The following is a 144,179-nucleotide window of genomic DNA, read 5'->3' on the forward strand; positions in this document are numbered from 1 at the left end:
TAAAAAGGAGGAAACGCACCATTAACTTTACCTTAAGCTTACTTGTTATCCCTCCATCATTCACCTCCACCTCTGGCATCATTCGCGAGCTCCAAGAAAGGGAAACATCTGAAGTTTCAAGGGGAGAAGCAGCTACAGGAGCTCCTGTAGGAATTCCTGTAGCAGTTGATCCCTTAGAATTCCAGCACCAGCAGCAAGAGAGTGCACATGAAGCTCAGCTCCAGCAAAAGAACAACTTGCAAAACCACACAACATATCAGCAAGTAGAGATAGCATGCATGAAGGAAATGAAGGCATGCAGCAGAGAAAGCCACAACACCTCATAGTTGATGGCAGCAAATACACTCGGATCACAGGGAAGTAACCAAGTGCCTCCTCTATTTGCATTTGTGTAATTAGGAGTCATACGAAGGCAACGAGATGGTTGAGATTGAATGAGGGAAAGGTGGCCTGTTAACTTGGCCACTTTCATGTAGTTAACTCCACTTATTCAAGATGTTACCCCCACATGCGCACAGTCAACTTAAGCACAAGAGGCCAAGGACAGGTAGTGGGAGGAAGAGTTAACTCCGATGCAATAATGAGGGATGATTATGAGGAGGAGTCATGATGAGCAAGTAGGTGGGGACCAATGGTCCTAATTTGGGCAACGTACACCTTGCCAACTCAACACTCATAACTGAAAATATTCATAAAGGGTAATGAGCACTCCTCCCCGCGCATTCTCACCACCTTTTCTTCATTTCCTCCTCGTAACTCAGCCACATATTAGTCCTCTTGTGCCCCCACAGCCTCGTAACCACCATCCTCCATCGATCTCCTCCATATTATTGCTCTCAGCGTTCTCTACATTAGCACCTATAGGAAATCTATAGGAGGGACAGCGGTCTTCTACAGGAGGGGCAGTGAGTCATTTTGAAGGGAGAAACCATGATTTTTGGCCCAAATTTCAGTTTGAAGAGGTAGGGTTCATGAATTCCCCCTGTTGAATATCAATACATGAAAGGGTTGGTCTCAAATTGGAAGTAAAATAGGTCTTTATGAGGGTAGAAATACCTAGATTTTTTTTTTTTTTTTTAAACACAGACTCCTCTATTTCTCTATTTTTCTCAAAATTCTTTATCTCCACCTCTATATTTGTTTTTCAAAAGAAGTACAGGTAGTATGACAGGGGGGTTTCTGAGAAAAGAGCCCACTAACTCCACTAGGCTCCATGCACATCCTCAAGTAGTATACATATTTACAAGGGAAAATTGGATGAATTTCTTTGAGAAGTTTAGAGGGTTTGAAGATGAAATTGCCAATAATTTGCTCTCTCTCTAGTCCCTCACACAAGAACTCATGCTATTGTGACCATTAGAGGCCTCTCCATTGAAATAGCCCCTGAATTCATTAGTAGGGTCACCACCTTTCCTCTTGGGCTACCTTGGAGTAAAGATGATAAACCAATTGGCCAAGCTGCCAAGAAGAAATTTTTCCAAGATAATGAAACCCCTGTTGAAGACAAAAATGGAATTAGGAGGGCTAGTATACAGTATCCCTGGGATGAGGTTAGCTACCAGTTGATCAAATACATTTCTTGTGAGGGGAGGCACAACATTGTCTATGGATATCATTTCAAAATCCTCCATGACTTGAGATATGGTACGGATACCCCAGCACCTCAAAAGCTCAGTATCCCTTACTTTCTCCTTTAGTTCCTCATTGACTCCAGCACCAAGGTACAAGTAGGAAATGTACAGTAGTTAGATCACCATGGCTTAATCAAAATCGTAGTAGAGGAAGCCCTCCTTAGCTTTACACTCCCTATAGTTTGGAAGTTTTCCGAAATATGATAGCTGAGGATGACATAAAGGCATTAACCTATGATGTCAATCCTGCTGTTAGTGAGGAGGAAGAACAACTAAGAGGAGAAGATGAAGACAACAGTGGCATAACAGAGTAAGAAAGGAAGGAGGAAAGAAAAGAAATAGAGGAGGAAAAATTTGAAGAGATAGAAAAAGAGACAGAAGAGGGAGAAAAGGAGGCAGAGAGGGCAGAGCAAAGAGAAGAGTCCCTTGAAACTTGGGAAAGAGAAGCAGCAGCTACCCTCACTACCCTCAGTACACTAGTCAAGCCAAAGCAGAAGAGGAAAAGAAAAACCTCCATGTATTTCAGGGCAAGGAAGAGCACATGAATCAAAACAAGCAAACCTCAGCCCTCCTCAAAGACTCCCATTACCATTGAAGATTCATTATCTGCCAAGGTGAAAGAATCTCCTTCCAAGACACCCATAACCTATGAAAGGGGGACTCCAAGATCTTCTACATGGAAGGGAAAGTAAATTCTACAGGACCAAAAACCAGACCTACAGGAGGCTGAAACAGTCCTACAAGAGACATTGTCCAAACTACAGGAGACTCAAAAATTTGAGGAAAGGATAGGAGGACAAACAGAGGTGAAAGAGGAAGCACAAGAGCTATAGGAACTTGACCCCCAACGTAGTCTTGCCTCCTATTACAATCTACTTGAGGGAGTGTTATGTCAGTGTTTCATACTACCATCGATGATCAAAATATGCTCTTTTACATTTCATAGTAGAAGTCCCATACTGATGAGTTTGCATTCCATTAGGTCATGGATTCATTGATGGTAGGGTTTACTTCAATTTTCCCTCATGATTTGTACTTGCTGATCCTCTTCCATATATTTCAGTCATGGCTCATGTTCCCTTTGCAATTCATTTCATTAGGTCTTAGGGTTTGGTCTCATTAGGTTTTAGGGTCCCACCATGGTCAAATCCAATAATTACATGCCAATAATGATCAGCAAGGACATGAGGAGGCCAATAATGATTAGCAAAGCCATAATTTATCATTTTGAAAGCCTAATGTAGTTCTCACCTCAAAACTTGTTTTGAGGTGAAAACAGGGTATTTTGTTTTTATCTCCATTAATGATGTAATTTTATGTTTCCATATGTAATATTGGTTCCCAACTGCTCCTAAAAATATTGTGATGTTTCCAAGCACCTGCCACTACAAAAAAAATCAGGTTATCATGAGCACCAATCCACCTGCAAAAGCAAAAGAGAAACAAGCACTAAAACCCTAAATTCCTCTCCCACTGAGCTAGGGTTGGCTATGGGAGTAGAGATATCTGAGCAGAGGAGGCATGAGAGATATCAAAAGGTATGAGGCCATTTCATATCATCAAACATCAGGTCTCCATCATTTGTCGAGAAGTCATTCCAAGGAACAAGCCTTTCACTACACATAAGGGATGATTTTTCTTCAAACTATGTTTCTGAGCAAGAAAAGATGGATTTGACAAACATGAGAGAGGTTTTGTCCATAATTGACCCAAGAATAAAAACCTCTTTCATTTTTTACACAGGTTTCATGGTTTGGGAGAAATGTCGAAAATATCATTTGCCTCAGGAGGGTTGATGCACCTCTGGAGTGACCTTAGTAACATCAATTTTTCTCCTATATGCAATGACCAAATAACTTGCTTGATGAGTCAACTGATAACTAGACACAAATAGCTTTCCAATGAGCTATCATGAGCTTAATTTTGAGTTGAGGAAGACATTTGAAAGTTGACTGAAACAACACTCTGCATTTTGGCACCCTCGTTCTGCACATTTTGACTAGTCTTGGGAGAGTGGTCTTTTGATAGATCAAATGAACTCCAAATTGAAAAATTCAAGATTTTATGGAAAGTAGACTCGACAGTATTTCAACATGCTATCCCATGCCTAATTTGGACATCGGGAAGGCAGTCAAAAGTCATCCTGAAGTGGCACTGCGCTTAGGGAAGGAGGCGTTGTGCTTAGGGCAAGGCACTGCGCTTAGGGAGTTTTTTGCCAGTGTATTTTTGAACAGGCACTGTGCTTAGAGAGTGGCACTGTGCTCCTGGGTAGTGGCACTATGCTTAGGCCAACCAACACCAAAAATGCCCCAAACTTCAAATCTTTGCTAAATTTCCTCCAAATTCGCCTTGTGCAAGTAAGTATCAGTCCTCTCCTTGCCATTTAGTTTGCATGTGTAAATATTTTCATGGTTTTCCACTCTCTATATAAAACCCTAATTCTCACTATAAACCCTAGTTATTTTGTTTTCCCCATTACTCAACCTCATAACTAAACCCTTATCCCCATCACTTTTATCATATTCTACCACTCATTTATCACTCCCTAAACCCCCTCCCTCTTATGTTTTGCTTATAGTTTCCTACATTCACTCACACCCATCCCTACAAGCCATTGCACATACCATTCATTTCATACATTGTCAAAACTGTGCAAACTATCAGAGTGATTAAACCATGGACATAGGAAGTGGTTTTGATTATGATGAGGAGACAACAAGTGATAGTTCAGTGGAGAGACATAGGCAGCAGAGAAATCCTCATAAGGGAGAAAAAAATCATAAGAGAAGAGCCCAAGAGAATTGCAAGCCTATCCACTAGCAATTTCATGTTTTAGGCACCTTGGATGTTATGAATTTTGTGAACTAGTGGAGAGGGTCCAGTTTCATCATGAGCTTGCTAGAAGTTTTGTGGCTCACTTATATAACTATGAAGTGACACTGGCTAGAGTAACTTTCACAATATCACTATCTATTATTTTAGAGGGCCAATAGAGATAACCAACTGATGAGGCACATGGCTTATCACTACAGGACACATAACAAAATTTACAACATGAGAATGAAGAGGATGAAAGCTAGGTTGAGGAGAGCCTTATAGGGCAAGAAAGAGCAAGATAGACTCAAAATGTTGGCTGAAGCCTCTTTGGCCAATCAAAACACTTTATGTTGGTGCTCCATGCAAATTTGGGCAAATTTTGAGAAGTTTTTGTATTTTTGAAATTTTGAAATTCACAACACAGAAATTTTTTCTAGAAACGCAATGCCACCGGCACTACGCTTTTTCCTGGAGAATCCAATGGAGAAAAGTTTGGCATTTTTGGATTTATAATGATAAGGACATGCACCCTATAAATTTTCAGAAGTTTTGGAGCAGACCTGGTCCACCGAAAGGTCCAAAAACTACCCAAAAATGACCTTTCTACCTCTTTTTGGATACACAGAAGCAGTATTGGGAGATTCAAGTTTCGAGGGAGAAAATGACCTCCAAATTCAAACATTATAGGTCTTCCAGAAGCTAGACTTGAATACCTTTCCAATGAGCTATCATGGGTGCAATTTGGCTAAGGGTAAGGCTTCAAAATCAGGTGGAAAGTGGCACTGCGCTTAGGGCCATTTTGCTCAGGAAGCCAAAATTCACCTGTTTTGACTATGCATTTGATTTATTTCTCCTCATTGATGATTTCACTGATGTAATTGATGACATGGCATGTAAATGTAATGGTAAAATAGTTTTATAGGGTAGATTCATTAGTTAGAGGTGGTTTTGAGGCAAATGAATCAGTTTCCCCTCTTTTAGAGGCAAGTTGTTTGATTGCCTATATTCCAGTTCTTTGTTGGGAAATGGTTGAAACAATCCCTCTTCTCATGGATTCGACCCCTGAAGGTCAGGATGAGTAGTTTAGATGTCTATATTATGTGTTTTATTGGTCATTTGGAGGTTGGACTCACTTGGATGCTCTGAGCTTGATTGTACACCATTGTAAGCAGTTTGGCAAGGAAACTAATAGGAATTGCAACTATTTTTATGGGATCCCTGTGGTATGGTGTTTTAGCATAGTTTCTTCTTTTTTTATCAGTTTTTTACATATTTTATGTATGCCATCATCTATTTCACTGCTTCTAATTGAATGATATCAAGATAGATAGGTAGAATCCATTGTTTGTAGTGCTCTACCTTGGGAAATCATTTAGTATTCTATGTTTTCTGCTGTCTGAGAAGGATACATGATTGCCACATGCCCTCCTCAGCTCCTCACCAGTCTTAGACACATCATTTCACTTAATTTCAAGTGCTAAAGCCTATACCTACCTTGCCCCATAGAACACCCTACATTATAAGCTAATTTCCCAGACCTAAACTTCCCAGCTCCATCTGATCCAGTAAACACCAACAAATTCAATCAAAACCTTTTCGAGCTACTATACCTAGCCTAAAATCCCTATCTAATCCATCCATCTTGACTGAGATTCATAAGGAGAGAGCCCTCTCCCAGCCTGGTAGGGCTAGCTACTAGGTCAAGTTGGTTTGTGGTTACCCTAGAATTGCCTCCCTTCAACCTGTGGTTGATCTAGGTAATAACAGGGAGGAAAGATAATCCCACAGAAATTTTCAATTCCACTGTTTTTTGAATTGGAGAAAGGGAGAGTGATAAAACATAGGTGGATGCAGATAGCCAAGTCCAAAGGAGTTGAGGATATTGACCACATGGAAAATAAATTCAGGGAAATGGGAGGGGAATTAAGTTCTCTCAGAGAGAGAGAAACCATCACAAGAAGGCACCTTGAGAATGAGAATAAATACTAAGGAGGCAACTACAGGAGAAAGAGACTCATTTTGCATACATGGCCAGCTTATCCATGGAAGCATTACAACGTAGAACATAAGCCAAATATTATGGCCTCTATCTGAAGGATCAATGGCTTCAATTCCAAATAAAAACTTTGGCACAAGGAGGCACAATGCCTTTCCAGGACTACAGGCAGTTCATGGATCTGTGTGACCAAAGAACCTCAGAGGATAAAGCAAAGATGGCAGAGTTCTACCTACACAACATGTCCCTCAAGGCATGAATGTGTGGGACCCCAATGTCAAGCTAGGGGATTTGCAGTTAATGGCCATGGCCTCATGGATGAACCATGAAGAATTGAGGGCAGTAGAAATGAAAAGATTGATGATGAAGAGCAGAATGAAACATTAATGATAAGATCTGAGCCATTAGATCCTATGGCACTCATCAACACACACAACTTGCTTGCCAATGACCCTTAGATTGCCCCTAAATATCTAGCCAATCAGGCACAAGCCATTGCACACTTTGAAGATATGCAAAGGCTACTTAGGGATGACTGTGTGCATGCATGCATGAGAAGATGGAACACCCTACCCCACAACTTGCAGATCAGAGAATACAATTCTCCCATGAGGCTTAGGGAGGCATTGAAAAGAGTGCCAATGTACAAACACTCCATGCAAAGGCTGAAGGTCAACTATATTGGCCTCAAACTAAGTCCTCTACTCCTATTAGGCATGCTGGAAGGCAGAAGAGAAGAAGATGAGAAGGAGCAGTGGAAGGACATAGATAAGAAAAGCAGTATTTTATGGAGAACATGAGCAGACCACATCAGAAGCCTGGGATGCTAGGGAGGCCACCAGGGCCATAAAAGATGAAGAGATTGACTAGGTTGCTCAGAGGATGAGCAACACCTTTAGTAGGGGGTGATGATAAGCCTCATAAATGGGTAATTATATGGTCTCATTTTACCTCCTAACCTAGTCAAATCAACCATTCTCTTAGCTTATTGTATGATTTTCTAATTATATTTATGTTTATAGAGTGAGTTGAGTTAGTTGTTATGCCATGTGGTCTAACATGTATTTAATGCATATTATTGATGGATTTTGAGGTCAAAGTCAAGGATTTAATGGAAAAAATGCAGCAATAACTAAAGTAGACAGAGGAGAGGACTTATAGGATGGAATCTTGCTCATTTATTGCTCCTCACTTCAAATTCCCCTTCATTCAGCTCAGAGTACAAGTAGCCAAATCATGCACTAGAAGGCAACTGAGCAAGTGGAATATGATTGAGAGTTATCTTGAGTTTTGGAAGCCAAGCCTCCCTGATTTTAAGGAAGATTTTGGTAGCTTTAGATGTATAAGTAGAGAGGCCTAGGGCCTCACTAGGGTTGACTTTTTGGCTTATGTAAACTTTGCTCAAATTTCAAGCTCACTATTTTATGACAATTTTATGTAATCTTGCTATTTTTTGATAATGAAGATGGAATCCTTTTTGAGCTAGCACTGAGTTACCTCAGAGGGCTGAAGCTCTTGGGTTAGGACCCAATCCAAGCAGCCAATCTCCTCTTTACTTGTATTTTTATGCTTTACTTCAGTTTGTAGAATAGTTTATTGTTAGATGTATTTCTTTTATGGTTAAGAATATGTTGCTTTTGATGAATTAGTAGTTTTCTTCCATTTGTGCTTTCTGTAGTAGGGAAAGCAGTGATTAGAAAAGATTCAAAAGGCTAGCAACAGTGCCTTGGCCTCTCTTCCTCCCTCTAGGACCATGTTCTGAGCAAAGACTCTCTTGCTACACCAAAAACACAAATTTTCCTCATTCATCGAACTTCTAGTGTTTGCAACTCTCTAGTAGGTTGATAGTCCAGTTTTGCTTTGCTTTAGATATTCTTTATCATGTTCAATTCCTAATTTGCAATAGTCCTTTTACATGCTTTCCTTTCTTACAACATTTCCCAGCATTTCCTTCTATTTATCATAGTTTAGGCCATTTTAATGCAAAAGTATGTTTTTCCTAAATGCACTCATTTCATTTGTTGCTTGATTTTCTTGGTTGACTGTCAGTTTCTATGCAGCATATCTCTTCCAGCAGTAGGCCAGTTTACTAGAAATCACACCTCCATCTGATCCATGCCCTATAGGTCTCCCAAACCTCACCTCAATTCTGCCCTAGTTTCTTCATTTTTCATAGAACTTCTTCCTCTCTCCTTGAGCAAACCCAATCATCTTTCTCTCTCCTGGTGATTCATGGTAGACCTTAGGTGCCCTAACACCTCATTCCAACCTTCATCCACCTTTTCCACCCACTCTCACACCCTCAAAATAGTGAAAATTTCTCTCGGCCTCCTCTTGTAGGCCTCCTGTAGTTTCCTTGTTTTCCTCCTGTAGTTTCCCTGTGTCCTCCTGTAGTTTTTCCTGTAGGCTTTCTTTTGAAGGCCAAGTGTGGGAAAAGCCTCCAGAAGGCCACCTAAGACCTCCTAGGACCCATCCACACCATCCTACATCATCCCAAGCTCCAAAACCTCCCTCTAATGCCACCTATTCACTGCCACACTTACACACAATAAATTAGATGCATGATTGAATTCACATAAAAACACATAAAAATCCAAAAATATGTTTTTTGCTTATTTACTCCCAGAAATATCATGGTTAGATGTTTTTAACTTCCTTGAGTAGGTAATGGCATTTATTTCATGGTTTTCATAGTGTTCTTTGCAAAAGTAGAATTAGCTTGTTAATTTGGGTTTACTAGGTTTTGCTTTACATTTCAGTCTTTCTCCTTTCTGCATTTTGAATAGCATCTGTAGAGTAATATTTCTCTCCTTTCATCACACATAGAGCTTCTTCTAAAATCTATAGAAGTTGGTTTGAACTCCTAGTGATCTTGCGCTGACTGACAAAGTGACAACTTGCAGTGAGAACTAGTACTTGTGCATATAGCACCGACGCTTCCAAGTTTGTTACGAACTACCGAGTTGATAAAAGTAAAGTTGGCAGCCCGGGAGTTACATCATTCTTGCTGCAATACTGGTGCTCACTAAAGACTTTGCAACAATGGATGTTTGGCAAACTAATGGATCAGACGGTGAGGAAATGATGTATGAAGGACATGCTAAAGGAGGTTTCAAATAAAATTACAAAAAGACCAGTGAGGGTGAGGGTGGACCGAGAGTGAGGGAAAATGATGATAATGAAATAAAACAAGTAACTGCATCAAACAAAAAAATCCAAAGCTCATGCGAGAACTAGAAACCTATGTTCTTGGGATTGCTAAAGGGTCTCTTCCACAAGTCATGGTCCCAGAGGGAGGAGGCGAGGCTGAGACATCTGCGAACAATGTTATGGTGATATTTTTCTCCTAGCTAACCTGTTAATTAAAAAAAACACAAATGGAAGTAAACTAAAGCATAACCAATATACTCTACACTACTATAATGGGAATGCAGCTACTTAAGCAAATGGACAAAAAACCGGGAATCTATGCTATACTTTTGTAATGGGCATGCAGCTACTTAAGAAAGTGAACAGAAAACCAGGAACCTACTTAAGCAAATGAACAGAACTAGAAATATATGCTAGCATACATGTACAATAAAGAGGAGCTTTGGATACTCGGGTTGGGCCTAACCCAAGAGCTTCAGCCCTCTGAGTTAGTGCTGGTTCAAAATAGAACTCATCTTTATTATAAAAACCATGGATTACATAACAAACTGTCACAAGTCTTGTAGCGTAGAAATAAAGTAGAGTTTTACAATAAGAATCTGAATCCTACTGAGGTCCTAAGCCTCTCTACTTATACATCTGAAGTCTCAATGACTTCCTTCCCATTAGGGAGGTTTGGCTCCCCACTCAAGATAAACCGGTTTCTATCACTTTCACTTGCTCGACTATCTTTTAGTCCTAATTATTTGGCTATTTGCACTCTGATCTGATGGAGGAATATTTGAATGGAGGGGTAGTAAATGAGGAGGATTTACCTCCTATAATTCCTCTCCCTTGTCCCATTCGAGTTTTGACTAAGGTCTTTGCCATAGTTCCTTGCTTTTATCCTTTATTCCTGCATTACATGCACATTAGACCACAAGGAAAAATATCCAACTCTAACTCATCTCATAAACAAAATATAATCAAAAGTATGCAATAAGTTGTGAGAATAGTTGGTTTGACTAATCTAGGAGGTGAATTAAGGCCCATATAATTACCAATGATGAGGCTCATCATCCTTTATACCCCACCCTCAATCATTCTCATGTCTTGCAAGCACCTCTAAATAGACCAAAAGTATCTTATTTGTGGATTTACGCCTAGCACAAAGGCCTCTAGCTATAATAGCATCAATTTTTTTGGTCTAAAGATAACGAGGAGGGAAAGATACTGAGGTTTTAGCCCTCTAATTGCAGTGAAATCACTTCCTCCCCATTTGTCATGAAATTCTTCGAAGATGTCAATTGCTTAGGGTTTTGTCAAAGAGTGTAGGAAGTAGTTTACCATGAGCATCTCATAGGTATATTTTCCCTCACCTTGAAGGAAGGCAAGATCACCATTGTAGGGTCTGATTTCATATTTTCAGTGGATGCCATCTCTCAAGCTATAGGCATAACAAACCATGCTGAAAACTGGTTCAAAGGCATGAACCTAGACCTAGAAGAGTACAAACCCTACTTGAAATCACAATACAAAGGAGCTCACTCACATGTTTCCCCATTCAGATACTTGTTGGAGAGATATGCACCATTGATGAAGGTTTTCATGAAGTTCTTCACATGTGAGGGAAGATTTTCTAGGCTATATCAATACCACATAAGACTGCTCATGCACTTTATAGCTCCCAAGTCTCTAAATTTGTCCAGCTACTTGTATATGAGCCTAACAAATTTTTTTGAAAGGGTTCAATTGAAAGGAAAAATGCATTATCCCAGCCTCTTTCACCATAGCTTGATAAAGGTTATAGTACTCCATCAATTGAAAGAGAAGAACATGACATGGGACACCTTCATTGAGGCAGCTTTGAAAATGCATATAACCATGCCACCAAGCCAACACCAAACCATGTTAGTACAACCCATGGAGGTGGGGTCATCAAGAAAACATGATGAGCCTAAATTTTCCAAAACCCACCTAAGCCTATCTATCTAGCCTAAAATCCTTTACATTCCAATCATCTCTTGGCTATGATTTCATAGAGAGAGCCCTTTCTGGTTTGGTAGGGATAGCTACCAAACTAAAAGCTTGGTTTGTGGTTGCTTCCATTGATCTCCTCATTATCTTGGGACATTGTGGAGGATAAAAAAGGGCATGACAAGTAGGGCTTGCTGAGGTGTTCTAGTGAATGTAAGGTTCCCAAGTCATGGAAAAATGTAATGCTAGTTGTGAGGTCATGACTGCTAAGGTGTGTTAAGGAATGCTAGGGCATGCTAACATGTGACGGATAGTATGAAGACATGTCAAACAAGCTAAGATGTGCCAAGTGCTAAGGCATGTGAAGATGTACAAGGGTGTGATAATGCATTCCAGGGACTGTCAAGGCAACAGAAGGGAGGAACAAGTGAAACTACAAGAAAATGAGCACATAATAGGGTTAATAAATCATGAATTTAGCTTTTCCATGAGGGGCATGCTAGGCACACCAACACTAGGTGCCAATAGATGCCAAGTGCCAAGTGTCAATGCATTCAAAGTGCCAAATATTCCTCTGTTTCTTCTAGTTTCCAAAAATTTATCTCAAATAACTTTAATATTAAATCGTGCCAAAACATGCCAAGTCATCTTAATTCATGCCAAACATGCTTATTAGAATTGCCAAGTTCCAATGCGCATTAGGGAATGTGATGCATGTTATGAAGTGGCATATCATATCAAAGAGTGCTAACGCATGCTAGAGAGTGTTAATGCATGCTGAGGAGTGTTATGGAGTACTAGGAAAACACAAGGGAGCACTAGATCAAAATGCATGGAAGTGAATGAATATGAGGGTGTGTCGGGGAGTGTCATTAAGTGCTAGCTGTCATGCCAATAAGGGAGTGACAGAGTATGCCAATATGCGTCAAGGAGTTTCAAGGAAACAAAGGAATAACCAAGCTAAATGCAAGGAAATTACCCATAAGAGGGTTAATAATTCATGACTTTATCTTTTTCAAAAGGGGTATGTTAGGCACCCTAATAATATGTTCCAATACATGCCAAGTGCCAATGTGTGCAAAGTGCTAATGTTTTTCAAATTATGCAATATTATGCTAAGGTCTTCCAGGGAATGCTAGGGACTACAGGGCATGCCAACACATGATAGGGGAGTGCTATGCTATGTTAGGGCATGCCAACATGTGTTTGGGCATCCTACTCTTGGCAAGATGTTCTAGGTACAAAGATGTTCTAGGTACAAAGGTGTTCCAGGTACAAAGATGTTTCAAGACATGTGAGGTGCCAAGGAATGTTAGTGTATTGTTCCAAAGAATGTTAAGGTGTGCCATGAGTGTTGAGAAGTGCTAGCCTCTATCATTGATAGAATTGACAGAGCTTGATTGTGTATTAAATAATATATTTGCTACACACACTAGTGGATTCAACTTTATTTAAAGGAAATTTGCTTGATAATAAACCTAATAGAGATGAATTATGTGTTGACTCATAGGAAAATTATATTCTTATGACTTGAGGGAAATGATACACATTAATTACTTCTTAACAAATTGACTAACTATTATAACCACTATGACCTTCAACACATAATGAAAAATAATCCACAACAATGGTCTTAAATCGTTATATTTTGAGAAACAATATAGTAGTAGGTACATAGTGTCATAAAAAACTCATTGGAATGATCAATGATAACGAACATTTTTTGACCATCACCAAAAGTAACCAAAAAGATAATTGGTGAGGGTAAATAAAATATCATCGCTAGAAGTGTCACAAAAGAGAGAATTAGTGATGGGTCTTTAACGACCCTCACTAAAAGTGTCACCAAAGAGAGAATTAGTGACGAGCCTTTATTGACCCTCACCAAAAGTGTCATTGAAAATGGATTTGGTGATAAACCTTAAAGGAACATCACTATATACACTTACAACAACAATTTTTTAAAGATCGTCACCATATGCGACATTGATAACGGACCTTACAGGTCTGTCACATGCATGAAGCGTCATAAAAAAATCATAGGAATGATCAATGATGATGAACATTTATTGACCGTCACCAAAAGTAACCAAAAAGTCATTAGTGACAGTTAATAAAATATCATCACTAGAAGTGTCACCAAAGAGAGAATTAGTGATGGGCCTTTAACGACCCTCACCAAAAGTGTCAACAAAGAGAGAATTAGTATCAGTCCTTTAACGACCCTCACCAAAAGTGTCATTGAAAATGACTTTGGTGACAAACCTTAAAGGACCATCACTATATACACTTACAACAATGCTTTTTTAAAGACCATCACCATATGTGACATTGGTGATGGACCTTAAAGGTCCATCACAAGCATGACCCTCACCAATGACCCTTTTTCTTGTAGTGATTTATCAAATAATCTAGAAAAATTAAAAGAGAAATGGAAAAGAAGAAGAATGAAAATAAGGAAGGAATAGAAAGAATATGAATGAAAACTAGGAGGAAATACAAAACTACATGATTTCCATGGAAAATATTCTCTTGGACAGGCTTCCTAAAAGGGATGTGGAGATCCAAGGAAATCATGAACATAAAGAGAAGCATGTTATTGACAAACAAACTTGTATGGGGAGTATGCTATCACAATTGGAGAGAGAAAATATTGAAGAACATAAACATAATCACAAATTTTGAATCCAAGATCGTCATCATCAAGGCTTCAAGTTAGCACCAAGGAACTGCTACATCAGAAAGACCAATATGAGGAAGTTTGATGGTAATGATCTTGCAACATGGATATTTAAGATGTAGAAACACTTTTATCTACCTGAATTGGAATCCTTGCAAAAGGTAAATCTTGCATCCACATTTTTAGAACAAGACCATAGTGTATGGTATTAATGTTTATGTGAAATAAAAAACTAATATGTTATATTTTGGTCCATTTTTAAAGAGGAACCAATATAACTTTATGGGGATATTAAAAAAAACACTATTTAGTCAATTTGTAAATTTTTGGTGAAAATGTTTAATTTCAAAGCACATTCAACCATTCCAAAAGTTGAGTCTTAGAGTAAAGAATATTTTAGAGGATAATTTGTTAGGCACGTTTATGGGAACTTTAATGGAAGGCATTGAACATTAATCCCATGCATTTGAACCTAAATATCTAGAGTAGGATTTTAGTCTAGCAAAGAATATTGAAAGTAAAAATTTGACAACTAAAAATTGGCCACTAATAACTATAGCGAAGATCATGCTCTCTCTCTTAAATCAACAAGTTTTCACCTATGCAAATTGATGAAAGAAGATAAAAGGGGCTCTGATTAAATTATCATATAAAGTAAATTAACCACAAATGAATACAATGAGAATATATTATTCTACATAGACTCTGAAGAGGAAGAATATAAAGAATAGGAACAATCACAAGATCTAGACCTATAAGAGACTACTCCAATAATATATTATCATGGATTGGCTACCATCAATACTCCACAAGTCATTAAGAAAAAAGGATATATAAAAAATAAAAAGGTAGTAGTTTTGATCATCGATTCAGGTAATATCCATAACTTCATCAATTATAAATTTGAAAAACTTCTAAATTGTTTCATATATCCAACACCAGATTTTTAGGTTATGAATGTAGATAGAGGCATCATTGTTATTGAAGTGCCATATTATTAAGCTCAATATGGTGGAGTATTTGTTGGATAGTGCCATGATTGCAGCGCAAATGGGTCATGTCAAGGTTGTATTAGGGGTAAAATGGTTACAATTGTCGAGAATAGTGACCATTAGTTTTCAACATTTCTTCAAAATATTTACCTTAGAAGGAAAGGAAATTAAGCTTAGAGGCATCCAAGGTAAAACCTATAAAGTGGTAACCTCTAATGGAATGAAAAAATTACTCAAGAAGGGGAATCAAGGTGTAATGTCACAATTATGTTCATTAAAAGTTGAAAAGTCAATATCATCTATGATAGGGGATCTCCATAAAGCTATAAACAATCATCCCAAGGTATTTGGATTAATTCATAAGGGTATTCAACCTAATTAAGATCATGGAAATGCTATTCATTTGTAGCTGATAAGTTTAGAGGACATAAATGAAGAAGGAAAAATTATACTAGAAGTAGAAACTATCCTTGTAACAAAGATTAAGTAGTCGATCAGCCCAACAATTGTGGTGTACATCATCAAACAAAAGATCCAACCCATGGAAGAGATGACTTGGGAATATGAATTATTCTTGAAGAATCAATAATAGTTACTAAAGTGTTGGGGAAATCACATGTTTTTATAGACATATTTGAGCACTGCAACCCCAAACTCATATGTCCATAAACTAAGGGCTCCTTAATTCCCTAAAAGTTTTGTTTCACACCCTAAAGGATCATGGTCAACTGATTACGTCATTTCCTAGAAGTTCCACCTGAAAAACTACTCAGAACTGGCCAAAACTAGACCATAGAGACTGCTCCATAGGCAAGGTGCAATGCATAATGACTGCCTAACTAGCCAAGTGCGATGCATACTGAAATGGCCTTCTGTGGGGTGCAATGAGCGAGAATAGACAAATGGCAGAGACAGTTTGCAAGGTGGATGATCATGGAATCTTCCAGAAACTTCTCCTATGACACTTGCCTCTCTGAATTCGCCGAGGGATGAGTAAGAGATCATTGAAATCTCCAAGTGGAACCAAGAACTATCAGTGGAATGACACTAATAAAAAACCCAGAGCTGACTCACACCCTTGCAAGACATCTATAAATGGATCCCTCATCTAAGAGATCTAGAGGCTAGAATTTTGTATTTTGTAAGGAAGTGTTGTTGGTTTGTTGGTGAGAAGAGACATTGCATTGTTGGGTGATTTGCTTGTTCATGAGGTGAAGAGGGCTTCTACAACTGGGAGGATGATGTTGGATTAGACAGCTGGGTTGTAATCCTCTCTTACATTACTATTAATAAAGTTCTTTGAGTTTTCCTCCATATGATCTTGTATTTGTGAATCTTATTGTTTATGAATGCAATTGTATGGTTAATGTGTTTCTGATTCCGCATTGTTTATGATGTTTTAGATAGAGATGCTTTGATAGTTTGTTGTTACTTTGACTCTACAGGTACTCTTTGAAGTGGGACAAGTAGGAGAGGAGTGGAAAATTCTATCAAGGAAAGGAGAAATCAAGCTAGGATCAAAGCAGAAGATCCAGGTTGGTCCTATTTTCTTCTCTTCCATCTATCACACTTAAAGGAACTCTTGAAAAGCTTTCATTTTTTTTTTCTAAGTTAGCTACCCATCTTAGTGGGACTAGCAATTCGAATCGACACTAGCTTTCCCTGAAACAAAATGGTGACTCCACTGGGGAACGAATAGTTTGTTTTATTTTCTTATTGCTTGCTTTATAAACTACAGATGGAGCCTGAAGTTAGCCAGCTAGCCTTCAAAATGCCTTTGCTATGAAATTGCGAAGTAGATAAATGCTGCTTCAGTCAATCTCCAGATTGGTTTATGAACTGAACATTTGACTTACAAAGCATTCTAAGTGCCCTTGTGGTAGCTGAGAACCTCATCATATCCTACCCTTATGCTTTGTGTTTACTTTCCATCATTACTCAACCTAAATCACTGAACTTAGTTGCAAGTTTTGAGCAAAAACCAAGCTCTGTTTCGCTCCCTAGCCCATCTCACTATCTATAACTGTGTAACCTAGATGCATTGCACCTCCCACGTGTTGCAGGTGAGATGCATCCCTGTTTCCCTGCGTTGCAGGTGCGATGATTGAGTGAACTGTTTTTCTTCTCTAAAATTTGATTTTTTTCCTCCTTGTTTTCAGCTTTATTCAGTAGTTTTGTTGTTCATGATTAGTACCTTCTTGCTGAAACCATCTTCCTTCACATTATTTAGCCTCCATTAGTTAGGAATTGTAAATTTTTTTGTGTATTTGTCAATCATTTACAGTCTTCCTTTGTCGAAAGTAGCCTAATCGAACTGTCATTTTTGATGCAAGTGTTGTAATTGTCATTCTGAATCAAAAGGAGAGTGTTGTAAAGTCTTCCTCTTCTAGATAGTTGATTGTACTTTTGTCATTGTACTTGATTTGAAATTATTAGTATTTGAAGTGTCAAAAACAGTTTTCAATTTGAAATTGAAAAGTGTCATCTTAGTCTTCCTTTCATTTTGAAAAGAAAATTGTTAGTATTATCGCTTTGAAAGAAAATAGTTTAGACCTGTACTTAGCTTTCACTTTGGCATTCACACATTAGGAAAGCGGAAAACAAATACATGCATGTGCATCTGCATTTTGACTGCTTGCGAAATTTTATTTAGGAAAAGTGCATTTAGTGTGTGCTCTACGCTCTCTGCTGAAAGAAAAAATCGTTATCTTCTTTCCTTTGTAGCTAAGATTTTCATTGCTAAAAGAATATAAACGATTGTTTATCATTTTAGATTGCAAATTCAGGAATTTCACATCTACATCATGTGGTGAACCTTGAAAGACAAACTTCTAAGCAAGATAACTCTAAAATAAACCTCAATGAACATAAAAATGCTTTGGAACCTAACACATCACATCTAGAAGTCTAGGCTAGAGATGTGTTCTGGCATCGTAAAACCTGGTAACTATCATTTTCATCGAAGGTTTGGGTGATTCCTCCTCTTTGATACGATAAGTGCCAGTATGGACTTGTGCTCCCCGTACCGTCGAGTATATATTGGTAGACCACAATAGGCTGATATCCTTTATCGTTAGGAAGCCGTGTCTGCTTCCCTATTGATCATAATGCACTGAACACAACAATCAGGAAGATTGACTGCCGGACATAAGTCCTTGGTAATTTCTCTATCATTTATCACCAAGGTGTATTTTGCAGTTTTAAGATTGATTTGGTAAACCCTCTATCTAAACTTCCAGAGTAGTCACATTCGTTCCTTTTCGACTCCTTAAAAGAAAAGGTCCATCTGAGCACTTGTCACTTCAGGCTCATTAAAATTTGAAGGTGACTAGAGTCACATTTAGCTTTTTCTCGACTCTTAAAAATTGAAAAAGTAAGTTGCGTCAAAGTGTCTTAAAATTAATTTAAATCGGAATAACATTTTTCCCCTTTAATTTTTGAGTTGATCAAGTAATATGCAATCATGGAAGAAAGTCAATCAAAACCTCGTCATTCGTGGAGACTAGCGATTCAACAGTCTTTGACCCCAGAAACAAAACCATCCCAGGCAAAGCATTCTCATCTAACTGAGTCGAATTCACTTGATTTTTATTTGAAACTTGTGTTTCAACATCGTTAGAGACTACAGTTACTCCAATTATCTCTAGCACATCTGCCTTTATAGAAGAAGTTTCACAGTTACAAGAGGACATTCGAATTGATCCTAGTGTAATGGTAGACACCTCTATTCCTGAAACAACTCCACCTAGGACTAATCTAGAAACTGAAGTTCACTTGCCTGAACATTTGGAAGTTGAATTCCAGAATTCAGAAGGTGTCACCCCTCCAACATCTGTTACTGCAGAAGCTACACTTTCTTTGGCTCTAGAAATATTTTACGAACCTGATGGTCTACCTCTTCCACCTAGATTGATTGCTATAGAAGAGATAGTAGAGGATCTTCCACCCAGTACTCCAGTGCATTTTGGAACTGGGATCCACTTACATCCTTCTACTATAGAAGTTAGTTCTTTTTCATCGCAAGTTCCTATCGAATCGCTAGGAAATATTTTGGATAGACTAAACATGTCTGAACAACCATCAACATCTAGGACTGTGTCAACTGACACAGCTATGGTGGAGCTTCCTACTACCATTCCTACAATGATTGCTGGTATACCATCTGTCCCAGCTAGTTATCAACAAGCCGGAGTCCAATCAGGGACTGTTTCGATGACATGGTCAGTTCCTATTTCTTCATCCAGATTCTCATCTGGTATTTCTTATGTTGAAACTCAACAAGTTGATCCAATGTGTCTTCAAAGGCCAATCTACCCTTTAAGTACTAGATTACCACCATATGGGGGGCAGTATGCCTTTTCATTGTTCCCTCCTGGAGAACAACCATATGAGAGTTTACAACAAAGTTCAGGTCAAACTGGAATTACATCCAGCGATTGGGTACCAATACTACCTCAACAACCAAGGGTTGTATATTCAATGCAAACAGTCCATCCTGTGTCAAATATTCCCACTACACCTGCTATTGTGACTGTATCACAAGTAAAAGCGCTACCTATTGTATGCCAACCTCAAGTCTCTCTGGTTGTAATACAATAGCCTCTCGTCTCAACGATTCAATCATAACCTCAGGTTAGTGCCTCCTTATCTGGAGCAACTCAGGCTCAAACAGGTACTATCACTCCGCATCTTGGTCAATCATCTAGTATTGGACAATAGAAAATCGTCCAACAACCATGGCTGGTGCAATATCAACAACCACAATTCCAATGGTCATACCAAGGACCTGAGCAATAAGGCTTTGTAAGTAACGGGTAACCGCATTTCCAAATCAACAACCATACTATAATGGTTATGCCTGTCAAACTTATCAAAGTTACCAACATCAAATACATTATGCTGGTATGCAAAGACCTACTGCTTAGGTGATTCCATCTTATCCTGGGTATGCTTCACCTAACCTGAATCAACAGTTTCCCTTTGTAGCAACTCTAGAATTACCAGATCTAAACTGGCTGATGAATGATCCAATTGCTTATGCCCCTTGGTGGCCTATGATTCCTCATAAACTTCCCTCTGATATTCCTAAATTCAATGGAAATCCAAGTGAAGATCCGTCGAATCATGTGATGATATTCCATTTGTGGTGTTCATCCAACACCCTAAATGATGATTCGATTAGGCTTCACCTTTTTCAGTGAACGTTAACTGGTCTGACAACTAAATGGTATATATAATTGCCTAGAGCTTCATTTGATAACTTCAGCACCCTTGCCACTACCTTTTTAACCCATTTTCAGTTACCCATAAGGTACGAAATAGGGATAGAACTCCTCACCGACTTTAAGCAGACGACAGCCACTTAGATATCTGATCATATTCATGAGTGGCAGTGACGTCAAAGAATGGTGAAGACGTATGTTCCTGATCAGCTTTTAGCCGAATGGTTTATAAAGTCATTATTACCCTCTATTATAGAGGATGTGGCTAAGGGAGGAGTTGTCACTGAAGAGAAAGTCATTACTTGTGCACAATATTTAGACTTGATCTATACTCAGTCTGGCACGCTCTACGAAAAAATTCCTAATGCTCCTAGACTGGAATTTTCCGTTCCTCCCCTTCCTAAATCAAACAAATACACTCATGCCAGTGACGGCATGATAGGTACGACAAGCACGAAAACCTCAAAAGCTACATCTAAGAAAGCCCGTATGGTTTCTAGTCAAAGAGCAGATGAAGAACCTCTCGCCTCAGAGGTCAATGCCGTGTCAATCGACAAAGGCAAAAATCCTAAGTAACCAGGGGCAGAAGAAAGGGACAAATAAAAAGAAGAAATAGGAGGATTTGACTCCTAAGAAACCTTCTGGAAACCCTACTGGAAAGAAGAAACCTAATCAGCCATGTTTCATATGTGATGAGGACCATTACACATAAGATTGTCCACATCAAGCTGAAGTCAAGAAGTTTTTCAAAAAGGCTTCAAATACCTCAGTGGTATTGACTGATCCGTTTCAAAATCCAGAAACTAACCTGGTTGCTAGTGATCATGCTTTCCCGTCCCAAGTGCTTATGCTATCCATCTCAAAACAACAAAATGACACTTTGATATCTATAAGGAATGAGGATTATGGAAATCCATAATCGTTGAATGACAAGGCTACAGATCAACCTAGTAGTTCAACAACAACTTCGTCAGAAGTTGTTCCACCAATCATTCCTGAATTAACAATAAAACTGCCTAAGGGAGTAGTACATAAATCGACATTTAATCCTCATGCTCAAGCTGCACAGCATTATAATATAGTGGAGGATCTGGCCCAATCGCCATCCGCCATGTCAACGATTGAAGTACTGCAGAATTGCCCATCCCAAAAATAGGCTTTGTTATCAGCGATAGGTGGGATTGATCCAGCGGATTCCAATCTAGTGGCCTTTAATCATAAAGGATACAAACCTCAGTTACTAGCACAACTCGCTTTCCTCATACAGGTAAAAACCCTCAACAAAACTATTCATCGAACAATAATTGATGAAGGAGCATCTACCTGTATCATGTCAATGAGTTGCTAGAAAACTTTAGGCTCTCCACCCTTGTCATGACCATCAACGACATTGAAAGCATTTGATGGAAGAACATACATGCCATATGGGATATTAAGTAACTTGCAAATCGAACTAGGGGGCAAGACAGTAGAAATTGAAGTTAAGGTCATCAATGGAAACCTTGACTACAACATCTTATTGGGCAAGCCCTAGATTTATGCTGTGGCTGCTGTTGTGTCAACATATTTTAGAAATATTGCATTCCCCTTCAGGGCGGAATCACAATCATTGACCAACTAACCTTCCTCCCCAACATTTCTCAAGTTACTGGAAGCATTCCTTTGATCCATGGAAGATATCAATCGCTTCAAAATATCGAAGTAGGTCTCCTAAAAGACCCTTCTTTAATGGGTACTTTTCCCTTCCACCTCCGAGTAATCTGGCAGAAGTGACCACAGTGGAAACCTGTCACATGATATCTTCTACATCGTCAAATATTAAGAAGAATTCTAAACATTTTGTTAGCATGGATCATCACTAGGTGTTACCCCGAGCGCATAGAATTGTTGTAGCAGTCAATATTCTGGCATGGGCAACAAACCGAAATCAATGCTCGACAAGCGTTTGGATAGATAGGTCTCTAGAGTATGGTACCTCTTCTGATCCTTGGTCGTATGTACATTCTACAGATGAAGGAATCATTCAGTCTATGATGATAGGAGAGATGCCATGGGAAGATCACCACCATCGTTCCCAACCTCAAGATAACAATGAGGATTACTCTAACAACCTTAATCATCCTTCAGTTTTTTATTTTCTATCAAATACTATAAATACGGTGGATTCAGAGTGAAATCTGTCCAATATTGAAGAAACTATTGCCATTAATATCTCGACCAAACCAGATGTTGTAGAGAATATACATGTTGGAAAATCTTGTTCTCCTTTAGAACTGGAAATATACTACACTCTCTTTCGTGAATTCAGAGATGTCTTTGCTTGGTCATACGAAGAAATGCCAGGCATTGACTCGAGCATCGTTGAACATGAAATCAAGATGTATCCTGATGTCAAACCAGTATGACAACGCTTTGACTTTGACCAGTTCACCGAAGAAAGCCGCTACCATTAAGGCAGAAGTTGAAAAAATTTTGCATGCTGGTTTCATTTACCCCGTTCCTCTCACTGATTGGGTATCGAATATTGTTCCTGTGATGAAAAAGCAAGGAACGATTAGAGTGTGTGTCGATTACAGGGATGTAAATCAAGCTTGTCCAAAGGACAACTACCCTACACCCTTCATCGACCAGATAATTGATGAATGTGCCGGATGTGATGTCTTTTCATTTATGGATGGATTTTCTGATATAATCAAATCAATATTTGCCAATAGGACCAGTCGAAGACTGCATTTATATGTCCATGGGGCACATTCCTATACTGCAAACTACCTTTCAGTTTGAAGAACACAGGGGCAACATTTCAGAGGGAAATGAACTACGCCTTCCATGACATCAAACACATCGTTCAATCGTATCTTGATGATGTATCGGCTCATTCACAAAAGTAGACTAATCATCCGCAACATTTGAGAGCTATATTTCTACGTTGCTGACACTACAAGATACGACTCAATCAACACAAGTGTGTGTTTTGTGTTAGTTCTGGTCAGTTACTTGGTTTTGTAGTTTTTAAGGACAGAATTCGGCTTGACCCATGTAAGGTTTAGGCAATCATCGACATGCCTCCACCTTAAAATTTGCTTCAGATTCAGAAACTCCAAGAGAAAGAAAACTTTCTAAGGAGGTTCATTCCAAATTACGCTAATCTTGCTAAAGGTTATACAGGTCTTTTGAAAAAAGAAGTTCCCTTCAACTGGGATCAGGTTGTGTAAGCTTCCTGTGATGCTTTGAAAAGTTCCCTAGTAAAAGCATCATTAATGTATGCTCCTGATTATCAAAAAGACTTTAACCTGTATCTCACTGCCATAGATACAACCATCGCAATGATTTTAGTACAAGAAGACAATGGAATAGAACATCCTGCATTTTATTTAAGCCGCAACTTAAATGATATAGAAAGCAAGTACTATGTTGAAAAGCTAGGTTTGGCAGATGTTCAAGCAGTATAGAGATTTTGACACTATATACTCTTTTGCAAAGCTACCATCTTGTCAGATTGCAACCCTATGACTGACATCTTGTCGTGTCAGTTGGTAGGGGGCAAGTATTCAAAATGGATAGCCATTTTGTAAGAGTTTGATCTGGAATTCACCAAATCCAAATCAAAGAAATCTCTAGTCTTCGCGGAGTTACTTTGTGACCTATCATCATCGTCCAATGATTTAACATATAAAGCATCGATCGTGGATGAAACATTGTTTATGATATCATCAAGTGACTCGTGGTACGGAGATATACTAATCTATCTCCAAACCAAAACCTTAGGCCTAATACCTCTCGCTCAGGACAACGGCATACACGATACAAAGCAAAAGACTACATGTTCGTCAGTGATACACTTTACCGTCATGGTGTCGATACAATTCTATGAAGGTGCCTCACGCATGAGGAGGCGAAAAAATTCCTGAATGATTGTCATTCAGGCACATGTGGGGGGGCATCTATCTGGTTACGCTACTACAAAGAAAATATTCCAAGCAGGCTACTTCTGGCCGACTATCCTCAAATATTGCATAATAGCAGTAAGAAGTTGCCATGCTTGTCAAATTTTTGATCGCAAAACTAGATTAGCACCTACACCATTGCATCCAGTAGTTTTTGTTGGGTCATTCGCAAAATGGGCCATAGATTTCATGACATGTAACCCCACTCAGTCGGGGGGCATGGGTATATCATAGTCACTGTCGACTATTTTACAAAATGGGCTGAGGTGATGCCTACATTAAACAATAGTGGCGAAATGGCTGCTCTTTTCTTTTTCAATCATGTAGTCTCTAGGTTCGGTGTTCCATAGGCTATAGTCACAGATCATGGATCGCATTTTCACAATCACATGATGGTTGAATTGACTGCCAAATTAGGACTGTCCCATGATAGTTCTACTCTGTATTATCCACAGGCTAACGGACAGGTTGAAGTGATCAACAAAGTCCTCAAGCACATGCTACAGAGAATGATTGGAGCCCACAAACGGGATTGGCATTTAATCCTGTACTCAGCTCTGTGGGCATATAGGACCTCGGTGAGAAATGCGACCGGATTTATGCCTTTTCAGTTGGTGTATGGCCTGGAAGCTATCTTACCGATTCAGTGTGAGATTTCATCTCTCAAGCTCGCAATCGATCTACTTCCCGAAACTTCAGAGGAAGAGGCTCATTTCTTGGAACTAATCCACTTGGATGAAACCTGTCGTGACACCGTGCTGGCTAACGAAGCCCATAAGAAACGTGTCAAAGTGCAATTTGACAAAAATGTCAAGCCTCATGTCTTCTTAGAAGGTGACCTGGTCTTACTCTACGATCAGGACTCTGATAAATTGGGAGCAGGTAAGTTCCAATCATTATGGATGGGCCCCTACATTGTTAAGCAAGTATTAGCAAAAGGAGCCTACGAGTTGGTATATTATGATGGAATTCCACTGTCACAACCCAAAACGAGTTTTATCTTAAGTGATATTATGCTTGATCAAGTGTAGTAATCTCTTTATATGCTTTTGTTTCATTTTTGTTTTCTTAAAGAGTTGTCATTTTGGTTAAGTAATCCACTTTGAATTTATTACAGATGCCGAATTTTTGGAAACATTTGTTGGGTACGCCGACGGAGCTAGTCGTAGAATGCGGAACCTATCTTCTGCAGCCTGGGCCATCTTTGATCCAAGTGGTGAGTTAGTGAGTTTTAGGGGGATATGTATTGGTCAATCAACGAACAACATTGCTGAGTACAGTGCTTTGATAGAGCTCCTCTCTGATACCATTTCGCATGGCATACGCCAACTTATTGTCAGGCTAGATTCGCAACTTGTCATTCTACAGCTTACTAGCGTCTATTCAGTTTGGAACCAAGCTATCTATCGTATGTTCCTAAGAGTCAAGATTTTGGAAAGACAGTTTGATTCCATTCAATATCAACACATTTCCAGAAACTTAAACACTTTAACTGTTTCATTAGCGAATTATGTGTTAGACAGACATTTGCAACATTTGTAAAGAAAAGCATTTTATGTCAACATTTGCATCTGGATCACATAACTTAACCAAAATAAACTCTGAAAATAAAAAATATATAACTGTTTATAGTTTCGCATAATTTTTTGTGTACAAGGCAAAATCGGTCATGCGACCAAGAAACTCAAAAGTAAATGCAGAAAAGAATCCTATATTAATGATGCTGGTGATAACATATCACTGCTTGTGCAATCATACGTAGGAGCCTAGTCCATCGACTCGAAATGCCAGTAGTATGGCGCTGTAGCCTCAGAGGTAACTCGTCGATCCTCACATCCTGAATACCAAGGGTAAGACCCTCGATCTGATCCTGCAATACTGCCATGGTCTCTGCTATGTCCAGATCATGAAGAACAACCCTCCCTATAGCTTCTCCTACTGGAACGCCAGCTGTCGCCCTTGGGCGCACCGCTGGTCTCACTGGCCCAACATATCCACAAGTACATAAGTTCAATTAGTCTTGATAAATCACAAATATTATAAAACTGATAAATAAAGATATGGTCAAGATCTTTACCTATCACACCCCACTGCTCGCCAGCCAGCAACGCCAAATATAGGTCACCTTGGAAGTCCATCCCGACAAACGGATACTCTAAGAAGACCATCTCCTGATGGTCGAACCACTTGAGGAAGGCATCAGAGAAAGTAATCTGTGGCTGACCAGCATGTCTGGCCATGAGATCAACCGATCTCTCCATCTTGGGTTCCCTCGGTACTGGCAATCCTAGTGAAATATGCTGTGGCTGCACTAGTGGGATCCTCTCTAAGGAAAAAGCAATCAAGATGGAACCGTACCCAAAGTTCTTGGATCTTCCATTCTTTACCTTAGAGAGTTTTTCTTTTATCATTGGAGGTACTGCCTCACACCAGTTGAATACCTTTGGTTCCAGGCATTCTAAAGCATACTGCACATAAGATCTGTTCGCCAAATGAAGAGTTGCACTACCAGCCAGCAAAGGTGAATAAAATGGTACATAGAGGCCGATCAGTGACATCCCAGATATTGATCTTGCCATCTCTATTAGGCTGAGATCCATCTCTACAAAGATGATGGATATAATATCTCACCGATTTGCCCCCACGGGCAGATCCCGACAGTGAAAGAGGGGCACCATGCCTCGATAACCCCATGAAAAAGTAGATGTCCTCGATCGTCAGTGGGATGGATTTACCTCTAATCTGGAACACCTAGTTAATCACATCCCATGCATCGAGGAAATACTGCAACAAGCTGATTTGTTGCCTCATGTTAGATATACGGAAGAATTTGAGCAAACCACAGTTTCGCAATGCAGTAACAGTACCCTGATCATGTAAGGCAATCATGTCTTCTTCTTCATGCTCACATTCATGCCATGTGATGACCATATTGATCCAACAAATATCTGAGTCACAGAAAAAAGATGAATTAGGATCCAAATTTGAGAAAAAATAGGCAAAAATTTCATGAGAAATCACTGTGCAAAGCTTCCCTTCTGCGCCCATCGCACCCTGCCTTTAGACTAGGTGAGATGCATACTGACTGGCCAGTGTACAACTTAGTATGCATCGCACCTTTTGATATAGGGTAGGTGTGATGATGGGACAGTGATTTCTTCAAACCCCAGGGGCTCAGAAAAAGGGGAAAACTTTCTCAAAATCAGAAAAGGATGGAATGAAAATGAAGAGCTCAGGGTTAGCTCCTACCTAGTCCTAACGGTGTGGAGAATAGTCCACCGGATCTCCTAAAATCAGCTGATGAAGTTTGAGGCAGAAAACCACTCCAGAGCTCCAAATCCCAAATTTGAAATTAAATAGTAAAAATGAGAGGTAAAACTACTTTTTATGTTACTATTCACGTACTTCAAGTAAAATGTTAGTTTTTAATTCATTTTTCAAGCATATATATGTGTATTTCTAATCAATTTGATGGAGCAATTGATCAGGTTGAACGAACGAAGAAAGAATCTAACATGTTAAACGATAAACTGAATATCATTAGCCAATATCAAGAGCAATGTTCCCGCAAGGTTCAAGCTCATTAAAAAATCAACCTGCACTAAGCACATGTTGGCACAAGGTTCAAGCTCATTAAAAATAAACCCGCCTTTGGTAAATAACCTTTGTGATCGCTTTTCTATCTACCCTTTTTGAACTTTGGTTGTGTTACTTCCATCACCTCCATTTCATTCGACCGACCATATGCTTCCACTTGATTGTTTACCCTTTTGAGGAACATCTGCGACAAGTGATTCTGATTGCCACCCTCTTCACACTGCCATGTTTTGAGAAGTTCCAAACTTACTTGGAACTAGCTTCTACCCATAAATACCACTCGTTCCTAAAAAATGAGTCTTCTTTAAACTCTTTTTAGACTCGTTAAATATAAAAAGATTGTCGAGCTATTGGCCTTTCCAGCTCGTTAAAGTAAAGGGAACACCATCCCTCTCATATATTTTCACATTTTTGGACTTGAGGGATTATTAAACAAAAATATCGAGCGCTTGTCTTTGTCGGCTCATTAAAACTATTGAAAAGTCATCCCTTTCATATTATTTCACACTTTTTCGGACTTAAGGGATTATGCCATGAAAAAGGACTGTTAGAGTCTCATTTTGATCCATTTTCAAACTCTATAAACATGAAAATGACCGAGTTATCTTTGTCGTTAAACTCGTTAAAACAATAGCGACAAATTTGTCCAAGCATATGTTATCCTCCTCAAGCTTGTCAAAAATAAAGAGGTACTGGTTAGTAATGACTGGGGAAAAATGGGAAGAAAACTTGAAGAACTCTATTGGTAGCAAGTCGCTCTTGAACATGACACTTTCACTCCATCACCATGATTGAGTTGGGTTGGGTTTTTTTGTTCAGCATCACCATTGGTCCGTCGTACCATCCATGGGGTTAACGCTACTAAAGTCCATATCAGTGTCACCAATATGTTCAAGAGAAGTCATTCAAAGAATTCACCATCCAGCAAATGCCTCATCCACTCTTCATTTTTCATGGCCGCCATTCCTGAACCTCATATCATTAGATCGTTTTCACCTCCACAAAATCATTTGATCCGTTTCATGTCGTAGATGTGGGATGCATCAAGGCCTTCCTACGACAGATCACTTCTCGTCAACATCAGCTCATTATCCAAGAATTTGACTTAGAAACAACCCTTTCAGTGCTTTGAAGCTTGCATTCCTCAATGGCAAGTTTCTCACTTCCGGCGACAGGTTTACATCAATGACCTTCGACCAAAAGACTTTGCATGGTGTTCAACATCGTCTCATATATTCACACCACGTGAATTGTACTGTAGTACCTTGAGTGTCATCATCATTCTTAGTGACTTCTCTCGTGTCTGTTAACAGCTTACATCATTGGCTGGTAATCAGATGATGTCTTTCCATGTTCGACTTTAGAACATATTTTCACATGGATCGACTTGTACATCGGGCGAAGATTGGATGAGTTTTGAAGACCCTGGATCTAGTTTCATCCATCCGGGCTGCGATATATTCAGGAAAATAAAGACATCAATTGTACACAAAAGATGCATAGATAGTCATCTAAGCCAGGGAAGATGACTCTTCATGCGAAGAATCACCAGTCTACAACAACAGACGATTGTTTGTCCTATGTACATGAGAATGAATTTATAAAGCTGATCATGGGAATGCCCACCTCATCTAGATCATGAAAATAATATGATGATGATGTATTGTATTGTATCTTATACAGGTCACCTTCTAGTACGAATACCTCAGATCCTCATGAATAAAGCATTTCACCCGACATCAGAAGATTTATGACCTCATGCTTTAGGGGGAAACTGTTATAGACATATTTGTGCACTGCAACCCCAAACTCATATGTCCATAAACTCAGGGCTCCTTAAGTTGCTAAAAGTGTTGTTTCACACCCTAAAGGATCATGGTCAACTGATTACATCATTTCCCAGAAGTTCCACCTGAAAAACTACTCAGAACTAGCCAAAACTAGACCATACAGATTGCTCCATGGGCAAGGTGTGATGCATAATGACTGCCTAATTGGCCAGGTCCGATACATACTGAAATGGCCTTCTGTGGGGTGTGATGAGAGAGAATAGACAAATGGTAGAGATAGTTTGCAAGGTGGATGATCATTGAATCTTCCAGAAACTTCTCCTATGTCACTTGCCTCTATGAATTCACCCAGGGATGAGTAAGAGATCATTGAAATATCCAAGTGGAACCAAGAACTATCAGTGGAATGACACTAATCAAAAACCCAGAGTTGACTCACACCCTTGCAAGACATCTATAAATGGATCCCTCATCTAAGAGATCTAGAGGCTGGAATTTTGTATTTTGTAAGGAAGTGTTGTTGGTTTGTTGGTGAGAAGAGACGTTGCATTGTTGGGTGATTTTCTTGTTCATGAGGTGAAGAGGGCTTCTACAACTGGGAGGATGATGCTGGATCAGATAGCTGGGTTGTAATCCTCTCTTACATTACTATTAGTAAAGTTCTTTGAGTTTTCCTCCATTTGATTTCGTATTTGTGAATCTTATTGTTTATGAATGCAATTGTATGGTAAATGTGTTTCTGATTCTACATTGTTTATGATGTTTTAGATAGAGCTGCTTTGATAGTTTGATGTTACTTTGACTGTACAGGTACTCTTTGAAGCAGGACAAGTAGGAGAGGAGTGGAAAATTCTATCAAGGAAAGGAGAAATCAAGCTAGGATCAAAGCAGCAGATCCAAGTAGGTCCTCTCTTCTTCTCTTCCATCTATCACACTTAAAGGAACTCTTAAAAAGCTTTCATTGTTTGTTTCTGAGATAGCTACCCATCTTAGTGGGACTAGTAGTTCGAATCGACACTAGTTTTCCCTGAAACACATGTTTGAAGCGTAGGGGAATGTTAAGTCCTATATAAATCCCATTTTAGCCCTAAAATCCATTATTAATCCCTAGACATTGAGTTATTACATTATGTTGTTATGTAATATCCATTTTATTATAATTGTACCCCATGTGTCTTAGATATACTATGCATACCTTGTCATAGAATAGTCAAATATTGCCTTGTAAATTGTATTCCTTTTATAATGAGGATTGAACCTCGAAGAGGCCTATAATCATTGGTTTATTATAATTTTTAAGGTGATTGTATCATAATACATACTATGGTCATGGTAGTTAACAAAAAAAGATTAATAAGTTTTTTCATCAAACCTAGTTGTACAAGATCTGAAATGTGATCACAATATACTAAAATACTTGATTAGTCATCCTCCAACTATGATAATTATATAGTTATAAATTGATCAACAAATATTAATACACGATCCAAACCATCTACTGATTTTTTCTAGTCACAATTGTCCCAACTACTACTACAACATGTTGTAGATAAGTAAGTGAGTTTTCTCGCTCATATATTATATATAAAATTTTATGATGATTGAATGAATGAAATCCATAATTTCCTTATATTTTTTTTGCATTTATATAAATGTGTTTGATCTACATCAACCACCTCCCAAAATAACATATGCATATTTAATTTGTTGGTTGATTGTTATTATTATTTCCTTTCTCTCTCCAACATAAATGAATAACGCTAGTCAACAATGGATTTTGGATATCAGATGATGCAACTAGTGGTCAACTTCATTTCTTTTCTACATAATGTAATTTTAATGAATCCACCTACTTCATGATTCTTACTTTTTCAATGCCTAGTCTCCAAATATTTCCAAATAGTTGATATCGTCTAATTTTTGTGCAACATATAAAACCATTGGAATAGATGTTTATATTTGAATTAGCCAACTCAACCATTTACCTAAATCCAATTTTCATCCATCTATATATTATTATCATTCCTGTGATTGTAGAATAACTAGAGGTAGTGTTGTACATAAGTTAAGTCATTCCACTTATCATCGATGATTTATAAGTGAATCTCCTTAAATATAATCATTTTCTCTTTGCTACTATCCGGACCCATGCATATATGCGATATGAACCATTATGGCGACCTTATTTGAGAGATAATATTGGCTTCGAATGTGATGTTTTGGTTGAGGTTTGTATTTCTCTACAAATCCACCGCTATTAATATAAACCAATGGGAAACATATTTTTCCATAATAAAAAAGTATTGTGCTACCATTGAGTGGCATGGAAATGTTGCACATATTGTTGTGTCTTTTGATAGAATCCCTTGATGAAGTTGAATTCTCATACCTCATGGAATAATGATAAATACACATATAAATAAATATATCTATCATGTTTAAATCCTAATGTCAAACTATAATTTTTGTAACAGCCTTGGCGAAAATTCTATGTAATAAAATTTAAAAATAATAACCACGGTTGGTGGGACACTTATTCAAAGTTGATTGTTGGGAAAGGCATCCTAGGGGGTGTTCGCATGGATTATTATGGATAAGTAAATCGAAAAATGCAATGGCTAAGGATTTGGAAAGGAAAAGTGGCATTTTTGGCACATTTATTTATGAAAATAATGGAAATTAGGAGAAAAGGGAGGTGAAATATTGCAGGTTGCATGTGAGGAGGAAATTGAAGGAAAATAATGGAAAATGAATAAAATAGAGACCTCATTAATAAAAAGTATTTTTAGGATCAGTTGGTAACCTTTTGTCAGTTCATTTTTGCAACTCTCTCATTATTCTCTCTCTCTCTCTAACTCTTGGAAACTTACAATTTTCTTGGAGAACTTGGGAATTAAATCGAGAAAGGAAAAGAAGGCAAGAGGAAGCGAAGATCAAGCAAGGAAAAGCAAGATCAAGAAACTATAGCAGGATTATTTGCAGGTATTTATTTGCATGTGTGACTTCCTTTCTAGATTAGGTATGAATGGTATTTCATGTGGTTCATTCGCTATTATGACATAGTTGTTGCCATGCGTGACAATGTGTTCAACCTAACCTTGCCATTTTGTGATATCCTTGATGAGATGGTTTCTCATACTTTGGTTTAGCTAGATTTCTAGATGGATTCGAAGCTACGTGAGGTGGATCTCTGAAATGAAAAACACATTGCCTAGTGGTCCCTGAACTAGACTTTGGATCATGGTAAAGCCAATGGCCTAGTAACCCCTAAGCCAGACTGTGGGTTACGGTAAATCTAAGATTGTGTGCCTCGGTGGGCCTAGGAATCCTTGTCAGTGAATGGTGGGATATATGGTGAATCCAAGAGGTGGATTGCTCTCTGTTGGGCCTAGTAGTCCCGAGATGGAATGTATGGTAAATATTAGGGAGTGGGTCTCGATGTAGGGCCTAGTGATTCCTGAATGAGATTGTGGATTATAGTAATGCCTAAGAGACTAGGCGGCACTCAAATTCCTCACAGTGTAGGTGGAGAACTTTGGTAGCATCCATGCTTGTTTGGTTCTTTTTTATTTCTTATGAGTTGCACATTCATGCTTGGAATATGGCACGGGAGTGATTGGCTGAAGAGAGATTTGGCTCAGACAATCTATGTTTTGGTGGAACGTCGTAGTCCCATCCTTTGTTGGTTCCTACATTCATTAATGAGAGATTCATCCCTTTGGTTTTCATGTGTAAATGTACTAGTTTATATGGGGATTATATGGCTGATGTATTTTTGGTATTTATGTTGTTACTATGTTGGTTATGTATATGTTTTATGACTACAACTATGTATGGTTGTCATCATGTTTTTATTTGTAAATGAATGGACAATGTATCTATGACCTAATAGATGATAATGTAGTAAGTGACATAAGGGAAAAATGGTTCTTGGAGATTCTCAGATAAGTACAAGATTCATATTCTTAAATCTATTGTTTACACATGTAGCTTACATGTTTGTGATATGTTTGATGAAATGCCTATCATGGGTAGTAGGTCTGGTTAAGGGATTGTTCAACTAATTTATTTTTGCATGATTTTTTCCCTATTATTTTACTTCTTTGAAGATGTCATTCAATTCTGTGCAATGACCTAGGCTTTGGGCCTGAAAATGTGGCTCAAATGTCGGGGACATTGGCATAAAACTAGATAAAATCATCCCTGAATGCTGGGTTGTAGGCCTGTGAGAGTATTGAGAGGTCCCCAGACATTGGCATGCAAATAGGATGAGAGCGTCCAAACGTCAAGTGATCAAAAAATTTAGTGGGACGTAGGGGCAAGCTTCCTGAAGTGTTGGCATGGCTCTTAGGGGTCCTGTAGCTGATGTGGAAGTCTTGTATGTTGTGTTTCTGTCGATTTCATTTCTTTAAGGTCACATAGGAGGTCAAATCCAATCACAATAGCCTCTCGTCACATGTTCACCCCAGTTGACCAGTTACTTTGGTAGATTTCGGAGGAGGTTGTTACAGAGTGGTATCAGAGCATGGTTCACCCCTCAGACTAGATAGGTTGTGTGTTGGTCATGCATGCATGTCAGTTGCATGTGTGCCTCTTACACTTTCATTCCATGTGCTTGTTGAATTTGTATGATGTTGATCATGGTTGTATTGATGTCATCATGTAGAAGTTAATGTTGTCATTGTGGAGTGCATCGTAATGAGTGTATGACTGGTTACATGTTGTTATATGTCACATACATGTATCATTTTGCATGCTTGGTTACATTCTCATATGTTTTGTTACATTCTTGTAGCTTTGGTTACAAGTATTGTTCGCTTATTCTTGATTACACGTGTTCATGCGTGTGTGTTGTTGATTACACATTGCTTATGCATGTTGGTGTTTGCATGTGGCCATGTGTATAGTGGCGTAATGATTTTTGTCATGCATGAGGTCATGGTATGTGTAGTCAATATGATCATGCAATGATGACTGGATTCTAGCTTGAATTATGTTTACGTGTTTATGTGCTTATTTGTATATTTCTATATGATGTTATGATTATGTTATACATGTATCATGTTGATTTGGATGATCTTGCAGATGAGGTAACCTCCCAAAATTATAATAAGGTACATTGGTTTTCTATGATTTGGTTTGTCTAACATATTATGCCCTACAGGAAAAGAGATCAAATTTCTAGAAAGATGGTAGAATACAAAGGGTCTCCCTATGAATCAAATGAGTAGCATAGTGGGAACTCTTCCCATTTGGCCGACACATTAAGAATATTGAAGGAAGAGATAAGGAGTTGTAAGGAAGGAAATGAAAGGATCATACAAGTAGAAGAGAAACAAGCAAAGGTTAATGCAATACTCCTTCAAAGTTTGTCAGAATTGCAGCAACAAGGTCCACTTCAGATCAACCATGGACATCAGAAAAAAACTAATGAGGCATATGGGAGTAGGTCTCCTAGTAGAAAAAATTCAAATAGAGCCAACACAGTGAGAGATGGCAAGCTATTGGACACTTTGGATAGGAGGGTGATGAGTACAGGTACTATTCTACTTTTAGTTCTGAGAGACATAATGATCGTCATTGTTATCATCCTTAAAGGAGGAGTGATAGGAGATACTTTCCAGATGAATTTAAGAAATCCAAGACACCTACTTTTGATGGAAATGTGAAGAAGTGAAAAGATGCAAAGGCTTGGATACTTGGGATGAACAAATTATTTGAGTTGCGAGTACACAGACGACATGAAGTCCAAAATCACTATCTTCGTCTTGAAAGCTAAAGTAGAAATTTCTTGGGAATATGTGAACTGGGTCAGAGACATCAAGACAGAGGACTTTAGCTGCCATGAGTTCAGGAGGATTTTCAGGAAGAAGTACTTGTCATAAAGGTACTACAACAATAAGGCCAAATAATTCTATGAGCTAAAGATGGGGCCAATGATAGATGAAGAGTACATGACCAACTTTTTGGATCTATTGAGGTATGTACTGTATCTTACATATGAGAAGGCTAAATTTTAGTGATTTTTCAATGGTTTTCCATTAGCATTTAGAGTTTGGTTTGAGTATGATGAGCCTCGGTCACTTGAGGAAGTCATTGGGAAATTGAAGCATTTCTATGAACAATCAAAGAGTAAGAATGAATCTCAGACATGATGGAAAGGGAAGGACAAAGGTAAAGGTAAATGGAATTCTAAGAGAGCAAGGCCTCAAAATGTAGAGGAGAAAGAAAATGTGGCACCTCCAACGAAGTTGAATGCAACTAGACAAGGACATGGATCACAACAACATCATTGAGGTAATGGTATTGGGTGGTTGGAGTGCTCAACATGTAGTAAGGAACATCTTAGTAGAGATTCTTCGTAGAATCAATGTGGTAAGCCTAAGATATATAGATCACATGAGGCGAACACTATTGGGGATGTAGGGCAAAGTATTCCATGTATTTATGCAGTCGTTGACAACAGATAGGCAAACTTGTAGGAATCTATCATTGAGATGGATGGTAATATTTCTGATCAAGTTATTTCTATTTTGACTTGGATCTAATTATAGCTATGTTAGTCTTGACTTGGTGGTTAAGTTTGGTTTGAGTAAGGAATTGCATGCAAAATCTTGGTTAGTGCAATTGGCTACATGTACAAAGAAGCGATTTCATCATTGGGTAGGATCTTGTGCATTTGATTTGAATGGTATGCTTACCAGAGCACATCTAAATGTATTACCATTGGGATCATTCAATATGTTGTTGGGCATGGATTGGTTGTATCTTCATAAGACTTAAGTGGATTGTTATGGCAAGGCCATTGAGTGTGTTGATGAGAATGGGGAACAAAGAGTCTTATAGGGTAAGAAGAAAGCCACATTAGTTAGGATGGTGATAGTATGTAGGAAAAGTGTAGTTGTAGGAAACGATGTATGTTATTTGCAGTGAACATCTATAGTGACAATGGTAAGGAAGTTGAGGATTTAGATGTTTTGAGAAGGTACCCAGTTATACAACAATTCAAAAATACATTTCTTGAGGAAATTTTTTAGTTTCCACCTTACAGGGAGGTAGACTTTTTTATTAAGTTAGTGGCAGGAGAAACTCCAGCATCAAAGTCACCTTAGAGGATGAGCACACCATAGTTGGTTGAGTTGAAGTTGCAGTTAAAGGAAATGTTGGACAAGGGATACATTAGGCTAAGTGTATTTCCTTGGGGCACACTAGTATTGTTTGTGAAGAAGAAATATGGTACTCTCATATTGTGCATTGATTACAGGCAGTTGCACAAAGTGACCATCAATAACAGGTATCTATTGCCAGGGATTGATGACTTGTTTGATCCGTTGAAGGGAGAAATAGTGCTCTCGAAGATTGATTTGAGATCCAGATATCATTAGGTATGCAACATAGAGGAGGACATTTACAAGACAACTTTTCAGACTAGGTATGGGAATTACGAGTTTGTTGTAGTTCCATTCGGTTTGACTATTCTCTAGCTACATTTATGTGCTTGATGAATAGTGTGATGCATCTGTATTTGGATAAGTTTCTTATTGTGTTCATTAATGATATATTCGTATATTCTAAAAAGGAGGAAGAGAATGCCGAGAATTTAGCAGCAGTGTTGAGGTTGTTGAGAGAGCATTAGTTGTATGCTAAGATTAGCAAGTGCAGTTTCTCTCAGAGTGAGGCACACTACTTTGGACATGTTATCTCCAAGGAGGGAATTGCAGTAGATATAGAAAAGATAAGGGCCGCCATGGAGTGGGTAGCTCCTAAGAATCTGGATGAGGTGAGGTCTTTCATGGGGTTGACAGGCTATCATAGGAGGTTCATTAGGAACTTGTCATAGATTTCTTATCCTATCGCATCATTATAGAGGAAAGGTAAGAAGTTTGACTGGAAAGAGTAGTGTGAGGCTAGTTTTGAGTAGCTTAACTAGTTGTTGACACATGCCCCAATGTTATAGATTATAGATTCAAACAAGGAGTTTGTAGTATGTGCATATGATTGCAAGAGAGGAATTGGTGGGGTCCTTATGGAGGATGGACATGTGGTGTGCTATGAGCTGTGAAAATTGAATGAACATGAGTAGAACTACCCAATGCATGATCTTTAGTTAGCAACAATCATACATGCATTGAAGATGTGGAGGAACGATATTCTAGGTAGCATATTTGTATTGATGAGTCATCATATTGGATTTAGGTATTTATTTGACCAACTGAATCTGAACGTTAGGTAGGCTAGATGGTTGTCCATAATAAGTGAGTTTGATTTTGAAATTAGGTACATGATAGGAAAAGAGAACGGGGTGACAGATTCTCTTAACAGGTGGATATAGGTAAATCACTTAGTAGCTATGAGATCCTATGGGACAGACTTACAAGATAGGATCTTGCAGGCATGTTAGTAGGATGTCAGATATATGGAGATTATGCCCAGGTTGTAGCAAGATACTGGTACATGTACATGTGATAGTACATGTATGGGTACAGGTATAGGTCTAGGTGCACATGATGTGGACTATTGCCTTACGGCAGATGGAATAGTAAAATTCAGAGACAAGATATATGTGTCAGACAATGGTGAGCTCAAGAAGGTGATATTGAGAGAGTTTCATGTGAAACCATATTAAAGTCACCGAGGTTTTCATAATACATTGACTACAATGAAGATATTTTATTATTGGTCAAACCTGAAGAGGGATGTAGAAAATTTTGTGGCTAGGTGTTTTGATTGTTAGCGTGTGAAAGCAGAGTGTAAGAACCCAGGTGGACTACCATAGCTGATTCCAATTCTAGAATGGAAATGGGAGGTCATTTCCATGGACTTCATAATAGGGTTTCTAAGGACAGTGAGATAGCATGATTCCATCATGGTTGTTGTGGATAGGTTGACAAAGGTTGCACTCTTCATCTAGTGAACTCTACATTCTCAGCTAGTGATGTAGCACAAGTATCCATTAGAGATGTGGTCAAATTGCATGGTTTTCCAAAGAAGATTGTGTTAGACAGAGATGTGAATTTCACTTCTAATTTTTGGAAGGAGTTGTTTTAAGGTTTGGGCATGGAGTTGGCCTTCAGTACAACTTATCTATGTAGATTGATGGATAGACAGAGAGGGTAAACATGATATTAGAGGACATGTTGAGGATATATGTGATGCATTGGCAATGAAAGTGGGATGAGTATATTCCCTTTGTTTAGTTCACATAAAAATATGGTTATCAGGAGTAATTGAGGATGATTCCTTTCAAGGCATTGTATGGCTGGAGTTACAATACTTCCATCAGTTGGAACGGTCAAGTTAACAGGGTGTTGATTGGACTGGACATGTTGGCGGACATGGAATAAGAGATGTAGGTTATAAAGAAGAATCTAAAGGCAACATAGGATAGGTAGAAGAGATATACATATCTGAATAGGTTGTTCAAGGAGTTCCAAGTTGAGGAACAAGTGTACTTGCACATCAAACCAAAGAAGAGCTCCTTGCAGATTGGATCATGTACCAAGTTGGCACCACGATTTTGTGGAGCCTTTAGTATTATTGAGAGGATTGGGCCAAAACCCTATTGACTTGCATTGCCTTTGACAGTGAATGTCCATGATGTTTTCCATGTGTCATTACTTAAGAAGTATGTTAAAGATGTTGATCATGTGATTGATTGGTCTGTATTGCAGGTGGAACCAGATGGAGAATTCTAGTTAGAGCCTCAATGTATATTGCAGAAAAAGGTTCTCATGCTCCATAACCGAGCAATCAAGAAAGTGAAGCTGCAATGCAAGCACTTTGGGCTCTATGAAGCTACATGGGATATGGTGGATTAGATGTGGGATATGTATCCTTCCTTGTTTGTCAGTTGAGGCAAAGTAGTTTTGGTACATGTCTTTGGTATATGGTTTGGTACATGAATTGGTGATGTTTTAGTATATTTACATATTTATATGGATGTAAAAACTGCCATGAGATATGTTATAAAGCTCCAATAAGTGGTATGGGTGTCATGTTTTCGTGTTATTATGTTATCACATTGTTATGTTGTCATGTGGGTTGGCATTTAGCAGGGTGTTCACTATAAATACTGCATCGAGCTATGTTATAAAGCTCCATGAGCAATATGTTTTCTCTCTAGCGGTTTGCTAAGGTATATGTGTGATTGAAAACCAAGAAAGATGTCCCCCAAGGGGAGGGTTCTATAATATTCCTAGTGAAAATTCCATGTAATAAAGGTTAAAAATAATAACCACGGTTGATGGGACACTTATTCCAAGCTGAATGTTGGGCAAGACATCCTAGGGGGTGTTCACATGGTTTATTATGGCTAAGGAAACTAGAAAAAACAATGGATAAGGCTTTGGAAAGGAAAAATGGCTTTTTTGGCACATTTATTTACGAAAATAATGGAAATTAGGAGAAAAGGGAGGTGAAAGGTCACGTGTTGCATGTGAGGAGGAAATTGAAGGAAAATAATGGAAAATGAAGAAAATAGAGGCCTCATTAATAAAAGGGTTTTTGAGGATCAGTTAGTAACCTTTTGTTAGTTCAAGTTTGTAGCTCTCTCTCTCTCTCACTCTTGGACACAGAGAGTTTTCTTGGAGCACTTGGGGATTGGATCAAGAAAGGTAAAGAAGGTAAGAGGAAGTGAAGATCAAGCAAGGTATAGAAGGATAAAGCAACTACATTAGGATTCTTTGGAGGTATTGGTTTGCATGTGTGATTTCCTTGCTAGATATGGCATGCATGGTATTTCATGTGGTTCTTTTGTTATTATGAATGGGTGTTGCCAGGTGTGATAGTGTTTTCAGCCTAGCCTTACCATTCACTAATAGCCTTGATGATATGGGTAAATCCAAATTACTAGTAGGCACGCAAATTCCTCATGGTGTAGGTTGATAACTCCGGTGGAATCCATTCTTTCTTGTTTGTTTCTGGTTGGTTATGAGTCCCATGTTCATGCTTGGAATATGGCATGAGGGTGATTCACTAATGAGAGATTTGGCTCAACCAATCTGTGGATGGGTGGAATGTGGTAGTCCCATCCCCTGCTGGTTTCTACATTCATTAATGATAAATTCATCCCTTCGGTTTTCATGTGAAAATGTGTTGGTTTAAATGTAGATTCTACGACTGATGTATTTGTGGTATTTCTGTTGTTACTATGCTCGTTATGTATATTTGTTATGACAACAACTATGTATGGCTCTCAACATGTTTTTACTTGTAAATGAATGGACAATGTATCTATGATCTAATGGATGATAATGCAGCAAATGACATGAGGGAACAATGGTTTTTAGCGATTCTCAGATAAGTATGAGATCCTTATGCTTAAATCTATTGTTTACACCTGTATCTTACATTTTGTGATATGTTTGACGAAATTCCTGTCATGGATAGTAGGGGTCTAGTTAAGGGCTTGTTCAACTACTTTATTTTGCATCATTTTTTCACTGTTATTTTACTACTTTGAATATGTCATTTCATTCTGGGAAATGACCTAGGCTCTGGGCCTGAAAAAGTGGCTCAAATCCTGGGGACGCTAGCACAAAATTGGAAAAAATGGTCCATGGACGCTAGCTTGTAGGTCTATGAGAGTGTCCATAGGTCCCTGGATGCTAGCATGCCCATAACATGAGAGTGTCCGGAGGTCAAGTGATCAAAAAATTCAGTGGGACCTAGCAGAAAGCTTCTTGGAGTGTTTTCGTGGTTCTTAGGGGCCCTTTAGTTGATGTGGAAGTTTTGTATGTTGTGTTTCCATCGATTCCATTTCCTTAAGGTCACATAAGAGGTAGTTGAATCCAATCACAGTAGCCTCTCATGACATGTTTACCTTGGTTGGTTGGATAATTGGGTAGATGTGGGAGGTGGGTGTTACAATTTTAATGAAATTTAATATATTATCCACATACTCATCACTACTTTGGGATGTGGCCAATTACATTTTTTTCATTAATTCACTCCCTGAACATCATATGTGATGTATTGGAAGCTCTCCATTTTAAGCTCCTTCCTCCCTAATTCATACTCATTTCTCACATGGATGCACTTTTTCAGTATTACCATTCCACCATAGTTAAGGCATGTCCCCTTTAAGTAATCATTTTCAATATAAAATGTACCCCCATTAGGCCTTATGCATAAGACACTATGAATAATGTCTCTAGATTATGTTTCTCGTAATATAGTTGAAAATTCCTGTAGAGGGGTGTTATGCAATACAATATATATATATATATATATATATATATGCATCCAAATAGTAAGAGTCTTCAATGTGGTATTATTATCAACATATCTTATGAATTGTGTTTTTTCCAACATACCAAGTCTTGCATTTCTCAAATGAATGTCGACCAAAGTTAAATACATTCCTGAATCTCTCATACAATTTTGGTTTCATCATGTCAATAATGCATTTAGTGTGGGGTTTGTAGTCCCTAGAACCCTAGTTAATTTTACAATATTCTTTTGTGTAATAGAGGGTATAATGTTATTATGCAAGAAATTTTACACTAGTCCCTTAACTTCTAAAATCAAGTTCATATTAGAATGAAGTAGCCTATGAACAAAGGCCTAATAATATTTTTGGCCAACTGTGTTAAAAAAATTTCATCTAATAGAATACTTTTGAAGGGATTTGAAATTGGATTCAATGATATGGTATGTGTTTTAGAAAATGTAGTATATCGAAGGGGAATCATATGGGGTACAAAGGGAGGTACCCAAGTGAATAATGTGAAGTCATAATATAATGGGCCATAGTTAATAAATAAAGTGTTTAATCCACATTATGCAAAGGACCACAACTAGTTAGGGAACAATGTGATAAGCCCATAATATTGGATATATGGTATTGAGAGACCCATGGTTATTACCAATGGTATTGTATGTATGAAGCCTATATAGAGGCTAGAGACCCTCAATTGAGGGATGTCAAGTATTGTTTTGTATTGACAAGAATATGGCTTGTGGAGTGATCCCCTTCCTTAAGGAGTGATTGTATGGCGTTTCCCTAACTCAAGGGTTTGATTAATAAAAAGAAGCATTTCTATTTTAGAAATCTCTTGTACTGGATCCTGGGTTTATTTGATAAGATAATTTTAATATATTTTAAGGTTAGATCCACTACAAGTGGTATCATAGCTTCATGAATTTCTTCTGCACATTAATATTGACAATACCCATAGATTCCATCCAGGGGTACCCTAAAACAACAACAATATTATCCATATCTAAACTATAAAAATCTGAATACAACACATACTTATCCATACAAAACTTCAAATATTTATAAATCTGAACATCCTCATTATCAACCTATGTGTTTTCAATATGTTTTGCTAGAACTTCCAATTGTTTTTCCAAATTAACATTGATAAAATTATGCTTGCAAATAGGATTGATAGACATAGCAATGGAGGTGCCTTATAAAGCACCAGACACCACTTAGGAACAAATAGTAAAGATAGTAACGAAATTTATTCCATCAGTTAAAGTTTTAGCATATCACCACACACATCACCCACCAAGACAACAACCAGCAAGGTTGAAACGAATTAGCAACAAGGAAAACAACCGCAAGACAACTGATAGAGAGGTGTGACAATCCACCCACAACACATCAACACAGAGGAACTACCAGAACCAACTTCCATCTCAAGCGAGTGAGGAATTGGCTAGATGAAAGTGCAAGGTACAGTGGAGTAATATTTTGAGTAGATCTTATTATTTTTTCTCTTCTCATGTTTCAGGGATGAAACATGTTTAAGGGGGTTGGAATGTAGTACACCTAGGGGGGATCATATGAGGTACAGAGGGAGGTACCCAAGGGAAAAATGTGATGTAATAATATAAAGCACCATAGTTAATGAATAAAGTGGTTAACCCACATTATCCAAGGGACCACAAGTAGTTAGGATATAATGTGATAAGCCCGTATTATTGTATATATGGTGTTGAGAGAGCCATGGTTATTACCCATGGTATTATATGTATGAAGCCTATATAGAGGCTAGAGAATTTCCATTGAGGGATATCAAGTATTGTTTTGTATTGACAAGCATGTGGCTTGTGGAGTGATCTCCTTCTTTAAGGAGTGATTGTATGGTGTTTCCCTACCTCAAGAGTTTTATTAATAAAGAGAAGCATTTCTATTTTTATATTTTTGTATCAATTTTCATATTTCTTCGACATATTTTCTATTTTCGTATATTTCCAGGTCAAATATATTACAACAAATGGCATTTTCTCGTGATTTTTTTAACAATTGCTTGTTAGAGGACATGATGAGATACATTATCATCTTGGGATCGAGTTGCTTTATTAATTTTTTTAAAAGCATCTGTAATATTTCTAATGATAATATTAATTTCTTTTTATTAGGTAATATGAGACTTGGTATGACTGGCACACCTAACCTAAGGCTTTAGTATCCATTACCCAAGGTCATATAAACCATCAAAACCACTCAAAGATCACACCTCATCTAGGACACCCTAGCCCTTAGCGTTGTTGGATTTTGTCCCATGGATTTTCCAACCAGTGACCTTATAACCATGGAGTGCCCTTACAGAACACCTTGTCAATATCTACTCTATGCCACATGGGCCTAATTATAAGATTAATTATTTTTGTGTTTTTCACCTTTTTACTACTTGGAATTGGTATACAATAGTTAAACTCCTAAATTTTAACAAAGAAAAAAATAATTATCATTTGGCTACATTTGACTTCGATTTAAACTATTATTTAATAATATTATATTATTTGTAATGAATAGTTGGTTCATGTATATTACCTTCAAGTAATGATAAACAAATTTCATCCACTTGATTAAACTTTAGAGTTCTTGATCACACAATTTCTAATCGAGGTAGGGGTGGTGGACCTATATTCTATAACTCATGAATTCATTGTTGTGGACTTACAATCCTTGAATGAGATTATACTTGCTCAGGGGTAGATTTTGAAAAAATGCATTGTTGAACAAGAGCTTTCAACACATGGGATTCTCCTTAAGGAAGTTTTCCACCAGTCACCTCTCTAATTTCATCGATATTATAATTATCTCCAATAAAATCCATTGTCATTTGATTACCTAAAAGAGTCTATTCAACTATAATATCCATTGGATGTTCATCTCTTTTGCTAGAAGTTGGACTCACCTTTTGTGGAATTCCTCATTTTTCCACTCCAAACCTCACCTTTTGTCTTGGTTTATTGATTAGTTATAAGGGTTGAGTTTTCCTTGAGGACTTCTTTTGTAACTATGAATGTTCCCTATGATTAAATGGACTATAATTTCAAGGGGACAACAATTGTATTATTTTCACAAATAAACATATAATTTTTCATCTAGTTAGAAACATTGTCCACCCATTATACAAGAAAATAAATATTGCGTCCCAATCTTCCCGAAAAGGAAAAAATTCTCTTTCAATTTGACAACAAGACAAAATTATCCTTATAATTACATGAGAAGAAAAAAATATTTTCCAATTCCTCAAAAAGACAATAGTTTTCCTCAAATTATTCAGGTCCTTCTCATTACAAAAAAATTGTCTTCTAGTTATATAATAACATGAAGTTTTGATTTATAATGGTAAAAGTGGAAAAGAAGTTATTTCTAATTAGAAAAAAACTCATACTAATTTTTCACAGTCATTTCAGGCAAATGGAAAGAAGTTGACGTTAGGTCTTATAGAAAAATAATGCACACATTCATAAGATTTCTCATGCATTCTTATGAATCTACAAGCATTCCCAACAACTTGCACACATTCTTAATACTAGCATACACAGTAATAAGTTCCCTTCGTATCTTCCTTTGTCACCTTATCACATTATCTTGGATATGGTAGGACTATAGACATGTTATAGAATGTGTGTGATATTTTGTCTCCATCTTCCTCCCTCTATCATTTCTCTATGCATATATCTCTCTTTTCCCTCCATATTTTCTCTATATATCCCTCTATATCCCCCTTGCATGTCTATCTCTATCTCCCTCCCTCTCTCCTATGTTTTTATATCTCCTCTCCCTCCTCCCTCTCTCTCTTTCTCCTTCACTTCCTCATTATCTCTCCCCCTCCCACCCCATCTCTCTCTCTCTCTCTCTCTCTCTCTCTCTCTCTCTCTCTCTCTCTCTCCTTCACTTCTTCATTATCTCTCCCCTCCCACCCCATCTCTCTCTCTCTCTCTCTCTCTCTCTCTCTCTCTCTCTCTATATATATATATATATATATATATATATATATATATATATATATATATATATATAGATATATATATATATATCCCCTCTTTCTCACTCCCCCATTCTCTATCCCTCTCACCTTAGTCATTGTCTCTCCCTCTCTCACTCTTTCCATCTCTTCTTTTTCCAGCACTCTCTCCATCCCTAACTCTCTCCTTCCCTCTCACTATCTATCTCCACCCCACTCTTTCTTCTTACCTCTATGTCTCTCTCTTCTCCACTCTCTATATATTTATATCTCTATCTCCCTCCCTCTCTCCTTCTGTGTCTCTCTCTCCCTTGCTCTCACATTATAAGTGTAAATATCTCAATATTTCTCTCTTATTCCCCCTCAACTCTCTCCATATACTCATATCTCCCCTCCCATTATATATATATATATATATATATATATATATATATATATATATATATATATATATATATATATATATATATATATATATATCTATATATATATATATATATATATATCTTCATCCCTCTATCTCTCTCTTATTTCTCTTTTTCTCCCTTTATGTTGTTCATCTATTTATTTCCCTCACCTCCATATCTCTCTCCTCTATCCTCATTCCTTTCCCTCTCTCCTTCTTTCTCTTCCCGTCCACTCTCTATCTCTCTATTTCCATTTACATATTTGTTTGCATCTCTCTGTATCTTCCTTTCTCTATATCCCTTTCTTCCTCCCTCTCCTTATCTCTCTACATGACTCTATCATTCACACACTATCTCTCTACCTCTCTATGTATGTATCTAAATCCCCCCCCTCCACTCTCTCCATCCCTTCCTCCCTCCTTCTCTCTCACTCTCTATCTCCACCTCTCTCTCCCTCTTCTTCCCTCTCTAATTATCTCTTCTTCCACTCTTTGTTCCTCCCTCTCTCCTCCCTCAATCTGCCTCTCATTGTTTTCTCTCTCCTTCCTCCTCTCTCTCTCTCTCTCTCTCTCTCTCTCTCTCTCTCTCTCTCTCTCTCTCTCTATATATATATATATATATATATATTATTCCCTCTATATTTATACGTCCCTTCTTCCCTTACGATATTTTTTCCCTTCCTCTCTCAATATCTCTTTCTCTCTCTTTTACTCCCCCCCCTCACACTCTCTCAATATTCCCATTTACATATTTGTATATGTATCTCTATCTCTTCTTCACTCTTACTCTCTATATCCCTACCTCTCTCTTTCTCCCTCTCTCTCTTCCTCCCTCACTCCCTTTCCCCTTCATCTCTATCTCTGTCTCCCTCTCCTCCACTCTCTCACTATCTCTATCCCTCTCTCCCCCATCACTCTCTCTCTCTCTCTCCTCTCCTTATCTCTCTCTCTATCTCTCTCTTGTTGTCTCTCTCTCCATCCTCTATCTTTCTCTTCTTCCCCTCGACTTCTCTAATATTGTAATCTCTCTCACTATCTTTACCCACCTTTTCCAATATTTCCCTCTCCTTCTGTCTCTCTACCCTATGTCTCTCCTTCCCTCTCTCTATTTCTCTCACTCACACTCACTATCTCTATATTTACATTTACATATTTTTCTATGTCTCATTATCTCTTCTTTAATATGTTTCTATATCCATCATTGTTTCCTTCTCTCCATCTCCCTCACTCATTCACTATAACTTTCCCTCTCTTACCCATCAATCTCTTTCTCCATGCCTCTCAATATATCTCTTCTTCCCCAACACTCACTTATTCTTTCCCCCTCACACTACTTTCCTCCAAATATATCCCTCCTTTAGCCCTATATCATTCCCTCCCTATCTTTTTTTCTATCCCTCTCTCTCTCTCTCTCTCTCTCTCTCTATTTTTATTTCTCTTATTCCCACTCTCTTTCTCTATCTCACACCTCCAACTATGTTTCAGTCATACCGCCTCTCTCCTTATCTATGTCTAGTATCTCTCTCTCTCTCTACCCTTCAGTGTTATTTCTATCTCCCTCCAGTTATCCTTCTCTATCTCTCCTTCCTTCCTCTCTCTCCATCACACCCTTCCCTCTAGCTCTATTTATATCCCCTTATCCTCTTCATCTATCTCCCCCTTCATTTTCTCTCTCTCCATATCTATACTTTTCTCTATAACTCCCTCTTCCTCCCTCTTTATCTCACTCTCCATCCTCCCTCTCTCTCTATCTCTCTCTTTTTACCGCTCCCTTTCCCCTCTATCTCTATATTTGTCCCTCATTGTATTCTTCTCTCGCTCTTTCCCTCTCCACCCAACTCTCTCTCTCTCTCTCTCTCTCTCTCTCTCTCTCTCTCAAAATATATCCATATCCCTCTCCATATTTACCTATCTCTCCCCCCTCCCTATTCCACTAACTTTATGGCTCTCTCTCTCCCACCTATTTTTTAATGATTCCTTTCTCTCACTTTCTCTCTACCTCGTGCTCTCAAACCAACTTATATCCCTCTCACACTCCTCTTTCTTGGTTCCCTTTATCTATCTATCTCTTCCCCCACCCTCTCCTACCATCCCTTTCTATCTCTCTCTTACACCTATAAATCTATTTATTTCTCCCACCTCCCTCCCTCTCCCTCACCCCTCTCTATCTATCAACATATCTATATATATCTCTCATTCCCTCTTCCTCCCTCTTTCCGTCACTCTCCATCCTCTCTCTCACATCTTCCCTAGTCCCTATTCGTACCTCTATTTCACTATGCCTCTATCCCTTTATTAATTCATGCCTCACAACACCTACCCTCAAACTCTATATATCTCTTTCTCTACCTTTGACCTCTATTTCTATCTCCATTCCTTTATTGTTCCCTATCTCTCCCCCCCATCCCCTGTTTCCTTTACTCCAACTCTATTTTTATATCCCCCTTCCATTTCTCTCCCTGACCCCTATCTTTCTCTCCATATCTACCAAGCTCTCTCCCACTCCCTCCCCCTTACTCTTCATGTCACTCTCAATCCTATATATCTCTCTTTTTCTCTCTCTCTCTTGCTTTTTCCCTCCTTTTTCCCCTTCCTCTACATCTGCGTGCCTCCCCCCACTTAGTCCATTCTTCACAAAATATCTCCCTCCAATTCTCTCTTTCTCTCTCTCTCTCTCTCTCTGCAATTATATCTTTATCTCCATCCCTTTAACCTTCTATATCTCTCCCTTCCTCATTTTCTCTCCCTCAATCCCTCACCTTTAACATTCTCTCCTCCACTATGTGATCCGACTATCTTTCACTCTTCCTCTCTCTTCCCCCTCCACTCTCTCCCCCCCTCTCTCTCCCTTCCCACTCTCACTCACTTTTAAAATCTCTCTCTCTTCTATATGCACAATGTCCCCTTTCGACTTTATCTCTCTCATCAACCCCATGTCAACCACAAATATCTCCTTCCCTCTTGCCCCCCCTTTCCCTTATCTATTTCACCTTTCGACTCTCCCTCAATATCTCCTCTCACTAACTGAATCATTCTTCCCCTCCCTCAATCTTTATCTCTTCCTTTATCTCTTTATATCCCTTGAATCTTCTTTCACTCCCTCTCTTTCCATTTCAAGCTCCCTAAATCCACCTCAATTGTTTCCCACCAACTCATTCTTCCCTAACCCCCACTCTCTCTATATATCTCTCACTCTTTCTCTCTTTGTCTCCCTTGCACCCTCTATCCATCCCTCTTTCATCCTCACCACACCCCCAAATCCACCTCTAATAGCCCTGGTGAAAATTTCATGTAATAAAAGTAAATAAAAGAAAAATAAGACCATGGGTAAGGGACACATATTCCAGGATGAATGTTGGGAAAAGATATCCTAGTGGGCATTAGTGGATGTGTGTGTTTTGGAAAAGACATTAAAATGAAAAAGGCATTTTTGACACATTTATTTATGAAAATAAATGAAATTAGGAGAAATGGAAGGTAAAATATCACAGGTTGCATGTGAGGAGGAAAATGAAGGAAAATAATTGAAAATGAAGAAAATAGAGGCCTCATTAATAAAAAGGCTTCTGAGGTTCAATTGGAAAGCTCTGGATCAATTCAGTTTTCGAGCTCTCTCATTATTATCTCTCTCTCTCTCTCTCTTCGGCACTTAAACTTTTCTTGGATCACTCTAGTTTGGAGCAAAAGGAAAGGGACAATGAGGAAAGGAAAGGAAAAGAAAACAAGGATCAAGGAAAGGAAAGAAGGACTCAAGAAATTTCAGGAGGAATTCTTGTAGGTAACCTTTTGCATGTGTGATTTCCTAGCTAGTTTGTACATGCATGGGTTTGTATGTTGGTGTATGGTTCTCTTTATTTCAGTGGCATGGTTTTTCTGGGTTATGACAATGGACTTTAGCCTAGACTAGAATTTTTCTAGATGCCATGGTATGTTGGGATGTTTATTTCAGTTTTTGAGCTTTTTTTTGCATATGGATTTCAGAATCCACGGGAGAGGTGGTCTCAAGTTTCATTCCCAAAGTCCTAGGAATCCCTTGACCGGTTTTGGTAGGATACACAGTAAAGCCTGAGAGAGAAGTCTCACTTTAGGGCCTAGTGATCTAGTTTTGGATTGTGGTAAATCCTGAGAGATTGGTCTTGGTTTAGGGCCTAGTGATCCAATTTAGATTGTGGTAAAGCTTGAGAGACAACGAGATGGAAAATTCCTTAAGGATAGTGATGGATTCCGAATGGCATTCCAAGTTTGGCTCGGTTGTGATCGTAGCATTGGTTTTGGTGTGATCACGGTCAACGTGGATGGAGGTGGTTTAACCTCTAGATTCCCTTGGGTATTCTTCGATTGGTTGTTCTATAAGATCCCACATTCATGCTTGGAATATGGCACAGGGGTGACTGGATGAAAGAGATATTTGGTTCAACCATGTCTATGGCCAGGTGGCACGTGGAAGTCTCGAACCTAGTTGGATTTGCCTATGATTAATAAAAGTTAATTTCTCTTACTTTTTCACTGATTTATATGTGGATTTAATGGTTGTCATATCTCTGATATTTTTTTGGTTTTATGTTGGTTATAAGCATGGTTGAATGACTAGTTTATGTCATGGTTATTTCATATATTTACTTGTAACTATTAAATGGATGGACACAAGACCTAATTGATGATGTAGTAGTTCAATGGAGTAGGAGATGATCCTTCTGGTTATGTTTCATAACTTGTTTCAATAATTTATTCTCTATCTTGTATCCAAGACCTATAGGTTGTATTCATGCCAAGTGTTTGATAGAATGTCAGTCCGAGTTGGGGGTGCTCAGGCCTAGTCCTGAGGGTTATTTTTGATTGATCAACATTTTTATCATGTTTTTAATGAATTATGGAAGCTACAACAAGTTCTGGTCATAGGTTAGGATTCTGGGCTAGAAAAGTGGCTCAAATCTCGAGGTCATTGGCACCAAACTAGAAATTTTGGTTCACAGTCATTGGCAAGTAGGTCTGTGAGAGTGACTTTGGGTTTCTAGTCACTCCCTTGCCCATAGCATGAGAGAGACTATGGACTAGGAGCTGTCGAATAGAAGTGGGATCGAGGGACAGGCTGTCTGAGTGGCTAACTTGTCTCCTGATGGTTCTCTTAATGATGTTGGATGACTGTATGTGGTCTTCCATCGATTTCACTTCCTTAAGGTGATATAGGAGGTTGAATTTGATCATAGTAGCATCTCTCCTCATGTTTACCCAGATTAGCATGGTTACTTTGGGTAAAACTAGGAGGGGGTGTCACAGAGTGGTATCAAAGTGGGTTGCACTCTCTTTGGGTCATATATGATACCACATATTGGTATCAGAGCGTGGTTGCGCTTTCCTTGGGTTGAAGTGTTGGCTATGCATGCATGTCAGTTGCATGTGTTAGTCTTACACTTGCACTCCATGTTCTTGTTGCATTACATAATGATTGGTCATGATGGTAGTAAGGTTATCATGAGGAACTAGATGTTGATTTTATTGAATGCATCGTCAGGATTATATGACTAGTTACATGAGTTTATGCATATTGATTACATCCTTGTATGTTGGGTTGCATTATTTTTTATTTGATTACAAGCATCCATCTTGTAGGGTGATTATAGGAATTGATCGCTTATGCTCAACTACATGCGATTATGCGTATGTGTAGTTGATTAAGCATTACTTATGCAGGTTGATAGTTGCATGAGGCAATGTGTACAATGGAGTAATGCTTGTGGTCATGCATGTATGGTGTTGGTTATAATTATGCATGAATAGTCGGTCAAACATGCCTTGCGAATTCATGGTATGCAATTTAGGTCGTCAATGTGATATTGGTATGTTATGATGCTAATGTGTTGGCTGAGATAGAGTAGGAGATGTAGAGCATCATAATGAGGTTGCAACATTGGACTTTCGCTTAAGAGGATATTGTCATATAGGTATTGTATGTTCAGCATGCACGTATGTAAGTCAATGATTGTTATATGTATTAGATTTATATAGATTAGGTTTGTGAACATGTGTTGGATAGTCAAGAATGGTAGTAACCTATGGTTGTATGCATTGCTATTATTGCTTTAGGTTAGATAACTTAAGGATTATGTTATATGTTGTTGATGAAATGTCTTATAGGTTAACTTGTGGTTGTTAAATGATAGTTAGCTTGATGATTAAGGTTATATCATTTATACCTTGATGTTATAGGTATCAAACTAAGTTGGATTGGCCTATGTAGATGGTTATGGTTACGAAATTTAAGTATGAGCTAACATATTTGTGATATGGTGTTGTACTAATCTAGACGAACATACATATGTGATTGCTATGCATAAATGATAATTGTTTATGAGTTAGTATGTGAACATGTTATTTAGTGATTGTTATGGATAAAGATATATAATGCTAACTAGCTTGATTGTGCAGACAAGATAGCCTCCCTTGAGATATAGTAAGGAACAAGTTTTCTTATGTCGTATATTTGGTGCTTGACTGTTTGATTATGTCTTCTATTTAATTTATTTAACATGATATGTTGCAAGTTGGTTTAATGTTTGATGAATTTCATAATATGAGTATGCATTCCAATGATCATGTTTTAAGATGATTGCACTAACACATAGGTGTTGAGGCAGTTGATATGTACTTGAGTGTAAGTAGGTAATAGTTTTAGCATTATGTTTAATAACTATGAGTTGACTATGGATTATGACATGATTGTTAGTCTTGGTAGAGGTTGATTTCAAATTGACATATATGATTGTCCTGATCTTTGGAACATGTCATTGACATGTGTGATTAGTTGTAGGGAAACATGCTTGGTAGTAGAGTGAGAAGGTAATGGTTGATGTGTTTATATAACTAATAGTTGGGTGATGTGACAATGCATAGTAAGCCTTGATTGTAGCAAGGTAAAAAGGTAAAAGAAAGAATTTGGGTAATAATTTCTTTGGCTAGGTTTGGAAACCTTAATTCTAGGAAAATGAATGATTTGCATGCAAGGGGGTCTTCTTAACCTTGATTTTTTTGACATTATGCGGATATGTGGTAGATTCATGAACATGTACTTGAAAAATATATTTTCTAGTCTCTAGTTATAGGTGGATCTATCAAGATAATTGGAGTCCCTTGAGAGATGGCGTGGACGTGTTCAGTTGCAAGGAAAGAAGATTGGCGTGACAAGATAAGGTAACTGATGTATTTTTATGTTATGTACTGACATTATGTGTTTATGGTAGTATAATATAGAGAGTTACATGAAAAGAGAGGTTGCCATTAAATATTGAAGAAGGATCAGGTTTAGCTTTCCTTTGGAAGCACTGGGAACCATAGGGATTGAGTGATGGTGTCTATTGTTAGTCTTATGCTTTTGGTATTTTGTGATTGTTGTGCTTGATTTGTGATTTTTTCATGTGTCTGGTGCATTGCTATGCCACTTTTCTATGGTGTCGTATTGTTTTTATGGGTTTTCATGTTCTTCTTATTTGCTTCTTGGGTTTCCTTTTATGTTTGAGTCTTGGGAATTGGTTGGGAAAGAGGAAAGTTAGTGGAACTCAGGGAGAGTCGTATGGTACCCAACAGGTAAGGTAAGACTCATATGAAGCTCCATGCATGGGTAAGCATAGTGTAAGGTAAGAATATGGCATTCGATTGGATTGGTTGGTCCATAGTGGTAAATGAATAATGGCAATACAAACATGTGAAACGTAACTAGTACAAAATGTAATTTAAATGGATTTGAGGTGTCAGATGCCTTGGCTACGTTTGGAATTTTTTTCTCAATATTACACATGTATTGCATGAATAAAGGAAGTTCTCTTAACCTTGACCTTATAATATCTGGTAATTTTGTTGTGATCATGATTATGTTGATGTTTATATATGTATACTTTTAGGCATGTATGTATGTCATGTCTGATTGGGTGATCATGAATCATGATTATTTTATGCTAATGTTTATATGTACATATGTATGTATGTACAATGTTGACTGACAAGATCATTATTATTTTAGGATGTATGTATGTGTGCATGTATCTATGTCATTTTCTGACAGGTTCATCAGGAATCATTCTTGTGGAGGAATGATTGCTTACGCAGGAAAATGACATGAAGAGATTCCTGGTCTATGAGGAATCAAGTGGGAAGAGTAGTCATGACAAATATACAAGGTCAGTATCATGTGAATATGAATTTATATTGTATGCTTGTATTATGCCCATGCTTATTTTATGGACAGTTTATACCAAGGGATACATCAGCAAAGTGAAAGTGGTGTGGTCTATGACATGGTGGGACAGGCATGGATAAGACACTAGAAGAAAGGTTGCTTGGTAGAGACAATGTGCTTCTGGATGTGAGGTACTATTGTTGTGCATATCGTGTATATGTTGTACATGTTGCATCTATGATGTTGTGTAGACATAGCACGTGTATATGTTGTTTATATAATGTTATGTACATGATGGTACATATAGTGTTGTGTGAATATTTCATATGTAGTGTTGGGTATAGATGGTGCTATGTACATATGGTGTTGTGTTCATGATTGTACAAGCGGTGTTGTCAGCATGTAGTGCCGTGTACATGTTTTACATGTGGTGAAGTGTGCATGTGGTGTTGTCTACATGTCATGCATGTGATGCTATGTACATATGATGTCGTGGACATGCCATGCATGTGATGATGTTTACATTTGGTATTGTGTACACGTTGTAAAATGGTGCAATGTACATGTGGCATTATGTACACATTGTGAAGGTGGTGTCATGTACATGTGATGTTGTGCAAACATTGTGTAGGTGGTTTCAGTGTTCAAGTTGGACTGTGTACATGTGGTACAGATGGTAATGGTGTAGATGCATGTATTGCATGGTGTTGTATGACATGTGTAGTTATATGTGTGTGATGCACACTATGTGCATGTGAACATGGTTGAGGAGAAGGTACTAGGTGTTTGTCTGGTGTGGCAAATGATCTAGAGTGAATACGGAATAAAGGCAAAGGTAGAAGCTAAGGATTGATGAAAGGATAAATATCAACATTTTATTTCCATTTTATTATGCATGTGACTTATGACTATGATATATGATGATTATCTGTGATCTATGATTTTGGTTTATGATGATTACATGTTATTTATGATGTTGATCTATGATGGTTGTGTTTTGAGCTAACAAGATGTGATATGTTTATACATGATGTTTTTATCAAACGATTAGTTTGACTTGTTGTGACAGGAAGCAAACATAATTGCAAGTGTACCTTATTGACGAGATACAAATGAGGTATGATTCGAGGTTATTTAAATTTATTTGAATCTAATGGAAATTACGTGCTTGGAATAGGAATGCATGAAAATGCCTAGTTGGGTGGTTGAAATTGACTACATGAATTAGCAGTAGTAGCACAAGAAATTGGAACATGTAGCAGTATGCTAGTAAAAGACTTCATGAGTAGGGCCATTATGGGACACTAGTAGCCAATAGTGTCTGTCGATTTCCAAGAGCATTATATGACCGGTATGATCATTTAGAGGTAGGCATATGCCTTGGTTTTGTATATTCTGATGCGAGGAAGTCTTACCAAGGGATGGATCGCCAAGGTTAAGTGATTTCAGGGAACTTGGAAGGTGAGTGACTGCATGGGAGGGGGTGACCGTATTTCTTGAGGGACTATGTAGCAGAGAAAGGAAGGTCATGGATATATTGGTTTGGTCATTAGCATTTCCATATGGAATGAGAAGGACCTTGGGAGTGTGCCCTGGAATAATGAACCAGTAACTGTTCACTGAGAAGATAAGTGGCACGGGATTGTAGCGATGGGCATTGGATGTAGCTTTGACTGTGCCAATGGATTTTGGATTTCCTGTGAAGGAGGTGACTCCTGGTACTACATTTTAGGGTGGAGGTGTGATACCACAGATTGGTATCAGAGTGTGGTTACGATCTCCTTGGGTTGAAGTGTTGGTTATGCATGCATGTCAGTTGCATGTGTGAGTCTTACACCTGCACTCCATGTGATTGTTGCATTACATAATGATTGGTCATGATGGTAGTAAGGTTATCATGAGGAGATTGATGTTGATTTTATTGAATTCATCGTCAGGAGTATATGACTGGTTACATGAGTTTATGCATATTGATTACATCCTTGTATGTTGGGTTGCATTATTTGTTATTTGATTATTGTAATCGGTCTTGTAAGGTGATTACAAGAATTGATCGCTTATGCTCGACTACATGTGATTATGCATATGTGTAGTTGGTTAAGAAGTTCTTATGTGGGTTGATAGTTGTAGGAGGAAATGTGTACAATGGAATAATGCTTGTGGTCATGCATGTATGGTCTTGGTTATAGTTATGCACGAATAGTAGGTCAAACATGCCTTGTGAATTCATGGTATGCAATTTAGGTCATTAAGGTGATATTGGTATGTTCTAATCCTAATGTGTTAGTTGAGATAGAGTAGGAGATGTAGAGCATCATAATGCGGTTGCAACATTGGACTTTGGGGTAAGAGGAGATCGTCATATAGGTATTGTATGTTTGGCATGCAGGTATATAAGTCAATGATTGTTATATGTATTAGATTTATATAGATTAGGTTTATGAACATGTGTTGGATAGTCAAGAATGGTAGTAACCTATGGTTGTATGCATTGTTATTATTGCTTTAGGTTAGATAACTTAAGGATTATGGTATATGTTGTTGATGAAATGTCTTATAGGTTAACTTGTGGTTGTTAAATGATAGTTAACTTGATGAATAAGGTTATATCATTTATACCTTGATGTTATAGGTATCAAACTAAGTTGGATTGACCTATGTAGATGGTTATGGTTATGAAACTTAGGTATGAGCTAACATATTTGTGATATGATGTTGTACTAATCTAGACCAATCATACATATGTGATTGCTATGTATAAATGATAATTTTTTATGAGTTAGGATGTGCACATGCTATTTAGTGATTGTTATGGATAACATGATATTATTTGTGTTTAATATGATGTGTTGAGAAGTTATATCATGTCAACTAGCTTGATCGTGCAGACAAGATAGCTTCCCCTAAGATACAATAAGGAACAAGTTTTCTTATGTTGTATATTTGGTGCTTGACTATTTGATTATGTATTCTAGTTAATTTATTTAACATGGTATGTTGCAAGTTGGTTTAATGTTTGATGAATTTCATAATATGAGTATGCATTCCAATGATCTTGTTTTAAGATGATTTCACTAACACATAGTTGTTGATACATTTGATATGTACTTGAGTGTAAGTAGGTAATTGTTGTAGCATTATGTTTAATAACTATGAGTTGACTATGGATTATGACATGATTGTTAGTCTTCATAGAGGTTGATTTCAAATTGACATATATGATTGCCATGATATTTGGAACATGTCGTTGACATGTGTGAGTAGTTGCAGCTGGACATGCTTGGTAGTAGAGTGACAAGGTAATAGTTGATGTGTTTATATAACTAATAGTTGGGTGATGTGACAATGCATAGTAAGCCTCGATTGCGGCAAGGTAAAAAGGTAAAAGAAAGAATTTGGGCAATAATTTCTTTGGCTAGGTTTGGAAACCTTAATTCCAAGAAAATGAGTGATTTGCATGCAAGGGGGTCTTATTAACCTTGATTTTGTTGACATTATGTGGATATGTGGTAGATTCATGAACATGTACTTGAAAATTATATTTGCTAGTCTCTAGTTACAAGTGGATCTATCAAGATAACTGGAGTGCCTTGAGAGATGGCGTGGAAACAAGATTGGCATGACAAGATAAGGTAACTAATGTCTTGTTATGTTTATTTATGCACTGACCCTATGTGTTTATGGTAGTATAATGCAGAGCGTTGCATGAAAAGAGAGGTTTCTATGAAATATTGAAGAAGGATGAGGTTGAGATTTCCTTTGGAAGCACTGGGAACCATAGGGATTGAGTGATGGTGTCTGTTGTTAGTCTTATGCTTTTGGTATTTTGTGATTATTGTGCTTGATTTACGACTTTTCGTATGTCTGGTTCTTAGCTATGCCACATTGCTACGACGTCGTATTGTTTTTATGGGTTTTCATGATCTTCTTCTTATTTGTTTCTTGGGTTTCCACTTATGTTTGAGTCTTGGGAATTGTTTGGGAAAAAGGAAAGTTAGTGGAACTCAGGGAGAGTCGTATGGTACCCAACAGGTAAGGTAAGAGTCATATGAAGCTGTTTGGATGAGTAAGTGTAGTGGAAGATAAGACTATGGCATTTAGTTGGACTGGTTGGTCCACAGTGGTAATAGTGGTAGTACAAACATGTGAAAGGTAACTAGAAAATGTAATTTAAATGGATTTGAGGTGTCAGATGCCTTGGCTATGTTTGGAATTTTTTTCTCAATATTACACATATATTACATGAATAAAGGAAGTTCTCTTAACCTTGACCTTATAATATCTAGCAATTTGGTTGTGATCATGATTATTTTGATGTTTATAGATGTATACTTTTAGGCGTGTATGTATGTCATGTCTAATTGGGTGATCATGAATCATGATTATTTTATGCTAATGTTTATATGTACATATGTATGTATGTACAATGTTGAATGACAAGATCATTAATATTTTAGGATGTATGTATGTGTCCATGTATCTAGGTCACTTTTTGACAGGTTCGTGAGGAATCATGCTTGTGGAGGAATGATTAAATACGTAGGAAAATGACATGAAGAGGTTCCTAGTCTATGAGGAATCAAGTGGGAATAGTAGTCATGACAAATATACAAGGTCAGTATCATGTGAATATGAATTTATATTGTATGCTTTTATGATTCCCATGCTTATGTTATGGATAGGTTATACCAAGGGATACATTAGCAAAGTGAAAGTAGTGTGATCTATGACACGCTGGGACAAGAATGGATAAGACACTGGAAGAAAGGTTGCTTGGTAGAGACAATGTGCTTATGGATGTGAGGTACTATTGTTTTGCATATCGCATATATGTTGTACATGTTGCATCTATGATGTTGCACACGTACGGTGTTGTGTAAACATAGCACGTGTACATGTTGTTTATGCAATTTTATGTACAGGATGGTACTTATAGTGTTGTGTGAATATTGCATATGTAGTGTTGGGTATAGACGGTGCTATGTACATGAGGGATATGCGGTGCTGTGTGCATATGGTGTTGTGCACATGTTGGATATGCAGTGCTGTGTACAGATGATGTTATGTACATGTTGAATATGCAGTGCTATGTACATATGGTGTTCTATGCATGTTGTACATATGGTGCTATGTACATATGGTGTTGTCTGCATGATTGTACAAGTGGTGTTGTGAGGATGCAGTATCATCTACATGTTGTACATGTGGTGTTGTGTACATGTCGTGCATGTGATGCTATGTACATATGATGTCATCGACATGCCATGCATGTGATGTTGTGTACATTTGGTAGTGTGTACACGTTGTACATTGGTGCAGTGTACATGTGTTGTTGTGTACACATTTTGAAGGTGGTGTCATGTACATGTGATGTTGTGCACATGTTGTGCAAGTGGTTGCAGTGTACAACTTGGACTGTGTACATGTGGTACAAATGGTAATGGTGTAGATGCATGTATAACATGGTGTTGTATGACGTGTGTAGGTGTATGTGTGTGATGCACATTATGTGTATGTGCACATGGTTGAGGAGAAGGTACTAGGTGTTTGTCTTATGTGGAAAATTGTCTAGAGTGAGTACGGAATAAAGAAAAAGGTAGAAGCTAAGGATTGATGAAAGGATAAATATCAACATTTTATTTCAATTTTATTATGCATGTGACTTATGACTATGATATATGATGATTATATGTGATCTACAATTTTGGTTTATGATGGTTACATGTGATTTATGATGTTGATCTATGATGGTTGTGTTTTGAGCTAACAAGATGTGATATGTTTATACATGATGTTTTGATCAAACAATTAGTTTGACTTGTTGTGACAGGAAGCGAACATAATTGCAAGTGTACCTTATTGATGAGATACCAATGAGGTATGATTCGAGGTTATTTAAATTTAGTTGAATCTAATGGAAATTATGTGCTTGGAATAGGAATGCATGAACATTCTTGATTGGGTGGTTGAAATCGACTACAGGAATTAGTAGTAGCAGCACAAGAAATTGGAACATGTAGTAGTATGCTAGTAAAAAACTTCAAAAGCAGGGCCATTGTGGGACACTGGTACCAAGTAGTGTCCATCGATTTCCAGGAGCATTGTATGACTGATATGATCATTTAGAGGTAGGCATATGTCTTGATTTTGTATATTCCGATGCAAGGAAGTCTTACCAAGGGATGGATCGCAAAGGTTAGGGGATTTAGGGGAATTTGGAAGGTAAGTGACTGCATGGGAGGGGTGACCGTATTTCTTGAGGGACTATGTGTCAGAGAAGGGAAGGTCACGGATATATTGGTTTGGTCATTAGCATTTCCATATGGAATCAAAAGGACATTGGGAGTGTGCCCTGGAACAATGAACCAATAACTGTTCACTAAGAAGACAAGTGCCACAAGATTGTAGCGCTTGACATTGGATGTAGCTTTGACTGTGCCAGTGGATTTTGGATTTCTTGGGAAGGAGGTGAATCCTGGTACTACATTTGAGGGTGGAGGCGTGATCCTTTGGATTTCCTTATCAATTGATATGGGAATTATATCCTTTTATTTTCCAGTTTAGTAAATGTGCATATGTGTATATGTGGCTATTGTAAATATCGTAATGAGTTGTGTTATAAAGATCCAGTATGCAGTATAGTTTTTATTTGGTCATGTTGTCATGATGTTTTTCTTTTGAATGGGTCTTTCATTGTAAATTCTGCAACGAGCTAAGTTATAAAGCTCCATGGCTTGTGTGTTTATTTTTCACCAATTTTGCTGAGGTCTTGGTGTGGTTTAACACCGAGGATGATGTTCCCCAAGGGGGGGTTCTATAATATCTCTGGTGAAAATTTCATGTAATAAAATTAAATAAAGAAAAAATAAGACCACGGGTAAGGGAGATGTATTCCAAGTTGAATGTTCGGCAAAGATATCCTAGTGGGCATCATTGGATGTGTGTGTTTTGGCTAAGGAAAATTTGCAAAGGCCAAGGCAAAGGGATTAAAAGGAAAAATGAAATTTTGACACATTTATTTATGAAAATAAAGGAAATTAGGAGAAAAGGAAGGTAAAAGGTCACATGTTTCATGTGAGGAGGAAAATTAAGGAAAATAATGGAAAATGAAGAAAATATAGGCCTCATTAATAAAAAGGCTTTTGAGGATCACTTGGAAAGCTCTTGATCAATTCAGTTTTGGAGCTCTCTCATTATTATGTCTCTCTCACACTTGGTCCCTTAAAGCTCCCTTGGAGCACTCTAGTTTGGAGCAAAAGGAAAGGGAAAGCAAGGAATGGAAAGGAAAAACAAGAAAGGATCAAGGAAAGGAAAGAAGGACTCAAGCAACTTCAGCAAGAATATTTGCAAGTAACCTTTTACATGAGTGATTTCATAGTTGGTTTGGACATGCATGGCTTTGCATGTTGGTGTATGGCTCTCTTACTGTCGATGCCATGACCTTTTTGAGTTATGACAATGGTCTTCATCGTAGCCTTGAATTTTTCTAGATGCCATGTTATGTTGGGATTCTTATCCGGTTTGGATTGTGGTAAATCTTGAGAGACAAGGAGACAAAAAATTCCTCAAGGATAGTGATGGATTCCGAATGGGATTCCAAGTTCATTTCGGTTGTGATTGGAGCATTGGGTTTGGTGTGATCATAGTTGATTAGGGTGGAGATAGTTTAACCTTTGAATTTCCTTGGTTTTTCTTGGATTGGTTGTTCTATGAGATCCCACATTCATTCTTGGAATATGGCACCGGGGTTACTGGTTGAAAGAGAGATTTGGTTTAGCAATGTCTATGGCCGGGTACTACTTGGAAGTCCCAAACTTGGTCACATTTACCTATGATTAATAAAAGTTAACTTCTCTTACTTTTGAAGTGATTTATATGTACATTTAATGGTTATCATATCTTTGATATTTATATGGTTTTATGCTAGTTATAAGTATGTCTGAATGACTGGTTTATGTCATGTTTATTTCATATATTTACTTGTAATTGTTAAATAGATGGATGCAAGACTTAAATGATGATGTACTAGTTAGATGGAGAAGGAGGTGATCCTTCTACTTATGTTTCAAGTTGTTTCAATCGTTTATGCTTTGTCTTATATCCTAGACATGTAGGTTGCATTGATGCCAAGTCTTTGATAGAATGTCAATCTCAGTTGGGGATGATCAGGCCTAGTCTTGAAGGCGATTTTTGATTGATGAACAATGTGATCATATTTTTAATGAATTCTAGAATTTACAACACGTTTTAGGCAGAGATCAGGATTCTGGGCTAGAAAAGTGGCTTAAATCCCGGGTTCACTAGCACAAGACTCGCAATTTTGGTCCGTAGTCATTGGCAGGCAAGCCTGTGAGAGTGACTTTGTGCTTCTCATCGCTCCCTTGCCCATAGAATGAGAGTTATTATGGCCTAAGAGTTGAATAATAGTAGTGAGACCCGGGGATAGGCTGTTTGAGTGGCTGAATTGTCTCTTGAGGGTTATTTTGATGATGTTGGATGACTGTATGTGATGTTTCATCGATTCCACTTCCTTAAGGTGACATAGGAGTTGAATATGATTATAGTAGCATATGTCCCCCTGTTTACCCCGGCTAGCATGGTTACTTTCAGTAGACTTGGGAGGGGCTGTTACACTACCTCACTCATCTCCCATGTGTTAAAGTCACTCGCTATATGAATGCATGCACCTTCCTTATGCTAGGAATGTGTATGCATTTTTCAAATGGACATGCATTGTTGGTACTAAAAAAACACATGCTATTACTAAAAACATGTTTTTCTGAGTTCATTTTTTCTTATATGGAATCCTACATTCATGGTTACTTGATTGCTTCATACATGGTTCTTGGGATCACAAAATTGGTGGTTTGGGCCCCAAATATATGAAAACACCAATTTTTGAGAAAACACACATATATTTCTATTTAAATTTTATTTTCTATAATCTAGACAAATCCATTATCCATGAAATTATATACCCATACATAGTCGACTGTGTAGATTCTGAATATAAAATTTAAAAAGAAAAATAGTTTTGTAACAAACCAGAGTTAAAATTTCATGTAATAAAGGATACTAAAGGAAAAATACGACTAAGGTCATGGGACACATATTCCAAGTTGAATGTTGGGCAAAACATCCTAGTGTGTGTCTTTTCTCGTTGATTTATGGCTAAATAAATTGGCAAAGGAATTGGTAAAGGCAATGAGGCATTAATTGGCATTTATTTATGAAAATGAAGGAAAATAGGAGAAAAGGGAAATCAAGGGTCACAATTTTTCATGAGAAGGAAAATAAAGGAAAACAGAGGAGAATGAAGAAAATAAAGGCCTCAATGATAAAAAGGCCTATGAGGATCAGTTCATAGTATTTTGTCAGTTCAATTGTGGAGCTCTCTTTTATTCTCTCATACTCTTGCACACATAGAGAATCCTTTGAGCACTCTAGAATTGGAGAAAGGAAGGAAAGGGAAGGACAAGGAAAGCAAAGGAAGGCAAAGGATAAGAAAATAAAGCAAAGGACAAGCAAGGAAGTTTGGATCAAGTAGATTCAAAAGGAATAACTTTTAGGTAACAGGTTGCATCTATGATTTCTTGGGAAAGGTGTGATTGCATGGTACAAGAATTAGTTCCTTTCATTCATTTTTTCTAATTGTCATGGGTTTTTCCTAGTTTGACAATGGTTTCAACCTTGCCTTGCCATTTCCTGGATAGCCATGGTGTGATGGGATTCTTTTAGGGTTGAACTTTGGATTGCTAGAAGTTTTTCAAATTGGGTGAGGTGGTCTTAGGAAAATTCCCAAGGGTTTTGGTTGGAGGTGGTTTAGTCTATTTGAAGACCTTGATAGGTGGGTAGAGACAAGCTAATTCCTCAACGTAATGGTGAAGAAATTCTGAGCATCCAAGCTTGTTTTCAACTTTTTCATCTTTTGGCCTGTTTTGGCATGATCATGGTAGCCTCAAGGTGGAGGTGGTTTAAACTCTGAGAAGCCCTGAATTTTTATGTCTTGAAATATCACATTCATGCTTGGAATATTACAAGGGGGTTATTGGTTGAAAGAAATATTTGGTTCAATCCAATCTATGGTTCGGTGGTATGTGGAAGTAGCTAACTTGGATGGCTTTTACATAAGTTAATAAGAGCTATTTTCCTATTGCCTTCTATGATAACTTATACTTGATATTATGAATATTTGATGGTTGTTATTTCATGGTTAATAATCTGGTTATATGTTGGTTATAAGCATGGATCATTAATGTGATATAACGATGGCTTTGTTCAGGATTTGACAAGTATTTGATGGTATATTAATGCCTACACTAGAAAGTGTTATTGCAGCTATTAGGAGAGGAAATTAAACATTCTTGGTGATTCTGAAATAATTTTTGAACTCTTAAGATCATATATGCATTCATGAATTGTGACTCACGTGTTCACCATATGTTTGAAAAAATGATTGTCATGGTTAGGTGTGGTTAGGGCAAGTTCTTATTCAAGTTTGGTATGAATAGAATTATCAATATGTCATTTATTATTCTAAAAAGTTACAGGAAGTTCTGGGTAGTGGTCTCGAGGCTCACATATAAATTTGGCTCAGATCTTGGGACTGCGCCCTCCTAATTAAATATTTTAGGTTATAACCATAGGGAAGGAGGCTTGTGCATGTAATTGGAAGCCTATAACTACACCCTTTACTTGTCATGGATGTGGTTGTGGGCCCAGGTTAGTGAAAAATTAATCCATCTCAGGTTTGGTCACTGGGGTGGTTCTGTTTCCCCTTAGTGCCTTATAAGCCTTGTGGAATGTCTGTGACTTGTTAGGTATTAGCCCCACTTCCATATCTAAATATTATAGGTTAGGTTATGTCATATTAATTGTTCATCTCAAGTTTATCCTGGAAGGCCAGTGAAATTTGGTAAATGTGGGAGGGGGATTTTACAGAGCGGTATCAGAGCAAGGTTATAGCACTAGACCTTGAGGTAAAAGTAATTTTTATATATGAATGTTACTGTCTATGTGGTTGTTAGGCATTTGTGGTAGTGGCTATGGTTAGCATGCATATGGTTAGTGTTACAATCTTGTGTTTTCATTTATGATGATTGATATCTATATCTATATATATATATATATATATATATATATGTATGTATGTATGTATGTATGTATGTATGTATGTATGTATGCATGCATGCATGTATGTATGTATGTAATCTAGATTGATTTTGTGGATGAGATAGCCTCCCTTGAACTTCATTAAGGTATGTTGATTATGTTTATATTTTGTTACCCGACATGTTATGTTTGCAAGAAGAAGAATATCAGAGATGACTAGAAGAATGGTGGATTATAGTTCACATGACTCTATTTATATATTAGATGTGTAGCCAAGATATGAATACTCTTGTGGCATACCTTGAGAATTTTTAAGGTAGAGATCATAAGTTGCAAGGTAGATAATTACATGATCATTTAGTCATAAGAAAAACTTGCCAAGGCATAGGAAATTTAAGTAGAATTCAATGCGATTATATTGATGAGATTATTAGATCTATAGAGATTAGGACAACCATAGATCAGTTATGGATAAGAGGACAGGACTGATGGGGCATATGGTAGAAGATATTCATAAGGGAACAAGTTGGACAAGGATGACACAACCATAGATGGTAGGTTCTTGGATACACATGATAGGATAAATAATTCTTATGGTTTCTATTCAAGTTTTGGTTCAGATAGGTACCATGGGCATCCTTACTTTCATCCTTACATGAGGATTGCGAGGGCATAAATATCAGATGAATTCAAGAAATACAAGCCTCCTACATTTGGTGGAGAGCTAAAGAAACTAAAATATGCAAAGGCATGGTTGATTCAGATGAAGAAATTCTTTGAGATGTATGATTATTCAGAGAAAATGAAGGCCAAGATAGATATTTTCAGTCTCAAGGGAAAATCGAACATCTGGTGGGAATATGTGAAGCATGTCAGAGGCATCAGGATAAAGGAGTTGAGTTGGCATGAATTCAAAAGACTCTTCCAAAAGAAGTACTTATCATAGCGATACTATGACAATAAGGCTAAGGATTTCTACAAGTTGAAAATGGGATCTATGATAGGTTAGGAGTACACAACTAAGTTTCTGGAATTGTTGAGGTATGTGCCTTACCTCAAGAATAAGAAGACAAAGGTTCAGAGTTTTATCATTGGACTTCCATTAGAATTCAAGGATTAGATTGAGTATGATAAGCCTTCGTCATTTGACAAAGTCATTGGGAATTTGAAGCACTATTATGAGTAATAGAAGCACAAGGACAAGCTTATGTGTGACTGGAAAGGAAATGATAAGACCATGGAAAATTTTAGGGATGAAAATTTGTCTTAATGTTTAGAAACCTTAGTGAAGATTACTAGTCCCCAAATTCCAAATTATAAAATATTTGTTGATATATTTGTAAAAAATGAAAAGATGTAATAGTTTTATATAAAGTCTTTATACAATTTTGGCAATTTTTAAGGTAAAATAACTTTTTACTACAAAATTTGGGCGAATCATTTTTAGAAAAGTATGGAAATTGGCAAATCATTTTTTTGGAAAAACCATGGAAATTTAGCCCACTTGCGAATACTAGCCACTAAAATTTTCGATGGATAAGACTAAAGGAAAGTGGGCACCAAAGTGAGAAATACCTTAGGATGTAGGTGAGAATTAAGATGTTTCTCCTTGCAAGAAGTTTGATATGATAGAGAAGGGACATGGATCTCAACCTAGAGAGAAACAAAACAAAGGTAGTGGTATGAAGTCGTTGGAGTGTTGAATTTGTTCTAAAGATAATTGTACGAAGGATTTTCCATTGTATCATGGTGGCATAGCTCAAATATACAATGCTCATGAAGCACAGACAGTTGGGGATGTGGGCCAGAGCATTCCTTAGATTTATGCAACATTTGATGACAAGAAAGTGGATCACCAAGAATTTGTTATTGAGATGGAAGGTAAGCTCTATGATTGAGTTGTTTCCATTTTGATTGACCCTATATTTAATTATAGTTATGTTATCCTGATCTAGTGGATAAATGTTCTTTGAGAAAAGAGGAGCATGCAAAGCCTTGGTTGGTGTAGTTGGATAGAGGTAATAAGAAAAGAGTTCATCATTGGGTGAGATCTTATTCATTTGAGTTGAACGGTATGGCTACATCAACATATCTAAATGTGCTTCCATTGGGATCATATAGTTTTCTTTTGGGTGTGGATTAGTTTTACCTTCATAGGAATAAGGTATATTTTTATGAGAAGGATATGGAGTGCTTGAATAATGATGGAGAGAAGAGAATATTATAGGGAAGGAAGAAACCTACATCAGTAAGAATGGTTATAGCTATGTAGGAAAAGAATAGTTGTAAGAAGGGGTGTGTATTGTTCGGAGTGCATGTTTCTAATGGAAAAGGTAAGGATGTTAAGGATGTGGAAGTATTGAAGAGGTATACAGTTTTATAATAGTTTTAGGATTTATGTTTGGAAGAAATTTAATATTTTCTTCCTCATATGGAAGTGTAATTTTCTATTCAGTTTGTACTAGGAGTAGTAGCAAAATCAAAGGTACCTTATAGGATGAGCACTCCAGAGTTAGTGGAACTGAGGCTGCAACTAGATAAAATGCCTGATAAGGGATACACTAGGGCAATTCTATCACCTTGGCGTGCAACAATGTTGTTTGTGAACAAGAAGGATGGTACTCTTAGGTTGTACATTTATTATAGGATGTTGAACAATGTGACGTTCAACAATAGATATTCATTATTGAGGATGAAAGATTTATTTGATCAGTTGAAGGAAGCAATAGTGTTCTCAAAGATTGATTTGAGATAAAGATATTATCATTTACACATTAAAGAAGTGGAAATTTACAAGATCACATTTTGGACCAGGTATGGGCATTATGAGTGTTTTTTGTTCCTTTTTATTTTACTAACGATCCAACTACTTTCATGTGTTTTATGAATAGTGTATTACATCGTTACTTGGACAATTTTTGGATAATGCTCATTGACAACATATTGATATTTTCTATGAATGAGGAAGAGGATACAAACATATGTCGGGATAGGCTCCCTAGGCTCATTTTGGTTAAGTTTTGGTGAATTTTGTAATATCCTTTTGTAATGAATGTAAAGTCTCCACGAAATGTGGAAGTAGAACGTGAAGCTAGTACGAGTTAAAGGGTCTTTAGTCCTTTAGGTGGGTAAGTGTTAGAGAGGTTTTGAGACCTGCCCATGGTCTATGGACCATGGTATTGTAAGAAGAATCCTATATAATATGAGTCATACTGAGTCTAAGGAAGATCCAATTGTGAAGAATCATTGTAAGCGAAAGGTACTAAGGCAGTAAAGTTTTGTTCCATGTAGTAGGTGAAAGGGGAAGGCTCCTGCAACTGAGTGCGCGAAGACCTCAGTAAGTTAGCAAGTTGAGTGTGTGGGCCCCTACAGCTGAGTGCAGAGGTAAAATAAGTTTGTACTGAATGATTTACACTTAATAAAGATAGTCTTCAGCCAAATCTGATGCATCTATGTCTTATTTACTACTTTTGTATGTTTATGTATATTCGCTATGTGTTACGATTTATATGAATTAATGATCATTTACTATGCGAAACTAGTAGATCTGTAATATTTATGCATGTTAAGACTAATTAATAACCTTCATGAAGATCTGGGAGTAGTTTAGGTGCATTTACAGTAAATATTTGTTTGGGAGGGCTAAAGGTGTGCATAGGTAGATGTAGGCGATAAGGATTATAGGAACCCATCACACAAGCCTCTAGATGTAGAAACCTGGTTTTGTCATCCCCCAATACTATTTTGGGTGAGACTACAACCTACGCTATGCAGGTTGTTGTCGAAAGGGCCAACAATTAGGGTTTTGTAGGTTGGCACAGATAATGTTGAACCTAGGTCAAGCTCCATTAAGCCAACAAATGGTTTCATTGTCGGGAGTATGATTTGTTTGATTAATGTGTGAAGTCGAATAAGTGGTTTCCTACTAACAAGGAAACAGAAAAGTGGATTGATCAGATGTTTCACACATTTGCAGCTCAGGAGAATAGAAACATGCCATTATCTAAGGAACAATGGCTGAATAGATACATGTACACACATGAGACTAAAGCATTCTTCAGTTTCTTTACTTGTGAATTACACGAGGGGCTATCTAGGTTGGCAGATAGCCAGGGTAGGTGGAGGCTTGATGGACCTATTGTGTGGACCCCATAACTGGTGAAGAAATTGGAAGCTTTAGAAAATAACATTACGCAGGCCGTTGATCACTGGACAAGTAGTATTATAGGAGGATTCATCACTTAACTTGCCATTGACACAATCATCAGCTATAGCGAAGTAGAGCATAGGTTATTCAAGGGACCAAGAGGTAAGTAATTAAAATATCTAAACACCTAGATTAAGATGCTATTGTGTGAGAAAAGGGTTATGCCATTACATTGATTTTGGGACTACGTAAAGTGGAAAACCCTTCAGAAGAAATGGAGAATCAGGCTCATAATATAGTCTGCTGTTATGATCTTCTTCTACGATGAAGAAGGAACTATTCTGAGTACACCATGAAGCGCGTCATAGTTGGTTAGTCAGGGTATCACGTGGGTGCCTCATCCATCCACTCCAAGTCCACCTCCACCTCCATTGCATACACTTACACCTCCACCTCCACCTCCACTTCTGCATCAGCCATTCAACATGGAAAATGCAATGAAGATGCCAATCTTCAAAGGGGTGGGAAACGAAGACCTCGAACAATTTTGGTTTGACACAGATGTTGTATGGACAATGCAACAGATTATAGAAGATAACATGAAGAAAGTGCAGTTGGTCACAGTGCTGCAAGATAGAGCATTGACATGGTACATCAAGTTCTATACAGATAGACCTGTAGCGACGATGGCAGAGACTCAATAGGAATTGAACAATGAGTTTAAGAAGCCTAAGTTTGAGGCGCAATCTATGATGGAGTTTAAGGAAATGCAACAAAGGTTAAATGAGTCTGTGTGGGACTTCAATCATAGGTTAAAGTGCTTGATCTAGTAGGAAAATATGTCTATCATGGATTAATAACATAGGGACTAGTACAATGCATCTCTCCTACCCCATCTAAGACTTCCATTATCGCAGCAAAATATAAGAACACAAGTGCATATTGTGGAGATTGGGATGGGGTTAGAAACCTCGCTAGTGCAAGATATGAACATTGGAGTACAATAGATTCAGTTGTAGCTAGTAAGCTTTCACATGTAGTTGTAGAGCTTGAAGACAGGAAAGGAAGCTCAGCCAGAGGTAGAAGCTGATGTATGGTGTATAAAATGCAAAGAAAAGGGACATGATAAGGATCACTACCTTGTTTACCATAATTACTTGATTGGAGGAGGTCCTATAATTTTGAAGCATGAGAACATTATGGGATCGAGCAGAGTACCCCTATGGTGTGTTATCTGCCAAATAGTTGGGAAGCATGTGATTGACCAATGTCACCTCTTGCAAAAGTTTGTGCAGAATCACCAACAATTATTTTGTACCTTCTGTAAATTAGTTGGGCATGATGAGTGAAATTGTCAAAGCTATGAATTGATGATGGAGTGGACCCCTATGTATCAGATGCAAGAAGAAAATTGGCCTCAAGATGAAGGCAAAGCTGCAGCGCGGGGAGGATTCCATGGTCATGGAAGAGGAAGAGGAGGAGGGGATGTCAGAGTTCATGGAAAAATCATTTGTTATAATTGTGGCAAAGTAGGACATTCTGCACGCGATTGTTAGAACCCCACACATCCATCCTATCAGTATTGCCACAGTCTGATCATGTGATAGAAGATTGCCCATTATTGATAGCCAAGATGGAGAAGAAAAAGATGTAACAACCTACGCAAAACATAAAAATGTTGAAGGCAGAGCCTCGTGAATAGGACCATAGCATCAATACTGTGACAAAAAGTGGTATTCCCACAGAAGAAGATAAATGAAAGTAGCTAGAGATTGAAGGATAGGTATGCAAGGCTGTCGAAAAGGAGGTCGGATTTGACCTCAATAGGGCTAAAGAAACTTTTATGGAGGCCAAGAAGAACTTTGTTGAGGCTTCTACATCAGGAAGTGAAGAGAAACGGGTTGAAAACAAGGAAGCACAAGACATGGATCCATCATTATTGGCTACTTTTCTAAAAACATGTATGGAGTTGTCGTGGGATAAGAAGGCTATGGAAGGGCTCCAGGAGATAATTGACAATTTTTTGGGTAAAATCAAGATTCCTCCTAAACAGCGCACTATGAGAAAATTCAGCAAACATAAGAAGCATATAGGGCATGAAACGAGGCTGACCGCATAGATTGGAGAATATGAAATGGATCAAGTCATTCTAGATCTGGGATCTGATGCAAATGTGTTGCCAAAATAGACATGGGAAAGGATGGGGAGACCTGTGCTACAATGGTCTCCTATAGAGCTATGCATGGTCAAGCAAAAAAAGTTCCTTCCTATGGGTTGCCTGTACGGGATAATAGTAGACGTTGAGGGAGCAAGCACTCTGACCGACTTTGAAGTCATTGAAATAGAGGATGATAACAATCCTTACCCTAAACTACTAGCAATTGATTAGGCCTTCGACATGGATGTAACACTTAATCTAAATAAGTGAAGAATGAAATTTTAGAAGAAGGAGATTCAAGTTATTGTACCACTGGATCCTGCTGAAGGAGCACGCTACACTGAACCAGTCCGCAACTATGAAGAGGATGATTATTTGGATCAAATATACAAAATCACTACGCATGATGAATATTGGATCAATCCCACTGTAGATGGGTGAATTATGTGGTATAGAGATAATTCATGTACATCAAATTCAAGCAAAGAACTTGAACACTAGTAGAATAGGTTTCACAAAGTCTCTATGCTACGATGTAATATGATGAAAAAATTTGCTTCAGTGCGCATCTACGGAGGTAACAAATCTTCCTCATTATGATGGCTTAGATGATGTTAGTTTATTTTTGGATAAGTTTGAAAGGGAGGAGCTAGAAGAGCATCGGTTCTAGGCACTTGATCTGGCACTATGCGCAACACCTACCCATTGGTGGGGTATGCATAAGGATAGCTTCACTGACTGGAAAGAGTACAAGCAAATGATGAAGCTAAGGTTCAGATACATGAATACTATATTGTCAGAGAAATACTCAGGTAAGGATGATATGCATGAGCATTTGGCGCGATGCACAAAAGAGTGGGGAGAGGAGCCTCAACCGGAATGGGTACATATATTTTGTCACACCCTAGATACTATTCTAATGAACTGGTATTTAGAAAAGGAGCTACACCATGGGACAATCAAGTGGGATATCCTGATGGAATGTTTCTTGTTAACTTTCAATTTTGATGATGGATTGACATGCATTGATGAAGTGTTGCAGGAAATCAAGGCCCCAATCTTCAAGATGCTTGAGGAGTCGGTAGAATGGGTTTAACCAGACTGTAATACACAACTATGACATATTCTGGAATGCTACAATGTGACTCCAAAAGAATAAGAAGAGGATCCATGAAATATCAACATCCCAGAGACTAAGGGAGAGCGCGAGGTTGAAGGCCCCGGAGCAGCAAACCCTAATATAATAGAACCTCTGAAGACTAGGCAAGTAAACATTTGGGATTATTGGGATGAATATATAGTTCATAAAGTTGCGGAACTACTGAGTGAATATCAAGGCTTATTTCCTACCAAGCTTTCAAATCTGAAGGGAATAGTAGGGGATCTGGGTGTAATGAAGATAACTCTCAAGCTCAATGTGAAGCCTGTAAAAGAGAGACCATACCATGTAAATCCCAACTATAAGGAGAGAATGTGTGCAAAGAGATGGAAAAAATGCTAGAGGTTGGAATCATAAAGACAATAGAAGAGTCTAGTTGGGTGAGCCCTATGGCTGTTAAGGAAAAGAAACAACAAAGTGAAATCAGGATATGAGTAGATATGAGAAATCTCAATAATGCATGCATTCATGACCCATTTCCAATGCCATTTAGAGATGAATATTTGGAGAATGTTGGAAGGCAGGAAGCCTATTCATTCACTGATAGGTTCTCAGGGTACCATCATATTAGGATTGCGTTGGAGGATCGCAGTGAGACCACCTTCGTGACAGAGTGGGGATGGTTCCAATACACAGTGATGCCATTCAGGCTAAAGAATGCACCCGTGATCTTCTCAAGGGTCATAATTGCAACCTTTAAGGAATTCATCCATAAATTGTTAGAAGTATATTTTGATGTCTGGACTGTGTTTGGGTTAGTAAGGTGCCACATTGTAAGTTTGTGCCTTATGTTGGATACTTATCACAGATACCAAATTTCCCTAAATTTGAAGAAATGTATATTTTGTGTTCCTTATGGGATATCACTAGGCCATGTGGTATGTAAGAAAGAATTAATGGTAGACCTTGTGAAGATAGATGTTATTGTAAATTTAGAATCTTCTAAGAATGTAAAGCAGTTGTGCACAATGCTAGGACATACCGTCTACTATAGAAAGTTTATCAAAGCCTATGTGGAGATAACTGTTCCAATGGAGAAATTACTGAAGAAGGATGCATCTTTCTGCTAGGATGAAGAGTGTCAGCACAGTCCGGATGTGTTAAAGGAAAAGTGTCAAACTCACTCTCACATTAAAAACAACTATAAGTCCAAATAATTAAATTAACTAAAATCATGAAAGTTAGGATTTAATCCTACCTTTCTAGATTGAGTTTGTTCCTCATGGTTAGGAGTCAATTTAGGTTTAGTTGGTTGAGAGATTCTCTCCAACTAGTTAGGCTCCTAGATTAGTGTGTTGTTGAGATATTTTCTCAACCAAGTTTGTTCAAGATAGATGCACTATCTTGAGACAACTTCCTCATGTGTTTATATGTATCATAAACATTATTTTAATAATGAAATTCATGAAAATGAGAGACTACAGGAAATTTTGTGATCCTTTTTTCCGCCATGTTTAGTTTTTGTATATTTCTACTATTTATTCTATGTGTGTTTTATTATTAGTTTCTTAAATTTCTACAAAAATATGGTGACCGCACCCATTTTATTGTTTCCAGACTGGAAGAGAGAATTTCATGTTCATGTGGACGCTTATTGTATTGTGCTAGGTGCGGTATTGACCCAACCAGGTGAAGGTGAATTTGATCATCCTATAGCCTTCACAAGTAGGGAATTATCAAAGGCCAAGAAGAAATACTCATCTACAGAGCGTGAAGGGTTGGCAATGCTGTACATGCTACAAAAATTTCGACATTACGTGTTGGGCGTGCATTTCAAAATGTACACCAATCAATCCGCTCTCAAATACCTAGTCAACAAGCCTGTGTTGGGGGGGAAGATCTGTAGGTGGTTGTTTCTCTTTCAGGAGTATGATTTTGAGGTAATTTTGAAGCCCAAATGATTGAATACGGGACTAGATCATCTATCCAAAATGGAGATAGAAGAAGAACCAACTAGTTTTGAAGAAGGGTTGCCAAATGTGTAGCTCTTTGTTGTACATGTCGTAGATGAAAATTTTGCTTATATAATCAAGTTCTTAACTACGACTAAGTATTTGACGAGTGCATGGTACACTACTACTAGACTAATTATTTGATGAGATGGGCAAAAGCAAAAACAGTCAAAGACTATAGTGCTGCTACAGCTGCGAAGTTCCTGTTTGAGTATGTCTTAACTTGGTTTTGGTGTCCTAAGATACTTATGAGCGATAGGGGTACACATTTCTTAAATGAAGCAATTGCCGCGATGCTCGAAGAATTTCAAGTTTATCATTAGAATAGTACGCCCTATCATCCTCAAGCTAATGGTATGGTTGAAGCAAACAATAAAATCCCAGAGAGTGTGCTGACAAAGTTTTGCAATGCAAAAAGGAACGATTAGGATGTATGAATACCAACGGTCTTATGGGCATATAGGACAATGTGTAAAAATTTGATGGGCCAAACTCCATTCCGATTGGTATATGGGAAAGAGGTTGTAATTCCCATGGAGTATATTGTGCTGAGCCTGTGACTTGCAGTGCTGACTAATATGGCGGATCAGGGGACTATGGAAGAATGCCTTGCGGAGTTGTTGGAATTAGAAGAAGATTGATTTTTAGTAGGAGTTCACCAATAGGTGTAGAAGGAGCGCGATAAGGCCTAGCATGATCACCATATTAAGTTGCGCACCTTCAAGGTGGCTTATTTAGTGTCACTTTATGATAGAAAATTCACGAAATTTCCTAGAAAGTTTCAAATGCATTCGCTGGGTCCCTATATAGTCAAGGAAATTATGGAGGGTGGCACGATTCATCTTGCAAAGCTAAATGGGGAATTTTTTCAGGTAAAGTCAATGGAAGCTAATTGAAATTGTATAAAGTGGATCTTGTCCCTACGCAATGACTACATGATGGTTGCATAGTCTTAGTACTCCAGATAGCTGAAACGAAGTACATGACTATAAAGTACACTACCTAAGAAGTGGAAAAATGAGTTAAGGGGGCTACACGATGGAAGCAAGAAGTGCACGAGGAGGAGCTGTGCCAGGAGGGTTGCGCCATGGAGATTTGTGCCATGTAACAGAGTCAAAAAATAGTCATTGGGTGAACTATAGATGATTGGATGGTGAAATTTCCATTAAGAGGAGTGGGTAGGTTACATTTATGGCATAAATCTTTGGCAATATACCACCAAATATGCATTTATGATAGAAATTTGGAGGGAATGATCGGATTTGAATTTGAAATCACCTATAAATCTGGTATCCTGCCCTGCATTAGAAGACTTTTCTCTCTGAGAATCGCTTATGAGCTTTCGTGCCTTAAGTCTATGAACTAGTCCAATTGGGAAGACATTTTCTTACATCTAGTGTTAGCTATCATGCCCTAAGCATTCCGTGAGGCTTTCTCGGAGAGAATAATGGCCACTAACCCTACAAAAGCCACTAGTTCGAAAGTCGTAGCCCCTGAAGTCACACAAGAAATAGAAGCAACACCCTCTATACCTATAGTGCCGAGGTTGCCTAGGCCTAAGTCGTCTGCTGCTGAGAAGAGACAAAAGAAAGCACATCTAGTTCCGGTGAGGTAGTTACCGAGGAAAAACCCCACTGATATTTTCCAAAAGGGGAAGATGGACAAGTCAAAATAGCTGCATGAACCCCTTGATCTGGATGATGGAGAGCTTCACGGAGGTCTTGAGGAGTTGGACACTAAAGAGGGTGATCCTATAACTTGACTACCAAAGTACATCCCTCTGTGGAAAGGCAAAGTGAAGGTGCCAAAAGACCTCAATACTGCTAAGTTTATGGTTTCTACACCACTACTACTAGAGAAATTGGTACTTGAAGGCGTGCTCTTAAGGCACATTCTTGTACTTAAGATAGAATATTGGTATCTGGAAGATTATGAGAAATTTCCCCAGCTGACACAAAACAAGTGTTAGGGGAAGATCTATTATGAGGATACCAGAGTCACATGACTAGAGCCAATGAAATTGGTCGCGGGAGTTGAAAAGGTAGGATTGTTGAACATGCTATATGTGTCGTATTTCAGCAGAACCATCATCAACATGGTGTGTGTGCAAAAATTGCTCACTTTGGTTCACAATAGGTGTCTCTATTTGGGAGAACCCATCCACATTACGAATATGCTAATCCATCGCATCACAATGTTTCCATAACACAAGGGCTAGATCCAGCTGAGGAGTTTGGAGGAAACACCAAGGAAAAGAAACTCATAGACAAAATGAAGAGAGAGTTTCTATTAGTAAAGAAGTTGCGTGGATACTCCATCCATTCCATCATAGACAAGGCAGTCCAATTGTCCACAAAGATCTTGGCTTGCAAGGTCATGGGAAAGTGTCATGCGGGTGAGGTTTCGGTGCCATTAATTTCGCTTGCGTGCCAATGTGCTAAGGAAGTGCAATATAATTGGGTGCAATACCTTTGTAAATATTTTTTTCTCAATGGTCATAAACCATAGGATGATGAAAGGCATTCCATTATGCTTGGCTATTGTTGTTAATTTCCCTCGTCGCACGGAGGCTCCCAAAAGATAGTCAATTCTCTCCACGTGATGCTGACTTACCTGAGACCGTGAAGTTCACTTCGATATGGTCCACAAGGGACCCTATGAGGGTCATGGAGATGAAGATGTTCTGGGTGTTGGTCAAAATGGAGCTCGACACAGTGATCAGCTAGAGGCTGAGGTTGTCACTGACCTTATTTGAGCAGTTGGAGGCATATGCAGACTTTAAGACGGATTTTCACAATGTGTCTATCCGCACAAGAAGAGATCCAAAGAAAGCATGGTACATGTTTCCATACCTAGTGAATGAGGCTAATGTCTAGGAAATTATGGGGAAATGGCTGCACCACTCGGATCTCAACATAAGTACCAGCAAGGCGGGAGAGAGTTCCTTTGTGTAGAAAACAACACTGTAGAAGAAGAAAGAGGCTGAGTAGGCTGCAGCTCAGGAGAAAGCTGCATAGCAAAAGGAGGGTTCCGCCAAGCCAGCTACTACTAAGGTAGCTGCTGAGAAAGAGCGCACTTCTAAGGAGAGCATTATCGATGTTGAGGAGTCTTCTTTTCAGCATACTGCAGACAAGGAAGAGCCCAATGATGAACGAGATAGGGGAGAGGAACAAACACTCCTTTAAGAGTCTAAAGCACCACAAGGAGACGACTTCTGGACACAGAAAGAAGAAGAAATCTGATAAGCATGCCCATGTTGATCCAATGGTCCTCACTCAGGGGGACTTGGATGAGATCAGAGATAAGGTCCACGACACAATGACGGAGTTGTGGATGTAGTTCGAGCATCAATACCAGTCGCTGTTGGGAAATGTGTAGAAGGATCTATGTGAACTATAGAATCAAATAGGACGGATGCAAGCAAGCATTGGATAGGAGAGCAGGATTCACGTGAGCCCGCATAAAGCGAGCATGATTGTGCTGGAGACAAATCAAACTCTAGATCTCAGAGTCATACCATTACCAGAAGGAGCCCTACGTGCACATACAGATGAAGCAAACACCCAACTCTCACAGATCAATGATGTGGATGTCAACCTTACGGCGCTTCCTATCCAGACCCTCCATGAACTACATAAGGGAGTATCTGATGAGCTCAGGGTCAGGGGGTTGTGCCCGCTGCTAGTCATTAGTGAGGTGAAGACCAATAATGAACAAATATTCACAGAAAAGGTGTAGGTTTGAAAAAAAATGAAGAACTAGCTACGCGCATCCAGAACTTGGAGGTAGCCATTACACAGGCATGTAATGCACTGCCAAAACTTAACATTCCCAAAGACGTAGCTTCAAAAACAAGGATTCGAAAGTTGAATGCAGCAGTCCAGGAATGAAAGGAGGAAATCAACATTTGAGTTACAGATGCAGGTCTCTGAATTATAGTTTAAATTACATCCAACCACTCTTCCAGAAGCCCGGGAGCAATGCGTAGCAACCATCAAAGAGCGAGTTACCACTTTAGATGCAACAATTAAGGACTACACTGGTCTTGGACGTCTCTACAAGAGGACCCAACTCTGCTAAAAATTGGTATAGATATCAGGGAGAAGCAACAGTAATTTGATGAACTCAAGGCGACTGCACGAATTCTTGTGCCAGTCCACCACTTCTCTCGATTGACTAAAGGGAAATAGTTGCAAACACAAATTAAGGAGCCACAAAGAAAATAGTTCATCTTGAAGTCCAGGACACAACCATGGATAGAGGAAGCTAGCCAACTCACTCTGTTAGTTCAGGAAAAATTGAAGACTATCCAGCAGACACAAAGGACAATGGGCCTCACGGTGGAAGGTTGTACCACAGAGAATCTCGTAGAGGAAGTATGGTAGGCCACAGTGAATAGTATTGCTTATTTGCAGGTACTTAAGGTGGAGCTCCGCAAACTCCAAGCCAAGATTTTTGTGGTAGTTGAGTGACTCGAGGGCGAGTCACACAATTTTTGTTGGGGCCTATTGGGATAGGGTCCCTGGAGTCATTTTGGTCAATTTTTGGTAAATTTTGTAATATATTTTGTACAAATGTAAAGTCTCGAAAAATGTGTATGTAGAATGTGAAGCTAGTATGAGTCAAAAGGGCTTTAGTCCTTTAGGTGGGTAAGTATTAGAGAGGTTTTGAGACCTGCCCATTGTCCACAAACCATGGCATTGTAAGAAAAATGCTCTATATAGATGATTCATAGCAAGTCTAAGGAAGATCCAATTGTGAAGAATCATTATAAGGGCAAGGTGCTAAGGCATGAATGGTTTGTTTCGTGTACTTAGGTGAAAGGGGAAGACTCCTGCAGCTGAGTGCACGTAGCCCCTCCAGCTGAGTGCATAGGGAAAAGAAGTCTGTAATGAATGATTTACACTTAATAAAGACAGTTTTGGGCTAAATTTGATGCATCTATGTCTTATTTACTACTTCTACAAGTTTATGTATCTTTGCTTTGTGTTATTATTTATATGAATTAATGCTCATTTACTATGTGAAACTAGTAGATCTGTAATATTTATGCATGTTAAGACTAATTAAGAACCTTTGCAAAGATCTGGAAGTCATTTGGGTGCATTTACAATAATTCTATGACCGATAGGGTTAAAGGTGCACGCAGGTATATATATGCCATAAGGACTGTAGGAACCCATCACACAGGCCTATGGATGTAGAAACCTAGTTTTGTCATCCCCCAATACTGTAACCTGCGCTATGCAAGTTGTTTCCAAAAGGGCCAACAATTAGGGATAGTTTGGTTGCCATAGATAACATTGAACCTGGGTCAAGCCCAGTCAAGCCAACAACTTCTCGAAGCAGTGTTAAGATTGTTGAGAGAACATTAGTTGTATGCCAAACTTAGTAAGTGAAATTTATTTCAGAGATGAGTTAATTACTTAATACATGTCGTTTCCAAGGAAGGTATAGTAGCAGACACAAAAAATATAACAACTATCATGTAATGGGAAGCTCCTAGGAATGTGGACGAGATCAAATCATTCATGGAGTTAGTAGGTTATTATAGGAGGTTCATCGGGAACTTATCATAGATTTCCTATACTATTACATATTTGTAGAAGAAAGGAAATGAATTGGAATGGATAAAGGAATGTGCAGCTAATTTTGGGCAGTTGAAGAAATTCCTTACAAACACTCTAGTTCTAAAGATTGCAGATCCGGACAAAGAGTTTGTGGTATGTACAAATGCTTGCAAGGGAGGACTTGGTAGAGTCCTTAAGTAGGAAGGACAGATTGTATGATATTAGTAAAGGAAGTTGAATGAACATGAAAATTATTATGTGATTCATTATATTGAGTTGGAAATTATCATTCATGCATTGAAAATGTGGAGGTACTATCTTCTTGGTAGGAGATTTATTTTGATCAGTGCTAATAGTGGGTGAGATACTTGTCTGACCAACCTAATATGAATGTCATGCAAGCTAGATGGTTGGTCATGTTCAGTGAGTTTGACTTCGAGATTAGGTACATTAAGGGTAAGGAGAATAGGGTTATAGATGCTCTTAGTATAAGAGTGCAAGTAAATCACATTGTAGTTATGATTTCATATGGGATAGATTTGTAGGAGCTGATCTTGCAAGAAGCAGGAGCGGATCTTGTAGGTAGGGAAACAGGATGATAGGACCCAAAAACTTAAGAAAATGTTACAATAATAGATTATAGGTGATTAGGATGTGGATTATCATCTCACCAAAGATGGTTTGCTGAGATTTAGGGATAGGATCAATGTGTCAAAAAATAGTGAACTCAAGAAGCTTATCTTCAGGTAATTTCATATGAAGCCATATACAGGTCATCCACGATATCAAAAGACTCTAACAGTTGTGAATAAGTTTTACTATTACCAGAAATTGAAAAAGGAAGTGTTTAAGTTTGTGCCTATATGTTTGGGTTTTCAATGGGTAAAAGCAAAGGGCAAGGATCCAGGTGCTTTAATGGAGCCAAGTTTGATTCTAGAATGGAAATGGGAGTTCATTTCCATGTATTTTATCATAGGTTTTTCGAGGAAATATAGAAAGAATGATTCCATGATGGTTGTCATTGACAGTTGAACAAGGTAGCTCACTTAATTCCATTGAAGTCTATTAATTCAGTGAGTGAGGTAGCTCAATTTGTCATAAGGGAGATAGTGAGACTACATGGTGTTACTAAGAAGATCATATGAGAAAAAGGTCCCAAGTTCACTTCCCATTTTTGGAAGGATTTGTTTGTAGGTTTGTGTACAAAGTTGGAATTCAATAAAACTTATCATCCGCAGAAAGATGGACAAAAGGAGAGGGTCAATAAGATTCTTGAGGAGATGTTGAGAATGTATGTTATGCATCAGAAGACGAAACCGGAGGAGTATCTTACACTGATAGAGTTATCATACAATAATGGATATTATGAGTCCTTGAGGATGAGTTCATTTGAGGCACTTCATGGGTAGAGTAGTAATATTCCCATCATTTGGAGTGATCCAGTGAACAGGGTATTGATTGGACTAGATATGTTGGTAGAGTTGGAACAAGAAATCTAGGTTATCAATAAGAATCTAAATGAAGAAAAGGATAGGTAGAAGAGTTATTTAGGTTAGCATAAGGTATTAAAGGAGTTAAAGTTTGGGGATCATGTGTACTTTCACATCAATTCTAATAGGATCTACTTAAGGATTAGATCATGTGCCAACCAGGCACCTTGGTATTGCAATCCTTTTGAGATCCTTGAGAGGACTGGACTAGTGGTCTACAGACTTGCACTATGCCAACTATAAAGTCCATGATGTTTTTCATTTTAATTACTTAATATATATGTGAAAGATGTTGATCATGTGATTGACTAGTATTTATTGCAAGTGGAACTAGAAGGAGATTTCTAGCTAGAACATCAGTGCATAATGCAGCAGAAAGAACTCATGCTCCAGAATTGAGCAATTGAGCAAGGTAAAGTGCAGTGGAAGCACTTTATGCCTAATGAAGCTACGTGGGCGATGGTTGGTCATATGTGGGTTTTGTATCCTTCATTATCTTCCAGTTGAGGAAAATGAGTTTTGGTATACACACATATCTATGAATCGTTGTAAATACCATAGTGAGTTATGTTATAAATCTCAAATAAGTGGTATGTTTTCATGTTTTCATGTTGTTTTTTCTTTCGAGCAAGCTGTTCATTGTAAATATTGCATTAAACTAAGTTATAAATCTCCATACGTAGTATTTTTGGCTTTCAATGGTTTTGACGGTCATAGGTTTCATATAATAGTGAAGACAATGTTACCCTAAGGGGGAGGGGTTTGTAATAGCCCTGAGTTAAAAAAGCCGTGTAAAAGAGGATAATAAAGGAAAAATCATACCAGGGTCATGGGACACATATTCCAAGATGAATTTTGAGAAAAAATTCCTAGTGGGTGTCAATTTCGATTTATTTATGGCTAAGGAAATTGGCAAAGGAAAAGAGGCATTTATTTATGAAACTAAAACAAATAGGAGAAAAGGGAGATGAAGGGTCACAAATTTGCATGAGGGGGAAATGGAAGGAAAATAGAGGAAAATGAAGAAAATAGAGGCCTCAATGTTAAAAATGATTATGAGGATCAATTCACAGCTTTTTTTCTGTCCAATTTTTTACCTCTCTTCTATTTTCACATAGTTTTGCACACAAAGAACATTCTTGGAGCACTCTAGCATTACAGAAAGGAAGGAAAAGAAAGGAGAGGGAAAGAAAAGGAAGGAAAAGGAAAAGATAGGAAAGTAAAGGAAAATCAAGGAACATTGGATCAAACAACTTCAGTAGGAAGACTTTGTAAATAATAGGTTTCATGTGTGATTTCCTAGCTGAGGTGTGAGTGCATGGTACATGCATTTGTTCATTTGGTTCATTTTTTGTCATTGGCATGGACTTTTCCTTAGTTTGATAGTGGTTCCAGTCTTACCTATCCATTTCCTGGATAGCCATGGCATGATGTGATTCTTTTTTGGTTGAGTTTTGGATTTTCGAAAGGTTTTGGAACCGAGTGAGGTGATCTTGGGAAAATTCCCAAGGGTAGGGGGTGGAAGTGGTTTAATCTATGTGAAAGCCTCGACAGGTGGATGGAGGAAGGAAAATTCCTCAAGGTAATGGTGAAGAGATTCTTAGGCATCCAAGATTGTTTTGGGCTTTGTGATCTCTTGACCAGTTTTAGTGAGGTTGTGATAGATTGACGGGTGAGGTGGTTTAATTTCTGGGAATCAATGGTTGTTTATGTCTTGAAATCCCACATTCATACTTGGAATATGACACATGGGTGATTGGATGAAAGAAATATTTTGTTGATCCCAATCTATGGTCGGGCGGTACATGGAAGTCCATGACTTGGTTTTCTTTTGCATCGGTTAATAAGATTTATTTTCGTATTGTATTCTATGATCACTTATACATGATATTATGATGATTTGATGGTTGTTGTGTCATGTTTAATAATTTGTTTATATGCCAATTATAAGCATGGATCTGTAATGTTTTATAACTATGGCCGTGTTTAGGATTTGACATGTCTTTGATGGTAAATGAATGCATGGGATTATAAGTGTAATTGTAGCTATTATGAGAGGTCTTTAAACCTTCTTGGTGATTCCCATATAAGTTTCAAACTCTTAAGATCAGATATGCATTCATGACCTATAACTCACATGTTTACTATACGTTTGAAGAAATGGTTGTCATGTGCAGGCCTAGTTAAGTCAAGTTCTTATTCAATTTTGGTATGAATAACATTGTCATTATGTCGTTTATCATTCCAAGAAGTTACAGGAAGTTCTAGGTAGTAGTCTCAAGCTTGTTTTGGAAAGGTGGCTTAGATTTTAGGGCCACACTCTCTGACCTAAATAATTTGGGCTATAACCTTTAGGGAAGGAGGATTATGTGTATGGTTGGAAGCCTATAACCACACCCTTTTCTTGTCATGCATGTGGTTTTGGGTCGAGGTGAACTAAAAAGAAATCCAACTCAGGGTTTGGTCACTTGGGGTGGTTCTTTAGCCCCTGAGTGTGTTGTAATCCTTAAGGGTTGTCTATAATTTGTTAGTTGTCAACCCCACTTCCATAGCTGAAGCTTGGAGGTCAGGTCATGTCATCATAATTCTTTGTGGCATGTTTACCTTGGAAGGTTAGTGAAATTGGGTAAATGTGGGAGGGGGTAGTTACAAGTTTCTTGTATTTTTAATATTTTTTTCTTGACATATATGAAAATCCTAAACTACTTCCTACATCTATTTCAAGTAAAAAAAAATTATGTCAACCATTTGGAAAGAAAAATTATATGGTGCATTAGCGGTTACTGATACATACAATCTATCGAGGTCCTATAATCTAGGAATCAAAGTGTGTTTGCCTCTTAGTATTCATCTTGGGGGCATTTTTGTAAAAAATATCCTATGATTTCATGAGTCACATAGCCTAAGCAGTCCTTGTATGAAAGATTCAGTTTGTTCAAGGGGTCCTTGTAAAAATTTGTGTCAAAAAAGAGTCTATTAGCCTTAGTTCAAATTTGTAAGGCCATGAAGGGTCCATGTGTCATCATTTAAAATTAGTAATCATGAGGGGTTAAAGTTATTATGGAAGTGTAGAGGGTCATGTCATGAGAGATGGTCATCATAGGTTAGTTTATTGAAGTCATGTAGATCATAAGAGTTAATTTAGAGAGTCATTTATTGGTTAAATGTGTCTTGTCCTTTTCATTATTACAAAAAGTGCCCCTCTCATCACATCCTCCACATCATCAAGTGGCCTATTATCATTTCAAAAGGAGTCTTTGGGTGGTAGGAAAGTTTTAAATTTGTTGTGGAGTCTCTCATTATTAACCCATTTGAAGCTGATACTACCTCTAAATTAAATTGAACGGATGAAGAAGTGAGTTGCAAGCTTAGACAGACATTTCCTACCCATTTATTGTGCAAGTTGTAAAGGTCTATCATTTTGGTGAAGTTTGGAATCTTTGTAGTTCTAAAAGCATGGACAAGGTGCTATAAGGTGTATATAGGCAATAAATATGCTCCTCAATTAGTTTGAAGCGAAAAAATCAATTTCAAATATGAAGTTCAGAGTCTACTATGAATGTTGGAGTCAACTATCTTGAAGGTCTACAGGCATTGAAAAAAATACCTCAGGGGTTCTACAAAATCCCACTGCCGTTCCAAACATACCCATTTTCTCTTCTTTCTAGGAAAGTTCTGTAGCCATATCAACCATGGAGGTATACCACACTCTGCTATGAATTTTCTGCAAAACTGATTTTTTGTCATACTTTTCAAAATCACTTTCTTAACAAATGGGAATGAATTTTGAAAAATTGAAAGATTATTTTTCAAGAAACAGCCAAAGAAAAAAACTCCTTCATTTTTTGAATAGGTGTAAGATATGGGAAGAGTCAAATTCATCTTTACGGTATATGTTTCCGGTTTTGGCATTTCCTGTTTTAGTTATGATGTTTGGGTGCATATTCTGAAGAGTTGAAGAGGAATTTTTGGAAACTGAGAGAGTTTTGTCTCAAGGATACTCTCATATATATAAAAATCCCTCGGGTTTGTAACATCTATGAGGATTAAATATATATGAGCTCACCTTTGAACCCTATTTTTCCATAAATTTGGTCCTTGTTTTGTAGCAAACTTACTACGCATTTGCTGCACAAACTGAAAGTAGTCATTTTGAAGGTCTATAAGCATATAATGAAGCACTTTGTGGGTTATACACCATCACACGATCATCTCAAGCACATCCATCTTCTCAATTTTATCTAGGTCAATTTGTAACCATGACGAGTTTGAAGACTAATGCCCTTTGCTGAGCAACTGTTGTGCAAACATATCAATCAATTTTATATTGGAAAATTTCAAATTTTGGAACTTCTAGAAGTAATTTTGGTTATTGGATAAGTTTGTATAAGTTTGAAATCATGTAGTTTGAGTTGTTAAACAAATATTCCAACTTGGTTGATGTTTCTAAATTGTCCTAGTCTTGATATAACAGTTCCTGTTTTTATGCATAACAAGTAAACATGTATTGTATCTAGACCATTCGACTTTTATGAAGTGAATTCGACCACCTGGAGTGGTAATTCTAATTCATAATTGTATATAATGATGTAAATACATGGAAAATGGTTCTTGTTGGTTAGTGTGTGGAGAAAAGACTCATTTTTTTTGCACTCCTTATCAAAATTTTCAGTGAATTACAAGGAAGACTCATTTGATTAGCACGGATTCATGTGATAGTCTCTATTGGTAATGTGTTTCCTCATGTGTTGAACTTATTTTTCCATTTTCCATGCTATTTTACACAGATCTCATGTTTGGTTTAACTAGTAATTGATTCAGAATTCACATGGTTGTGCTTTGTATCTTGTTAACCAAGCAGTTTATGTATTTCTTTTAAGTCCTTCTTCACCTGACTCTATAGTGAATCTAGATGAAGATATAAACATGCTTTCTAACTTTCCTTTGTTTAGATATAAATGTCCTTGTCATTTTTCACTGAAGACTATTCCTAAGGCGACTCCATGTCCAATGGATGTAATTTCCCACACCTACCTGCAACTCAATCAAATCAACTTGTTTCACTGATTAACATAACTAGACTAAGACATTTTGGATTCAAACCATTCATTTATTGAGAATTTTGAGTGAGAGAGCCCTCTCCAAGGATAATAGGGCTATATACCCTAAAATTGGTTTGTGGTTACCCCTATGATCCTTTTTTCAGCCTAGAGATTAATTAAAGGGTGCTAACACAATCTAGAAAAAAACGGAATAAAACATATTTCATTAAATTTGGAATTAAATAGTGAATCTAGAATTTAAATATAACTAAAAAACTCATTTCTAGTGATACCCTTGTAATAAATTTTTTTCCAATTTTAATGAAATATGTGTTGAATGTTCGATATTGGTAAGGTGATTTTAGGTTACACTAACAAAACGACTTATAATTTCAAGGATATAATGACTTTCATAGCATAACAAATTATAAAATTTAACTATGAATTTTAGAAAAATAGTTGTGCACAAGAAAAAAATGGTCTCTACAACTTCATAATTTTTTGTATAGAGATTCGATCGTTTATGTAGAATTTCCCACTATAGATCCCCTGATAATGCAATATACTAAAGCAAAATACTTGATCTACTTCTAAAACAAACTTGTGGAAGCTTAATCGATTTTGAGCAAGATAAAATAGAACACATAGAACAAAGAATGAGAAATCAATCACACATGAACACAAAAGAATACTTTGGTGAAATTCTCATCTAAAAACCCTGATCTCTGTATTATCATACAAGTGGAAATATTTTCAGATTACACAAATCTTTAGCTCACAAGCTATCCAGCTCTCAGTACAATCCCTCGCAGCTGCTCATAGATAAAATAGACAACACATATGCCTTCGTTCAGTCCTCCAAGACTCCTATTTCCTTGCGTAGTTTCTCCTGGGTCCTCCAGCTGCAACCTGTGTGATTCTTACCTCACACACAACACTAACCTCTGAAATAACTGCGCAATCCTGAAGGAGATAATTGCTTTTTCATGGATGAGTTTCCTTTATAGGAAAAATCCTCCAACTGATAGTACATTGTCCATTCCTTTAATCCCAACTAGGTCTCTATCTGAACTGACATGCTTGAGCTATTTATGAGAGAATATTCAGTTATCTGGAGAACACTAGTTGCATGCATGCATTAACTGACTGAACTCACAATTAGTTCCACAAACTATTTGGAACTAATTTAACTCGACTTAACTTAGTTAACTGAGCTAACTAATTACAACTGAAATACAACTCATCCTATCTCCTTAATGAAGAAATAACTTCCTCGATCAAAGGGATAACTGCTGCATGTCTTTACAAAGACTTCATGTTTGAATTTCTCCAACTAATTAACTCAAGATGAATTAATTAATTATTTTTCAAATAGCTAGTGAGACTAAATTTGAATTTGAATTCTCAATTTTAATTCAGGGACTAATTAAAATTGGAATCTATCCCGAAATGCTATTTATAACAATGCTATTTTTAGCATTTCTATTTTTTTCTATTTCCAACAGAGTTGGATTATATTCTAAAATGCTATTTATAGCAATGCTATTTTTAGCATTTCTTGTTGCTATTTTCAACACTCCCTCTCAATAAGAAAGGCATTCAGCTTGAACCCGATTCTGAACCTTTGGAATGTTCTGCATGAAACACTTCTCTTAAGTTTTGTTGCTCCAACAACTTCAGAAACAAAAAAAATATCCAACTTGAATTAGAATGATGCCTCTATCATCAAAGACTCTGACTGTTATTTCCTATGTCGACAAAAAACTCTGCACCTCTGTGCTCTTCAGTATCTAACTGCTCTAGCCATTGTCACTTTGATCTCTGACTACATCAATCACGCGGATTCCTCCTGCTGCATCTGTGCTGTTGCTGGTCCTATCTCCCAGCATGCATCCGTACTACACCTCCTCTCATCATGTTGCATCGTGCTACCTAATGCTGAACTGCAACTGAGTTACTAAGAAGTAAGTAACTGATCTCGCAACTGACCTCCCTATTGGGCTAGAAACACCCTCTAATGCTGAAGCTCCCTCTGCCGTTCCATCCGCATTTGTATCTATCCACTTAGCCAGTCCTGCTACTCCTCATTGGGGCTCCTGTAGCAAGGTTTAATCATAGAGTCTGTGTACCTCAAGGATCCTGCCCCTATTTCAGCCTTCTTGGGACTATCACTTCACATCGCCCCACCTCACACCTGGAGTTATGGATGCATGTGATCCCTTTTCCCACTTGGCTCGAAATTTACCCCTACTAGAGGTCTCTGCATGAGTAGATGCCTCCACTTGGTCTCCTCTCAGAATCTCCAATTGTGGCTCCTCCACAATTGTGTGAGACTTCTTCTGGGGCTGCATATTGAGAGGTAATTTACCCTTCCTCTCAACCACCAAGTCTCCAACATTAGCCTTGCTCCTCAAGGCTTTGCATGCATCTTGAACCTCAAGAGTGTATAGGTCCCTGACTCGTGAACCGATCTGCCTCACCTGTCCCACCGTCACGAAATTTTCAGGAAAAAGAGCTGATTTTAAATTAGCGATATCTCCCTCATCCAAACTCTGATTCAGCCGATTTGTTTTTTTTTTGAATTTGGGTCTTTTTCCACAAGGAATCTGGATCTGCTATTTGTTTCTGAAAATTTTGCACAAAAATGTTCTGTTATGTTCTTAACCTGCAAAAAGATACCCAAATACAGAATATGCAAAGAAAGATACCCAGAACATAGAATAGTGAGAGACAACAACAAATATTTTATTATTCAAAAAGCAATGTTCACTGGCCTCTTCGAGGGGGCAACCTCCAATAGAGCAGAGCTCGATACAAAAATAAGACACGATGCTCCTCGCAGGGAGTCTCTATCCTTTATATATGACTCGTACATGTAATACCATGGATCAATACCATGGGTTTTATTAATACCATCTATCTAATACCATGGCCCATTTGCAACTAACTTTGGTCCTGTCATTAATTGCGGGTTAACCACTTACAATTATTAATATGGGCTTTATTGACTCTTTACTATGACTTGATCCCACTACATAAATAAGGGGGTTAGGGTGGGACCCTAACATGCCCTCCCCCTTAAGAATAGCCTTGTCCTCAAGGCTGAAGCTGCAGAAACTACTGAAGAATAGTGTCTCGTTCCCAAGTTGCATCTTCCGGCGAGGTGTCTTTCCACTTAACGAGAAATTCCCAAATCATGCGGCCACGTAGATGCCTTTCTCGTGTGTCTAGGACCTGTTCAGGTTGGAGCCAGATGGACCCTTCCTCGTCCAATTCAGGTAGACTAGTTTGAATTCTGCAATTATTCCCAATCACTTTCTTGAGGCATGAGACATGGAAAACTGGATGGATTTTTGCAGTAGGCGGCAAAGCCAGCTTGTAGGCGACTTCTCCAATGCGCTGAAGTACTTGATATAGTCTGTAGAATTTTGGAGATAGTTTCTGACAACCCTTGTCTTTGAGTGATGTTTGCTTATATGGTTGCAGCCTCAAAAAGACCTGATCCCCTTCATGAAATTGGCGCTCTGAGCGATGCTGGTCTACCTGTTGCTTCATGCGATTTTCAGCTTGATGAAGATTCTCTCTAAGATGGGCGAGCATGGTTGCGCGGTTTTGTAGGAGTTGATCTACTGCTTGTACCTTTGAGCTCCCTTTGATATAAGAAGTAGGGGAAGGAGGGAGTTGACCATATACTGCTTCATAGGGAGTCATTTTGGTGGTGGCATGATAGTTGGTGTTATACCACCATTCAGCCAGAGGTAACCATTGTACCCAAAGATGTTTCTTTTCTGAAGTGAAACACCTAAGGTAGGTTTCCAGACATTTGTTGACAGCTTCCGTTTGACCATCCGTTTGTGGATGATAAGAAGTACTGAGTTTTAGCTGGGTGCCTTGTAGCCTAAATAGTTCATGCCAAAAATTACTGGTGAAGATCGGGTCGCGATCAGACACAATAGAAGTGGGCATGCCATGCAATTTGAAGATCTGATCCATGAAAGATTGAGCGACCAAAGTTGGTGTAAACGGGTGGGGTAGGGCGCAGAAATGAGCATACCTCAAAAGTTTGTCCACAACCACCATGATGACTGACTTGTTTCCTAACTTTGGAAGACTTGTAATGAAATCCATAGAAACCTCCGTCCATATTGCTGCCGGGATGGGTAACGATTGTAATGTGCCTGGTGCTTTGATAGTCTCCCCTTTGTGGCGTTGACAAACATCGCATTCTACTACAAAAGTGAGGATGTCCTTTTTCATTCCTGTCCAAAAAAATGATCGTCTGGTGCGAGCATATGTCTTCTGAAAGCCTCAATGTCCTGCAATGGGGGATGAGTGTAATTATGCCAAAATGTGACTTTTGAGGGTGGATGTTGGTGATATTACGACTCTATCCCTGTAGCGAAGAATCTCATCCTACCACGAGTAGCCCTTAGTGGAATTTGGATCCGCCTGCAATTGAGAAATGAGTTGGGAGAGCCCTGGATGTGAAAACCATTCCCTGTGAGCTTCTTCAATCCATTCTGGAATGGGAAGGGAAATTGCTAGTAGGGTACTTCCCTCCTCAAATTGGCGAGATAATGCATCTACTACACTATTTTCTAGCCCTTTCTTGTAAATGATCTCATAATCATATCCCAGCATTTTGGCGAGCCATTTATTTTGTTGTGGGGAGGATAGGCGTTGCTCCAAAAAATATTTAAGACTGTGATGGTCTGTGCGGATTTGGAAACGTCGCCCCAAAAGGTAAGGTCGCCAGGTCTCTACTGCATGTAAAATGGCCATCATTTCCTTCTCATAGGTAGATTGGCCCAGATTCTTCCCACTTAGTTGTTGGCTTGTGAAGGCCAAAGGTCACCTTTCCTGCATTAAGACTGCTCCAATACCCATACCCGAAGCATCACATTCAATGACAAAAGATTTGGTGAAGTTAGGTAGTGCTAGGACTGGAGTGGAACACATGGCATTTTTGAGAGCTGTAAATGCCTGTTGTGCATCCTCATTCCAGAAGAATGAATTTTTCTTCAGGAGTTGAGTGAGGGGCTTCGCTATGCGACCATAATTGCGGACAAATTTACGATAATAGCCTGTGAGACCCAAAAATCCTCTCAAGCTCTTCAAGGTCTTAGGTTGAGGCTAATCCTACATTGCCTGGACCTTTTTGGGCTCCACCTTGACACCTTCACGCCCCACAATGTGGCCCAAATACTCAACTTTGTCCATGCCAAATGAAAACTTGGACATCTTGACAAATAATTTATGCTTGCGGAGCAGTTGCAAGAGTAGATCTACATGCTAAAGATGTGCAGCCCAAGTGCAACTATAGATGAGGATGTCATCGAAGAAGACAAGGGCAAATTTCCTGAGATATGGTTTAAGAAGGTGGTTCATAAGGATCTGAAAAGTAGAGGGGGCATTACAAAGACCGAATGGCATGACCAAGAACTCATAATGGCCTTCATGAGTTATGAAAGCAGTCTTTGGAATGTCGACTTCCTTCATGCGAATTTGGTGGTAGCCTGAGCGAAGATCCAGCTTAGTGAAGAATTGAGCCCCATTGAGTTCATCCAACAAATTGTTAACCATTGGGATGGGAAATTTATCTTTGAGTGTCAACTTATTGAGGGCCCTGAAGTCTAGACACATCCGCCACTCCCTATCTTTCTTGAGCACCATGACCATCAGTGATGAATAAGGACTAATGCTGGGACGAATGACACCTGCTTCCAAAAGTTCCTTGATTATTTTTTCTATTTCATTCTTTTGGGTGAATGGATATCTGTATGGGTGCACATATGGGGGTTGGGCCCCTGGAACCAAGGTGATATTATGATCATGTTCCCCTCTCAAGGGTGGAAGCTCATGAGGCTTGTCAAAGACTGGCAGATGGTTATTTAAAATTTGTTGCATCTCAGGATGAATCGTCAGAGACTTGGTTTCGACTACCTAGATGGCATTAAATTGAGCTATAACTCCATGATGGCCCTTTTTTAGCAATTTTTCCATCCTATGCGAACTGATGATAGAGGGAGCTCCTGCCTGGAGTCCACGCAGGGTATGTGTGGAGTTGTTCTGCTTAAAACTCATATATAACTCCTGGAAATGCATTGTGATTAGCCCAAGAGTGCGAAGCCATTCAGCACCGAGGACAATGTCGCACCCTCCCATGTGTATGGCAAACATGTGGGTCTTCAACTGATAATCCCCCATTTGAAGTTTGACATTTTCACAGTGGCCTTCACATTTCATTGTACCCCCATCCGCAATTTGGACTTGGAAGTTAGAAACTGCTCGTACAAAACAATGCACTGCTTCCGTGACTTTTTGATGGATGAAATTATGTGTACTTCCACTATCAATCAAGACTACTACTGGGTGATGTTTAATAAACCCTCTGATTTTGAGTGTTTGAGGTGAAGAAATCCCTGCCAAAGCATGCAACGAAATAATGGGTTCGTCAGGGACATTGTCCTTTTGGTTGTCCTCTTCTACTGCCTCATGTTCCTCCAGTGGTGGATCTTCCTCCGATGAGCTGTAATTAGTGGCATCAATTTGAAAAAAATTGGGCTCCTTGCATTTATGACCCGGGGAGTATTTTTCATCACAGTAGTAACATAATCCTTGCTTTCTTCTTTTGGCCATTTCTGCAGGTGACACCTTTTGAACCTTAAGTGTTTGAGTCGTGCTGTGAGCCTGTGGGGGGCGACCCTTAGCGGTGAAATTTGGGCAATTGTACTGGGCTGCTAATGCACGTTCCACGTTACGAGCTACCTTACAAGCCTCAGTCCATGTGGGAGGGTGGTGCAGTAAGACGTGTGCTTTTATGGCTTCATTAAGACCGCTGATAAAAAATTTCGTGTAGAACACATCTGAGAGACCCCTAGTGCGGAAGGCTAAGGCTTCAAAGGCTGTAATATATTCATCCACTGTGCCAGTCTGTCGAAGCTTAGTAAGACGACCCAAAAAAGAAGATTCCTGGTCAAAGCGTTCTATAAGATCTTTTTTGAAGGAGTTCCAAGTCCTAAAAGGTCCATTGCAACGTTGATGTCATTCCCACCATTGCCACCTTTCATTGTCCAAGTACATGCTCCCCACCATAAGCTGTGTCTCATTATCTAAGATGTTATTCAGATTGAAATACTGCTCCATTTGGGCTATCCATGCTACCGGGTGAGAACCATCAAATTTATGCATATCCAACTTGGGAGGTCACGGATGGGATTGTTGGTGGGGGCCCCCGAGGTGAAGAGAGTGGCTAGACTCACCCTCACTGTGTCCATTGCCAATATACGCCTCCTCATGGGCTTTCTCTTTGCCTGTCGGGATTATGCTCGGGATCAGGCTATTTAGTCGGTCAAGCTGAATTTGGACGGATTGCAAGGATTCTTCAAGTTTGTCCATCCTTTCATTGACTATAGCTTGAGCTCTAGCTTCTACCATGCACCGACCTGATGTTCTTGAAAATTGGGACCGCCCAAAAAAAATTGTCACTAAGAATTGAATGGTACCACCGTGCTCAGCTCGTCATCCTGATTCTGATGGGCTAGATCACCAATAAGCGCCCCCAGGAGATCTCAGACTTCTTCTTTTTTTTTTCTCTGAAAACTCCTAATGGAGTTTTACTCCTTCCTTAGGAATACTGTAGTAGCCGAATCCTCAAAATGTCACTGCTACCAAAAGTCCTGCAAAAATCATGCCTCGGTATAGGAACCCCACATAGCTACTCAAATCAGGTGGATCTGAGAGATCTGAGTGGCGTATCGGATAACTCTGAGCGGTGGAACAGATTGCTGCTGCGAATCTAATGGATCTAATAGATCGGAATGGCTAGTCTGCTAACTCGGAACTACGGGACTGACGTCTGCTGTTGCTGCACCCCTTTGCGCGCTGATCTGGCAGAGATGATGCGTGATCCCCAGATAGAAAAGGGAACTATGGTCTCGAGTAGTGTCAGGTGCTACAGATCGAAATATACATAAGGGTCTGATAGTAGTACTCAGCCCAATGTTTCAGGGCTCTAACTAAGGAGGATCAACCGTTCCCTTAGCCGTACAACCTGACCACCTTATCATACCAGCGAGTAATCTCTTCGAGTGCTGTTCTCGGTGTACTGTAGTAGTAAGATGGCCGACGGTTTATCTATGGCGAGGTTGCAGAGGAGCTAAGGGGCTTCCGATATACCTTAAAGGTACTTGGAAGACAGTTCATACGTGGTTCTGTCTAATGTGCTACTACTCGAAGGGGTACCCACAGGGGTTACAAGGGAGTCCAACAAGCGTGACCACTTCTTGTATTTCCTGTATGCATGCCTCCCCAAATCTGTAGGTTTATGCGCTCAACGATAGATCCCATGGTTTAAAGACACCGGAACACATCTCTAGCCAAAAAAAAAAATTTGCTAAGAAATGGAGATCCCACTGGCCCTGGAAAGTGCTCTGATACCACTTGTTATGCTCTTAACCTGCAAAAAGATACCCAAATACAGAATATGTGAAGAAAGATACCCAGAACATAGAATAGTGAGAGACAACAACAAATATTTTATTATTTAGAAAGCAATGTTCACTGGCCTCTTCGAGGGGGCAACCTCCAATAGAGCAGAGCTTGATACAAAAATAAGACACGATGCTCCTCGCAGGGAGTCTCTATCCTTTATATATGACTCATACATATAATACCATGGATCAATACGATGGGTTTTATTAATACCATCTATCTAATACCATGGTCCATTTGCAACTAACTGTGGTCCCATCATTAATTGCGAGTTAACCACTTACAATTATTAATATGGGCTTTATTGACTCTTTACTATGACTCGATCCCACTACATAAATAAGGGGGTTAGGGTGGAACCCTAACATGTTCAGATCTGCTCTAAAATCTCGCGGACTAATTTTTTTTGTCGATTTCTCTTCTTCGTATACTATTCGCAGCTTGGTCACCTTTGCTCTGATACCATGTAGAAATTTCTTTATAGATCAACTATCTCCGATACCATGTAGAATTTCCCACTGTAGATCACTTGATAATGCAATATACTAAAGCAAAATACTTGATCTACTTCTACAAACAAACTTGCAGAAGCTTAATTGATTTTGAGCAAGATCAAATAGATTACATATAATAGAGAATGAGAAATAAATCGCACATGAACACAGAAGAATACTCTAGGGAAAGTCTCAACTAAAAACCTCAATCTCTGTATTATCATACAAGTAGAAATATCTTCAGATTACACAAAGCTTTAGCTCACAAGCTATCCAGCTCTCAGTACAATCCCTCACTGCTGCTCATAGACAGAATAGACAACACATATGCCTTCCTTCAGTCCTCCAAGCCTCCTATTTCCTTGCGCAGTTTCTCCTAGGTCCTCTAGCTGAAACCTGTGTGATTCTCACCTCACACACAACACTGACCTCTGAAATAACTGTGCAATCCTGAAAGACATAATTCCTTCTACATGGATGAGTTTCCTTTATAGGAAAAATCCTCCAACTAATAGTACATTGTCCCTTCCTTTAATCTCAACTAGGTTTCTGTTTGAACTGACATGTATGAGTTATTTATGAGAGAATATTCAGTTATTTGGAGAACACTAGTTTCATGCATGCATGCATTAACTGACTGAACTCACAATTAGTTCCACAAACTGTTTGGAACTAATTTAACTCGACTTAACTCACTTAACTGAGCTAACTAATTACAAGTCATCCTTATCTCCTTAATTAAGGGATAACTTCCTCAATCAAAGGGATTACTGTTGCATGTCTTCACAAAGACTTCATGTTTGAATTTCTCCAACTAATTTACTCAAGATGAATTAATTAATTATTTTTCAGATAGCTAGTGAGACTAAATTCAAATTTTAAATCTCAATTTTAATTCAGGGACTATTAAAATTGGAATCTATCCCAAAATGCTGTTTATAGCAATGCTACTTTTAGCATTTCTATTTTTTTGCTATTTCCAACATAGTTGGAGTATATCCTGAAATGTTATTTATAGCAATGCTATTTTTATCATTTCTATTTTTAACATTTCTTGTTTCTATTTTCAACCATTTATATACTCAAAGTTTTCACTAATGGAAATATATGCATTATATTTTTCATGAAAAGCAGTATACCAATGTTAGGAAATGTCAATTTTTACATAGTTAAAAATCATTTTTATAGATAAAAATTATAAATTTGGAAAGCCAACTCATTTTCGTAGATTTCATCTCTTTTACACCATCTTAAGAATCATTGTCTAAGTAACCCTAATTATCATGCCAAGCTATTATATTATTCTTCTACATTTGCATTGCCACTAACATGCCATGATACCATCATTTTCTTGCACCCACTCATTATTAATATCTTTTTTAAATGCCATGTGTCTACTCTATATTAAAGTTTGATGGAATTAAGCGTCTCCTTCCTACTCTACATTACAAACCACCCATCAACGAATAAGTTTTATTTTAATTTCAAATACTTTATCTCCCATGTCATTACCCGCACCAATGCAAATATACACCATAAAAGGATGAAATGAAATTTCTCTTAAAATTCACTTATTTCACAACAATATGGGTTTTTACAATATTTGAAACATCAATTTGTTCCTCATTTCTTGTTAGATTATGAAAATTAAAGAGAAGTGTGAAAACGTCTTCATGAGCTTTTATTTTAAAAACGAAAGATTAAGAAAATTAATAAACTTTCAAATTTAGTTAAAATCTAATAGACCATAAATGATTATTTCCCTTATCATTCTAAGATTTTATATTATTATAGTGAAACTCTACAAAATATGGACAACCTTACTACTGATTATGAATAATTTATATCAGTTATTTCATAAATTCAAACAAATAGAATGCTTACTAGAGAATTTACGGAAATACTCTTGCATATTCTAATATTTCAAAATATTATTATTTATATTGTGATTATCCACTCACTCATGTGGGATATGCATGACAATTTTTATATCATATTAGTATTAGAGAAATATTCTTTAGGGTATTTTTGGGAACTTCCAAATCTATAATTTGGCTTACTAATAATCTCAAAAAACTCTACACATGATGGTATATTTTATTTAAAATAATCCTCAAAATATAACAAAGGAGATATTTTCATGGTTGGAAAAGTAATTCACTAAGACTATTTGCAATATGGAACTCCTCATGGAGGTTTTAGCCAACAACCTAAAATGATTCTAGGATTTCTAAAGCTATATCTTAAAGATCAAATTAGACGGGAAGATAAGAGAAAATAATTATCTAGAGAAGGAGTCAAGGAAATGCCCCAAGAAAGATAATCCATATCTTTACCACTTCATAGTCCTTCTTTAAAATAGAAGTGAGGGTTAATATCAAGCCATACTAAGGTGAGATCAATGTGGTAAAGTTGAATCTTTGGATTTGATATTTAGTGCTATGTTTTAGCATCCAACATATATAAGATGACTAATGATTTATTTTTCTAGACTCAAATTAGAGGAACACACAGTGACTTCAAAAGAATGTCCCATAAAGAACTTTGGCTAAAAGGCGATATGCAAAGAACTATGTTGGATGATTCCAAACCCTCATTAACTCCTACATTTTCCCTTTTAGGTATGTGGAGTACTAATGGATCCATTTACATTACTCCAAGGAAAAGCAAGAGTAGATTGTGTAAGAGTATGACATTCAATTCAAGAAGATGCTTATCATGTTAGTTATCTCTCCCAAAATATCATATGCACTAATAAATTATCTTTTGGGTCTATAGATTCATTTTTGGGAGCAAGTGATTCTCTTCAAGCCCATGACCATTGATGAAGCTTGTGTGGAAGAAAAGTATCTAAAAAATATTGACCATAAAAAATTGTAGCCAAATGCTTCCAAAAAGAAATGGTGGTAGACACGTCGAGGGAGTGTAATAAGAAGTGGAAAGGAAGAAAAAATAATCTAGTATCCATTTAATATTGATGTTCACTCTAAATAAAAGTTTTGAAACTGCATCTAGAATTAAACCCTAAGAATTGTAATAAGGATTCAAAGAAGAAGGACCTTCTAGCGATGAATTTAAGTGAATAGATAGAGAATAACTTATATGTGGATGAGAATATTTCATGCACTTGTTAATTTAGTGTATAAGGAAGTGAATTTGAGTTTCCTTCATGAAAAGGAAGAGAAGAACATGATTTAAAAATCCTCGACATCAAGATCCAAGTCAAGAATCCAAATATTTTTCATGGGGGACACTTGAACTACCCTACAAATGATAAGGAACACTATACCCCCACACAAGCTACTAAGAAATCAAATGATTAAATAATTAGAAAGGAAACTATCATCCACAGATATTTCAAGACACTAGAATATTTGCAGACATAAAGTAAGTATCAATAAATTAGTCAGTACAAGTGGATGGGGTTCCTATAGAAATTTCATATAATCATCAAATACAAGAAGGGAAGCATAAATATATTTCTAAATATTTTTCCAAGGCCACCCACAACTAAGATTATAGTTTTGGGAATAATTATGAACATGGACCCACTCACACATCATGTGTACAATGTAGAATTCAAAGAAGATGCTATCTTCAAGGAGGTATTTAAATATCTATAGGCCAAATTCATGTAGAAGATGATGACAACAAGGATGGCTATCATCTCCATAATTGGTTTCTCTGCAAGTTGGACAAGATTTATGTACCTCAAGTTGAATGATTACAACTTATTAGAAATACACACAACTCTAAGGTTGTAGGACATTTTGGTGTTGGGAAGACAATTGATAACTTAAAAATGTATATTTACTAGCCCATAATGTAAGAAGATGTACCATATTATTTTAGAGGATGCACAAATTGTAGTACTAACAAGCCTAGTAATAAAAAAGAAGGTGTATATCATCCCTTACCTATACATGCTAAAGTTTGGAAAATAATTTATATCGAATTTACCGATGGTTTACAAACAAGATGGAAAGAAAATTATTACTTTTTTACGGTTGTTGATAGGTTTAACATAAGTCCATTTTTACGTCTTATGAAAAGACCACCAGTGGATAAAAAACACTAAAAATGTTATTTCAATAGGCTTGGGTACACTTTAGGATACTTAGTAGCATCATCTTGGATAGGGATACTATATTTGTTATTGTCCTTTCAATTACACTTTGGGGGAAGACATATACTAAATTAAATAGGTATACAACATTCCATAAGAAAAAGAGATAGGTATAAGTTGTTAATAGGAATTTGGTGTGGATTTTTAGAGGTTATAATCATAAGCATCTAAGGACTTGGGACAAGGTTATGATTTATATTTAACATTGCTACAATGGTTTAGTCCACATTTCTATTAGTAAGTTGCCTTAAGTTTTTTTCCAGTACCTTCCAACATCACATTCTTCTATCGTATATGAAAAGCAAGGAGAAGCAAGGGAGGAAAACACAAAAGAAGCATTGAAAGAAAATAGTTGAAAATATTGGGAAGATCCATTAAGAAGCATAGGACATACTTAAAAATTTGTAGGAAAGATACAAGGATTGACATGATTAAAATAGAATATATAAAAAATCAAAGTACGAGACATAGTTTCATTATAACTAAATAAGGAAAGATTGTAGGGTCCTATTAACAAGATCAAGGCTCTATGGTATGGTGTTTTTGAAGTATTGGAGGAGCTAGGAGATGACGCCTACAAAGTTAATCTACACCCATGCATGTGGATTTACTCATTAGTGATGGTTGAGAATTTGAAACTCAATTAAATTTCCATGTTGGATTAGGAAGACAATAATATACTACATACCATGTGGGACATATCACCAAATACTCATGCAAAGTTGGTCTGATACATGGTTTTGCAAAATAATCCTACAACTACAAGAAAAGGGAAGTATGACCTTTGGTATATTGGTTTGATAGGACAACTTCTAGGAAAAGAAAAATAATACTTCAAAGACAAGATAGAGGAAAAATATTTCCTCAACTCATTTAGTAAATGGGGTGGTAGTATTTTCATTAGATCATCATACTATTTTTCAACTCTCTTTATACCTTTGAGTTCGAAGAATTAGATCAATTCGTTTGTAGGGCTAATTTTAGTGGCAAGTCCAAATTTAGAAAATTGGGGTATGTAACCTTCGAGAGCCATTTCACAACATCTAGTCAGTGTTTTCGAGTAAAAAAGGTGTGAACTCTACTCCACCATCATGACAGTATCCTGCATTACGTGCCCTATTGAAAAATCCAAATAATACCAAAATTGAATCTTGTTTGTGTAATTTATGCCTCTCGCAAGTTGGTCTGCTTAGTAATTGATCACCATGGTACAAGCGGATGCTGCATCAACACTCTGTTACCCATGCACGTGGTATAGTCATTTGAGGACTTTCCAGAAGATTCTAGAAGGTTGCATTGATGATTGCCATCAGAAAAACTCAAACCCCTAACCCTAGATGGCTATTGCGTTATTTTAAATATTCAGTCATTAGGACGACAAATGGTTCCAATATTTTGCATTATACTGGTTGTATAGTTGATAGAAAAAATTAAGTCTTGTATTTTTAGAACATATAGGAGGAGAAGGATTCATTAGTAACCATTTAAGTGACAACACCAAAGATAACTTTATATGATCACTTAGTTATTTGTATGTGCATTCTTATAAGTAAAGAATACAGAGAACATTATACTCTTTACCTTCTACCTATGTTTACTTTCATATTGGGTTTTCAAGGATAAATATTGTGTCTAATTACATGTATGATGTTTCTAAGTGCATGTTCTTTCCATTTTTAGTTATTTAATAAATTTGATTAATGCTAATAATTAAAGAATCTAGATTAAAAAAAACAAATTTAGATAATCTAAAATATTATAATATTGTAAAATTTGTTACCATGATTAGAACATTCATAAATCAAAAATATTTTGAAAAATAAATACTAAAATTAATAAAACTGTTTTTCAATTTTTAATCCCAGAACATAATATATATAAAAAACCTTAGAGATATGATAATTCAATATAACCCTAACACTTTGTAAAATCAACTAATAAAGAATCCCAATTATGTTTCTTTATGGACTTTTGTCATTTTCTTAACTATTATGGATCTAAATAAACAAGGCAAGTGATGTGTCATGTACGCCTCCTTTCACTTCGGTATTTTCATCCTCTAAAACATTAGAACCAGTCCCTCGGAAAGATATGTCGGTCCTTTGTTATCAATAAATTAGATTTATTTAATTGGGTTTCTTGGTTCTCAATTGGTTATCAAATTGAAACATTCATGTATCCACTAATACAGAAAAATTGGGCATGTGTACATATGCATGGATGACAACCAACTTTGATAGTGGAAAACAGATAGTTTTAAACGGATAGGATTAAAACCAACCTTAATAAAGACAAATGGACTTTTTCGTATTTTTAATTGGAAAGTTATGTAAATTTCGGTTATATTTAAAAAAAATCTGGTATGGTTTTTTGCAAATCTAAGTAACAACTGTAAAAATTCATAATTTTAAGTGTTTTGATATTTTTGATGGTGCTGAATCTATTTTCACAATCAAATATATAATTCAAACACTCCATGTACCATTTATTTTTAAATTTTTTATATAAATTCCACATCCTTACCCTCCTGTTTAACTCCCGGACTAATGGGTAATACGCATTCTTTCCAAAGTTATTTAAAAAATGGAAGTCTTGTGTCATGCAGGCTTCCCTTTCTTTGGCATTCACATCCCTTCAAAACATTAGAACCATTCCCTCACAGATTATGTCGGTCCTTTCATAACAATAAATTGTATTTATTCAATTGGGTTTCGTGGTTCTCAATTGGTTTCAAAATTGAAGCATTCACATATGCAACCAACACCCTATGGCTCATCTATTGATTACAACGAACCCTCATAAAGACAAATGGACGTCTGCATATCTGTAATCCACGTACCTCCATTTCATTGATTGGAACTTATGTGTATCATTCATTCTCTCTCTTTCCTTCCTCATATTATCTCCATGATATTGTCATCACATAATTGTTTGATATATATTTTATTCGCTGCAGACTCACTTTCATCCAACGCGAATTATAACTGGTGTCGACCTTTATAAGTAAGGCGGCTGTCGAGGATCAGCAAGCCCTCTATCGGGGATTAAGCGTGGAGGTTTTGAGATAAGAAGCGTTGAATCAAAATTTTCATCATTTTTTATTTTTTAAATTAATGATTTTTACTTATATAACTTAATCCTAATTAAACGATTATGATTATAATATAGTCGAGTAAATAAATTAGTATAAACAAAGTATCTTCTGAATTTAGATTTACCAATATGAATATAATGCCCTACGTTTGCCCATTTACTAATTATGATAAGTTTCTTTTAAAATTTATTTAAGTCTCTCGAAAAATGGATTTTTGGCTTCCGAGATTGATTACTTTGCAGAGCTCCATAGCTCGATTGCATTACAATAATATGATTGCTTTAGGAAGGCGATTCAAACATTGCCATATGTCGAACACTCAAAATGTGTTACCAGAGAATATCTGAAAGTGGGTCTTTGTACGAGTTTCAGTGGGCTCTGCAATCGTTTCGTTAAAAAATGCAGCTTTCAGAAATGATTATGGTATTCTCAAAACAAAAGACATGTAAGATATCAACTGGCATTCATGCCACCTATACTCGAATAACTGAGAATAATATCGAAGCGAAATCTTAAAAGCATCAGCCGATGGGACACGTGTTAAATGTCATGATGCAAAGTAACATACGAACTGAATCTTTTCTTCAAAGCATATGACTGACAGAAGATAAATAAGACAGTGAAATAAATATATTAATAAATAAGAAATTAGTGAAAAAAAAGGAGAAATTCAGGCCAAATTTTTTTCGGGCTTGTGATTAAATCTTGAAGATATAAACCTGAATTTTAAAAGGGTAATATCAATAGAACTCAAACAAGCCAACACAACTGTGTAGAAAGGAAACATACAAATCTTAACATTTTAAGTTTGGATGTTTTTTTGATATTTTATTGGAAAAATATTTTTATATATTATTTTTATTTTTGGATTTGCATTAAGAATTAAGAATATATGTAATATTTAAAAAAATATTTAATATATATAAATTATTAAAGTTATATAAATTAAATGGTTGACAAATATTTATTAACAACAAACTACAGATCTGTAAATCTAATCATGTCATGGCGTGTATAAATTTATTCTTATACAAACTTGAAATAATCTCCCACGAATGTTACTTAGAATCATTCTGTATATGTAAACATGGAATTTAGTGTGGCTTTTGAGAGTTTATAATCATAAGCATCTAAGAACCTCTCACAAACTTATGATTGATATGTAACATTACTATAGTGGTTTAGTCCACATTTCTATACTTTCCAACTTCACCTTTTGCTATTATATATGGAAAATAAGGAGAAATGAGGGAGGAAATCACAAAAGAAGCATTCAATGAAAAGAGTTGAAAATATTGGGAAGATCCATTTACAAGCATATGACATACTGGAAAAATTGTTGTAGGAAATAAACAAATATCTCATTCATTAAAATAGAATAGATAAATCATTCTGATAATGACAGATAGTTTTGTTATAACTGAATAAGGAAAGGTTGCAGGGTCCTATTAAGAAGATATGGTCCTTTTGAAGTATGGGAAGAGTTAGGACATGACGCTTACAAAGTTAGTCGACACCCATGCATGTACATTTACTCATTAGTGATGGCGGAGAATTTGAAACTCAATTAGTTTTCCATGTTGGATTAGGAAGTAAAGAATGTAATACATACCATAGGGGACTTAGCACTAATTACTCATGCAAATTTGGTATGGTACATGGTTTTGCAAAAAAATCCTACAACTACATGAAAAAGGAAGTATGACCTTTGGTATATTAGGTTGATTGGACAACTTCTAATAAAAGAAAAATAATACTTAAAGACAACGTAGAGGGAAAATATTTCCTCATCTCATTTAGTAAATGGGGTGGTAGTATTTGCATTGGATCATCATATTATTTTTTAACTCTCTTTATACATTTAGGTTCGAAGAATTAGATCAATTGGTTTGTAGAGCCCATTTTAGTGGCAAGTCCAAATTTAGAAAAGTGGTGTCTTTAACCTTCTAGAACCATTTCGCAGCATAGAGTCATATTTTTTCGAGTAAAAAAGGTGTGAAATCCACTCCACCATCATGACACTATCCTACACTATGCGCCCTCTTGAACAATTGAAATATTACCACAATTGAATCTTCTCTGTGTAATTTATACCTCTTTCTACTTAGTAATTGATCACCATAGTACAAGAGGATGCCACATCAATGCTTTGTTGCCCATGCATGTGGGTATAGTCATTTGAGGGCTTTCAAGAAGATTCTATAGTGTTGAAAACTTTATTGCATTGGTGATTGACATTAGAAAAACTCAGATACCTAACCCTACATGGCTATTACGTTATTTTAAATATTGAGTCATTGGCATAAGAAAAGGTTTCGATCTTTTGTAATACAGTTGATAGAAAAATTTAAGTGTTGTATTTTTAGAACATATAGGAGGAGAAGGATTTAGTTATAACCAATTAAGTGACAACACGAAAATAGCTAAAAATCCAGGAAGATCCTTAATGTGTAAATAGGCTTTGTCTTAATGAAATGGACCAATATGGTGGATTATCAATACCACATGATGAAAAAATATCAGATGGTACTTTTTGATATGATATTTTTTTAATGAAAAAATTTAATTAAAATAGGGAAAAAGAGAAAATTAATTTGGAGATAAATCTCTAACTTTAATTTCTGTATATTACTATGAATATTAGGGACTATTTAATAGAGTTTAAATCTCTACCATATAACTATTGATAATTAAATTAAAATTCTAAAACTTCTATTATAAAATAGACATGCATATCAACATAATTATGCAGTTTTAACAATTAAAATTTCTTATAAATTTAAAAATTTATGCTAATTTTTTTTATTTGAAAAAAGATTAAAAAAAATCCAAATTGTAATATATGATTTGAATCTTTTTCAACAAATTTCATCACAATTAGACTAAAAAAATATTAGCTACAATTTTTAATGTGAAATTGACATTTTTGTTGCAAGCATACATGTAGCAAAAAAAACTGTATTACATTCTCATTATACATATAACCAATTCAATGAGTTTATATATATAGATATAATTAAAAAAAATGACCAAATACTATACCAAATATAATTGATTTAAATATTTGAAAATATAAAATATTTTTTTATAATTTTATAAAATTATAAATATTAAAAAGAAATTTAATTACAATATTTTACGAGTATATATTGAAAATATAATATCAATGATCAAATCGTACAAATAAGTGAATACAAAATCAATAATTAGATTATGTTTAAATGTATAAAAATAATAATAATAAGAGGAGGAAATGACTATTGAAAAGAGAGACAACCATCCTCCGTTGAAAAAAATAAAGCTGGCCGATGTGATAGACAAATTAATCACATCTTTCTTTTGTTCAATCGTACAACCCTTTTTATGCGACCATGACCATCTTATGATAGTCTTCGAATCTTGTCTCCTTTATGATGGTCCAATAGTGGTCCCACTGGAACAAGCCGCTCTATGCCCACATTCTCTTCATTTTTAAATATGGATGGTCCTCCTCTGAATATTGTATTGCCTGCCAAGGGACTACAATGGAATCATCTGTCACAAGCTTTTAAGATTTCACCCTCCTCCCATAAATAATAAATATGCATATTGGCTGCCGTATCTTAGATTCATTGCGCAAAATTTTTGGCATCTGAGCTCAGTAACTCTATGGAGCTGTCACTAACCTCCAGGTTCATTAGAAAATAAATATAGCTGGATCAGTGTTTTCAACCCTACTATGGAGGAAAACTCTCTCCAGGAACATCTCCATCGAGTAGCAGATGATGATCACAGAAAAAATTCCTCGCAATCTAGGGGAATCCGGAAGCGAAAATGGGGGAGCTGGGTAGCCGAAATTCGGATGCCGAGATCTCGACAGAAGTTATGGCTGGGGTCATACACAACGGCGGACCAGGCCGCCCGCGCCTACGACGCTGCTGCGTACTGCCTTCGAGGGTCCAACGCCATATTCAACTTCCCCGATTCAGTTCCCTCTATTCCCTCTGCGTCTTCTCTATCCCGCCAGCAAATTCAGCTCGCCGCCGCCAGATATGCCACCATGGACCGACCACCTTCGATTTCGCACTCTGAGCACAATAACAATCATAATGGAAATGCCAGCAATAATGATAAGGCGAGGGAGCAATCTGCATCGTCGTCACAGTCGGCCTCGGTTCAAGAAACAGTGTCGTTGGGCGACGGTCATCATCAGCGGGAAGATGAGTCGGCATCCTGGGATGGTGTGTCTGACGTATCAGATGTTTACAAGAATTTGGAGAGATTGCCATCAATTGATGAGAATTCGGCCATGAATCTCATTCCCATTCCTAGTCCCGGTTCCACGTGGGAGGAACAACACCATGAGCAGGAGGAGAAGGACAACTACTTCCTCCACCTCACAGACTTGTGGAAGTTCTGAGACATTTGAATTAACTCCGGAGATGAGGAAGAGTATCATCGTTCAGTTATCCTCGTTTCGTTAGACCCGCAGGAAAAATGTTTTTAAGGGTTTAAATGTTAGAAACCTAATCTTCAGAATTATAGTTGGATTAGTTTGTGCGGTTATTAGAGTTTAACGAAATCTCGAAACTGATTAAATAATTTTGTTTATATATTTATAAATAATTTTGTTTATATATTTATATTGTTGTGCTCTTTGGTAATGGTGGTGTTGATTCAACGCTCTCGTGTGTTTCGTGGGATGTATTTAAATCTAGCGATGTATTTGTTTACTAACACCTGCGGGTTTTGGTCTAAGGCAATCGTGACTCCAACAAGTGGTATCAGAGTCAAAGGTTTCGAAACACACCTGGCTCGTGTTGAGGGGGGGATTCTAACACATCTGGCTCGTGTTGAGGGGGGGATTCTAAGGCAATCGTGACTCCAACAAGTGGTATCAGAGCCTAAGGCAATCATGACTCCAACAAGTGGTATCAGAGCCGGCAATCGTGACTCCAACAAGTGGTATCAGAGCCAAAGGTCATGTTGAGGGGGGGATTCTAAGGCAATCGTGACTCCAACAAGTGGTATCAGAGCTTAAGGCAATCGTGACTCCAACAAGTGGTATCAGAGCCAAAGGTCTCGAGTTCGAAACACACTTGGCTCATGTTGAGGGGGGATTGTTGCACTCCCCATTAATGGCGGTGTTGATCCAACACTCCGATGTGTTTCGTAGCATGTACTTAAATCTAGCGATGTGTCTGTTTACTAACACCTGCGAGTTTTGGTGTAACGGCAATCCTGACTCCAACATATATATATACTATTTAATATATGGTTGATTTTAGTTTTCAGTTTGTGTATCTACTATTAAACTCTATAGATCGACTGACATCAAGGTTTTGAAGGCTTAAGCTCAAGATGAAAGTTTTCATCGGTTGAAGCACTGTATGTAAAATATATGATTTACCTCTAATATTTAGAACTTGTCCCACCTCGTGGAACCTACTTTCCTATTTAAAGTGCGATTATTTAAATGTTATTTTTATTTAATTCGAAAGCTTTTAAGTTTTGAAAATATTTCTCATTTAATTTTTAAATGTTTAAGTTTTGTATTTAAGTATTATATATATTTTATATTTAGTTTTTTGTGTAAGAAGGGGTGTATAAGGGTAATGAGTGATTTTTTCTTATTTATTGTGGAGTTAGTATTTTTTTTTTTTAAATAAAACTAAAATTAATAAAAAAACTAAAATTTAATATAAGTAATTGTAATAAAGAAATGTGGTAAAAATATTTCAGTTTATTTTTCAACTCTAAATAATATAATTTTATATTAATTTTAGAGAGATAAAATAATTAAAACAAAAAAAAAAAATTTCTATAAATAACACAACTTTATGTTAACTTTAGAAAAAAAACCTAATACTAAAAAAATATATATATTTCCCCTTGAGTGTGAAAAAGTGCAATTCTTATACTTTTTTTTTTTAATATTTTAATACAACATTTAAATATCTATACTAATTACTTTATTTCAAGATTATATATATATATATATATATATTTAGATGTACAATGAAAAAGAAGTAATTAAAAGTAAAAAAATTGAATGTGAATGATAGGTAAAGGATTTCAATGCCATTAATTATATATGTGTGGGACATATATGGTTAAAAAATCTAAAATTTATGTATACATTATATAAATAAAAATAATATGGTTAAAACATTTTAAACATTTCACTCTTATATATTTTATCCTTTTTAAAGTATATTTTCTAGTCAATTTTTTAAAGTCTACAGAATGCAAGTGTCCATAAATCTGTTTATGTATTCAAAAAATGCAATTTAAACAATATATATATATATATATATATATATATATATATATATATATATATATATATATATATATACAACCATGATAAATCTATTTATATATTCAAAAAATGCAATTTAAACAATATATATATATATATATATATATAAAACCATGCAAACTATGCATTTATCAGAGGACAATGAGGACCAAATCTCTTGAGTTACAAATATTTTTTAAAGTTTTTGCACTCAAATAAAATTACACCCTAAAAAACTCTCTTATTTTCCAAATCGATAATTAAGATGAGTCTATACTAATATAATTGTAATAAATATATGATTATGATGAATTAGTTTTATGATTAATAAAGTCATTTTTTTCATTTATAATTGTTATAAAATATTTTTATAATATAACTATTGTAAAATTAAATTTTATTATATTTATAAAAAAAATATAATATTGAAGAATATTTTATAGTTTTAGTAACCTATAAAAATTACAAAATTTACTTTAAACTTAGTATTGATATATTGTATTTTATTTGGTTGAAAAATTATTTTAGTTTCAATTAGTTTCCAAAATTTAAAACTTATTTATATAGGTTATTAAAGATAAATCAATATTAAATTAAGTATTTTGAAAATTAAAAATTATTTTTTTTAAATTTTTAAATTTTTTATTGTTATATTTTTATGTGGTTTTAAATTCAATTGTGAAATATAAAAATTATATTAAAAATTAAAATACAAAAAATCTAAAAAAAAATTATTGACCAAGTATCAATGAAACAATTAATTTTTTTTTAGCTTTTAAATTAACCATATTTAATTTTTCTAATTTTAAAAAAGATCTTAATTACATTTATCTTCATATTTCAGTTTATTACCTTCTCATTTTAATTATTCTATTTTTTAAGAAATTCCTAATTACATTTATCTTCACCATATATTTAATAATTGCAAAGAAATTTCTAAATATATTAAAATTCTCATATATTAAAATGTGAATAATTATAAACTTTTTATATTTCTATAATTTTAATAAAATTCATTCATTACTCTATATGTTTACTAATTGCAAAAAAATTTCTAAATATATTAAAATTATCACCCATTAAAATGTTTTTTCTTTCCTAAATATGTCTAAAATCTATTACTGTAACAAAATGATACATGGAGGCACTGGCCTCTACAGTTCGTAGCCAAGGTTCATGGCATATTTCAACTAAAACAAGATGAAGACTGCCCAAAAGAGGGAAACCAGTCCAGTCCAAAATAGATTTGCTGCCCTCGTAGGGGAAACCAGCATGTGAATATAGAGTGATATTTTTTTGAAAACCGCTTCAAAACTAACTATTTTGCTCAAAAATGTGGAAATAAACCCATAGGACTGGGTGTCGGGAATCTTAAGCCTGAAGACACGTGTTGGTTTAGTTGTCATTCGGTATCGATGGGTGTTCTTCAAGAATTAGACACCTGTAAGCATCGAGATCATCCTCGTCTTTTGGCAGTTCACCCGTGTCTTTCTTCTCCAGATTTTCTCGATTTTGCTCTGCTATAGAAGGTTCTCCCTGAGCAATGTCATTCTTCTCTGTTGCGTGAGTGGGACATCCTTCAGCGATGGAAGGCTCCTCCTAAAACGTGACTATTATGGTGGCTTTGATAAGAGGTCGATTCAGAGAGCATTGGTATGTGAATTGAGCTGTATAATTGGAGTGCTAAGAGTTGGAAGGGAGAGCAGTATCTAATGGACAAGTTTGCGAAGGCTCGGAGAGAACAACGCGAGAGTTACCTCTGCCACTGTGTGTATCAGGATAACGAGCTGTGAAGTGATTTGACAAGGGGGAGGAGGAGTCAAAGACCATTGAGGGCAAAGAATGGAGCACTCTGCCTCTGCTGCTGCCCCTCCTGCAACACATTCGCTGGCGTAGCTGAGGCATAATCTCATAGGGAGAAAGGGGTTGACTGTGAGGAGTAGGCTCAGAGTAGAAATGGTCACTTTGGGTGGCGTTATTAGAGGCAGAGGGCTCAGAAGCGAGGGTTAGGTCACATAACAGGCTCTGTGAATAGTGGTTGCCCTTCCTGAACTCTATACAACAGAGAATATGGCATCTCCTACCTGTTGTCATGCGAGTGCTTAGCTCCATGACAGCCAGGGGCACTTACATTCCAGAGGTCGAGGAGCATAAACAGACGAGGATGTGATCCGATGAGCCGAGGCAGGATGGCGTTGGTAAGTTGGTGTGAGTGCCACATTGAATTGCATTTATGAAGGCTATAAAACATTTTTATTGTATTGTGTGTGCGCTGACGGGTGGCCATGTGGCTATGCCATTTGCCTACCCTTATCTCTAACATCACATCAACCTTTATGAACACCCGCATCTGGGAGTCACCCATTAAAATATTAATAACTATAATTTTTTTTATATTTTTATAATTTTAATAAAATCCATTCATTACTTTATTAATTTAGAATTAATAAAATTTTAAAATATTTTCAATACTAATTATATCTATAGATCATTGCACTTTTAGATTTATTTATTTTATAATATTATAATTTTGTTTTATTATGAATGTCCTATTGTTTTTAATATAAATCATTTTTGCAAATTATATTTCAATTGAATACTTATTTTGATTTCATTTATCTTTTTTATAATTTAAAAACATATTAAAATGTTTTAAGTTTTCTTAACATTCAATATTATAATATTGAATTATATTAAACATTTTTTTTTCAAATAAATTGATTATTCAAATTAAAAAAGAATGGATTAACTAAAAAAAATGATTAACTTGAGACTGATTTCTTTGGAATGTATAATATTTAGATAGCTTACTTTGTTTTAAATCTTGTACAAAAATAAAATAATTGTATTAACATGAAGTTTAAATAAAATATTGAATAAACAAAACATTTATTAAATATAATTAAATTTCATAAGAAATGTTAAAATATTATTAGTGAAAATAATGAAATTTCTTTTTTTCTTTAAATTAATATTTTGTGTTATTCAAAAATGTAGAGCTATATGATTTTGCTAGATTTTTCCCAAAAGATTTTAATTCTGGTCCAAACATTACCCTTATCATTATTAGTTCTAGATTTCACCATATAATACCATATACAAAAAATCTCACACTTAAAAATACGTTGTAACCAACAGAAGTACAATTAATAACTAAGCACATCATAAAAGTTAAAATTCATACTAACTAGGAAGAAACAACTCACAAAAGATGTTATATTGCAAAGCCATCCTGATCGAACACTAATCATTTTCTAAAGATGAGATCGTCACTGGTACCCTTGTGCCTGAACCTGGTGGATTTGGAATATCCCCACTATTAGATTCACAAGCAATACACCCCTCATGTAATGCCCTCCTTCCACATTTACCCAACCTAATCAGTCCACTGGTGTAAACATGTGATGAGACACTACTATGATGTGATTCAACTCCCCATGTAAAGTTAAGGAAGTTGAACTCACAAAAAAAAAACATTACGACCTTCCACACATGCTATAGAACCTTCAGGAGCCAACCAACCCTTCCAAGTGACCAACCCCTTAGATAACTTAATAGTTTACTAATTCAGACCCTCAACGCTCTCATGACAAGCCATGAATGCGACCGAGGCCTTCCTGTTGCTCCCACAATAAGGCATTCCGACAACTATCAACCTTTTCAGGAAGTTCTATGCTAGTGACTTGAGATTCTGAGCCACTTTTTCAGGGCTAGGTCTCAGGGAACTTTGCAAAACTTCATGAAACTTTGAGAAATAATATATAACAATGGAATAAGGCTACTAATGAAATCACTAGTACAAGTACTTGATTTGGCCCCTACTAACCATGACAAGTATTTCGTCAAACATGTCACAAATATGTAATCTACAGGTTATAACAACATATCTAAGCATAGGGGTCTCATACTTATCTGAGATTCATAAAGAAGCATTGTTTTCTTATCATAATATTTACATTATCATCTATTAGGTCATATGTTCATTGTACATTCATTTTCTAATCAAAACATGATAAGATCGATACATCAAGTCTGTCATAAAGCACACTCATAACCACCATATCACCAACAACAATAACAAGAATACAACAAACATAAAAATCACATATAAGATACTATATTTACACATGAAATACTAAGGAGAAGGAGCTCTTATTAATGAATGAATAAGTCAACCAGGTCTGGGACTTCCAAAAACCACCCAACCATAGATTGGGTTGAACCACATATTTCTATTAGCCAATTAGCCCTATGGCATATTCCGAGCATTAATGTGGGACTCACAAGAAAACTAATCCAGGTTCCTTCAGGCTTTGTTGCAATCCCCACCCAATCACTAGGCCCTACACAAGCATGGATGCCTTCAGATCTATCCACCTACAACTTGAGGAATTTTCTTATCTCCTAGTCTCTAGGCTTTACCGTATATCCTGCCATTCATCGCTCAAGGATTCCTAGGCCTAATGCAGAGCCCACTCTCCATTATTTATTGTATATACTACCATTCACCAATTGAGGATTCAGAGGCATGATCGAGGGCACACACATCTAGGGTTTACCGTATATCACTCCATTCATCGGTCAAAGATTCCTAGGCCCATCAAGGTACATAAAATATGAGCTTTCCGCAATCCCACCTTCTTTGGTGGAGGAATTCCTAGGCCTTGTGTTCTTCTTCAGAGACCACCTCACTCAATTTTGAAACCATCCAACAATCCAACTTAACCAAATAAAAGAGAACACATCACACCATGACTATCTAGAAATCAAAAGGAAAGACTGAAAACCACTGTCACACCAGGAAAAACCCATGCCAATGACAACAAGAGAACCAAATACACACATGCATGTACCATGCATGCTAAATCTAGCAAGGAAATCACACATGCAAATTGATACTTACAAGTAATGTTGATGTACTTGCTTGATCCTCATCTTCCTTGCTTGATCTTTGTTTCCCTTTACCTTCGTTGTGATTTCTTTTATCGAATGCTAGAGTGCTCCAAGAATTATCTAAGTATCCAGGAGTGAGAGAGACAGAGAGAATAGAGAGAGAGCTCGAAATCGGAACTGAAAAAAGGGTACAAATTGATCCTCAATAGCCTTTTTATTAATGAGGCCTCTATTTTCTTCATTTTCCATTATTTTCCTTCATTTTCCTCCTCACATGCAACATGTGACCTTTCACCTTCCTTTTCTGTTAATTTCCATTATTTTCATAAATAAAATGCCAATTAATTCCACTTTTCCTTTCCAAATCCTTTGTCATTTCCTTTTCCAATTTCCTTATCCATAATGAACCAAATGAACACCCACACTAGGGTAATTTTACCCAACATTCAACATGGAATACGTGTCCCATGACCTTGGTTATTAATTTTCCTTTTTTAACTTTATTACATAGAATTTTGACCAGGGATGTTACAAAACCTTGCCACTTGGGGGAACACCATCCTTAGTGCTTAATGACACCGACAACCAACAATATTGTTGAGAAGGATTACATACTTCCCATGGAGCTTTATAACTTAGCTCAATGCATTATTTACAATGATCAACCTGCTGAGAAGAAAATAAACGTGACAATATAACAACATGACACCCATAATACTTATTGGAGCTTTATAACACTACTCATGGAAGTATTTAAATCTATATACATATATACATATACCAAAACACCATACCAAAACATATGCCAAAAACATTCACTGAACTAGATAGAGAAGGATAAATAGATTACATCTAATCCACCATATCCAAGTAGCTTCATCAGGACCAAAGTGCTTCCAATTTACTTTAACCTGCTCGATTGCTCCATTTCAGAGCATGAACATATTTTTCTACAATATACGCTGAGGTTTTGGCTGGAATTATCCATCTGGATACACCTGCAATACAAACCAATCAATCACATGATCAACATCTTTAACATACTTCTTAAGTAATGACACATGGAAAACATCATGGATTTTCATTGTCAGATGCAGTGCAATTCGATAGGCTATTGGTCCAATCCTTTCAAGAATATTGAAAGGTCCCCAAAATCAGGGTGCTATCTTGGCACATGATCGAATCTTCAAGGAGCTCTCCTTGGGATTGATGCGTAAATACACCTGGTCCCCAACCTGAAACTCCTTAAACATCCTATTACAATTTGCATAACTTTTCTATCTATCTTATGTTGCCTTTGGATTCTTCTTAATAACCTACATTTCCTATTCCATCTCTACCAACATCTCTAATCCTATCGGTAACCTATTCACTGGATCACTCCAAATGATGGGAGTATTACAACTCCACCCATATAGTTCCTCAAACAAACTCATCTTGAGTGACTCCTGATACCCATTGTTGTAAGAAAAATCAACCAATGGAAGGTACTCCTCCCATCTCCTCTGCTCATGTGTCACATACATCCTCAATGTGTACTCCAATATCTTGTTGACCCTCTCTATTTTTCCATTTCTTTGCGGATGATAATTTGTACTGAAGGCCAACCATGTCCCCAAACATATAAATAGATCCTTGTAAAACTTGGAAGTGAAATTAGCATCCTTCTATGGAAAAATCTTCCTTGGAACACCATGCAACCTCACTACATCTCTGATGAAGACCTGTGCTACATCATTAGTTGAATAAGTAGACTTCACTAGAATGAATTGTGCTACCTTTGTTAACTTGTCCACCACAACCATGATGGAATCATACTGTCTAGATGTCATCAAAAAAACTATTATGAAGTCCATGGGAATGACATCCCACCTCTACTTTGCAATTGGAATCGAATATAGCAGCCTACTTGGATGCTTACATTCTACTTTCACCTACTCATAGTCCAAACATCTAGCCACAAACTCTGCACTTCTTTAGATTCAGCCAGTAATAAAACTTGTTCACTATTATCAATGTTTTCTGGTATACTGGGTGACCTGAATACAATTTTGCATGAAACTCTTGCAAGATAGCCTTGTTGAACTCACTGTTATTTGAAACATATATCGTGTCCCTTAATCTGACCAAATCATCTGTTGTAAGACAATAATCCACATCTTCATCACCTATACCATATTGTAACATGTGCCTAAGCTCTCTATACCTATCATCTTAGTGTCCAACCTGTAAAATTTTATCCAGTAAATTTGTCCCATAGGAGATCATGGCTACTATATGATTTACTTGTATCCTCCTACTAAAAGCATCTGCAACCCTATTCTATTTACCTTTAATGTACTTTATCTAAAACTCTAACTCAGTTATCACGGCCAGCCAAACAAATTCTATGGAATTCAGTTTCGGCTGGTTAAATAGATACGTCAATCTTCGATGATGACTCATCAGTATAAATATCATGCTGAGAAGATAGTGTCACAACATCTTCAATGCATGGATGATTGTTCCCAACTCAAGATCATGTGTCAGATAATTCTTCTTATGCTCATTCAATTTTCATGACTCATATCACAGTACACGTCCTTCCTACTTTAAGACTCCACCAAGTCCTCTCTTGCAGGCATCTATACACACCACAAACTCTTTTTATGGATCTGTAATCCTTAAAACTAGAGCATTTCTCAACAATTGCTTCAATTTCTCAAAACTGGCTACAAATTCCTCTGTCCATTCAAATTTCATACCTTGCCTCTGTAGTGATGTAATAGGATGTGAAATTGGAGAGAAGTTCTTGATGAACCTCCAATAATAAACTACTAGCCCCATAAATGATCTTACCTCATCCACATTTCTAGGAGCTACCCACTCCATGATATCCGTTATTGTCTTTGGATCCATTATTATGCCTTCCTTAGAAACAACATGTCCTAAGTAATGTACCAATGTCTGAAAGAAAGTCCATTTACTAAGATTAGCATACAACTTATCTTCTCTCAACAATATGAATATTGTTGCTAAGTGTTCGACATTCTCTTCCTCATTCTTAGAATATATTAAGATGTCATCAATGAATACAAAAACAAAATTGTCTAGAGAAGGTCACAATACATTATTCATCAAGCACATAAACGTAGCTCGAGCATTAGTCAAACCAAATGGAACTACAAAAAAATCATAATGGCCATACCTAGTCCAGAAAGAAGCCTTGTGTATATCCTACTATTTAATGCATACCTGATGATATCTGGATCTCAAATCGATCTCTAAGAACACTACTGCTCCCTTCAATTGATCTAACAAGTCATCAATCCTCAAAAATGGATACTTTTTCTTGGCAGTTACCTTGTTCAACTTCTTTTAATCAATGCAAAGCCTAAGAGTACCATCGTTCTTCTTTAAAAGCAACAATGATGCAGCCCATGACGATACACTTAGCCTAATGTATCTATTGTTAAGCATTTCCTTCAACTACAACTTATGTTCAACTAACTCTAGAGTGCTCATCCTATATGGTTCCTTCAATGGTAGTGTTTCCCCTAGTACCAACTAAATGGAAATGTCCACATCTCTATGAGGCGACAACTCTAAAATCTCTACGGGAAACACATCCTGAAACTACTGTAACATTGGGTGCATTCTTAGTACCTCTGCATCCTAAACATATTTACCTTTATCAATGCATATATGTACTACAAATAACACACACCCTTTTTGGCAACTACACTTTTCTTGCATAGTTGTCACCATTCTAATTGATGTTTCCTTCTTATTAGCTTGCAATATCCTCTTTTCTCCACTCTACTCCAAACACTCAATAGATTTGTCAAAACAATCCATCTTGCTCTTGAGAAGATAGAGCCAATGCATACCCAAAAGAATACTATATGATCCCAATGATAATACGTTCAAATGTACTAATGTAGGCATACAGTTTAGCTCAAATGCACAAGGTCTTACCGAATGATGAACACTTTTCTTTGTACCTGTAGCTGACGACACTAACCAATATTTTGCATGCACTTCTTTATTCAAACCACGCTTATTAATTAGGTCATAACTAACATAACTATAATTAGATCGAGGGTCAATCGAAATAGAAACAACTTGATCACAAATATTACTTTCCATATCGATAAAAGATGCCTGGTGATATTCATACATGTTATCTAACACTGCATAGATCTGTGGAATGTTGTTCCCAACATCCCCAACTATTTGTGCTTCACGTTCACTATAATTCTGAGGCCTACCACCCTAATTCTATGGACAACCACTCTTAATATGATCCTTACCGCATGTCTAGCACTCCAACCTTCATGTACAGTCACCCTTATTTTTATTCCCTCTAGGCTATGACTCATGTCCCTGTCTAACTACGTTTAACTTCTTGTAAGGTGCAAAATTCTCTTTCTCACATGCATCCTGAGTCCTTCTTATTTTCGGCTATGATTTACCTTTATCTTTATCTTTCCCTTTCCAACCTCATTGATATTTTTTCTTGCACTTTTATTTCTATTAACAATGCTTTAATTTCCCAATGACTTCTTTAAGTGACTAAGGCTCATCATACTCAATACAATCTCTAAATGCTAATGGAAATCCACTGAAAAATCTCTAAACTTTGACCTTCTTATCCTTAAGATATGATACATAGCTCAATAACTCCATGAAATTAGTCATGTACTCGTCACATATCATTGATCCCATCTTTAGCTGATAAAAAGCCCACGCTTTGCTATCGTAATACCTCTCTGAAAAGTACTTCTTCCTGAAAAGTCTCTTAAATTGATGTCAACTCAACTCTTTGGTCTTGATGTCTCTAATCCGCTTCACATATTCCCGCTAGATGTTTTCTTTCCCTTTGAGGCTAAAGATAATTATTATGTCCTTCATATTCTTTGTGTATTCAAGCAACTAAAATAATTTCTTTATCCCAAGTAACCATGCCTCTCCAACCTCCGGCTTTTCCAAATACCCATGAAAGGTAGGTAGCTTCGCTTTCTTGAAATTATCTAGAAAATATCCCTTGTCATTCCTCCTATATGGATGATAACGATGACAATCATAGTGCCTATCAGAACCAAAACTAGAATAGAACCTATGTCCATCACCTCTCCTATATGGAGTATCCAAGAGCTTGCAATCTCAAATCATTTCATCCCTATTTGACCTGTTACCACCATGAGATCTACTACCATATGTCCCATTAGTCGTATCCTCCTTCCCATGGTCGATCCCAAGTAGTCCCTGTCTCTGGATTTTTAACAAACTCTGAATAATTGTTGCATTAAATCCTACTTGTTTCTCTTGTGCCTACATGATTATGTCATTATCCACTTTACAACTTCTTATTTCTTCCTTTAAGATTCTCAATGTGTCTATTATATCATAAGAGTGACCAACACCATGTTTCTCATTTGATCCATAAGGAGAGTCTTATGAACTGTAGTCTACCATCTTTCTAGCCATATTTGATCTTCTTCCTACAATTATACCATGTTAGTTTACACCAAAACATAACATAATAAACATACTTTAGTATAGTTCATGGGAGGATATTTCATTTGTAATATGAACCAGATTAGTGCAATAAATGCATAAACATAATCATATCATCATATAATCATCATTTCAACGATCAACCAGCTACCTTTCATGTCCATACCAACCACATACCATGATCTCATGTACTACAACTATAACCATGTCAATGTATTCATAACAACATATAAACACTGACATGCATAACCAAGTGATAATTGATATACACTCATGATGGCCACATCTAACAGCAACACCATCACATTTCACATGGCAACACAACTGCAAGCATGACTACTATGACACATACACAACAAGCACATAGACTACAAGCATAGAGAACACATATGCAACTAACATTTAAGCATGCCCAACACATCACTCATCCAGTCCAAGGGGTGAACCATGCTCTGATACCACTCTATAACACCCTCATCCTACATTTACACAAGTTAACCGATCCATTGGGATAAACATATGAAGAGAGGCTACTATGATGTGATTCAACTCCCCATGTATAGTTAAGGAAGTGGAACTAATAAAAGAAAACCATTCTAACCTTCCACAAATACTACAAAACCTTCAAGAGCCGACCAAACCTTCCAAGTGACCAAACCCTAAGACAACTTGGCATTTTACCAATATAGACCCTCAACCACTCCCATGACAGGCCATGCATGTGATTGAGGCCTTCCATACACTCCCATAACAAGGCATGCTAGTGAGTGTGGATTTATTCAGGCAACTCTATGCCAGCGCCCCAGATTATGAGCCACTTTTTTAGGACTAGGTCTCATGCCACTACCCAGAACTTCATTAAACTTTCAGAAATGATAAATAATAATGGAATACAATTGTTTAATTGAGGCTTCTATGATCCATATCAAATATAAGAGAGTTTCTTTAGCGTAAATCACAAGAAATTTCATTTGTCGACGCGTTTCGAACCAACAAGTGTGGTTCATCGTCAGGACAAGTTGAATGATCAGATCAGGCTTAGTATGATTAAATAGATAGAGCAGAAACTCCAACGGCTATATTCCAAGACCAGGTAATGGCTATATTGACAATGGCTAGATTTGACTGGATTAGGGGAATAACCAATATTTAATTACAAAAATTGATTTAGGTTCATTAAAATCTTAAAAGTGAACGGACCCTTTTTAACCACCTAAATTAATTTATATTAATAATTAGTTATCAAAGAATTTGTATCTAAAAAGTTAGAGTAATTTATATTATTCCTTGTTCATGTGGGACTCCCTATATTGGTGAGACTGGTCGCTCCATTAATCAAAGGATTAGTGAGCACGCAGCTGACCTTAAGCATAGAAGAGCCAAGTCTTCTGCTTTAGCAGAGCATGTGGAGAAAACCAATCATCATGTCTGCATTGAGGAGGCTAGTGTGATTGCTAGAGTTTCCCATTTCCATCACAGGAAATTTAGGGAAGCACTTGAGATTGAAAAAAGGCCTAACAATCTCAATAGGGAGGATGGTTGGAAGATCAGTAGCTGCTGGGTCCCAGCCCTCTCCTCCTAGTCATGGTCTTCCTGCCTCCCCTTCCCTTTGTTTGGTTTTTTCCTGTGGTCTTTTAAGATTTTTTCCCTTGGTTTTCTTGTTTCTTGGGGCCTTCCTTCCTTGAGGTTCTTTTAGTCGGTGGGTTTGTAGTAGCCTTTTTTTTTTTAATTAATTAATTAATTTATTTTTTTAACTTAGAGAAAATAAGCTTGAAATTAATTTGATTTTTTGACCTTTAATTTTAAATATTAAAAATTTATTTATTCTATTTTTTATTTATTTATTTTTTAATTTAATTTACTTTTAATTAATTAATTAATTAATTTTATTTAATTTTTTTTTTAACCCTTAAATTACTCTAGTTTTTTGTTTTTTTTTTTAACTAACCTTTTAATTAAAATTAATTTATTGTTAATTATTTTATTAGTTATATTATAAATGTAATAATATTACAACTTGCTATTACCCCTATTTTTATAACTTTTATAACTAACTACTCCATTATTTAGATTTAATAACTTGGTTGACTTTCTATTTATTTATTTATTTTTATTTTTTATTTATTTATTTATTATTATTATTATTTTACTCTATTACTCGATTAATTTCTATTTATAACTATTATTATAGATTAATTTAATTTATAATTAATTTATTATTTATTGGTATATAGAATTAGCCCCTTTGACTTATATATATCCTGATATTTATATATTTTTATATATTTAATAATGTTTATATTTAACTATTAATTACTCTAACTTTTTAGATACAAATTCTTTGATAACTAATTATTAATGTAAATTAATTTAGGTGGTTAAAAAGAGTCCATTCACTTTTAATATTTTAGTGAACCTAAATCAATTTTTGTAATTAAATACTGGTTATTCCCCTAATCCAGTCAAATCTAGCCGTTGTCAATATAGTCGTTACCTGGTCTTGGAATACAACCGTTGGAGTTTCTACTCTATCTATTTAATCATACTAAGCCTGATCTAATCATTCAACTTGTCCTGACGATGAACCACACTTGTTGGTTCGAAATGCATTGACAAATGAAATTTCTTGTGATTTACACCGAAGAAACTCTCTTATAAATAATGGAATAATTATACTAATGAAATCACAGGTACAAGTACTTGATCTTACCCCTACTATCCATGATAGGTATTTGGTCAAACATGTCACAAATATGTAATCTACAGGTCATAACAACAAATTTGAGCATATGGGTGTGATACTTATTTGAGTTTCATAAAGAATCATTGTTGCCTTATCACAATAGCTTCTTTATCATCCATTAGGTGATATATTTGTTGTAAACTCATTTTTCTAATCAAAACATGATAAGATCCATAGATCAAGTCTGTCATAAAACATACTCATAACTAACAGATAACTAATGAAATAATAAGGATACGACAACCATAAAAATCACATATGAACCAATACATTTACACATGAAATAATAAGGAGAATGAGCTCTTATGAATGAATGCATAAGCCAACTAGGTTTGGGACTTCCACGAACCACTCGAACATAGATTGGGTTGAACCAAATATTTTTTTCAATCAATCACCCTCGTACCATATTCCAAGCATGAATGTTGTACTCACGACAAAACCAATCTAGGTTTCGTCATGCCTTACCGAATCCACATTGGATCACTAGGCCCTAAACAAGTATGGAAGCTTTTGGATCTCTCCACCTACACTCTAAGGAATGTTCTTATCTCCCAGTCTCTAGGCTTTACCATATATCCTACCATTCATCGGTCTAGGATTCCTAGGCCTAATTGAGACTTCACTCTCTAGGGTTCACAATATATCCCTCCATTCACAGGTCAAGGATTCCTAGGCCTAAGTGAGGGAACACACCTCTAGGCTTTTCTATATATCTCACCATTCACTGGTCAAGGATTCCTAGGACCCCCGAGGGACACAAAATATGGATTTACCACAATCTCACCTTCTTTGGTCCATGGGTTCCTATACCTTGTGATCTTCTTCAGAACCACCTCGGTTAGTTTCGAAACCCTTCAACAATCTAGCTTAACTAAATAAAAGAGAATGCATCACACCATGGCTATCCAAAAATGGCAAGGCAAGGTTGAAAACAATTTCATAGTGGGAAAAACCTATGCCAATGACATCAAGAGAACCAAATACACACATGCACGTACCATTCATGCCAAATCTAGAAAGGAAATCACACATGAAAATTTGTACTTGCAAGTAATCCTATTGTAGCCACTTGATCCTTCTCTTCCTTCCTTTATCTTTTCCTCCCTTGGACTTCTTTGTCCTTCTCTTACTTTCCTTGATCCAATGCTAGAGTGCTCCAAGAATTATCTAAGTGTCAAAGAGTGAGAGAGAGAGAGAGAATAGAGAGACAACTCCAAAATTGAGCAGACAAATAGGTATAAATTGATCCTCAGAAGCCTTTTTATTAATGAGGCCTATATTTTCTTCATTTCCCATTATTTTTCCTTTATTTTACTCCTCACATGAAATATGTGACCTTTCACCTTCCTTTTCTCCTAATTTCCATTATTTTCATAAATAAAATGCCAATTAATGCCACTTTTCCTTTCCAAATCCTTTGCCATTGCTATTGCCAATTTCCTTTACCATAATAAACCAAATGAACACCTACACTAGGATTCTATTACCCAACATTCAACTTGGAATATGTGTCCTGTGAGCTTGGTTATTAGTTTTCCTTTATTAACTTCATTAGATGGAATTTTGACGAGGTGTGTTACACCTCCACATGAGTTAGGTGCCAGTCAATCCTCTTAACTCTGAAACATTGATTTCTAGCCATCCTTTTAATATCTTCCATGTTGGAGAAGATATTATACTGCTCCACTTTCTTGTCTTTCAAGACCAAAACAAAAAAAATATTCATTTTCCTATACAAAGCCATGGAATTGAAATATTGTTTCTTCCTTCCCCTTTTGTGTCTAAGGTTAGAAACCAAAGATGACATGTCCTCCAAGACTTCTAAATCAAAATGGGATTGTCTCTCAATCCCTTCATGGGACTCTATTTACGAATTTACTTCCTTGTATCAGGAATAAAAATATTGAATTAAGTAGCCATTGAGTCGTGACAAAAAAGTCTTGCTTCTTTCTACCCTTATGGAGCATTTCCCTCCCTCCCCCATCTACAACAAATGCACTATCTCAGTGTTATGACTGAGAGAAGGAGGCACACCTAGGACACCCATTGTAAATTCTTCTTCCTGCAAAGAAGCAAGGGGAAAAGCCAGAAACACCGATTGGATAACTAGGTCTCCAACCATCTATATCGTCCATAAAACTCTAAACAAATACCTCAGACTCAAAAAAGTCTCCTACAGGATGATTAGAGGTCATGATAGCCTCTGCAGTGGACCCATTTCCAAACACCATTAAAGAAACACATAGACACATATAAAGTAGAGAAATCTAGATGCCTAAGACTCTTAGATGCTCAGTAAAATTAACCCTCAAGAGCCCTTTAGATGTTTTTTTATAATTCACGTAACAACACCCACATTTATTAACCCAATAATAACTACCTTTGGAGACATTAATAATTCAAAGAATTTCTGAAAAAAAGGATACATGCCCGCTATTGATACAACACAAGAACATTAACTCTAACACCTCAAACATATACACAAAGCTATAGTTAAACAAAATAGCCAGACAAAGAAATAAATTGACCTAAATATCCAAGCAATGATAAAAAAATGAATCCCTCAGTAGCATACTGTATTCCTAGATTCCAAGCATCTATAAAAATACCAAAATTCCAAGGATAATTTGTTGTTGTTTCCAATACCCTCATAGTCTAGAGAGCTCTCGCCTCATCGAGACTATTACAGACTATTTGTGAACACATAGATCCCTACATTGTTAAATGGAGTAGATTTCATGCATTGGGAGGAAGAGGACCAACCTTCCCCTTCACTCAAACCATAACCATTAATCTCTAGACACATCATATAATAGGTATTTAATGATCGGTGCCAACTAGGGATTTGCATGCAATTGCATCTAGGGGTTGGTCATGTCCTCCCAACATTGATGCACATCATGTCTAGGAGTGGTGGGAACAACCTACAAAGACCCTGCTTCATATGCATTAACACCCCCATCAGGGGAAAAGGTATTTAAATTTCATTAAAAAATATATTTTTTATTTTTATTTAAATCTAATGGAACTTTAAAATTAAAATATATTTAAAATATTAAATTTTAATGAATATTTTAGTTGAAATTTTTATATATAAATGAATATATACATATGGATATGTAGTATTAAATAATAATTTAAATATAATAAGTAAATATTCAAGAAAAAAAGATAACTATAATAACAATCATGCATAATTCAATACTTTAATTAAAATAATAAACTTTAAAATTGTAGCTCACATGATTAGCTCAATTGGTTGAGTCCCTGTTGTTAATAACCTCTATTATTGGGAGGTCACGAGTTCAATTCTCTCAACACCTTTGAGGTCAGGCTCCATGTTTGAGCCCACAAGAAGTGATCCATTTATGTGCATCTATTTGGAATAATATTATGTGGAAATAGTGAGTCACCTATCTCTGGTGACCGTGAACGACATAAAAAAAAGAAAAAAAAACATGACTCATATTTCTCCCCGATATGCTTGATAGATTGGCATGGTATGGGGTTCGGGGAGGATGCCTACCACCCAACCCACCTCCTTTTCAATTAAGGCATGGTGGTGTGGAATTCCCTAGCCATGCATTCTTGTGCGAAAGTTTTTTAATTCAATGCACAGAGACTTTACTACATGTGATGGGATGATGGGTGTGGTTGCAACAATATTGACTTAGGCATAATGATAGTATTATTGGCTTTGCAAACCCATTTTTAGTAATGGTCAAACTAGAGTGTGAGTCTAGTTTATTTTGCATAGGTGAAGAGTTAAATCGATAAAGAATGCATTCTCTAACAATCTGAGGGTGGTTTTGCAGTGGCCAATCCATGGAATAAGGATAGTTAAGGATGAATATAAACTTTCCTAGTTAAGGCATACCTAACACCCTGGTATAGGAATACACCTTATGGATTTACAACGCCGAATGGTAGGGAACACAATTCTCTTGTTGGTTTTCTACATGTTGGAGCGTTAACTAGATGTGTTTGTAACAGCCTCCTCCCACATCTACCCAAGTAAACAGCCAGCCAGGATAAACATGCAACAAGAGGCCACTATTATAAGATTCAACCTCCTTGGTGAATTTAAGGAAATCGAATCAGTGGAACATCACACACAGTCATCCAACATCATCCACATAACCTTTAGGAGACAAGTAAGCCACTCAAACTGCATGTCCCTGGGTCTTACTCCTATTTGAGTAACTTAGGGCAGGGTAACACTCCCTAGTCACTACCCACGTGAGTTCGTCTCTAGACTAACACTCCCCAAACACTAGCAAATCATGTTATAATGATTCCAGACATTACCCAGGCAAGTTAGTCTTGAAACTAACGCTCTGCTTTGCTAGCATTCTGGGATTTGAGCCACCTTTATTGGCCTAGAGCCCGGGACACTACCTAGAATTGAATGATCACTTAGAATTGGTAAGGACACAAAATAAATAATATCAACAAGATCATAACTAGACCCCTACAAGCCATGAAAGGCATTTCGTCAAAGATATCATCAACATGTAATCTATAGGTGTAAATAACATAATTAAGTGTAGGTATCTCATACTTATCTAAGAATCACTATGGACCATTGTTCCTTCATTCCATTTTCTACATTATCCTCGATTAAGTCATAGAGACATTATCCATTCATATATAAGTAAAAACATGCTGAGAGTCATACATAGCTATTATCATAAAATGTGCATATAACCAGCATAATAGGAACATAAATACAATAAACATATCAGCCATCAAATCCATAGATAAATTAGTACCTTTAAACATGAAAATCAAGGGAATGTATTTCTGATTAATGAACGCAATGAACCAACTAGAGATGGGACTACCACATTCCACCCAATCGTAGAATGGCTGAGCCAAATCTCTCTTCATCCATTCACCCTAGTGCCAGATTCCAAGAATGAATGTGGGATCTCATAGAACACATTAATCAAAACTCATTTAGGGCTTGTAATTGCCATCCACCTTAACCCATCAAACAATGATTCCACCTCATGGTTGGACATCACCAAAAACCATCATCATATTTGTCTCCATCCAAGCCTTCGAGGGATTCCAGAGTGTTTGTCTAACCAAGGCCCCCAAAATTAGTAACTCAACCCATAACTTATTCAGGGATTCCATAGCATTTTTCCAACCAAGGCTTCCAGGACTAGTAACTCAACCCACCAAGGGCTTCTAGAGAATTTTTCCAACTATGGTTTCCAGGACTAGTATCTCAACCCAAGCTGTTACAGGGCTTCTAGAGTGTTTTTTCAATAAGGGCTTATAGGACTAATAACTCAACCCACGCTAAGGAAACATGAGAACCAACCAAAACAAAGCAATGAAAGTAAACCCACAATCACCATGACTATCTAGGAAATGGCAAGGCTAGGCACTCCACTATCAATCCTCACCATCCTCTATGCCAATGATAGATCATAACAAAGAAACGACATGCATATGCCATGCATGCCCAAAACTAGTGATCAAATCATACATGCAACTTGGTACCTGCAAGAAAATCTAATGTAGCTTCTAATTCCGATGCCTTCCTACACTTTCCTACTCTTCCTTTTCCTTCTTACTCTAAGAATCCAATTATGCCACACCCTCCAAGAGTGCTCCAAGAAAACTCCAAGTATCCAAGAGTATGAGAGATAGAGAATAATGAGAGAGCTCCAAAATAGAACTGATGAAAGGTTACCAAATGATCCTCAGAAGCATTTTTATGAACGAGGCTTCTATTTTGTTCATTTTCCATTATTTTCCTTCATTTTCCTCCTCACATGAAACATGTGACCTTTCACCTCCTTTTTCTCCTAGTTTCCATTATTTTCATAAATAAATGTGTTGAAAATGTCATTTTTCCTTTTAGTGCCTTAGACGTTGCCTTTTCCAATTTCCTTATCCATAAACAATAAAATGAACACCCCCTAGGATTTCTTGCCCAATATTCAACTTGGAATAAGTGTCCCAATCATTCGCGGTTATTGTCTTTAACATTTATTACATGGAATTTTCACCGGGGCTGTTACAGAACCCTCCCACTTGGGGGACACCATCCTCGGTGTTCAATCACACATATACCTCAACAACCAGTTGAAAGAAGACATACTTCTCATGGAGCTTTATAACCCAGCTCGATGCAGTCTTTACAATGAAAGATTTGCTCAAGACATAACATCATGACATTAGGAGAGCATACTGCATAGTGAAGCTTTATAACATAGCTCATTACAGTATTTACAATGAAAGTCTTGGTGAATAAAAACTCATATGTCATCATAACATCATGATAACATGACCACATGATAGTGTCATAAAATAACACCCATATCGCATAGTGGAGCTTTATAATACAACTCGTTACGGTATTTACATCCATACATGGGTGTACATACAACCACATCATGAAAACTATATATACCAAAACATATGCCAAATCATATACCAAACATATATCAAACATACACTAATATCATATAGCAGATATCAAAGCATCATAAGGCATATATCAAAACAACATATAACAGATATCAACCAACATAAATCATATATCAACCCATCATAAGGAATATATCAAACCATCATAAAGCATATATCAATCACCATAAAGCATATACTAAACCAACATAAAGCAAATACTCAACCACTATGAAGCATATACCAAGCCATCATAAGAAAATACTAAACCACCATAAAGCAAATACCAAACCACCATAAGCAACCACCAAACCACCATATCAAACTACTTTGCCTCAATTGGAAAACAAGGAAGGGTACATGTCCCGCATCTGATCCATCATCTCCCATGTAGCTTCATCGAGCCCAAAGTGCTTCCATTGCACTTTAACTTGTCCATTGCTCAGTTTCGGAGCATGAGCAACATTTTCACCAATATAAAATGAAGCTTCGGTTGGAATTATCCATCTGATTCCACTTGTAATATAGAGAAGTCAATCACATGATTATCATCCTTAACATAATTCTTAAGAAAAGATACATGGAAAACACCATGTACATTCACTCTCAGAGGCAGTGCAAGTCGATAAGCTACTAGCCCAATCCTCTCAATGATGCTGAAGGGACCACAAAATCGTAGCGCCGGCTTGGAACATGAGATTCCTCTTGATCACCTGCATATCTTGTTCCATGTCTGCCAACATATTTGGTCCAATCAATACTCTGCTAACTGTATCACTCCAACTAATGGGAGTGTTACAACTCCACCCATACAACGCCTCAAAGGGACTCATCCTCAGTGACTCTTGATAACCACTATTGTATGCAAACTCGACCAAAGAGAGATACTCTACCCACTTCCTCTGTTGATGCATCAAATATATCTTCAGCATGTCCTCCAATATCCTGTTGACCCTCTCTGTCTATCCATCTATCTGTAGATGATAAGTTGTGCTAAAGGCCAACTCAGTGCCCAAGCCTACAAATAATGCCTTCCAAAACTTGGAAGTGAACTTCGTATCCATGTCTGACACAATCTTATTCAGAACACCATGTAGTCTAACCACATCTCATATGAATACCTATGCCACATCACTAGCTGAGAACATAGAATTTATCGGAACAAAGTGTGCAACCTTTGTTAACTTATCCATAATGACCATGATGGAATCATGCTGCTTCACTGTCTTTGGAAACCCTGTTATGAAATCCATGGAAATGACCTCCCATTTCCACTCCAGAATCGCGATCAGTTGTAGCAGTCCACCTGGATGTTTTCACTCTGCCTTCAATCGTTGACAATCAAAACATCATGCCACAAACTTTGCTACATCCTTTTCAGATTCGGCCAATAGTAATATCTCTTCACTGCTGTGAGTGTTTTCTGACAACTTGGGTGATCTGAATATAGTTTTGCATGGAATTCCCTCAAGATCACCTTCTTGAGTTCACTACTATTTGGTACATATATCATGTCTCGAAACCTGACCAACCCATCTATTGTAAGACAATGATCCAAGTCCTGTGCACTTGTACCTGTACTGGTACCAATACCTGTACCTGTACTTGTGTTATCACCTATACTTGTACTTGTACTATCACCTGTACCTGTACCTCTACTATCAGCTGTACATGTACCTATACTATCACCTATACCTCTACCTATACTATCATCTGTACATGTACCTGTACTCTGCTGCAACCTATGCACAATCTCGATATATTTGACATCCTATTTTCATGTATGCAAGATCCTATCCTCTAAATTTGTCCCATACGAGCTTATAGCTGCTTGATGATGTATCTGTATCCGTCTACTGAGAGAATCTGCCACTCTGCTCTATTTACCCTTTATGTACTTAATCTCAAAGGAAAACTCATTGATTGTAGCCAACCATCTAGCCTCCCTAGCATTCAGATTTGGATGGTTAAACAAATACCTCAACCTTATTTGATCACTCATAAGCACAAATTGCCTACCAAGAAGATAGTGTCTCCACATCTCCAATTCATGTATAATTTCTGCCAACTCGAGATCATGTGTGGGATAGTTCTACTCTTGCTCGTTTATTTTCCGAGAATCATAGCATGCCACCTGTCCATCCTTCATAATGACACCACCAAGCCCTCTCTTGCAAGCATCTATACACACTACAAACTATTGGCATTATGATATAGGTGTTTTCCTTGATGGAAACTCACTCACAGGCCAGTTCATATTTGATAAAGGGAAACTCACATTGTAACAGGTCAATTCAGAGGTAACAAGGCAATGGTACAGAAGATCAGGAAGTTGGAACAAAGGACTATAGATCAGAATCGAGAGGTTGAAGAAAAGGGATGTTTTAAGTCAGTTTAAGTTGCATATGTAGGTTCACCTTGTCAAAATAGCCTATACAAGCGGGTTCACTGTACAAAAGGAGTGTATACGTATGCACACACTTTCTCAAGAGGAAAAATGTGTATGGGTTGAAAAATCAAGGAAATTTAATATTAAAGAATACCAAGGGTCAATACCATGGTATTAGCCCGCAATATTGAGTAGAGTAATGGTTATTTGATCCCGTCCAAGAATACCACAGGTTCTAAGTGTTGTTTTGGTCTAAGGTATTGACAAAGGCCAAAAACTATATAAGTATGAAAAGATCAAAGGGCCAAGTGTGCAAATGAAATGGTTTTTCATGAATACTTCTATCTGAAGTATATCTTATGTTGTAAGGGATATGGTTATGATATGATGTGAAATATCTTGTGAACCTTTTGATACAATGCTGGATCGGGATCATTCGACCTGAAATGAATTATCATTGTATGATCTGATAATTGTTGGGCTAGATCTGAATGCTAACACGTGTTTTATCCTATAAATATTATGATTTGTGTATGCTTGAAGTCTGGAATAGTTTCAAGTTATTATTTGCAGATCTTTACGCTGGTTCACCTTGGTGAAGGTGCATATACATGTAGGTTCGACTCTTCCAAGTAGTGTATGAAGAAGAAAAGCCTGTTGTTCAGAGATGACTAATCTATCTGATCAGTGTTGTTAGTTTACTATTGTCTATCAATGATGTCTTCTTAGATTTGAAAGTAGATCTTAATGTATAAATAAATTGAGTCTGATTGATTGATTGATTAAGTGAGAAGGGTGATCTTTGCTGCTATCTGTATAGATCTCTGTAATTTGATAGTATATCTTTAGAATATTATTGGTTGATATAGTTTTGATTCATAGGTTTTTATGATTCATTAATTTTGGAGGTATATGTAGGTTTGGTTAAAGGAAGTAGCATATACATGTAGGTTTTCTTCACTAAGGTAGCGTATACATTCTGACATATGATTTTTGAGGTTACAATTGGTTCTGGATGATGATGGAGGTTTCTGGGTTTAGCATAGTGTTCTGGTGATAGTGATCTGACAGTTTAGATTGACTAAATGTTGTTTGATGTAGTTATTATCGAGTTTTAGCTTCCATGTTACTAATGGGTCCAGTGTGAAAATTTGATGAAACATGTCCTTCATATTGTGTTGTTGTGTACCAGGAGTATCAAGTCTGAAAATTTAAGAAACATGGTCCCAGGAGGAAGAGAGAAGGTCATAGCCTTCTGTAGGCCGATGCTTATGTACTAATAAACTTATCGAAAATTACAAGAGCTAGGGTGTTGTAGCTCCCTTCCAGTAGAAGCAAGAGAATGAGAGAAGGTTGTAGCCTTCTATAGGTGTTTTCTTGCATACTGGTATGAGTTTCCACTAGTACAAGATTGTAAACATATTTTCTTTATATTAAAAAGAAGACAGAGATGACATCAGTAGGTGGTTTTTCTCCCACACTGGAATTCCACCTTAAATCTTGGTGTTCATGTGTGTTTCTTATGTGTGATGGTTTATTATGTTATTACTGCACATAGTTATTGTTTAATAAAGTATTGATACACTGATTAAAGATCAACACATGATGAATTAACTAAATCATAAGTTCACTGGATATACGTTGGTTTCCTTAATAACAGTTTCGTGCACATGTGAGTTCACTTCACTAAGGTAGTGTATATAAATCAGATTATGAAATCAAAAGTTATTGAATTGTAAATATTCATTCAACCCTCCCACTCATTATTATTTTCAACAATTGGTATCATAACAGGTCCTTCAAATGAAACTTGATCACTTGAAGGGAGATATCTCAAGCTAAAAAATCATGAAGGCATGGGATCTATCAGACCACCAATCTTCAATGCAAATAACTTAGTATATTGGAATATAAGAACCAGAGCCTATCTTTAGTCTCTTGGAGCTGATATTTGGGAAATTGTGGAAGGAGGATACCAATTTCTAGCAGTAATACCCACATATATAGTAGGAAAGAAGTTATACAAAAATAATGCCAAAGCCATCAATACTTTATTGGGAAGTCTATCAGAATTAGAATTCATCAAATTCCTGCAGCTTAAGACAGAAAAGAAATATGGGACAAAATGATTCAGAGCCATGAAGGAGATTCCCAAGTAAAATGTGTTAAGCTCCAAACTCTCAGAATTCAGTATGAAACTCTCAACATGCATAGTGATAAGTATAGCTAGTTACTTTTTACGACTAGATGAGATTGTAAATTGTATGAAGAAATAAAGGAGGCTACTTTAGTAGAGAAAATTTTTAGATCTTTGTCTTCTAAATTTGAGTCATAAGTATCCGCTATAGAAGAAAAGAAGGATATTCAATCTATTACTGTTCTTCAACTTCATGGAATTTTAACTACCTTTGAAATGAGGAAAGGAGGTCCATCAGATATTAGAGAAGCCGCTTTCAAAGCTTCAGCAAAGGGAAAAGAAAATGAAGATCTCAATGAATCACGATATATTTTAGAAGAAGATGAGTTAAAATTTGTAAAGAATATTCAATGGGGTTTTGGAACATTTAGAGGTAAGATTTCATTCAAATGTTTTGCTTGTGGTAGAGTTGTCCGTTATGATGCTAAATGTCCTCATAAAGAGAATCATGAAAAATTAAAGGAGTCTACAAAAGGTAATAGAAAATAGTTTGTTAATAGAAAAAGTTATTATACTCATGAAGATAGTGATGGATTGTCTAATAGTGATGAAGATGAATCTGAACAAGATTTTAAACTACTCATGGCTTATGACAATGATGATTTTATGGATGCCTTAGAAGAGGAATATTTTCTTGAAGAAATCACTAAACTCAAAATATGTTTGGAAGAAAAGAATATGGTCATAGACACTTTGACACATCAATTGACTGAAAGAGAAAAGCACAATGAAAAATTAGAATATGAATAGTGGGTCTAAGAAAAGAACTTGAGAAGACAAAATCTCTTAATCTTAGATTTGCTAAAGGATCAAATACTTTAGATCAAATCATCAAGGTTTAGTGTTCTGTTACAAAGACTGGTCTTGGATATACAGAAGAAACATCCTAATCACAAAAGTCGTCAGCCATCACCAGAAGCTATCTTGATGCAATAAAGACCAGAGAATAGTGTGTCAATCTTCAGCACATGCCTAAAAGTACTCCTCAGGTAAATCATGCTCATTTCACTCCAAGGGCGAACATCAATAGAAACATCAACCAAAAGGTGAACAATACCAAAAGATTTTATGATCACAAACACTTCTTTAATGGACAATATTTTTCATGCCATGAATTTGGGCATAAGGTTGCTCAATGTGTTACTTACAAATCTATCATGTCTAGGGAAGCGTGAAAACAAAGGAGTGTGACAAGAATAAAAAATAAAATCTTATAATAAATTTTCTCCTATTGAAGATGAAATTGAATGTTCATTTTGCAATAACTTTGGTCATGAAAAATCTAAATGCATGAGCAAATTTCAACCAACAATTCAAAAGGAGAAAACATCATCAAATTCCAAGGTATGGAGAAAGAAGGAATTTCAATCAGAAAGATGTGGCATAGCTATGTTTGCAGAAGGACAATAAAATTAGTGGTACATTGATAACAAATGCTCTAAACACATGATAGGTGATAAAGATAAACTCATTTCATATAATTCTTTAGAAAAGGAAAAGAATATCTCTTTTGGAAATGACACACCAATTGTCATTAAGGGTAAAGGTTTTTTTTATTTGAAAGAAAAGTTTAAAGCTGGAAATGTTATGTATGTTGATGGTTTAAAGCATAACTTGTTGAGTGTCAGTCAAATGTGTGATCAACGAAATGAAGTTGTGTTTTGATCAAACAGATGTGTGGTTCGTGAGCTTGATACAAGAAAGGCCATAATCAAAGGTACAAGAATTCCAAGAAATATATATATATATATATATATACTAAAAGGAGGTAAAAAACAATGTTATCTAAGAAAAACATGAGGGAACTCTCTATGGCACAGAAGATTGGGGCATCTAAGCTTTTCTCAAATAGGAAAATCATGCAGGCTCAAGGTGGTTCGTGATCTTCCAGATATTAGCATCTTAGAAAATGCCATCTACAAACCATGTCAAGTTGGTAGGAAAACCAAAGTTCATTTCAATGAAAAAGAAGGATCAGCAAGTAATCCTCTAGAACTCATTCATACTGATTTGTGTGGGCCAACAAGGAAAAAGTCACCTCATGGAGAAGAATACTTCATTTTATTCATTAATGATTTTTCTAGAATGTGCCGGATAGGTTTACTAAATCATAAAGATGAAGCATTTGAAAAGTTTAAAGCCTTCAAAGATTTAGTTGAAAGTGAATCAGATCTAAAAATAAAATGTCTCAAATCTGATCGAGGAGGAGAATTCATATCAGATGATTTTTTTATTTTTTATTTTTGAACAACATGGAATAAAAAGATAGTTCTCTGCTACCAGGACTCCTCAACAAAATGGTATGGTGGAAAGAATGAACAGAACAATTCAACAAATGGCTTGAGTTATGCTTGCTGAATCTGAAAATCCTACCACCTTTTGGGGTGAAGCTGCATATACTACTATAAATATTCTCAACAAAGTTAATGTTCAGGAAAATAGTGATCAAACTCCATATGAACTTTGGTATGGTAAGCCTTCTACTGTAAAAAACTTTAGAGTTTTTGGAAGAAAATGTTTCATCAAAACGACTGATGAAAAACTTCGTAAGCTTGAACCACGAGCAAACAAAGGAATTCTTATTGGTTATTCATCTAGAAGTAAAGGATACAAATGTTATAATAAGAGACTTCGAAAAATTGTTGAAAGCATTGATGTAGTAATTTATGAAGCATGCATAAATCTAGAACAGATGAAATCAACAAAGGAAGATGACAATAAGGACGATGGTGAATGCTTTCCCATATCAAATCAAAATAATATAGAGGAAGAAATCAATGAATCATCAGAAGAAGATACAGCTGACAGGGAAAAGACTCCATCCAGATATGTTCAAAAGAATCATCTAGAATCTTAAATTCTAGGAGAAAAAGGGTCTGGAGTACAGACAAGAAGAACTCTTGCAGTAACTTCCAGTTATCTAGCATACTATCCTCCATAGAACCACAAAATGTTAATGAAGCTAGCAAAGATGAATGTTGGGTTAAGCCCATGGATGAAGAACCTGACCAAATTGAAAAGAATGATACTTGGGAATTAGTTCCTAGACAACATATAAAAATGTTATAGGAACAAAATGGATATTCAAGAATAAGTTGAATGAAAGTGGAGAGGTTATTAGCAATAAAACAAGACTTTTTTGTAAAGGGTATGCTCAACAAGAAGGTATAGACTTTGAAGAAACTTTTGCATCTCTTGCCAGACTTGAAACCATAAGAATGTTTCTTGCTCTTTCAATTTTTTGAAAATTCAAAGTGTATCAAATGGATGTAAAATCTGCATTTCTTAATGGAGATTTAGAAGAAGAAGCTTATATTGAACAACCAGAAGGATTCACTCTAGGAAATGATGCAAAAATTGTATACATTTAAAAAAGGCTCTATATGGACTGAAATAAGCTCCAAGGGCATAGTATTATCATCTTAGCAAATATCTACAATAAAAAGGTTTCACAAAAGGATCTGTAGACAACAACTTATACACAAATATTGAGAATGGTAAACTGCTAATTATTGTTGTTTATGTTGATGATATCATATTTGGTAGCAATGCAGAATCTATGAGTTAGAACTTTGCTTCTGTTATGCAGCAAGAATTTGAAATGTCCTTACTTGGTGAACCAACTTATTTTCTTGGTCTGCAAGTACAAAAAACAAAATATGGTATTTTTCTTTCACAAACTAAATATGTCAAGCTGATTCTGAAGAAGTATGGAATGGAATATTCTAAACCAGTATGTACTCCAATGGTAACAGGATGTAGTCTCAATTCTAACGATGAATCATCTATAGTAAATCAACCAGCATACATATCTATGATTGGAATTCTACTTTATCTAACAGATTCCAGACCTGATATCATGCATGAAGTAGGAATTGTTGGAAGGTTCCAAGAAAATCCAAAGGAATAACATCTTTAGGATATAAAAAGAATATTTAAATATCTATAAGGAACCCAAGACTTTGGCCTATGGTATTCTAAAGATACAGATCTCACTCTTCATGCATATATAGATGTGGAATGAGAAGGAAATGTTGATGATTGAAAAAGCACTAGTGGAGGTGCATTCTATATGGGATCATGGTTAGTGTCTTGGTTCAGCAAGAAACAAATTTCGATTACCTTATCTACAACTAAAGAAAAATATGTGGTTGTTGCATCTTGTTGCACACAACTACTTTGGATGATGCAAACATTGCAAGATATTCAAATCAAATTTTCTCCACCCATCTCCATTCTTTGTGATAAGACAAGTGCCATTAGTATTTCGAAAAATCCATCCATGCACTCTAAGACAAAACACATGCCCATTAAGTACCATTTTATATGAGAAAAAGTGCTTGAAAAAAACGTTAAATTGGAGTATGTTCCCTGCAAAGAATAGGTTGCTAATATATTTACCAAACTGCTTCCCAGAGAAACATTTGAATATCTCAAAAAAAATCTGGGAGTAGTTTCTAGATCATCCTGTTGTTAAAGCCAGTTTTCAAAGGAATGGTTCCTATACGCGGGTTTCATGAAGAAGAATCACGTATATACGTGAGTTTCTATGGTTGTAGGAGCGTATATGTTTTTCTAATAGAAAAACAGTGGGTCATACTCAAAATTAGTTTCTGACATGGATGTTCAGTCTGATATTGATGGTTATAGTCTGCTGATATGCTTTGTTCATTTTTGTTTATTTGATTGATGAAGATGCCTTGATGAATGATTTGTTGACAATGCACAGGTAGCACAGGTTTAGGGGGAGCATTAGCCTTCAAAAACATTATACATTGTTGGCATCATGGTTGCTGAATTCAGCTATGGTTTCAGATATTCATATCATTTGTTGTAAAGGTCATGTAAAGGCCTATGATGTAATAATATGTCTCTTTCTGTCATAGTCTATTAATGAGTCATTTTGGACATATGATGTAATTTATACTCCCACTATGCATGGGAAAGATGATGTAATAATTGCAATTTTTCAGTCATGTATGAACATTTGGTATATCCCCACTTGGTTGGGTGATTGATGTATGTATGAGTCATTGGTGATAGGAAGGTCATACTCACATAGTTGAGTTATAGAGTCATGTTATTCTTTTGAAATATATCTCTGTAGACACTACATGTACTCAGGGGGAGCATGGATAGCATAGTGTATCTCAAAGGGGGCGAAAATCTTGGTCCGCCATTTGCCCTTGATGTCAAAGGGGGATAGTATCTTGTTGTTGTTTGATATATCTAACATGTTCTACAACTTAATGTAATAAACACCAATATGGTTTCCATCAAGTCCAAAGGGGGAGATTGTTGGCATTATGATAAAGGTGTTGTCCTTCATGGAAACTCACTCACAGGTCAGTTTAGATCCGATAAAGGGAAACTCACATTGTAATAGGTCAATTTAGAGGCAACAGGGTAATAGTACAGAAAATCAGGAAGTCGGAACAAAGGACTACAGATCAGAATCAAGAGGTTGAAGAAAAAGGATGTTTTAAGTCAGTTTAAGCTGTATACACAGGTTCACTTTGTCAAAATAGCATATACAACCAGGTTCACTGTATAGAAGGATTGTATACGTATGCACACACTTTCATAAGAGGAAAAGTGCGTATGGGTTAGAAAATCAAGGAAATTTAATATTAAAGAATACCAAGTGTCAATACCATGCTATTAGCCCACAATATTGAGTGGAGTATCGTTATTTGATCTCGTCCAAGAATACCATAGGTTCTAAGTGTTGTTTTGGTCCCAGGTATTGAGAAAGGCAAAAAACTATATAAGGAGGAGAAGATCAAAAGCCCAAGTGTGCAAGTGAAAGGGTTTTTCATGAATACTTCTATCTGAAGTATATCTTATGTTGTAAGGGCTATGGTTATGATATGATTTGAAATATCTTGTGCACCTTTTGATACAATGTTGGATCAGGATCATGAGACCTGAAATGACTTATCATTGTATGATATGATAACTATTGGACTAGATCTGAATGCTAACACGTGTTTTATCTTATAAATGTTATGATATGTGTATGACTGAAGTCTAGAATAGCTGTGAAGTTTCAAGTTAGTATTTGCAGATCTATATGCTGGTCACCTTGGTGAAGTCACATATACATGCAGGTTCGACTCTTCCAAGTAGCTTATGCAAAAGAAAAGATTGTTATTCAAAGATGATTGATTTATCTGATCAGTGCTAGCATTTTACTATTGTTTGTTAATGATGTCTTCTTATACTTTATCTAAAAGTAGAACTAAACGTATAAATAAATTGAGTCTGATTGATTGATTGATTAAGTGAGAAGGGTGATTTTTATTGTTGTCTGTATAGATCTTTGTAATTTGATAATAGATCTTCATAATGTTACTAGTTGATACGATTTTGATTAAGAGGTTTTTATGATTCATTAATTTTGGAGGTATATGTAGGGTTGGTTAAAGGAATTCTTGTATACATGTAGGTTGGATTCACTAAAGTAGCGTATACATTCTAACATATGATTTTTTAGGTTGCAGTTGGTTCTGGATGACGATGTAGGTTCCTGGTTTCAGTACAGTGTTGTGGTGACAGTGATCTAACTATTCAGATTGACTAATTATTGGTTGATACAGTTATTATTGAGTTTGAGATTCCTTATTACTGTTGGGTCCAGCGTGAAAATTTGATGAAATGTGGCCTTCATATTGTGTTGTTGTGTACCAAGAGTACAGTCTAAAAATTTATGAAACATGGTCCCTGGAGGAAGAGAGAAGGTCATAGCCTTCTGAAGGCTAGCACCTACGTACTAGTAAACATATGGGCTAGTACAAGAGCTCGGGGCTTGTAGCTCCCTTCCAGTAGAAGCTCGAGAAAGACAGAAGGTTGTAGCCTTCTGCAGGTGGTTGCCTACTTACTGGTATGAGTCTGCATCAGTACAACATTTTAAACATATTTTCTTTATATTAAAAAGAAGTCAGAGATGACAACAATAGGTGGTTTTTCTCCCGCATTGGGTTTCCACCTTAAATCATGGTGTTCATGTGTGTTTCTTATGTGTGATGGTTTATTCTATTATTATTATACATAGTTACTATTTAATAAAGTACTGATGCACTGATTAAAGATCAACACATGATGAATTAACTGAATCATAGGTTCAATCGATATACTTTGGTTTCCTTAATAACAGTTGCATGCATACATGAGTTCATTTCACTGAAGTAGCGTATATGAATCTGATTATGAAAGGAAAATTTATTGAAATGTAAATACTAATTCACCCCCCTCTCAGTATTATTTCCAACACAAACTCTTTGTCCAGATCTTCAATTTGTAACACAGGTGCATGTGTTAGCAACTCCTTAAGCTGTTAAAAGCTAGTCTCACACTCTGTGGTCCATTTGAACTACTTACCTTTCCTCAGCAATGATGTGATAGGATAAACAATCTGCGAGAAGTTCCTGATGAACCTTCTATAATATCCTACAAGACCCATGAAATATGTCACCTCATCCACATTGTTTGGAGCTACCCACTCCATGATGGCCCCTATCTCCTATGGATCTACTGCAATACCTTACTTGCAGACAACATGTCCCAAGTAGTGCACCTTAGTCTGAAATAAACTACACTTGCTGAGCATAGAATACAACTAATTCTCTCTCAACAACCTCAATACTGTTACTAAATTCTAGGAATGCTCTTCCTCATTTTTAGAATATACCAGTATATCATCAATGAACACAATACCAAACTTATCCAAATATGGGCAAAACACACTATTCATCAAACACATGATTATAGCTGGAGAATTAGTTAAGCCAAATGGAACAACAACAAACTAATAATGCCCATATTTGGTCTTGAAAGCAATCTTGTATATTTCCTCCTCTTTGATGTATACTTGATGGTATCTAGATCTGAAGTCAACCTTCAAGAAGACTGTTTCTCCCTTTAGATAATCGAACAAGTCATAAATCCTTGGCAAAGGGTATCTGTTCTTGATAGTCACTTTGTTAAACTTGTTGTAGTCAATACATAATATGAGAGTACCATCTTTCTTTCTCACAAACAAGATTGGTGCGCCCCAAGGTGATACACTTGGCCTAATGTATCCCTTGTCCAACATCTCCTTCAGTTGCAACTTTATATCAACTAACTCATGTGTGCTAATCCTGTAAGGTGCTTTCGATGCTGAAGCTACCGTTGACACTAACTCAATAGAAACGTCTACCTCCCTATGAGGTGGAAACTTCATAGTGTCCTTAGTAATACATCCTTGAACTACTGTAAAACTGGGTACTTGTTCAACACGTCTGCATCCTCAACCTCCTTACCCTTATTGCTAGAAAGATGCACTGCAAATATCTTGCACCCTTTCCTACAGCTATGCTTGGCTTGCATAGATGTCACCATCCTCACTGATGTGGCTTTCCTCTTACCTTGAAAAACTCTTGGTTTCCCATTGTCATCAACACATTCAATAATGTTTTCATAGCAATCAGCTTTGGTTCTATGTAGATACAACAAATCCATTCCCAACAACACACTATATGAAGCCAATGGCAAAAAATTCAAATGTACCACGGTAGGAATACCATTCAAATCAAATGCACAAGATCTTACCCAATGATGGACTTGCTTCTTCGTACCTTTAACTAACTAAACTAAAAAATACTCTGCATCCAATTCCTTAATCAAACCACACTTATCCACCAAGTCAGGACTAACATAGCTATAATTAGATCCAGGGTCAATGAAAATAGAAATAACTTGATCACAAAGCTTACTGTCCATCTCGATGATAGATTCCTGGTGTTCTGCTTTCCTGTTATCCACGGTTGTGTATATACGAGGAATACTCTAGCCAACATCTCTAATAGTATGTGCCTCCTATGCATTTTATATCTAGGGTGTACCACCCTGATTTTGTGGACAATCTCTCCTGCGATGGTCTTTTCCACAAGTCCAGCACTCTAGGGGCTTCCAGACTCCATCCTTGTTCTTCTCTTGAGCTCTATGTCCTTGTCCTATATTTGATGCATTGAACCTCTTAGGTGGTGGAACATTTTCCTTCTTATCTGCACTCTATGGCCTTACCCTCTTTTTATCCCATTTGCCTTTGTTCATTTCATTACCTCTCTAGACTAGCTTAGTCTCAATTATGTGCTTCGATTTCTCATAACAATGGTTTAGCTTCTGAATGGCCTCCTCTAATGATATAGGGTCATCTGTAGGTTTTAACCCCTTACCTGCATACGAATTCTAAAACACATCAAATAAACAATGCGAGTGCATAACACATAAAACACATATACATAGAGATTTTCCCCTGCATCCCAAAACTGGGACTACCAGCTCTATTTTTCATTATGTTCCTTTCAATGTTATAATACATATTTATACATGCCGAAGCATCCAATACCATGGACCAAAAAACATTACATCCAAAACCATGGACCGAAAACCATCACGTCCAAAAACATGTGCGAAAATCATGCACAAAACCATAGTTGGGTCCACCCAACCTAACATAGGGTCCAAAACCAAAATTTTCCAGGGCGCTGCCCCGGACCCCATAGAGTGGGGTTACGGGTACCCCTCAAACGCCCTGTGACTCCCCCTATAACCCCCCGATTAACTACGTGGGCTAGTCGTGTGATATGAACTTAAACAGGAACGCAACAAATTATAGAGATAACCATATACACAGAGATGCAGCGGAAATAATACTTCATTTCATTAATGGAAAATACTGAAATATGCTTACAACCAGAAATGGAAATAAACCAGCTAGGGCGATGGTATCTTATCTCTGAGAAGAGATGTGTGGCTACATGCCTCTAAACTGTGTTACAATGAGGCTTGAAGGCCTATTTATTGTTGAGAAACAATGGAAAACCCTTCACATTCCAAAACCTAACCCTAGAAGATGAAACGCCAAATTGTGGGCCCCGTTTTTGGGTAAGTTGGTACATCAACTTCCCGGGGTCGCGAATTGGTCGTATTATCTCCGTTTGACACGCATGATAGCCCGTTCGAAAGATCTCTCTGAGGACTACGACGGAAAAGACAATTTTTTGACAAAAAAATAGTTGATGGTAAATTTCCCAAAAAACGTCGTTTAGGGCCTCAAAATAGCTCCGGAAGTTTAGGACCCGAAAAACTGCTAAAAATAGTAAACTGTGCTACAATTTAGGAAGCTGAAATGACTGAAAGAGACAGTTGTGGGGGTCCAAATGGGATAGGTGGGTGGCCACCAACATCCACCTGGATCATCGTGGAAAGAATATAACACAACCCAACATTCTCCCACTTGTTGTTTTCTTTCCACAAGGGGCCACAAGAGAGCTTAGTCATTTATCCAGCCCTGCAATG

This window comes from Pinus tabuliformis, chromosome 9 (assembly GCF_031772625.1).
Source record: "Pinus tabuliformis cultivar Carrire ecotype Pingquan chromosome 9, CPIR1, whole genome shotgun sequence".
Lineage (NCBI taxonomy): Eukaryota > Viridiplantae > Streptophyta > Pinopsida > Pinales > Pinaceae > Pinus > Pinus tabuliformis.